This window comes from Convolutriloba macropyga, chromosome 12 (assembly GCF_964194025.1).
Source record: "Convolutriloba macropyga chromosome 12, txConMacr16.3, whole genome shotgun sequence".
Taxonomy (NCBI): Eukaryota; Metazoa; Xenacoelomorpha; order Acoela; family Convolutidae; genus Convolutriloba; species Convolutriloba macropyga.
The window spans coordinates 6,233,644-6,377,822 of NC_134479.1; the positions used below are offsets into that span (position 1 = coordinate 6,233,644).

Below are 144,179 nucleotides of genomic sequence, written 5' to 3' on the forward strand. Positions count from 1 at the left end.
TTAGTTTGTTTATCTAACTCTTGATTTTGCCAATCTATTGCTCTTAATGTTTGTTCACTTAATGCTAGATTGTGTTCATTGTTTGCATTTAGTGTTTTAGTTAAAGGATCAAATAACTCTTCTATTTCGGCATAATATTCTTGTTGTTTTAATTTTTCTTCTAATCTATTTCTTCTGTTTTGTTTTTCTAGATTATTAAATTTTATAATTGTTTCTAGTTTAGTCATTTTTTATAATTATAATAAATCATTATATAGTGTAATTGCAGCACGGATTAACTTTCTATCATCATTAATGGTTAGCTCTTTAATATTATTTATAAGTAGGTCTTTGTCTCCATCTAATGATGCATTCTCAATCAGGGAAGGGCCTTTGGCCTTGGTTGGTGTAACAAGGCTTGCTCTTCCCAACCTGCTGCGCAGATTTTATTTACTAGATCTCTTTTGAAGAGATATAGATTCTCATCATGATGATAGCTTTTAATATTATTTACATAAAATTTTTTATCGTCAAATGTGTTTAGACTAATCTTACTTCTTTTTGTTGTTGTCATGTTATCACCAACTTTTTGTATTCTACATTCATCTACACTTCTCTATGTGTTATACATTAGTGCATTATAATACTCCTCATATTTAGCATTGTTACAATTCTTCATTTCTTTCTCTTTAGTATTCTCAGGATAGTCTCTGAAACTGTATGTCTTTGGTGACAGGGCTATAAACTCTTCTATAACTTTACTACCTAATTCCTGTTTGAATTTGCCTGGAACTTTATTATTAGTTTTAATTGGAGGATCGGGGAACCCGCCGCTTCGCGGATTGAGATTGGATAGGTCCATGTGTTCATTGTCGACATTTCTCTCGCTAAAATTTAATACAAAACTATCAGTATCCATATAATGGAGTTGTAGATCTTTGAGAGATGGTTGAATATTATAGAATACATCATACATGTGTAATTTACTTAATTCGAAGATAGTAACACCTACATATACTGGAGAATCATATTCTATTTTTTTCTTTATATATTCAATTTGGCTATGATCCTTATATCTAGTTATATTCTTAAATGTTGATTTACTTATACTCTTCATTTTCTTTTCTTCATCATATAAGAACTTACTTTGAAGGAAGTGTAGGGGATTCATGCACATTCTTCCATATAGTGAATTGTTCATTAATTTCCGTACATCCTTTTCTGCTTCAGTTTTAGCTGTTGCTCTTTTATTAGTATTGTTTTGTATATAATCTCTACATATATAATATTGTTTAAATTTAATTACTCTATGTATTTTAGTCACTTTCACACCCATCTTAACATAGAACTTTAACATCCTATAATGAACCATGTATTTGTTTTGTTTTTCTGGTCTAAGATTAATTTCTGTTTTTGTTTTGCCTTTCTCTCTTTCTCGGTATCCCAATTCATTATCATTTATCTTTCTCTTATCGGGCATTAATGCTAGTTGCTCTGTTCTATCTTTACATGTATCAGTATAATTAATATCGCAAACTATATAATAACCATAATCACTATCATCTGGAGTATTTAATATAGTATCAAGAGTAGTAGTAGTAGTAGTAGTATTAAACTGGAAGTCCTTATAAGGTAGCTTTTGTATCATTGCTTAGCCGTATAGGTTGTTTGCATCAATGTACCAGATATTTCTGTTATGGGACTTAATCCCTGTTTCACCATTGTTGGTTATCCTATCACCCATTATACCGCATATGCCACCTCTCTTTGCGTCAACAAAATCATCTAGCATTTGTTTATCTTGTAATGTATCTAATGTTACACCGCTTGACATTAACCAACAATCACAACTATAGCCTGGCAGACTTACATAGTGTAGGGGATTGAGCTTGAATTCTTTCATACTTAGTTTAACATATTCATTCATGCAGTAGTCTAATATTTCCACATCATTTTGTAAATACTCTATAGTTAGATCTTTTAAATCTTAGTTAGATCTTTATTGAAGATATCTACTTCTTCTTGTGTTGGTAATTTATTCGAGAGAGAGGATTTGAAGTCTTCTATTTTTAGATTACCGATAACTTCATCATACGAGTCCAAACCAAAGTATTCATATGGATATAATGTTTTAGTTTTACATCCGTATATCTTCGCCATTTGATCTAGAGGCATAGCTAAGAAGTTATAACTATCTAAGAGTTTGAGACAACAGATGCTAAAAATCTTAGACTTACCAGCAGCTAGTGGTATGTTATCTACTTTTCTTTCATCATTATTCTGTTTGAAGAGTTCACTGTATAGTAGGTTGAAGTCATAGCCAGGGCCATTGTGGAATATAACGGGAATGAAGTTTTGTTGTTAGATTACATATTCTACATGCTGGTCCTCTATATTTACCAGTTTTATGACAATGATCTCTTACTTTATTAATACATGTTTTACTGCAGATATAACAAGTGTTATTAGTTTCATGATATAATTTATCTTCTTCAATAAATATCATTTGTTTGTTGCGCTTGAAGTTATTCTCAGTTTATATTTCTAATAGATCACTAGCAAATCTTTTGATACAATCAAGGCCGAAAGAGTATTTGAAATTAAACTGCCAGATGTAACCCACACTTATGTGTTCAGCTATTACATACTAACAGCCATTAGTCGCGACTTCAACAATGCAACATTCTATATCAGCAGTTATAATATTTTAAATATTCTGACGTTTGTGTTCATTTATAAAAGTAAATTTCTTCTTCTTAGGACAAACAACCTCGGGTTTGAAAGAGTTGATACATTCATGTTTGTTGTATTTATATTTTGAATCAAACCAATATGTACATCTATCACACTAATAATATTTAATGCTGCTTTATTTGGTCGATCTAACAAGGTTTCTATGTTTTTAATTAGAGCACAGTGTTCTGTTAGCCCATTCCTCCAAACCAATATTATGACATCTTTTCTATCTTTATCAAAATCATCTACTGGTTTAAACAATTCTACTTTGCCCCCGCCACAAGGTGTGTATACCCAAATATTAATATTGTACAATTTTTGTATTCATAATATATAGCCTAAGTCATCTTCATCTCGTTGTCGTGCTTCAATTAGATTATTTGCATATTTACTCTCACGTGTTGCATTATTGAGAAAGCCACTTCGCGGATCGATAGCAGGATATAGCCAAGCAGTAAGAGCCATTTGCAAGCAGTTATATTTGGAATTGCGTATATTCAATAATGATTTAGAGTTTTTGAGATCGGGGGTAAATCTATATAACTACCAATAGATGCTTTAGTTGGTTCAATATTTATCTGAATACTTCTTAATCCGAGAAACTCAAAGTCATAGCCATAACCCTCATATATTTCCTTTTCAAAGTTTAACCATTGTGTGAATTTTCCATTTTCATATATTGCGTTATTAATAATATAGTCAGTGTTGAAAAATGTTTTAGTAGTTTTAACTTCTTCTTTGGTTCTTTTTTTGCACTCACACTCAGCTGTGATCTTATATTTAAAACTCTTAACTTTTCTATACTGGTAACAGTTTTTAATTTCTTCTAACGAGTTTTTATTGGCTTCATCTATATCTTCAATGTAATTTCCAGCTTTATCAGTAATATAAAATTCTTTCATGTTCTGGCTAGAGTTTATATCAAAGTATTCTGTGTTTTCTAGACACTTGCGATTATGACTATATGAATGAGTAGTTAGAGCTATTTTATTCCTAAATTCTTCATGACATTCTTTACACTCATACTTAATTCTGGTGTAGATAGTATGGCGTAGCATGGCCTCCGGCCCATCTTCGGTTTTAGGTTTAGTTTTAGCTTTAGTTTCAGTTTCAGTTTTAGTTTTAATAATATGCTTAGTATTATCTTTAGGTCTGAGAACGTAGTCATCTTCATCTGAATTATACACCCTTTCCCTAGTTTGATCTTCCACTTCATCCTCATACTCCTTTCTCGCCATGTTTAAGTGTTCATCACTTAAATTATGTTTGACAAATTGTTTCCTTGTTTCAAAGGCCAAATCACAAATATAACAAAAGTTTACGTTTTCTACTTTAGACATTTTAATTTTTATAGACAAAAAATTCATTTTTGAAAACATACAAATTGAAAATGTCTACATCAGTAAAATGTGGTGGTTGTAAAGATAAATCATGGAGAAAATGTTGTGATAAATGTTTAAATAGTTTATTTGAATGTTATATCTGTAAGGGTTACTTTAAGAATAGAGATTATATTAATCATATGAATATACATTATAATGCCCTAGTCAATATATAACTTGTATTATGTGTAATGAAAATCAACACATCAGCGGATTTAGATTTAAAAATTTTAAGTGTAGATTATGTATTTATTTACATAGATATAGATATACACATACCAAAGATAGATTCGAGGAATATGCTGAAAGATTTAACATAAAAGTGTGAAAAACTAAAAAGTGAATTGGCAAACGAGCTTAGTATTATTTTCTAGAATTAGGCCATTTCATAATTTAATGTTAGACTTAGAGTGAATATGTGGTAGTGGATAAAACAAGGAAACCAACAAGCAGTAAAATTTGGCCCGATTCGGCAAGCGCGATTAGCGTTAGAAAAGGTCAAATTTTACTGGTGGTTGGTTTCCTTGTTTTATCCACTACTTTTGACAAGATACTCTCAAAAATGTGAATCGATAGCTATTCAAACAGCTCATGGTGGTCTGACGAACTGGCAGAAATTGAAAAGTTGTGCGCACAGAACTTGAAAACCGGAAACTACATAAAACACCGCCATGGAAAATATCCCAGTAAACGATCCAGGCCTCATAAGAACACCTCAAATACATGATTCCGGTATTGAAAGCGAATAAATTGCCTCTTTTCTGGCTAATGAAGCAGTTGCGTCAGATCAGCTGCACTATGATAGGGGGATACATAATAAATGGGATAATAGTGATCACCCCCTACTATCATAGGGCTGCGGTTTATGTGTGAAACGAATAATCGCATGTATTCTTCCAGAGAGTATCCCAAACCATATGTTGGTACAGAACTATATGCAGCGTTGTGTTGAATCATTTTCACAATTTCAAAGTATGTGAAAATTGCATTAAGCAGTAGAGTGAAACAGTTGCAATGCGGGCAGCGTAAAAAGAAATTTTGCATTAAAATAAATCTTAGGCAGAGGAATTGTTTTAAGGTTAAATTTGGATATAAATTGTGTTAATATAAGGTAGCACTATGATAGTAGGGGTGATCACTAGTATCCCATGTATTATGACTCCCCCTATCATAGTGCAGCTGTTAAAAAATACTAACATGTAAAGGCATTGGCAGAGATCTTTAGTTACATGCTGTCAGAAACATAAGCACACCACATAAGCCGGCAGGACAAACATCACAAACCTTTATGAACCGCCATTCACGCCATGAAATTGCCTTCTCAAAACAATCCGGAAAACAGTCGGAAACAAAAGAAACCCAAGAGCACCGCAATATAGCTCCACTCAGCTCACTGCTTCGCATCTATAAACATAGCCGGCAAATTGCCGAATAGCCACCGTTGAACCGCTTGACGCACATTTGGATAGAAATTGACAGAACATTTCAAAGTTTCATTTTTTTTATTTGGTGTGCAAATTCTGCATATTAAACAGAACACTATGAAGCTTTGAAACTGGACAGTATGAAGCATAATACAGAAGCCAGCTACCAATCACCTTAATGAACTTTAACCACTATAACTTAATGACCGGGCTATTCTTTCTTTTGATTTTGCTCTTTTGACTTTGAACGTATTCACTATATTGCATAATTCAATGCGTAAAAGAAATTAAAATCCATTCAGTGGAAACATAGAGTGAAGTAATTCAGAAATGAAGCGTGAAAATCATGACTTATGTAAAACCAAAAAACGTGATCAAAAGGTAAAGCCAATTTTAAAAAAAAAGTGAAATTGCCGCATGTGAACAAAGAAAGTATCGCTGGCGAGGAAGCGAATTGTTGTTCACACACCGTTTGGTCACTCTACTTTAGAATTAGAGCAAAAAATTCACACTGCAAAACCACTCGCTTTTTCGCTCCATTTCCAGTTTCGGCGTGATCAAAATAACTACTCCAATTTGACTTCAAAAAACATGAAAATGTGTGAACAGATCTTTAAAAAAAGACAGCGCCCCAATACAATTCAAATTCTTTGAATTGTAAAAAACCAAGAGCACCGCAATATAGCTCCGCTCAGCTCACTGCTTTGCATCTATAAACATAGCCAGTAAATTGCCGAATAGCCACCGTTGAACCGCTTGACGCACATTTGGATAGAAATTGACAGAATATTTCAAAGTTTCATTTTTTTATTTGCTGTGCAAATTCTGCATATTAAACTGAACACTATGAAGCTTTGAAACTGGACAGTATGAAGCATAATACAAAAGCCAGCTAGCAATCGCTTTAATGAACTTTAACCACTATAACTTAATGACCGGGCTATTCTTTCTTTTGATTTTGCTCTTTTGACTTTGAACGTATTCACTACATTGCATAATTCAATGCGTGAAAGAAATGAGGCGTGAAAATCGTGACTTATGTAAAACGAAAAACGTGATCAAAAGGTAAAGCCAATCTTAAAAAAAGTGAAATTGCCGCATGTGAACAAAGTATCGCTGGCGAGAAAACGAATTGTTGTTCACACACCGTTTGGTCACTCTACTTTAAAATCAGAGCGAAAAAATTCACACTGCAAAACCACTCGCTTTTTCGCTCCATTTCCAGTTTCGGCGTGACCAAAATAACTACTCCAAATTGACTTCAAAAAAAAATGAAAATGTGTGACCAGATCTTTTAAAAATTGTAAAAGTAAAAAAAATAGGAGCGCTATAATAGCCGGCTGAGAAGCCAAGGCCGCTACTAAACAGCTGGTGAAGGGAATACTTAGAGACTACTAAGGCGTAAGGCTCAAAGAGAGCTGCTCGGCCATTTAATGCCCGCTGGGCGCTACCTGTTTATCCAGTTTCTGAGGACGAAAAATCAAATGGGTCAGACGAAAAATCGGTCAGTCAAAAGGTTTGAGAGCAATTACTTATTTGGATAGAAATATGATGAGATCAATAGCAGTCTCGCTACCGCATCGCGGTTATCAGAAAGAATGGGCGTTTTAATTAAATTTAATCCCGCTAAAATTGTAGAAGTTTTTTATAAGTAAACATTAGCATTGACACTTGCATGTTTCAATGCACTTGGTCAGTTGTCTGTCTCTTGATCACAACTGTTTCTACATTTCCATCCAAATCCAAATTGACTTTAGTAATCTATCGCAGTTTTCAAGAACTAAGGAGATGGCTTTTCAGTTCACGACGTTCTTCTTATCTCGTTTGGCTCTTAGTGCTGGTATTATAATGAATGTGAGGCAAAAATAGGTTGGTTTTGCTTGGGTCAGTAAGATCTGATTTTGGGTGGAATCGTAGGACATTCTTTCTGGTCGAGCGTGACATCGATGACAGGTCTGTAAGTTAGGTTGACTTTCCCAGTTTGTGGGTCCTGATAACTCAGTGTGTGTTTTCTCCAGTGATTCTCAAATGGCACTTCCTTCTGTCCTGCGATTGGCTTTGAATAGTCGTACTCGTCTATACGATCTAAACACAACCCCACGCATTGCCAACGCTTAAACGTGCTATAAATACGCTCAGCATAAATACTCTCAAACGACCGGCGAGCGGTTAGCTTCGTCAGTAGCTAGCCACGGATTAGTGGGGCTAGCTTTAGATTAATTGAAGGGGCGTAAGGTGAGCGCAGCGGGGGTGCAAAAATGTATGGGGGGACTGATGTGGGGACGGTGGGTGGGGCTGTGTGATCATTTTCTAAGAACCGCCCTTCACACCATAAGTATAAGTCTCCAAAACAGTTTCTGTTAATCGCATACTTGAAGACTAGTGGGCTGAACGGCTCTGAGAGAAATTAATGTAAACTGGGCGGTAACTCTTTATCGCGTTTCTGAAGACGAAAGTCAAATGGGTCAGACAAAAAATTGGCCAAGCAAAAAATTGCAAAAAAGAGACAAACAGGAACATTGTATTTGCTACAAATTGCTTTCGAGAGCAATTAACAATGATTTCCTAAAAAGCGCCTTTAAGTCATTTATGATAAAAAAAACATTTCTACTATTACTCATTGTTAATGAGGATCAGAGATAATGACATTACGCCACATTACAGCAGCTGCAGTGCGGCATCAACAAAAAGAGAGAGAAATAGAGTGTGTGTGTGCGAGAGAGAGAGATAGAGAGAGAGAGAGATAAAACTTGAACGAGAAAGAGAAGTAAAAAAACCCTAACAGACACGACAGAGAGAGAATGAGAGATAGGAATATTCTTTACGATGGGATTCGACTCTGCAACTTCTAGTTTTCTAGCCTTGCTGGTATATAAATCAGATAGAAAAAAATGAAGAAGGAAAAAAATAAAACTTCGCAGCCAGGTTTACTTAAGATTTTTTACTGAAGATTTTGCAGTAAATAAAGTTCTAAAACATTTTTGTGCTCGAAACTTCTGTCAAATAACCCAAATCTAACACCTCAAAAGTTTCATCGACCCGTAATGGTAGTTCATCTCAGAAAAGGACAAAAAATATTCAAAAAATATTCGAAATTTTATAATCTTAAGAACCATTTCATTCTCTCAAGAGACTATTCAGTATCCCTGTTTCAAGCGTGAAACAGTATCACTAGCTCATAAAGATCCATACAGTTGTTACATGATAAAAATTTTCCGAAAATTTGAAAAAAAAATAAAAATTTTCTCCAAAAATTACTAAAACTGTATTCATAAAAAGTATTGATCACCATTCCATTGTCTCAATTGCACAGAAACTATGCAGCAGCTTATTATCAAACCTTGCAGGAGGTCCCAGGGCTCCTGGTGCCGGAACATAAACAACAAAATGCAAATATTTTATATTGCTTAAATTCGTGCTATTAAAATCTTGATTAACCTTCCATAAATCTATAAGCTATGCAGTGACATATTACTAAACCGTAGAGGAAGTTCCGTGGCTCTTGAGGCTAGAGAAACCTTTGTGATTTTGAAAAGTTGAAAAATAATCCATGATCAACAAAAAGTTTCCAGTAACTTATTATCAAACCCTAACCGAGTTTCTCTCACCCTTGAGGCTAAAAATAACCTGAAAAATAAATATAAACATCAAAATTAAAAAATGGCAAATAATGTCAAAAATGCTAAAATTCGTGATTTTAAAAACTTGCAAGAGATTTCATTACATCTAAAATTTATACAGTAACCTATTTTCAAACCCTAGGAGGTTCCTTGGCTCTTGAGGCTGAAAAAACCTAAAACAACAAAACTTTTCAAAGAAAACTGCTAAAACTTATGACATTAAAGAGTTTAAAGTAGTTATTCCATGGCCAATAAAAACTTGTCAGTAACTTATTATCAAACCCCTTAGGAGGTTTTCTGGCCCTTGGGCCTGGAAAGACCTCAATAAGGAAAAATAAATGCCAAAAAATTTGAAAATTGCACATTTTGTCAAAAAATGCTAAAATTCGTAATGTTAAAATGTTGAAACCATTCCATTACCATTAAAAACTATGAAGTAACCTATTATAAAAACCTTGAGGAGTTTCCTAGACATCTAGGGCAAATAAAAATTTAAAAAATTCAAAAAAAAATCTTTTAAAAAATTAAGCAAAATAGTATCAATTTGCGTGTTTTTAGCGAGCGGTTGTTCGTCAGTAGCTAGAAACGGGGAGGGGGGGAGGAGAGTGCACCGAGGGCTGATGGGGCGCAAAAGTGGGGTGTGGGGTAACAGCGTGGGGCAATAGTAGGGGGTGTCAACAGTGGAGGGGTCTTCAACCTCTAATAACCGCCCTTCACACCGTAAGTCTCCAAAACGGTTTCTGTGAATCGCATACTTGGAGACCAGTGATTTGAAAGTCTCTATGAGCACTTAATGCCCGCTGGGCGTTACCCGTTTATCCCATTTTGGAGGACGAAAAGTCAAAAGCGTCAGACGAAAAATCGGTCAAGCGAAAAATCGCATAAAAAAAGACCCATAGGACTAATATAATTGCTACAAACGACTAATTTAATTGCTACAAACGCATGACAAAAACTGAATTACCATCTAAAGAATTAAGTGAAAAACAAAAAAAAATTCTAGAACCGACCAGTAAACCAATTGCACATTATAAAACAAGAGGCAGCAGGCTGGTTAAGCGAAAAAATTTTGGGAAATTTATATATATATATATATATATATATATATATATATACATATATATATATATATATATATATATATATATATATATGCTGCGCAGGCAGTTGCTACTTGGCTTGCTCTCATACGACGGCAAAAGAGAATAAGCGTATGCTTATTTAGTGAGAGAATAGCTACGAAATACATAGAATAGTAGTAGTAGTAGTAGTAGTAGTAGTAGTAGTAGTAGTAGTAGTAGTAGTAGTAAAAGACTTTAATTGACCGATTTATGGATTTTAATACAATACATCAGAAAGATCTATGCATATGGTACAAACAAGAAAATTTATCTATAGCTATTACAACTAGGGAAAAAATTAATTACAAAAACTTAAGAACGGCAAAACGCACAACGGCATTTAACGGATGAACTACAGGTCACGTCCGGATTAAACTTTGAGTCACGCAGTGTGGAGAAAAAAGTTTTCAGTAAAACTTTGTAGTTGGCTGGTGGTCTCAGGATGTTGAAGTTACCAGTGTCACTGAAGTCATTCACATAGATTTGTACCCGCTTAAAAAATGATTTAGCTGTCAGCTAGTTTTTCGTGGGGCTCACTACAATATGATCATGAGTTAGTTCGAAGCATTTTAGAATATGTCTTGATAAAGAAAAAGTCCAAATTATATGCACGTATTGCCCAAAACAATGGAAATAAAGAAGCGAAGGTCACGTTCAATCAGTTGATAGCATATCGGAATATTATTTGGCGCACGAAGAAGTGTGTTGTAGTCATTCCTTCCATAGCACCAGCGTAAACCCTTCCAATAAAAATTTTCTAATAATCTAAGATGGCTAATATCAGCAAACCACGCTTGAGAACCATAAAGCAGAATTGACAGAACACAGGCAGAAAATAAATTATACTTGACGCTGTTCGGTAAGCTGTAAGGCACATTATGTCGAAGATAGTTAAAACTTCTCTGAGCTTTCGCTAGATTGGTCCTCACATGAATACTCCACTTTAAGTTACTTGAGATTTCTATGCCTAAATCACTTGTTTTGTCAACTATTCGTATCATATTGGACCCAATACTCAAACCACTATCGCACTTTTCAGATACTTGTAGATACACACATTTGTCAACGTTGAAGGTAAGATCATTATCGGCAGCCCAAGTAAATAGCTTATCCAGGTCTTCCTGGCATCTGTTAAACATGTCTTCTCCCGCACAAGCCAACTTTGCGTCGTCTGAAAAGCAGAAACAACTTGAGAATTCCGGTAAGGACAGCATGTCGTCAATATACACAAGAAACAGCAACGGTCTTAAGACACTGCCTTGAGGAACTCCACTAGTAACCATGATTTCATCTGATAAAGTCCCATTGACATTTACTCGTTGCGATCTATTACTTAAGTAGGAAAAAAATAAGTTTTAAAAAATGTTACCAAGGCCATATTAAGCTAACTTGTCAAGCAAAACAGCATGGTTAACGGTGTCAAAAGCCTTAGCAAAGTCCAGGTAAATTAAGACTTGCTCGACGTTATCGTCAAAATTAGAATACAGCTCGTCCAAGTAAATAATCAATTGAGTTATTGTTGAATGCTCTCTTCGGAATCCATGTTGACAACTGTTCAATTTGTTCAATTCCAGAGCCGCGGCCATTTGCAGGTAAGAATTATACGGGAAAACAATGGGTGAATTAGGGGCCCAAGAGAAGCAGAGCAGTACTTCAGTACAAAGGGCGGAATTCCATCCGCTACGGCATTTGAGCTCACAGGCAATGTTTCAAGTAGTTTGACGGTCTGCGAGATGGTAAAAACTAAATCACCGAGGTGAATATAGGCGCTTTGGGTATCGATGGGAGCTACAGAGAGAGAGAGGATTGCTTATACACCGAATGGTAGAAAAAAATGAACAGATTGGCTTTTTCAATATCAGATCCAGCAAGCCGATCCTGATAAATCATTTCGTTACGAAAAGAGCTGCGTCCACTTAGACTTTTCAACATTTTAAAAGCATCGTTCGTGCTGAATGTTTTTGTTGACTGAAGAAAAGACACTTTATCGAGCTCAACAAAGTCCATTACCTCTTTTTTCAGCTTATCTAATATGTGCTTCGAACTCAATTGTCGTTTAGCGGTCTCTAGGTTATTAATAGAGTGCATCGTCAGTGAACTGTAATAAAAAGGAAACAATTTGCGCTTTTTGCCTTTTCGAACAAGACAGGAACAGATTACATCTACTTATGTCTTCAATAAGAACTGACTAGCAATTAGCAGACTAGGTGCTGCCTCAAAGTCAATTAAATCGATCTTGCTTTCTAAAATATTTTGGTTCAAGCCACTCGCTGAGAATTCGGAGGAGAACGGAGCCACGTAGCAAGGTAGATAATCATAACTAATAATGAGGGGATAGTGATCTGAAAAAGATGCAGGCAGCACTTCATAGTCAAAAGCATCAGGTTGAGATACGAGAACCAGATCTAGTATATTACCCCTCTTGTGCGTAGGAGACCTAATAATCTGTTCTAAAAGCAACTCCTGTCTCATCGAGTCGGGTAAAGACTGATCAACAGAGATCGCGGTGGTGTTACTTTCCCAATTTACATTGTAAGCACAAATTTCGACTATTGATACGATGCATCCGTTTGTTTAATTATTGTAGAGATCGAGAATACAATTTTCTGCGATTGATGCTTTTGTAAAATACTTTGATCCCCAAGAGGGTGGGTACACGAGGACTATGCCAAGTTGAAGAAAACAGTTACTAAACACGCCGCTAACGAAAAAATCTCCGATTTTCAAACTCGTAACTCTGAAGAGCTCCAAAAAAGAATCATGTGCGGCAAGCAAAATACCTCCGTGTTTTCCTTGGTTTCGATCACTTCTAGCAAGAACAGTGTAGGGCATTCCACAAAATACGACTAAGCTGGTATTGAATCATCTATCCACGTTTCAACGAGGCAAACAGTCTGGGGATTCTTGTGAGAGCAGTTAATATAAATTGAGACGTTGTTCTAAACTAAGGATGCTTTGCACGTTGAGAATAAAAGGCTATTTTTGACACGCTGTGTCTGATAACGCGGTAGTCAACCCCGTTTTTCAATTATTCGCCCTTTTCTTATTACGAAAGCTTTGTCAGAGTATTTATTTTCAAGTGAGCGTTTCTCAAGTCTAAGCTGATATTGAGCTTCACGTTCCGACTTTGTATGATCAAGATCGACAAATACTGTTGAATAGTCACTGGTATCTTTTAGATTGGCCGAACTACGAAGAAAGTCTTTTCATTTCAATAGACACTTGAATTTGACCAGGAGAAGCTGCCGACCATTGATTTCACTGGCCTTGCCGATTCTCTTCGTTTCAATTTGATTGCTCTGAATATCAACATCGACAGATTGGGCAATTTTAATAACAACTTCATGATCATTGATTGAGCTGATAGAATTAGTTCCTTTGATAATTGAGTTTAATTTTTTGTTTTCTTGTTCATGCTGTTCTTGGCGTATTTCTCTCGCAATGCATGACCGCGCCTTGTTTTCTTTTGTTAAGTTGACTAAAAGCACACTTGAGTAACTTTTTGGCTCCCTCTGCTGCCTACTGGAGCAGAAACCACAAATGAAAGTCTTGCTGCAGTCGAAGTTTTTCGGTAGAATAACTTTGGTTAGAACGGGACATGCTTCAGTACTACATGCTATTTCTTTCTCCATGGAGCAATCTTTCGATAGCTGACCTCTCGTTGGCATTCTCAAAATAAAAACTAATCCTAGGTCTAATAAACACACAGCACCACTGTAACAGTGCAACTCAATTAATGAAAAACAATGTCACTGAACCACTGCAAGTAGATGAGTGTCTATGGAACCAATACTGGCACCGACGACAAAGAAAGGAAAGGAGATGGAAAGTCAGGAGACAAAGAAAGGAAGGTTGATGAAAAATGAAAACCAAGAGTTAAGGAGCCTATGGAACCAATGCTGGCACCAACGGCAAGCTTAACAAATGATTTTATTTAATAAGTAGCCTAAAGAACCAATACTGGCACCGGCGGCATAAGTCGCATCAGGGAATATACAGCAACACAAAGAGCCCGTCAAGCTAGGAACGACGGGTCTTTGGAATATAATCCTGTGCAACCAATGCTGGCACCGGCGGATATGCTTTGTTTAAATCCCTAGCTCAATTTGATCTATTTAATAAGTTTATCACAACAATCAGGCTATTACGAATAGTTACGAAATAACTTTCGACCGCAAAAGAGCTATTCGTATGGATGTGTTTATCATTAATTAACACTTCCATACGAATAGCTACTTGGCTTTCCTACCAAAATGCAAGAAAAAGCTACCAGACAAGCACCGAAGATATGTGGGTCGCAAGAGACATGAAGTGGGGGATGTGTTAAAAAAACTGCCCAATGCACAAGATTCTCGTGTTTCTCTCCACCTAAAATCTACGCAAGGCTCCAGTTTCATCAAGTTCAGAGGTTTACTTAACCACTTTCAGGGGTCGATCTTTAACTGAAGAGCCGCCTTTCATACCGTGAAATTGTTTTTCTGTATCGCATTCAGAGAATAGTAAGGCGTAGAGCTCTTTTTAAATACTACTCTGTTGATTCTGGATTGCTTAGCTGAGCAAATCTTGTTCAAAAACTTTGTTCGTAGAATGAGAGAACAGGGAAAGCCGAGAGAAGCGGAAAAGATTTCACGCAAAATTACGCAGACTTCAAGCTAAGGTAAGGTGAAAAAAAAACGTTCGACGGACTTGAAAAATCTAGGTCCGTTATGATAGCCGACTGAAAAAACAAGGGCTGACTGTAAAAAAAAATCAAAAGACGAAACATAGCCGACAGATTGCCGGAAAATAGCCGCCGCTGACGCGCTTGTTGCACGGGATTGAAGGAGAAAAAAAAAGAGAAATAAACCAACCAAATTTTTTCTGTTTATTTTGCAGTGTCAAAGTGTTTGAATTTGGCGAGCAGCTTCAGTTGGATTCCATAATTATCTTTAATACAGCTTCTATACTGAACGCTAATAAGCTTAATATCAATGTCAGCTAGCAAACACTCTAATGAACTTTGATACCTTAATTCTCAATGACTTAATGACCGGGCTTTATCGGTTTATCCCGTCTCTTTCGATTTCGACAGTATTCACCACATTGCAAAATTGAATGCGTGAAAGAATTTTATATCCATCCAGTTAAAACAGTGAGCTTTAGAATATTTGAAGAGCGTAAGGTGAGCGCAGAAGTGGATGGGGGGACTGATGTGGAGGCGGTGGGTGGGGGTTTGTGATCAGTTTCTAAGAAGCGCCCTAAACACCATAAGTATTAGTCTCCAAAACAGTTTCTGTTAATCGCATGCTTGAAGACTAGTGGGCTTAACGGCTCTAAGAGAAATTAATGCAAACTGGGCGGTAACTCTTTATCGCGTTTCTGAAGACGAAAGTCAAATGGGTCGGACAAAAAATTGGCCAAGCAAAAAATTGCAAAAAAGAGAAACAGGATTATTGTATTTGCTACAAATTGCTTTTGAGAGCAATTAAAAATTATTTCCTAAAAAGCGCCTTTAAGTCATTTACGATAAAAAACATTTCCACTATTACTCATTGTTAATTAGGATCAGAGATGATGACATTAAGCCACATTACAGCAGCTGAAGTGCGGCATCAACAAAGAGAGAAAAAGAGAGAGCGAGATCAAAACCTGAACGAGAAGGAGAAATAAAAAACCCTAACAGACACGACAGAGAGAGAATGAGAGATAGGAATATTCTTTACGATGGGATTCGACTCTGCAACTTCTAGTTTTCTAGCCTTGCTAGTATATAAATCAGATAGAAAAAAATGAAGAAGGAAAAAATAAAACTTCGCAGCCAGGTTTACTTAAGATTTTTTACTGAAGATTTTGCAGTAAATAAAGTTCTAAAACATTTTTGTGCTCGAAACTTCTGTCAAATAACCCAAATCTAACACCTCAAAAGTTTCGTCGACCCGTAATGGTAGTTCATCTCAGAAAAGGACAAAAAATATTCAAAAATTTTGCAAACAATTGCCAGTTTAAACAAAATCTTGCAAAAATTCGAAATTTTATAATCTTAAGAACCATTTCATTCTCTCAAGAGGCTATTCAGTATCCCTGTTTAAAGCGTGAAACAGTATCACTAGCTCATAAAGATCCATACAGTTGGTACATGATAAAAATTTTCCGAAAATTTGAAAAAAAAATTAAAATTTTATCCAAAAATTACTAAAACTGTATTCATAAAAAGTATTGATCACCATTCCATAGTCTCAATTGCACAGAAACTATGCAGCAGCTTATTATCAAACCTTGCAGGAGGTCCCAGGGCTCCTGGTGCCGGAACAAAAACAAACAAAAAATGCAAATACTTTAAATTGCTTAAATTCGTGCTATTAAAATCTTGATTAACCTTCCATAAATCTATAAGCTATGCAGTGACATATTACTAAACCGTAGAGGAAGTTCCGTGACTCTTGAGGCTAGAGAAACCTTTGTGATTTTGAAAAGTTGAAAAATAATCCATGATCAACAAAAAGTTTCCAGTAACTTATTATCAAACCCTAACCGAGTTTCTCTCACCCTTGAGGCTAAAAAAAACCTGAAAAATAAATATAAACGTCAAAAAATTAAAAAATGGCAAATAATGTCAAAAATGCTAAAATTCGTGATGTTAAAATCTTGCAAGAGATTTCATTACATCTAAAATTTATACAGTAACCTATTTTCAAACCCTAAGAGGTTCCTTGGCTCTTGAGGCTGAAAAAACCTAAAACAACAAAAATTTTCAAAGAAAACTGCTAAAACTTATGACATCAAATAGTTTTGAAAAACTATTCCATGGCCAATAAAAACTTGTAACTTATTATCAAACTCCTTAGGAGGTTTTCTGGCCCCTGGGCCTGGAAAGACCTCAATAAGGAAAAATAAATTCCAAAAAATTTGAAAATTGCACGTTTTGTCAAAAAAAGCTAAAATTAGTAATGTTAAAATGTTGAAACCATTCCATTGCCACTAGAAACCATGCAGTAACCTATTATTAACAACTAGAGGAGTTTCCTTGACATCTAGGGCTAATAAAAATTTGAAAAAGTCAATAAAAAATCTTGAAAAAAATGCAAAATAGTATCAATTTGCGTGTTTTTAGCGAGCGGTTGTTCGTCAGTAGCTAGAAACGAGCGGAGACGGGTGCACCGAGGGCTGATGGGGGGCAAAAGTGGGGTGGGGGTAACAGCGGGGGGCAATAGTAGGGGGTGTCAACAGTGGAGGGGTCTTCAACCTATAATAACCGCCCTTCACACCGTAAGCACAAGTCTCCAAAACAGTTTCTCTGAATCGCATACTTGGAGACTAGTGAGCTGAAAGTCTCTATGAGCACTTATTGTCCGCTGGGCGCTACCCGTTTATCCCATTTTTGAGGACGAAAAGTCAAAACCGTCAGACGAAAAATCGGTCAAGCGAAAAATCGCATTAAAAAAGACAGATAGGACTGATATAATTGCTACAAACGACTAATATAATTGCTTCAAACGCAGGACAAAACCTGAATTACAATCTAAAGACTTAAGTGAAAAACAAAAAAATTCTAGAACCGACCAGTAAACCAATTCCACATAATAAAACAAGAGGCAGCAGGCTGGTTAAGCGAAAAAATTTTGTGAAATTTTAAATATATATATATATATATATATATATATATATATGCTGCGCAGGCATTTGCTACTTGGCTTGCTCTCATACGACGCCAAATGAGAGTAAGCGTATGTTTATTCAGTGAGAGAACAGCTACGAAATACATAGAATAGTTACGAAATAACTTTCGACCGCAAATGAGAGCTATTCGTATGGATGTGTTTAGCATTAATACTTATAGCTACTTGGCTTTCCTGCCAAAATGCAAGAAAAAGCTACCAGACAAGCATCGAAGATATGTGGGTCGCAAGAGACATGAAGTGGGGGAAGTGTTAAAAAAACTGCCCAATGCGCAAGATTCTCGTGTTTCTCTCCACCTATTATCTACGCAAGGCTCCAGTTTCATCAAGTTCAGAGGTTTATTTAACCATTTTCAGGGGTCATATTTATAGTGAAGAGCCGCCTTTCATACCGTGAAATTGTTTTTCTGTATCGCATTCTGAGAGAATAGTAAGGCGTAGAGCTCTTTTTTAATACTACTCTGTTGATTCTGGATTGCTTAGCTGAGCAAATCTTGTTCAGAAACTTTGTTCGTAGAATGAGAGAAAGCCACGAGAAGCGCAAAAGATTTCACGCAAAATTACGCTCGCGCTTGTTGCACGAGATTGAAAGAGAAAAAAAATGGGAAATAAACTAACCAATTTTTTTCCGTTTATTTTGCAGTGTCAAAAAGTGTTCTAATTTGGCGAGCAGTTTCAGTTGGACTCCATAACAGGATTCCATCTTTAATACAGCTTCTAAACTGAACGCTAATCAGCTTAATATCAATGTCAGCTAGCAAACACTCTAATGAACTTTGATAACTTAATTCTCAATGACTTAATGACCGGGCTTTATCGGTTTATCCTGTCTCTTTCGATTTTGACAGTATTCACCACATTGCGTAATTGAATGCGTGAAAGAATTTTATATCCATTCAGTTAAAACAGTGAGTGAAGCACGTCCGAAGTCAAACGTGAAAATCGTGACTTATGTAAAACAAAAACCGTAACTTTTCTTCAAAAATCATTGGTTCACTTTGCTTTAAAAACTAAGTTATCCGAATGATTTTTCCTTTGACAGAATCTACAGAACAATCAGAGTTCAGGATAGCAGTAACCTGGCTGGGCTTTTAAAAAACAGATGCAAAAAAGACAAAAATTGGATAAACATAGCTGTCAGACTACCGGAATACCTACGAAACAAACGTGCGAGCCGTAAAATATAGATGGAACCAGATACATAAATGAGTTAGAAAAAGCTAGCATGGCCACCCAATAAACTTTAATCCAAAACTCCAATTCAATCATTGAGAACATTTTGGGTGCAAAAAGTAATGCAGAGGTTCGAACTTCAATCCCCAGCCTAAGATACACTTAATAAACATAATCTTACATTCGATTTTGTTGTAGCAACAGACAATTTACAAGTGCACGCAATTTAGGCTTCGCAAATAATTTAGGTCACGCAAAAAGCAAGACTCAAGCATTAAAAAGTGACCAAAAGGTGAAGCGATAGAATGTTATAGAACAAATGTAATACGAAAAGTATGATCAGACGACAAAACAAAAGAAAACCAAGAGCACCACAACATAGCTCCGCTCAGCTTGCAGCTTCGAATTTATAAACATAGCCGTAGATTGCCGGAGAATAACCGCCGTTAACCGGCTTGAGATTGGGATTGAAACAGAAAAATAAGAGACAGAAATTAACCGAAATTTTCTACGTTTCAAATTTATTTGGTGTGCCAATTCGGCATATTAGGTTAGATTCTAAAACTACACTCAATTCAGCTTTTAAACTGCACGCTATTAAGCATAATACTAATGCCAGCTAGCAATCGCGTTAATGAACTTTGATAACGTCATGCAATATGACTTATTGACCGGGCTTTATATGCTTATCCTGTTTCTTTTGATTTTGCTCTTTTGACTTTGAACGTATTCACTACATTGCATAATTCAATGTGTGAAAGATATTAAAATCTATTCAGTGGAAACAGTGAGTGAATTAAGTCAGAAGTGAAGCGTGAAAATCGTGACTTATGTAAACGAAAAACGTGATCAAAAGACAAAGCAAATTTAAAAAATGAGAGCGCCTAAACAATATCCGTCGAGAGGCTGACAGTGGCTATTAATAATAAAAATGAGCAAAAACTAATTAGACGTTGTTAAAGAGCAACTACTCTTAGATAAGAATGAGCAACAAATTATATAAAGTTCTTCAAGCTCTTTATGTTGTTGTCCGCTAAAAAATTTTGAGCGGCTATAACATAACCATAAACCGAGTTGCGAGCTCTACAGAATTCCATATTCCAACAATTACAAAAAGTAGAAGGCATTCTCGCTGAAAAAGACTGTTTGGACTTTGAACACCTTCAATTAGGACCTAATTAACGAAAAATTCAAGCGTAGAAACAATTCTTGCTAGAAAATGGCCTCCATTGATTCTCATAACACCGATTGCGATTCAAGGAGCGAGAAAAAATGCGGAAAATGACTTGTTCGTTTTTAATTGTTCTTCACTACTGATTCTGTTCAATTTAGATTGCGTTGCACAGCAACTTCTGTTTGAAAGAATTTTGAGCAGAATGAGCGAAGAATAAAACGATCCTAGAGACGCTAAAACGATTTCACGCAAAATGAAAAAGCGGCAAAATGAAATAAAGCGAAACAAATTGTTGTTCGAGAAAAAAATAGAAGCGCTATAAGAGCCGACTGATAGGATGAGTGCGGCTATTAAAAAAGGATAACAAATAGAAAAAATTCGCCACAAATCGTGTCAGCATTTTCAGGAAGAGAATTTCTCAACTTTCCCACCTATTTTAGCAAACTTAGCACTTCTGAGATCATACAAAACAATTTCGGGCTTCCTATTAAACGTGATGCCTTATTGGTGTCTCATTGATGTCTCATTAAACGTGGGGGGGGGGGGGGCTTTACCCGTTTATCCCATTTTTAAAGAAAGTCCATTAAAAAACTCAGTGAACACAAATTTTTATTAAAACAGCAGGACCAGTCCTGAATCACAATTGAAAGAACTGAAATAACTACTAACCTGCTAATCAACATTTCCATAAAAAACCTTTACTTACGAGCACAGCATAGCCCCAAACAACGTCAGAGCAAAAAATAGTCCTACTAGTGTTGAAATTTTTTTCAGTTGTTGAGGTGGAGATCATTAAAACAGATGACTATATAATAAAACGTCTGAGCACTTCTAAAAACTTAACGCCAAAGAGCTCAAATTCTAATTTAACTACGCTAACACAAAAAACATACCCGGCAGATTGCCGGAAAATAGCCGCCGTTGATTCCAATAAGCATGGTTGGGATTGAAAGAATAGAAGGTATTGAAAAAAAAAATTTTTGTACAAAAACATTTTTTAAGTCCGATTTATTTTGATGGCATTTCGTAATTGAACATACTTCTGTTTCTTAGAGAGAGGCTACAGGGTTACTATCAATACCAATAAGCATTAGAGATGGTAACTAAGAATTATAGGAACGACGTTCAAATAGCGGGCATATAAAATTGGGCTTTAAGGGTTTATCCCGTTTCTATTTCTTACTTCAATTTCTTATACTGACTCTGTTCATTTTGCATTGCTTTGCTGAGCAACTGATGTTCAAAATCAATATTAGCAGAATGAGAGAAGAGAGAAACTAGGGGCAAAATGGTAAAGCGGAAAATAGTTCGACGAAAAAAAATAGAAAAATAGGAGCGCTATAATAGCCGGCTGAGAAGATGAGGGCGGCTATTAATCAAGCAAACAAAGGATTTAAGGAACAAACTCAGTCAGAAACAAATGGCGTTTATGTATGAAAACTTCTAGTTGCAAAACTACATCAAATGAAACAAATCTTGTGGCAATAGTAGTCTGACGAAAAACGTTATTATTGAGCTTATATGAAAAGTAGGAGCAGAACCAATGATTCGATTTTGCTATTTGGATGTCCAGTATGGCCTGCGATTACTAAAGACATAAATTGAGACGCCGAAAAATATCAACTTCGGGCAAAACTAAAAATTTCAGAAAAATTTTGTGATAGCACTTAATATGTCGTCATTAACAACACATAATGGACCCGTCATTACTGAGACTAAGTGGTGATAAGACAAGCGAAACACAACCAAGAAGGGGAAAACCAAAACGGAATTTTTTTTCGAAGACATTTAAAAACTGCTCATTTGAGATTTAACATGCAACTAAGCTCGATTAGAACAGCAGCATCTCTTTTAATAGCATTCGCGGACAATCAGAATAAAATACCTCTAAAGTATAGTCGGTAAACTACCAGAAAACAGTCGCAGTTGACCCTCTTGACGCAATTCGGTATTGAAACAAAAAGGAGATGAAAATCTTTCCAAAGCTTTAAAAAATTCCAATTCAGAAAAACTTCAAAAACATTAGTGAGCAGTTTACGTCACATTCTCAATTCAGCGCCTGAAGGCAATAAAACTCAAAACTAATGCCAGCTACTAACCGCTCTAATATTTTTAATAACCGCTCTAACCACTTTGACCTAATGACCCGTCTTTATTTGTTTAGCCATTTTCTTTTTATTTTGTCCTCAACTTTGACCGTATTCACTACATTGCGTAATGCGGTGACCGATAGAATTTAAAATCTCATCAGTTGACACTAACAGTGAGGTCAGTTAGGTGTCTAACTTGAATGAAAGTCGACAAAAAACTTCAATGTGAACGGAAGGTGAAACGAACTAAAAAAATCTAACCTGGACAAATCAGGTCAACTCCTGAATTACAAACTAAAAAATTGGGTTACCTAATGACCTGACAAACAAAACTCATGAGCCTATGTGGGCAAAAATGAACTAAATAATTCGTGGATTTTAGCATTTCAAGAATCACTAAAAAAAACAAAACTATGGAAAAATTAACTCTCCGAATCCCTATAAAGAGTACTTGAAACAACAAAATTATGGGAATCAATGACAGACGAAGCAAAAAGGAGGCAACGGCTAAAGAAACAATCAAAAACAAAAAATCATGATCTTTGGAAGTTGAGTAGCGTGCATGTAGAGAACCGCATAATCACATCGCGTAATCCTTAACCACAGCATATTACAAAATTTGAAAACATAAAAAAATACATTTTAACAGTACAAATGGCAAAAAAATGGACACTAGAACTGCAAATGAAAGCAAGATTAACAAATACACAAATAACACAAGAACAAAACCCAAACATACCCGGCAGATTGCCTGAAAACAGCCGCCGTTGATTCCCATAACTCTATTGGGATTGAAAGAAAAGAAGATATCAACAAAAATTAATTTTTGTACAAAAACATTTTTATGTGCGATTTATTTTGATGTCATTTCGTAGTTGAACATACTCCTGTCTCTCAGTGAGAGGCTATAGGGTCTAGTAAGAATACCAATAAGCATTATAGATAGCAAGTAAAACTTATGAGAACAAAGTTCAAGTACCGGGCATCTAAAAATGGGCTTTATGGGTTTATCCCGTTTCTATTTCTGACCTTGATTTTTTTATACTGACTCTCTTCATTTTGAATGGCTTTGCTGAGCAGCTGCTGTTTAAAAGGACTTTGCGCAGAAAGACAGAAGAGTGAAACTAGCCTAGAGAAGTCAAAAAGATTTCACGCAAAATGTCGAAAAAGCGGCAAAAAGGTAAAGCAAAAAAAAGTTCGACGAAGAGAAAAAAATAGGAGCGCTATAATTGCCGGAAAATAGCCGCCGTTGATTCCAATAAGCATGGTTGGGATTGAAAGAATAGAAGGTATTGAAAAAAAAGATTTTTGTACAAAAACATTTTTTAAATCCGATTTATTTTGCTGGTATTTCGTAATTGAACATACTTCTGTTTCTTAGAGAGGCTACAGGGTTACTATCAATACCAATAAGCATAAGAGATGGTAACTAAGACTTATAGGAACGACGTTCAAATAGCGGGCATCTAAAATTAGGCTTTATGGGTTTATCCCGTTTCTATTTCTGACTTCAATTTCTTATACTGACTCTGTTCATTTTGAATTGCTTTGCTGAGCAACTGATGTACAAAATCACTATTAGCAGAATGAGAGAAGAGAGAAACAAGCCTAAAGAAACCAAAAAGATTTCACGCAAAATGTCGAAAAAGGGGCAAAATGGTAAAGCGGAAAAAAATTCGACGAAGTAAAAAAAATAGAAAAAGAGCAGCGCTATAATAGCCGGCTGAGAAGATGAGGGCGGCTATTAATCAAGCAAACAAAGGATTTAAGGAACAAGCTCAGTCAGAAACAAATGGCGCTTATGTATGAAAACTTCTAGTTGCAAAACTACATCAAATGAAACAAATCTTGTGGCAATAGTAGGCTGAAGAAATCCGTTATTATTGAGCTTATATGAAAAGTAGGAGCAGAACCAAAGATTCGATTTTGGTATTTGGATGTCCAGTATGGCCTGCGATTACTAAAGACATATATTGAGACACCGAAAAATATCAACTTCGGGCAAAACTGAAAATTTCAAAAATTTTATGATAGCATTTAATATGTCGTCATTAACAACACATAATGGACCCGTCATTACTGAGACTAAGTGGCGATAAGACAAGCGAAACACAACAAAGAAGGGGAAAACGAAAACTGAACTTTTTTTCGAAGACATTTAAAAACTGCTCAATTGAGATTTCAAATGCAACTAAGTTCGATTAGAACAGTAGCATCTCTTTTAATAGCATTCCCGGAGAATCAGAATAAAATACCTCTAAAGTATAGTCGGTAAACTACCAGAAAACAGTCGCAGTTGACCCTCTTGATGCATTTCGGTATTGAAACAAAAGGGAGATGAAAATCTTTCCAAAGCTTTAAAAAATTCCAATTCAGAAAAACTTTAAAAACATTAGTGAGCAGTTTAAGCCACTTTCTCAATTCAGCGCCTGAAGGCTATGAAGCTCAAAACAAATGCCAGCGACTACTCACTCTAATATTTTTGATAACCACTCTAACCACTTTGACCTAATGACCCGGCTTTATTTGTTTAGCCATTTTCTTTTTATTTTGTCCTCAACTTTGACGGTATTCACTACATTGCGTAATGCGGAGACTGATAGAATTTAAAATCCAATCAGTTGACACTAACAGTGAGGTCAGTTAGGTGTCTAATTTGAAAGTCGAAAAAAAGTTCAATGTGAACGGAAGGTGAAACGAACTGAAACGAAAAAAATACATTTTAACAGTTCAAATGGCAAAAAATGGACACTAGAATTGCAAATGAAAGCAAGATTAACAAATACACAAATAACACAAGAAAAAACCCAAACATACCCGGCAGAATGCCGGAAAATAGCCGCCGTTGATTCCCATTACTCTATTGGGATTGAAAGAAGGCCAGCGACTACTCACTCTAATATTTTTGATAACCGCTCTAACCACTTTGACCTAATGACCCGGCTTTATTTGTTTAGCCATTTTCTTTTTATTTTGTCCTCAACTTTGACGGTATTCACTACATTGCGTAATGCGGAGACTGATAGAATTTAAAATCCAATCAGTTGACACTAACAGTGAGGTCAGTTAGGTGTCTAACTTGAAAGTCGAAAAAAAGTTCAATGTGAACGGAAGGTGAAACGAACTGAAACGAAAAAAATACATTTTAACAGTTCAAATGGCAAAAAATGGACACTAGAATTGCAAATGAAAGCAAGATTAACAAATACACAAATAACACAAGAAAAAAACCCAAATATACCCGGCAGAATGCCGGAAAATAGCCGCCGTTGATTCCCATTGCTCTATTGGGATTGAAAGAATAGAAGATATCAACAAAAATTAATTTTTGTACAAAAACATTTTTATGTGCGATTTATTTTGAGGTCATTTCGTAGTTGAACATACTCCTGTCTCTCAGTGAGAGGCTACATGGTCTAGTAAGAATACCACTAAGCATTATAGATAGCAGGTAAAACTGAGAACAAAGTTCAAGTACCGGGGATCTAAAAATGGGCTTTATGGGTTTATCCCGTTTCTATTTCTGACCTTAATTTTTTTATACTGACTCTCTTCATTTTGAATGGCTTTGCTGAGCAGCTGCTGTTTAAAAGGACTTTGAGCAGAAAGACAGAAGAGTGAAACTAGCCTAGAGAAGACAAAAAGATTTTACGCAAAATGTCGAAAAAGCGGCAAAAAGGTAAAGCGAAAAAAAAGTTCGACGAAGAGAAAAAAATAAGAGCGCTGTAATAGCCGGCTGAGAAGATGAGGGCGGCTATAAATGAAATTGTTAGCTCAAATTTAGAGCCGCTTAACTAACGAAAATTCCACCGCATTAGAAGGCCAAGTAGAACTTATTTCTCAGACTAAGCGATAAAACCACAAAACAAAAACATGCATGTTCAAAAAAACAACCTTCAATTTCTGAAAAGAAGAGTCAAAATGATTAACACAACTGCCATGAACTCGTACGACTAATAAGGTTCACCTAAGCGCTATAATAGCCGACTGATAGGATGAGGGCGGCTATTAAAAAAGGATAACAAATACAAAAAATTTGCCACAAATCGTGTCAGCATTTTCAGTAAGAGAATTTCTCCACGTTCTCACCTATTTTAGCAAACTTAACACTTCTGAGATCATACAAAACAATTTCTGGCTTCCTATTAAACGTGATGCCTTTGATTGGGGGGGGGGGGCTGTACCCGTTTATCCCATTTTTAAAGAAAGGCCATTAAAAAAACTCAGTAAACACACATTTTATTAAAACAGCAGGACCAGTCCTGAATCACAATTGAAAGAACTGAAATAACTACTAACCTGATAATCAACATTTCCATAAAAAGCCTTTAATTACGAGCACAGCATAGCCCCAAAAAAACATCAGAGCAAAAATCGTCTTAATAGTGTTGAAATTTTTTTCAGCTTTGAGGTGGAGGTCATTAAAACAGATGGCTATATAATAAAACGTCTGAGCACTTCTAAAAATTTAACGTCAAAGAGCTCAAATTCTAATTTAACTACGCTGACACAAAAAAATTAAGCAAACAAAGTATTTAAGGAACAGTCTCAGTCAGAAACAAATGGCGTTTATGTATGAAAACTGCTAGTTGCAAAACTACATCAAAATAAACAAATCTTGAGGCAATAGTATGCTGACGAAATCCGTTATTATTGAGCTTATATGAAAAGTAGGAGCAGAACCAAAGGACTGAAACACAAAGAGAAAGGCGTAAAAACCAACTCAAACACAACTGAAAACGTTCTTAAGATTCGATTTTGCTATTTGGATGTCCAGTATGGCCTGCGATTACTGATGACATATATTGAGACTCGGGCATCAACTACGAAAAATATCAACTTTGGGCAAAACTGAAAATTTCTGAAAAATTTTACGATAGCACTTAATATGTCGTCATTAACAACACATAATGGACCCGTCATTACTGAGACTAAGTGGTGATAAGACAAGCGAAACACAACAAAGAAGGGGAAAACCAAAACTGAACTTTTTTCGAAGACATTTAAAAACTGCTCAATTGAGATTTAAAATGCAACTAAGCTCGATCAGAACAGTAGCATCTCTTTTAATAGCATTCGCGGAAAACCTCTAAAGTATAGTAGGTAAACTACCAGAAAACAATCGCAGTTGACCCTCTTGACGCATTTCGGTATTGAAACAGAAAACGGAGATGAAAATTTTTCCAAAGCTTTAAAAAATTCCAATTCAGAAAAAGTTTAAAAACATTAGTGAGCAGTACAAGTCACATTCTCAATTCAGCGTCTGAAGGCTATAAAGCTCAAAACAAATGCCAGCGACTAACCACTCTAATATTTTTGATAACCGCTCTAACCACTTTGACCTAATGACCCCCCTTTATTTGTTCAGCCATTTTCTTTTATTTTGCCCTTAACTTTGACCGTATTCACTACATTGCGTAATGCGGTGACTGATAGAATTTAAAATCCAATCAGCTGCCACTAACAGTGAGGTCAGTTAGGTGTCTAACTTGAAAGTCGAAAAAAAACTTCAAAATGAACGGAAGGTGAAAAGAACTAAAAAAACCTAACCTGGACAAATCAGGTCAACTCCTGAATTACAAACTAAAACAAACCCGGCAGATTGGGATTGCCGCCGTTGATTCCAAAAAGCATGATTGGGATTGAAATAACAGAAGATATTAAAAAAAAAAGATTTTTGTGCAAAAACATTTTTTTAAGTCCGATTTATTTTGATGGCAATTCGTGGTTGAACATACTTCTGTTTTAGAGAGAGGCTACAGGGGCTACTATCAATACCAATAAGCATTAGAGATGGTAACTAAGACTTATAGGAACGACGTTCAATTAGCGGGCATCTAAAATTGGGCTTTATGGGTTTATCCCGTTTCTACTTCTGACTTCAATTTTTTATACTGACTCTGTCCATTTTGAATTGCTTTGCTGAGCAACTGATGTTCAAAATCACTTTTAGCAGAATGAGAGAAGAGAGAAACTAGCTTAGAGAAGTCAAACAGATTTCACGCAAAATGTTGAAAAGGCGGCAAAATGAGGTAAAGCGAAACATTTTTTTATTCGACGAAGTAAAAAAAAATAGGAGCGCTATAATAGCCGGCTGAGAAGATGAGGGCGGCTATTAAAAATTGGGTTACCTAATGACCTGACAAACAAAACTCATGAGCCTATGTGGGCAAAAATGAACTAAATAATTCGTGGATTTTAGCATTTCAAGAATCACTAAAAAAACAAAACTATGGAAAAATTAACTCTCCGAATCCTTATAAAGAGTACTTGAAACAACAAAATTATGGGAATCAATGACAGACGAAGCAAAAAGGAGGCAACGGCTAAAGAAACAATCAAAAACAAAAAATCATGATCTTTGGAAGTTGAGTAGCGTGCATTTAGAGAACCGCATAATCACATCGCGTAATCCTTAACCACAGCATATTACAAAATTTGAAAAGATAAAAATAATACATTTTAACAGTTCAAATGGCAAAAAATGGACACTAGAACTGCAAATGAAAGCAAGATTAACAAATACATATATAACACAAGAACAAAACCCAAACATACCCGGCAGATTGCCGGAAAATACCCGCCGTTGATTCCCATAACTCTATTGGGATTGAAAGAAAAAAAATATCAACAAAAATTGATTTTTGTACAAAAAATTTTCAAGTGCGATTTATTTTGATGTCATTTCGTAGTTGAACATACTCCTGTCTCTCAGTGAGAGGCTACATTGTCTAGTAAGAATACCAATAAGCATTATAGATAGCAGGTAAAACTGAGAACAAAGTTCAAGTACCGGGGATCTAAAAATGGGCTTTATGGGTTTATCCCATTTCTATTTCTGACCTTAATTTTTTTATACTGACTCTCTTCATTTTGAATGGCTTTGCTGAGCAGCTGCTGTTTAAAAGGACTTTGAGCAGAAAGACAGAAGAGTGAAACTAGCCTAGAGAAGTCAAAAAGATTTCACGCAAAATGTCGAAAAAGCGGCAAAAAGGTAAAGCGAAAAAAAAGTTCGACGAAGAGAAAAAAATAAGAGCGCTATAATAGCCAGCTGAGAAGATGAGGGCGGCTATAAATGAAATTGTGAGCTCAAATTTAGAGCCGCTTAATTAACGAAAATTCCACCGTATTAGAAGGCCAAGTAGAACTTATTTCTCAGACTAAGCGATAAAACCACAAAACAAAAACATGCATGTTCAAAAAATCAACCTTCAATTTTTGAAAAGAAGAGTCAAAATGATTAACACAACTGCCATGAACTCATACGACTAATAAGGTTCACCTATTCTTCGTTGGAAACCGATGAAGGTTGTCAAAAATGAGATCATTAGTCAGACAGTAATATCTGCAACAAATGCTTTCTTAGTGCAACAAATGCTAACATAAATTCACTTAGATTTTTTTAACGATTAGCATATAAGTCATAGAAAGCAATAATATGAACTATTAGTTCGATTGACTCAAGCATCTTTAGCAAAAGATGAGACCTGTTGTTAATGAGACTGAGATATAACAAAAAACCACTCGCAAAATTGAAAAAGTCGATAAAGTCTCTTGAAAACCATTGATACCAATGTCATAGAAAACATTAGCTTCGAAATGAATTACTTAAAACGCAAAAAAGCATTCCCTATAAAAAACCTATGAGATGTGTCCCTAATTAGATTAAATGATTAAATTGGATTCAATGATAACAAAACAAACACCTAATTTTTTTTTGAATTGAGAACAAATATTGTCGAAGTAATGAAAACTATATTAGCCATGAGATCCAACAAATAACTAGGTTAATTTATGCATCAAACGCAACTAATGAGATCTGCCCTTATTAAGAGGAAAAAAATCGCTTTCGAAAACCAAAATTTTGTTCACATACCAATTTCTCACTCCAATTTAAAGATTTGCAAAAAACCCCGCCTCGGGCATTCTAGCTCTTTCCCACCTTTCACTACTCCGTAATTCAAATGACCACTCTAATTTGACTTCTCACTTACTTGAAAAAGTCAAAAAGAAGTTCGAACAGATCTTAAAGACAGTACGCAACTTTGGATTATAAATAGGAGGGCGCCTGAATAATGGCCGTCGAGAGTCTGACGGCGGCTATCAAACAAGTCGCGAAAACTCTCTCAAAAACTGCAAGTTTGTTCAGAGGCAATTTCCCATTTCACTTTAAAAGCAGATTGAAAAAATGTTCACGGATTAAAACTACTCAATTTCCTGCTACCTTTACTACAACAACGTGACTAAATCGCCACTCTAATTTGACTTCTTATTGACAAGAAAGAGTTAAAAAGTGTGAACATATCAGATATTACGATCTTAACGAAATCTTAATGAAACGCTAGATCTATTCAAATGACTATTTCTCGAAAACAATTCTGGAACTATAGCATCTATAGCAATTAAAATAGGAAATCAAATTGACTAGAATACATGCTTTCAAACGTTATTCAAACAACAGTGCAATTGATATGGACAGTTCTGATTTTTTAAAATAGTGAACTGCGTCAATTAACGCACGAAAAAAAATTAGTTCAGAAACCGTACATTTCTGAATGGCCGCGATTAAGTTCACACACAAATCAATAAGCTATGTGTGTGTGTGAAAGTTTCGTGAGTGCTTGCGCGCGGGGGGGGGGGGGGGGGGGGGTGTTCTGATTGTGGTGAGGAGTAACACCTGGGAAGTCATCTCTGGCATGTGCTCCTCTGGACTCTTTCCTGGCCTCGGCTGACACAAGTGTCTGTGCTGACAGGAGCATGAGGTTCTGCAGCTCCAAAGTCTCCACCAGATCAGTGTTCCAGATGATTCCCCTGTCAAACACCTTTAAATCCTTCAGGCCTGCAATACACACAACAGCATAAACATACCCGGCAGATTGCCGGAAAATAGCCGCCGTTGATTCCAATAAGCATGATTGGGATTGAAATAACAGAAGATACTGAAAAAAAAAGATTTTTGTACAAAAAATTTTTTAAGTCCGATTTATTTTGATGGCATTTCGTAGTTCAACATACTTCTGTTTCTTAGAGAGAGGCTACAGGGGCTACTATCAATAACAATAAGCATTAGAGAGAAGTAACTAATACTTATAGGAACGACGTTCAAATAGCGGGCATCTAAAATTGGGCTTTATGGGTTTATCCCGTTTCTATTTCTGACTTCAATTTTTTATACTGACTCTGTTCATTTTGAATTGCTTTGCTGAGCAACTGATGTTCAAATTCACTTTTAGCAGAATGAGAGAAGAGAGAAACTAGCCTAGAGAAGTCAAAAAGATTTCACGCAAAATGTTGAAAAGGCGGCAAAATGAGGTAAAGCGAAACATTTTTTTATTCGACGAAGTAAAAAAAAAAATAGGAGCGCTATAATAGCCGGCTGAGAAGATGAGGGCGGCTATTAACAAAGTATAAAGAGGCCTTTTTGAGGTATTTAAGATATTAACAATAATAATGATTAATTTTAAGGATGTTTTGAACTTTTTTCAGTGCAATTTATTGCAGTTGCACGTGTGAAGTTAAAAGGTCAGCTGAAGTTAAAAACATAGCCGGCAAAATGCCGGAAAATAGCCGCCCTTGACGCGCTTGATGCACAGCGGGATTGAATAAGAAAAAGAAAAAAGATACCCGGCAGATTGCCGGAAAATAGCCGCCGTTGATTCCAATAAGCATGATTAGGATTGAAAGAAGAGAAGATATTAAAAAGATTTTTTGTACAAAAACATTTTTTAAGTCCGATATTTTTTGTGATGGCAATTCGTAGTTGAACAAACTTCTGTTTCTTAGAGAGAGGCTACAGGGTTACTATCAATACCAATAAGCATTAGAGATGGTAACTAAGACTTATAGGAACGATGTTCAAATAGCGGGCATCTAAAATTGGGCTTTATGGGTTATCCCGTTTCTACTTCTGACTTCAATTTTTTATACTGACTCAGTTCAATTTGAATTGCTTTGCTGAGCAACTGATGTTCAAAATCACTTTTAGCAGAATGAGAGAAGAGAGAAACTAGCTTAGAGAAGTCAAACAGATTTCACGCAAAATGTTGAAAAAGCGGCAAAATGAGGTACAGCGAAACTTTTTTATTCGACGAAGTAAAAAACATAGCAGGACAAGTCCTGACGTACAATTCAAATAATTTTCATTCACTAAACAGAAAAACTAGACCAGGAATGGACTATGAGTGAATTGAGAAAACCATTTTTGAAAAAATCAGATAAAAAAAAATAGAAAATCAATGTCAAAATGCCTCATGTGAATAAAAAAACCACTAGCAAGAAATGAAAATTCAATTCAAACAATAAATTAGGCCTAAAATGAGCTGTGAATGGATTGGGAAAACCATTTAGAAAAAAATCCGATCCAAAAAATCGAAAAAACAGTGAAAATCAGAGTGCAATTGGCGCATGTGAACAAAAAACCACTACCGAGAAATCGAATTTTTGTTCAAACACCATTTTCTCACTCTACTTTAAAATTAGAACGAAAAAATTCACGCCGCAAAACCACTCGCTTTTTCGCTCCATTTCCTGTTTCGGCGTGACCAAAATCACCACTCCAATTTGACTTCAAAAATCATGAAAATGTGTGAACAGATCTTAAAAAAAAACAGCGCCCCAATACAATTCAAATTCTTTGAATTGTAAAAAATAGGAGCGCTATAATAGCCGGCTGAGAAGATGAGGGCGGCTATTAACAAGACAACTCGACCGAATTTTTTCTGTTTTCTTTTCAGTGTCAAAAAGTGTTCTAATTTGGCGTGCAGTTTCAGTTGGATTCTTAATTCAGCTTCTAAATTGAAAGCTAAACATAACCGGCAGATTGTTGACGGCAAATAGCCGCCGTTCATTCCCATAACCAGGATTGGGATTGACAGAAGACAAAAAACGAAGAGAAAGGAATAAAAAAATGATGCTTGAAACAATTTTAAAGTGCTGATGTCAATTTTAAAGTGCTGATGACTATTTTGATGTCAATTTGGAGCTGAACATACTCTTTTTCGCAGTGAGACGACAAATGGGCTAATATCTATACCAAAATGGATTACAGATGGTAACTAAGAACAAAGTTCGAGTTACGGGCATCTAAAATTGGGCTATATGGGTTTATCCCGTTTCTATTTCTGATTTCGTTTTTTGATACTTTGTTCATTTTGGATTGCTTTGCTGAGCAACTGCTGTCTAAAAACACTTTAGCAGAATGAGAGAAGAGTGAAACTAGCCTAGAGAAGTCAAAGATTTCACGCAAAATGTTGAAAAAGCAGTGAACAAAGGTAAAGCCAACTAGGTAAAATTTTAGTACGACGAAAAAAACAGCAGGACAAGTCCTGACGTATAATTCAAAGAGTTTTCATTGATCAAACGAAAAACAAAACCTAGAACGGACTAACAGTGAATTGGGAAAATCATTTCTAAAATCGGATGAATAAGGTCAAAAAAATCAAGAAAATCAATGTCAAAATGCCGCATGTGAAAAAAAAACCACTAGCCAGAAATGGAATTTTGGTTCGAACAAAAAACTAGGCCTGGAAGCAACTATGAATCAATTGGGAAAACCATCTGAAAAAACATCCGATCCAAAAAACTAAAAACGGTAAAAATCGAAGTAAAATTGCCGCATGTGAACAAAAAATCACTAGCGAGAAAGCCATTTTTTGTTCAAACACCGTTTTCTCACTCCACTTCAAAATTAGAGCAAAAAATTCACGCCGCAAAACCACTCGCTTTTTCGCTCCATTTCCTGTTTCAGCGTGACCAAAAACATACCCGGCAGATTGCCGGAAAATAGCCACCGTTGATTCCAATAAGCATGATTGGGATTGAAAGAATAGAAGATATTGAAAAAAAAAAGATTTTTGTACAAAAAAATTTTTTAAGTCCGTTTTTATTTTGATGGCAAAAAACATTTATTTTCATGGCATTTCGTAGTTTAACATAACGTACTTCTTTTTCTTAGAAAGAGGCTACAGGGGCTACTATTAATACCAATAAGCATTAGAGATGGTAACTAAGACTTATAGGAACGACGTTCAAATAGCGGGCATCTAAAATTGGGCTTTAAGGGTTTATCCCGTTTCTATTTTTGACTTAAATTTTTTACACTGACTCTGTTCATTTTGAATTGCTTTGCTGAGCAACTGATGTTCAAAATCACTTTTTAGCAGAATGAGAGAAGAGAGAAACTAGCCTAGAGAAGTCAAAAAGATTTCACGCAAAATGTTGAAAAAATGGCAAAATGAGGTAAAGCGAAACATTTGTTCAACGAAGTAAAAAAATAGGAGCACTATAATAGCCGGCTGAGAAGATGAGGCCGGCTATTAATCACTACTCGAGAAATTAGAGTGGAAAAATTTCACGCCGCAAAAACCACTCGCTTTTTCGCTCCACTTCCTGTTTCGGCGTGACCAAAATCACTACTCCAATTTGACTTCAAAAATCATCAAATATGTGTGAACAGATCCTAAAAAAAGACAGCGCCCCAATACAATTCAAATTCTTTGAATTGTTAAAAACATAGCCGCAAAAGTCCTGACGTACAATTCAAAGAATTTTCATTAACTAAACAAATACTAGACCTAAAACGGACTAATGGTGAATTGGGAAAACATTTTCCAAAAACATCAGGTCAAAAAAATTTGAAACCGTAAAGCAATATCAAAATGTCGCATGTGAACAGAAAACCACTGGCGAGAATGAGAAATTTGGTTCAAACAAAAAAACGGCCTAGAATGAACTATGAATGGATTGAAAAAACCATTTAGAAAAAAAACCGTTCCGAAAAATCAAAAAGAAACAGTAAAAATCAAAGTGAAATGGCCGGATGTGAACAAAAAACCACTAGCGAGAAAGCAAATTTTTGTTCAAACACGTTTTCTCACTCTACTTTAAATTTAGAGCGAAAAAATCTCACGCCGCAAAAACACTCGCTTCTTTGCTCCCTTTCCTATTTCAGTGTGACCAAAATCACTACTCGAATCTGACTTCAAAAATCATGAAAATGTGTCAACAAATCTTTAAAAAAAGACAACGCCCCAATACGATTCAAATTCTTCGAATTGTAAAAAAGGAGAGCGCCTAAATAATAGCCGTCTAGAGGCTGACGGCGGCGATCAAAAATATAGAAGTAATCTAACATATTTATCCTTTCATTGAAGTCTTTTTGTTACCTTATGGAGTGGACTCTAATTGAAGATAAACAACTATCGATGACAACCGGGTGATACCTAATTAAAATCCACCCCACCCGACTACCTCTGTCACCGTGTTTTATCAAACTCGAACGCAAATGGTCGAGGAAAAAATTAAAGGTTTTATTGATCCAGTATGAAGAAAATATATCACGGCACCAGATCACTCAAGGAATAAACGATTAGAGACATCACATCACTAACCACAATCAAAAACAGTTTTTCATCAATAACTAATCTGCAAATCAACGATGTGGAATCTCGCTTCCACGCTCCAAAAAAAACATAGCCAGCATATTGCCGGAAAATAGCCGCGATAGACGCTTCAGGCCTTGCATGGATTTGAAGCAACTAAAAAAGATAGACAGATTCACCACCAGTCCTTTAATAGACCATTAGACCTTTTGCGTTAGATCCGGTCTGTCATTTTTATGAGACACATACACTCTATAAGGAAAAAACCCTAAGGAAGCTTTTTCAAAATTAATATTCGAAACCATAAACTCAAGACTCTCGTACTCAAGAATTAAGGAAAATACGTTTGGCAATACTTAGATGCACACTATTGATCTTTAACTAGTAAATTGTCAAAGTTCATTAAGTGATTTCACAAGTCATTTTTTAAGTGAGGTAAGTTCCCAGTAACTTCAACACTCTAAGTACTTGAAGGATTACTAAACACGGCTAAGGGCAATAATGAAACTTGATGCCCGATGAGCTTTACCTGTTAATCCCGTTTTGAATGCTCAAAGTCATGAAAAGTCATGAAAGTCATGGTAAGACGAAACAAAGATCTGTTAGACGACAAAATTAGGAACGCAATAATAGCCGCCTGGAATTTCTGACGCGGCTATTAAACAATACATCTGAAAAAAAAACGACAAAAAGCAAGAAAAAATCCAACACTGAGGTATAATCCTGTAAGTTTTTTTTTTGCAACAAGTAAATTAAAATTATAACCATACGGTTAAATATACTTGAAACAGAAATACTTCAAATCATTCAAACAAAAAAAGTAATAAAAATCAACAAATTTCTTAAATCACATTATAAAATTTTCTTCCGATTGTTCTCTTCCTAAAAAACATAGCCGGCAGATTGCCGGAAAATAGCCGCGATAGACGCTTTTGGCGTTACATGAATTGAAACAACTATAGAAATAAAATAGACAGATCGACCACCAGTCCCTTAATAGACCACTAGACTTTTTGGGTTAGCTTTACTGTCATTTTTATGAGACACATAAGCTCTATAAGGAGAAAGCCCTAATAGGGCTTTTCAAAATTAGGATCTTTTCCGTTTGTGCCCCCTCAGCTTAGTGGGCGCATATTATTTGCACCCCCAAGATGCACGTGCAATATTTGGGGGTGGGGGGCACAAACGGAAAAGATCCCAAAATTAATATTCGAAATCAAAAACTCAAGACTCTAATATTCAAGAATTAGGGCATATGTTTGACACTACTTAGATGCACACTATTGACCTTTAATAAGTAAATGTTCACAAAGTTTAAAGTTTCATAAGTGAGCTCAGAAGTCATTTTTTTTAGGGAGGTAAGTCATTGAAAAATTCAATTCCAAGAAGTCACGGTAAGACGAAACAAAGATCTGTTAGACGACAAAATTCGGAACGCAATAATAGCCGCCTGGAATTTCTGACGCGGCTATTAAACAATACATCTGAAAAAAACAACAAAAAAGCAAGAAAAAATCCAACACTGAGGTATAATCCTGCAAGTTTTTTTTGCAACAAGTAAATTAAAATTATAACCATACGGTTTAATATACTTGAAACAGAAATACTTCAAATCATTCAAACAAAAAAGTAATAAACATCAACAATTGTCTTAATTCACATTATAAAACTTTCTTCCGATTGTTTTCTTCCTAAAAAACATAGCCGGCAGATAGCCGGAAAATAGCCGCGATAGACGCTTGTGGCGTTACATGAATTGAAACAACTATAGAAATAAAATATACAGATCGACCACCAGTCCTTTAACAGACCACTAGACTTTTTGGGTTAGCTTCGGCCTGTCATTTTTTTGAGACACATAAGCTCTATAAGGAGAAAGACCTAACAGGGCTTTTCAAAATTAGGATCTTTTCCTTTTGTGCCCCATCAGCTTAGTGGGCGCATATTATTTGCACCCAGAATATGCACGTGCAATATTTGGGGGTGGGGGGCACAAAGGGAAAAGATCCCAAAATTAATATTCGAAATCAAAAACTCAAGACTCTAATATTCCAGAATTAGGGCATATGTTTGACACTACTTAGATGCACACTATTGACCTTTAATAAGTAAATGTTCATAAAATTTAAAGTTTTATAAGTGAGCTCAGAAGTCATTTTTTTGAGTGAGGTAAGTCATTGAAAATGTCAATTCCAAGAAGTCACGGTAAGACGAAACAAAAAAAATCTGTTAGACGAAGCAAAAAAAATAGGAGCGCTATAATAGCCGCCTAGAATTGAGGACGCAGCTATTTAAAAAAAATAACTTTTAAAAGCTCCTACGTTTCTATTCAAAGGAATTCTTTCATGTTGTGAGAGCAAGAAATCGTTCAACGTTTTCTTAAAAACGTTTCCATTTTTTTGGCAACGGAAGCCACTGTGATAACTTATTCCATTTTTGTACGCATTGAAGAACGATCCAATTCATTCCAAAGCTGGGTTTAGCATTCTGTCTAATTTTGAATTGTCTCGTTCGAGTATTCTGATGAAGAATCAGATACCCGTGAAAATTTTCAGAATTTTTTGGCCTGCCAATATAATGAAAACTGATTAGCGACATTTTTGCTATTATTAGCTCAGCTGGTAGGGTCTTTGTCTGGATTAGCAGATCTCTCGCTTTGTCATACCTTTTGCGTAGAAAGCACACCTTTATACCCCCAGTAAATCTGTCGGTTAAGGCGTTTTAGGTTTTTTGCAGATAAATTTTGAAAAAATATTGCCGAAAATGATAAGTGTGAACGCACAAGTGATTTTAGAAGAAGAATGCACGCGTTCAGGGGAATTTGATGTCTTATTAAATAAATTGATCTTATAGCATGAGCCATGTTTTTTAAGGTTTTATTCAGCTGCTCGTCGAAACTAAGATTCCTGTCAATTTGAATACCAAGATATCTGTAACTTTTTTCTGTTGTGAGAACTTCGTTTCTGTAAAAAATAGATCCGAAATCACAATTATCTCGCGAGAAAAATATCAAATCGGTTTTGTTTGTATTCAAGGTTAGTTTGTTCTTCTCTGTCCACAACAGACAATACTTGTGTCATCTGCGAACTGAATTACTTTTTCCGTTTTGTTTATTAGATGAGAAATCGTCCATATATAAAAGCAAAATGAGCGGTCCTAAAACAGTTCCTTGTGGTACACCGTGATTCACAATTTCACAATCAGAGAACATGCCATTAAGTTTTACCTTTTGTCTGCGGTTGGCAAGAAATGAAAACAGTAATTCTTTTGCTTCCTGGGAGAACCTATACATCTCAATTTTTTTAAGGAAAATCTAATGCGAAATAGAATTAAACGCTTTTGCAAGATCTAGAAAATTAGCAACAGTTTCTTTGCTTTGATCTAAATTAGATGAAACTGTTTCAACCAGTTCTAAAACTGCATCTGTAGCTGACTTTTTTTTCTGTTAAACTCTTTTGGGGAGACAATTTCGTGGTGTGGAGGGTAGTTCTTAATCCTAAAGTTAGACTCTCTCACACTCACACCCGCCTCCTCTCTTCTTTACCCACGCGACGAACACTCCCCTTGTCCGTGCTCCTCGACCTGGGTATATTTCACTAACATTGTCTGCAATCCTAATGGCTGTTACTGAAGAGCGGGGTCATATACCCAGGTCGAGGAGCACGGACAAGGTGAGAGGAGGCGGGTGTGAGTGTGAGAGGGTCTAACTTTAGGATTAAGAACCACCCTCTACAACACAAAATTGTCTCCCCAAAACAGTTCAACTGAGTTGTATACTTAGAGACTAGTAAGACGTAAGGCTCTAAGAGCTGCACAATCTTCCTCTGGGCTTGATATGCAATACCGTTATTGACCAAAAGCTAAAAGTGTCAGACAAAATCGGTCATGCGAAAATGCATTCAAAAACATAAACCGACAAATGTCGGAAGAATTGCTCTTGAAAGACAGGCGAGGCAATGTAATTCATGGTCTTTAGTCTAGATCAATTATTCTTTATGGGTGCAAAAAACTTTGACCCCACCGGGATTTGAACAACTGACCTCTCGCTCCATGGCCACCTGCACTAACCACTGCGCTACGAGGCACTTACTTTTTCTATGCTGCAACCGATTTTATATTAGCAACTTCGGAGCACTAGAGATCACTCAAAAATGAATTTCTTTATGGGTGCAAAAAACTTTGACCCCACCGGGATTTGAACAACTGACCTCTCGCTCCATGGCCACCTGCACTAACCACTGCGCTACGAGGCACTTACTTTTTCTATGCTGCAACCGATTTTATATTAGCAACTTCGGAGCACTAGAGATCACTCAAAAATGATGACCGAAAGCGTGAAAAAGTCACTTGAGAAGTCAACGAATGTTAAAAAAAGCGCAAAATTGTCAAGCAAAAAATTTGCATTAAAAAGACACACACGTTTACAAACAGAACAGAACTAATTAAATTGCTGCACACGTGTTAGAGAGCAATTAAAAATTCAAACATTAACCAACTAACGTCGGAAAAATTGCTCTCCAACAACAAGCGGGGCCCAAATTTTTTTTTATGAGTGCAAAAACATCAGTCCAAGGTAGGGTTCGAACCCTGACCTCCTGAGTCCAATTCCTTCACCTCGACAGAGGCATCAACCATTCAGCTATCGGGGCCTTGTAATCGCCCCTCTAAGAATCGGTTTTATTTCAACAACAAACCTTAGTTCGTTTATTTCGAAATGAGACTACATGAAAAGATAGCCGGCAGATTGCCGGAAACTAGCCGCCGTTGAAGCGCTTGACCCATCCGTTGAGAGGCTGACGGTGGTTATTGAAAAGACTAATATAATAGCTACAAATTTCATTTGAGAGGGATTAAATACAGTAAAAAATCTGATGCAAAATCACAAAGCTGAGTTGAGAAAAATTAGCACAAACATCAACCGACAAATGTCGGAAGAATTGCTGTTGAACGACAGGCGAGTCAATTTAATTCATGGTCTTTAGTCTAGATCAATTTTTCTTCATGGGTGCAAAAAACTTCAACCCCACCGGGATTCGAACCACTGACCTCTCGATCCATGGCGACCCTCGCTAACCACTGCGCTATGAGTCACTTAATTTTGCTATGCTGCAACCGATTTTATATTAGCAACTTTGGAGCACAAGAGATCACTCAAAAATGATGAACGAAAGCGTGAAAAAGTCACTTGAGAAGTCAAAGAATGTTCTAGAAGAAAAGCGCAAAATTGTCAAGCGAAAAAATTGCATAAAAAAAGACACGTTTACAATAAACTAGCAGGTCCGTAAAGGCTATTTGAATGCATCTTATCTTGAAACCTCAATAATTAATATTCTCATTGAAAAATTATTCGTGATAACTGGTGCACATGAAATCGCTTCAATGAATTTTTTGTCAAAATTAGATTGGACACACCAACAAAAAATGAAGAGATCCAAATATGTCAAAGAAAAGTTTTATGCGATTTAGGAGTCATAGACGTTCTCACCGAGCACTAAAAAAATCAGATAGAGTGAGGTATAAAGAGGGACAGAAGGAGATCGATAGCAGCAGAAATATACGAACCGGAGAGCAAATAGATTTAAAAATACGAAAAAAACCGAAAAGACAGAACAAAAGAAGTTTGAAAGCACAGAAGGAAAACAGCCAAAAAAACAAGAGTCTGGGAGAAAGCCAACGGCAGTGAAAAGCGAAAAAAGGAATTAACGAGAAAAGAGAAGGTAAAATCAAAAAATCGATGAGACAGGAAAGAACAGAAAGAATACAATACATCAAAAACCATAAGAACATCATGACCCCACCGTAAGAAAAACATTCGGAAACAAAAAATTGAATCAAAAACAGACAAAAAGAAAAGAAGAAGTTAGTAAACAACGAAGAAAAGAAAAAGAAAGAGAAAGGAGGAGAAAAAAGAGCGAGAGAACGAACGCAAGAAAAAACAAAAGCAATAGAATGAAGGCAAATGGGACAGCAAACAGAAAGAAGCCGCGAAATCATGAGAGAGAGAGAGAAAGTAGAAGAACAGCAAGATAGTGAGTAAGCGCAAAAAGCAAAAACTTTTGAGTGCAAAGAGAAAATATCACAGAGAAAACACTTGAAGAGCAGAGAAAATAGAGGACCTCACAAAAGAAAAAAAGAGAGATAGAGAAAAAACTGAAGAGGTAGAGATGCAACAGTTCAAAAGAGAAGAGAAAACGGATCCTGGGTGAAACAACGAATTCCAATTCTCAAAATAATGATTAATGTGCTAATGAGAAGACGATGGATGTGCCCAATAAGAGGAATGTGCTGATAAAAACGAATCGCTGGAAAGCCTTCGCGAAAGCTTTTAAGAAGTCAACAAACACAGAACTGAGTTAAAGGGGTGGCTAATGCCACTAACAAAATTTTCTTCGAAAAACTTAAAGAAGGAAAATCATATACCTATCATGTTTTGTATGCAATAGTTTATTTGTAACAGCCCTTAAGACGAAAAATTCCTCTACTAAGTGCTAAAAAATTTTTATTGATTTCAAGACCTCAGTTTTGTCATATATAATTTTTGCCACCTTACTTTGATTTTGCATCGGCACCTTTTGGGTCTTTTGCGCTTCACAAATTTTGTTCGCTGAATTCTTATGTATTAAAAAATTTTGTACAGTGAAACTTTGACAAAACAAATTTCCATCATTCACCTTTTAATCTTTGACGTTTTCGGTGAGTGACTTTTTGTTCTCAAATTTTCAAGACAGCTTTTTTCATCAACAACAATTTTTCTACAATGAACTACGAAAAACAATACCATAAACGCTCTTTGTTGACACAATTCTGATGGTTTACTTTTTCAGTATCAAAAGCTTTTCGGTCACGGAACGTTTTCTGGAGAAGTGTTTGGTCACGAACCACTTTTCTTAACAACAAATCGGCCAATGATTTTTTTCGGCATTATTGTTTTCGTTTAAGGAAACAACGATTATTTTCCTTTTCTTTAACAACGAAATTGCGGCAAAAGGCGTTTTCGCAAAGCATTTTTCGGTAGATGACACGGCCCTTTAGCAACATTTGGGTCAATGACCTTTTGGCAACACTTTTCGGTCAATGACCTTTTTTTAACATTTTTCGGTCAATGACCTTAGAAACATTAATCAGTCAATGACCTTAAATCACACTTTTTCGGTCATTATCCCCAATTAAGCAACCGCATAACCGTGCTCTTCAGTAGTATTGTTAAAACATGCTGCTCAGTGATGCCTCTAAAACATGCCGCCTTAAGTGTTCACGCTATTAATAAATAGATGCTATGAACTGCGTTCAAGAGCAATTAAAAAGTTGCCGCCAAACTCTAATTTTTGAATACACAACCTGAAAAGGGCGATAACTTTTTTTTGTACTTTCAATCTTCGAAATCAAGAGACGGGGTTCTGGGACCACAAAATTACAAAATATAGCCGGCAGATTGCCGGAATAGCTACGAAAGAATAGACTTGCGTGCCGCATAAAACAGATAGAAACAGATAGATCTAAATTGAAAAAAAATCGACGCCGCTCATAAAGCTAGATAAAAAACGTTTAGCGATAAATTAATAAAGCTTGTTGAAATTCATTCCTCAGAAGCCTTTTATTAGGGACCTGTACTGCAAAAATGTGTTCCTTTGACCTTAAACTACTTCAAAATAAACTTAAAGTGCAAGTTTTAAAGTTCAAAAGTCATTTTATTGAGTGAGGTAAGTCACGTATGATCAAAATCTAATCACGCAAATGCCTTAAATATTTTTTCTAGAGAGATTGAGAAATGACGTCACGCGCGCAAACACTGTTAGTGAGAGGAAGAAGTCATTCTGAAAATTTGACTAGAAATTGCCGCATGTGAACAAAAACCACTAGCGAGAAAGCAAATTTTTGTTGAAACACCGTTTTCTCACTCTACTTTAAAATTAGAGAGAAAAAATATCACGCCGCAAAACCACTCGCTTTATTGCTCCACTTCCTGTTTCGACGTGACCAAAGTCACTACTCCAAGTTGACTTCAAAATAATGAAAATGTGTGAACAGATCTTAAAAAAAGACAGCGCCCCAATACAATTCAATTTCTTTGAATTGTATAAAACCAAGAGCAGCGCAATATAGCTCCGCTCAGCTTACAGCTTCACAGCTATAAAAAACTAAAAACTGAAACCTTCATAGCACTGTTGTATCTTGGTGACGCCCTCTTCCAGTGTCTGTTGAGTCCTGAAGACAGCCCCGTGATTCTGCATCACTTTCTGCATCTCAGCTCTCAACACGCTAGTGGGTGTGGACCCATTCGAGTGTCTGATCTTGTCCACATTGGCCACACTGGCATCGCCCGCATTCTGATCAAAGTCCGGCACAGTGTCTCCTGCAAAACAAACTCAAACTCAGAATAACACTAAGAAGCCAAATAGCTATACACAGCTATTGCCCTCAAACGACTGGCGAGCGGTTGGCTTCGGTAAGCCAGCTGGGGGGGGGGGGGGGGGGGGGGTGCCCGGAGTATGTTTGGGGGGGTGGGGGTAGGGTTGCGAAGGATAGATGAGAGGGGGTTCAAATCGAGAGGTGGAGGAGCGTGGACCATGAGAAGTCAAATGGGTCAGACCCGAAAGAGGGTCAGGCAAAAAATCGCATTTAAAGAGCACAGGACTGATATAAATGCTACAAACTTCGTTTGAGAGCTATTGACAGTAGATGACAAACATTTTAGACAAAACATAAAGCAAAAAAGCTTGAGAAATCCGTGAAAAAAACGTCGCTCGTGTAGGAAAATTTTATCCGCACCTACCTTTATGCGGACTTTTCAAAAGGAGATACGAACAGAATAGCTACTCCTCTTGTCTCCGCTCATCGAATTTCTCAACCACAACTATTTTAAAAACTTTATTCATTCCGTCAATTTTCGTTCACCCATCAGAAAACAAATCTTTAAACAAGCCATCTAACAAAAATTAGTATCTTTAGGCAGAATGCACCAAAGCAGAGATAACTGTTAAGTAATTAAAACAAAAAAAATCAAATACTTCGGTTCAGTGCAAGAACAAACATACCCGGCAGATTGCCGGAAAATAGCCGCCGTTGATTCCAATAAGCATGATTGGGATTGAAATAACAGAAGATATTGAAAAAGAAAGATTTTTGGACAAAAACATTTTTTTAAGTCCGATTTATTTTGAAGGCATTTCGTAGTTGAACATACTTCTGTTTCTTAGAGAGAGGCTACAGGGGCTCCTATCAATAACAATAAGCATTAGAGATGGTAAATAAGACTTATAGGAACGACGTTCAAATAGCGGTCATCTAAAATTGGGCTTTATGGGTTTATCCCGTTTCTACTTCTGACTTCAATTTTTTATACTGACTCTGTTCATTTTGAATTGCTTTGCTGCGCAACTGATGTTCAAAATCACTTTTAGCAGAATGAGAGAAGAGAGAAACTAGCCTAGAGAAGTCAAAAAGATTTCACGCAAAATGTTGAAAAGGCGGCAAAATGAGGTAAAGCGAAACATTTTTTTATTCGACGAAGTAAAAAAAAAAAAAATAGGAGCGCTATAATAGCCGGCTGAATAGATGAGGGCGGCTATTAAAAATAAAAAAAATCAATTCAAGCAATTAGGACAACAAAAATCTACATTTCTCGCTGTTTCTCAAAAATGCAAAAAAACTTTCTCTCTTATTTTACCTATTGTTTAATTACTCTCTCATTTATTAAAAAAGACAAACAAACCCTCTTCAACCGGTCAAAAACAAAGCCATAATTCCTCTTCTAGTCGTAAAACAAGATCATATAATAACTCCTCTTACCCAGAGTCGTCAAAACCAAGACAAACGATGCTCTCAAACGAGCAATTGGCTTCAATAGTTGGGATGCTAGCATTAGGGATGCAGCCTCAATTTTTAACCAGCCTCAATTTTAGACTGGTCCAACAAAAAAAATCAAAAAATGACAAATGAAAAATTGCAACATTTTGGGCTCAAAAACTCCTAAAAATGACCTTTTAACCTTCAACTACGGTCTTTCCAGTACTTCCATAACACTAAGCACTTGAAGGACTACTAAACCGCTAAAGGGCAACCGCTCGCATAACTGCTAAGGGCCTCTGCTGAAACTTAATGCCCGCTATGCGCTACCTGTTTATCCCGTTTTTAAGGACGAAAAGTCAAATGGGTCAGACGAAACATCGGTCAAGCAAAAAATCGCATAGAAAAAGACCAACAGGACTAATATAATTTCTACAAACTACGTTTTAGAGCAATTAATAATAGCTCTGAGCGTAACAGCTATTTTAAAAACTGTTTTTAGATGGAGCACTTTAACATAAGAAAATTTTTCTAGCTTAGATAAGGACTTCACTAACATTACGAAATTGTCCGCCAAAAACTACGACTAGAAAGTTCATCAAAGAAGAGTATATTGAAACAGCGATCAAAATCATAGGATAAGCAGTGGGACTAATCGAAAACGAAAGAGGTGAATGAAAAAAAGTGGTGACCTGGTTTGCTGGTCTCTGAAATGAAGTGGGCACATGCTCTTCCGAACACGACCAGATCGAGGAGAGAGTTCGCACCCAATCTGTTTGCCCCGTGCACTGAGGCACAAGCAGCTTCACCCGCAGCATACAGACCCTCAATCACCACATCCGATCCATTCTTGTAATCGATCACCTGAAAAAATAAACCAATTAGTACATAAATCCGTTTATCAAGAAAATATGGACCACAGATATTTTTAAATTAAAGATTGCGAATCTTCGAAACACAAAAATTTACTCTAAAAAAATAGGAAAGATTTTAATAACAATAACATATCCACCAAATTGCCTAAAAAAAGAAGAGTTGAGCCCCTTGACGCACATCGGGATTGAAACAGAAAAAAAAGGAGATACAGATTGAGATAGTTTTTCCAAGTGTCAAAAAGTGTACTAATTTGGTGAGCAAATTTTTCAGTTAACTGAAGGCTATTAAGTTTAATACTGATGTAAGCTAGCAATCATTCGTATGAACTAGATAATCTAAGGTATTATGACTTCGTTACTCGGCTTTATCGGTTTTCCCGTTTCTTTTGGTTTAGCTCATTTGACCTTGACCGTAATCACCATATTGCAGAAATCAGTGAGTGAATGGCTTTTAAAACCATTCAGTTCAAACAGTGAGTGACGTAAGTCAGAAGTAAAATGTGAAAATCGTGAACACGATGTAAAAGGAAACACGTGAACGAAGGTTAAAGCAGATAAAACAAAAGAACGTCTAAATATTAGCAATTGAGAGGCCGAAGGCGGCTATTAAAAACGGAAATCGATCAAAATGAAAGCAGATTGAGTCATCACGTTTTTCAGGAAACGGGGGCTTTCAAAAGAAAACCAACTCCATTAGACCAAGTTGAGCACAATTTGATAAATTTATTATCAACTTTTTAACATTAAAGGACATCTATAAAATAATTGATAACCTAGATAGCGAAAAAACCTCCAGGTCTTGGGTATGCTAACAGTTGAGCTCTTAAAGCTGAAAAATATGCAATTGCAACGCACCCAAAAATCGTTTTCAACAAATGTATCCAAAATAATGTTTTCCCTACACTTCTCAAGTACGCATATGTAGCGCCCGTTAACAAACTATCGGCCAATATCTTTCAAACCGTCTTTTGCCTAAGTATTTGCAAGGCTCCCGGAGCAATGTCTGAAACAAATTATAGAAAAAACAATTTGGCAACCAAAAGAAAAAGTCATCATCAGTTGCAAAGCTCTACTTAACAGAACTAATAGAAAACAGAGAAGACAGTATTGATACAGCAGCTATTTGTCTTAGCTCTCGCACAAGCTTTAACTCCGTATCACATAATTATTTCTGAAAAAAGCAGTTTGCAATCAATTTTTCAGAATCAAGAAATGCACTTCTTGAGTTTTTTCTCAAAAACATAACGCAACCTGTAAAATAGGGTTAGAGTTTTTGGAAGAAATTGCAATTAACATGTTTGGACTGTGATCAGACTTGAAAATCCACTTTAAATAAAACATAACCGACTAAACGTCGGAAGAATTGCTCTTGAACGACTAGTGGGAGCTCTAATCAATTGCAGCCTGCTTCAGTCGGGGGGGGGGGGAGGGGGGCTTAAATGGGACTAAGAAGTTCTATAGTGGGCTTCAAATAACCACATTAGAGGTTAACATATACCACTATTAAGATTTAAAGTAAAAAATGACACCAGTTTCGGCGCACTTTTCATTTTACTTTTAGTATTAAATTGCCGCCAATTGAGTTCAGCTGCTTGAAATTTTGATTGAGAATTTTAGATCACTCGAAATGCAAAAAGTCAAGGGCTTAAAAGTCACTCGAAAAGTCAAAATTGTCAAGAGAAAATTTTACATTTAAAAAAAGACATACACGTTTACAATAATTGCTATGAACTACGTTCAAGAGCAATTAATCAGATGAAAAAATCAAGATCATTGTCAGAATGCGGCATGTGAACAAAAAAAAACAAAAAGCCCGCTGCATTCCGCATCCAGGGCCTCTAACGAACTAGGTATAGTCCATTCAGATGTCCTAGGACCCCTATCACCATTATCAATGGATGCCAGTAAGTACAATATGAGGTTTGTAGACAGTAATAGTCGCCTTATTAGCTTTTAATTCATGAACAACAGTTTTGGGGTACCGTGTCTACTAGTTAATGATGGGGCAAAAGAATAATTCAGCGGAGAGTTCAAGGTGGTTGGTTCAGTGGTAAACAGGAGCAGTCTGCAGCTGACGCCGGAGGAAAATGGGGAAATGGAAAGAGTCTGGGGAACAATTTGTGGCATGGCAAGGTGACAGATCTACGAGTCTGGGGTTGATAAATCGTATTGGCTCTACGTTATCATTCTGCTTACGGGAAAGTGTGTACTTTCAGCACAGCGTAAAACTCCATAGGGGTTATGTACAACAACAAACCAAATGTAAGTTTTCGGTAGTCTTTTTGATTGTCATGCCCTTAGTTTCATTTAGAAAAAAAACAGGTACATTTGACGGACAGAGTTTGTTGTGCTCATAGGAGCAAGACCTCTATAATTGGATTCAAGCAGGAAGACAGTTCGCTCAAGGCGATTAAAACTAGGGATTAAAACTAGGTTGAATGAGGACTGATTGCCTCTCAGCAAAGTATCAATGGGGACAATAATGGACAATAATGAAATATAGACAGTGACTCAATCAGGTATAAATTTTGGACTCAATCAGGCCTTATTGATGGCAACATGTCTTGACGCTGGCCACCCATCGCGTGTTAACGAAGCACTCTCGAAGAAATGGAGGTCTGCAATTGAGGCAGAATATAATTCTTTGTTGGAGAACAAAGTCTGGAAGTTACAACAATACCAGAAGTTGTAAAAGCGCTCAAGGGGATACCTCAATGCTGTTTTAGAGCAACTTGAGGGATTCAAAAAGGAGGATCCAAACGCGGATAAAGTCTATTGCAGACTACAGCGTAGTTTATACGGACTCAATCAGGCCGGAATTGCTATCTAGTACTTTCTTGTCTATTGCTTGAGATAGAATTCAAAGCATGCATCAATGACCAGTGTGTGTGAAAGATGATTCTTGGGAAAAACACTGAGTTTGTATGGTTTGAGAAAGAGAACGGTGAACAATTTCAGATAAGTAAGGTTTCAGAAGCACAATGGTTTCTAGGTCTCAAAGTTCAGGTAGGGCGGATGGGATAAGTTTGAGCCACGAAGAACACAATTATGCTCTTCTAAAAAAAGTTTTTGGTTGAGGATTGCTTAAATGGTAAAAGAACAAAAAAAGAGCAAAAATTTTCTCTTGTCGATTCATCTAGCACTAGCTCCAAATTGTACAATTAAAGGCTTACTAAAAGAGCTGTCTGGTTGCGGAGCGGCCACATTTGTTAAAACGGTTGACAACCAAGCTTGTATTGCGCTATGCAAACAATCAATGCATAAAAATAAGACCAAGCACTATGCTCTCAAGATACATTATCCACCAGACTTATACAACAAAGAGATTCAGCTTGGGCACCTGTCCACTGACAATATGTCAGCAAATAGCTGACTAAGGCTCTAGGAAAGATAAAAACAATTTGCGGAGGTAAAACAGTAAAAAAAAACCAGACCAAAAAAATTAGTCTTTTCATTGAAGGCTGAGATGTTAAATTTTGATTAGGAATCTATAAGTTATTGCTTGCCCTATTAGCTGCTCTCAAAAAAGCTTCATTTAGAGTGACACACACCCATTTGAACTTATCACTTTGAATTAAAGTAAATAAAAGTCAATTTCAAAGTGACGAAGTCATTTTTGAGAGTGAGGTAAGTCAAGTGTAACCAAAAATTTAATCACGCATATGAACAAAAAACTCGCTCCACTAAGAGCGAAACATGACGTCACATATGCACTTCAGTTGAAATTGCATGAACGAAAAGCAGATTTGAAGTGGTTGTGACGTCATATGGTCGTAACACAATTCGCGACGACGAAATAAAAAAACATTGCCGGAAGAATTCCGGAAGCGACTCGGAGCATCAAAAATTCACAAAAAACCATAATTGCAACTGAAGCCATTGCCTTTTGTAATAAACCATTTACTGATTAACTCCCCAGGTCTGATCTAAAAATTGGTGAAAATTAAACCACTATCACCAAGAGAAACAAAAAGCGGCAAAATTTTATATTATTGAAAACGTTTGGTAACGTTAAAAAAGCTCAAAAATAATTAGGATGCCCACAGTCCTGAAAGGCTGAAAAAACTGACAGGGCTATCAATTGCCTTCAAATAATTCATGATTCTAATCTCAAAGGTCACGAAAGCAAACGGCAGATAATAATCTTAGAAACTAAGTTAAATTTTTCAAAAAAGAAAGCTCAAATTTAAGAATTGGAAAATTACTTACAATTATATTTCTGATAACTGCAATTAAGGCAAAAACAACCAATCTTTTTTCCTCGATGTATATATTCCAGACAACATGATTTCATACTAATTCAAAAATTAAACTAACCAAAGAACTGACAAGCAACAGAATAATAATCAAAGGCAAACAAGTTTAAAAACAGCACCAAGGCCTGAAGAAAATTGCAATAAACAGCGATAAATAAAAAATTTTGGAGGAGGTTTTCTAGCAAAGTCTCAGGAATAATTTATGATGAAATGAATTGCAAACCAAAGAAATGACGAAAATCTACGAAAAAGCTGAAATCAGTCAATTTTTTATTAACTGAAAAAATCAATATAACCAGTATAAAAGTAGGTGTCAGGACAAATCTACAATGATGGGAACTAGAATGTGAGGAATAGAGACACAAGGTAAGGGACGTCGTAACGAAGACTAATTCTTGATTTTTTAAAGTTAAAAACCAAATTGAAAAAATAAAAAAAAACGAATAATTATATTTCATTGTTCAGCGTTCGAGACATAGAAAAGCCAACGAGTCAACCAAGATAAACATCCAACCTCCTAAATAAAACAAAAAAGAAAACCAGAAGTCCAGAAGTCAAACGTACAAAACATTTTGTAAAAAAAATTGGTCGAAAAATGTTTACGACTGCATCTACAAAATTAAAGTCTCTCATGTTGCACAAAAAGACTATTTCTAGTAATTAAAACAAATATACAGACAAAAAACAGGAAAAGTTGAAAAAAATACCAAAACCGGATTAGCATATGTAGAATTCTATAGATCCAAACTACGTCGAGGTAGAAAGAGGCCTTGAGTATACTAATTGTCAAAGGGAAGTTGCTATGTTAACTGATTTTTGACAAAAAAGACGGCTATAAGAACCGAAAATGCAGAAATTAATAGAAAAAAGCCGAAAGCAACTAAAAAAATGAAAAAATATTGAGTCAATTTTGAACTTGAACCGCATTTTCAGGCTCTGCAAAACACGGTGGTATCAATTTCACAAGTTTACATTTCAATATAGCATCAAAATTAAAGTCATGTCTACAAAAAAAACCAAATTACAAGCAAAAAAATAGGCCACTTAGAAGAAGAAACTGCTAAAAAACGGTTATCTATACGTGCCATTCTGTCAAAAAATACTTTTCAAAGTCAAAAAGTCATCCAATAAACGCAGCGCATGATCAAAAAACTTCTCTCGCTCAGAAAAAATTAGTTCACACAGCAATTTTACTCGCTTTCGCTTTTAGGTCAAAACATCGTCTGAACGAATAGTACTTCCGGTAAAAAAACTATAAGAAAACCAATACTCCTCTTCAAGTCGTAAAACCAAGAGAAGGCCAATAATAGCCCCAGCTATCGCTGTGCGGCTATTAATAAAGACATTTCTCATATTTCAACAGTTGTTATATTATAAAACATTTTATAGCAACAAAACTGTACTGACTTGGTATCTAAAAACAACATAAGCAAGAGGCTCTTTTGAAATCTTACTCGAGGCAGTAAAACGAAATATTAATGAAAACTTGCCTAAAATTCAGCAAAATAGTTCAAAAACCTGAAAATTCGTATTAATAAGCAGAAACATTCAAACAACTATCCGAATAAACCTAAACAATCAAACTTCTAAACAAAAAATAAGAACACAGCCGGCAGATTCCCGGAAAATAGCCGCCATTGCCGCGCTTTATGCACATCGTGATTGAAACAGAAAAAAAAAGAAGAGATAAATTGACAAAATTTTCTCTTTTTTCCAGTGTCAAAAAGTGTTCTAATTCAGCGCGCAGTTTCGTTTGGATTCTAAAACTATACTTAATTCAGCTTCTAAACTGAAAGCTAATAAGCTTAAAACCAATGTCAGCTAGCAAACACTATAATGAACTTCGATAACCGGAAATTTGAAATTCTCAGTGACTTAATAACCGGGCTTTATCTTGAGATTTTGCTCCGTCTCTTGATTTTGTTCATTTGACATAGACTGTATTCACCATCTTGCGTAATTCATCGGGTGAATTGATTTAAACATAGCCGGCAGATTGCCGGAATAGCTGCGAAATAGACTTGCGTGCCGTAAAATACAGATGGAAAAAGATACAGAAGTGAGTTGATAATAGTTGTCGCCGCCGCCTATAAAACTTACAAGTTTATTTCAAAGGAGGTTGTTTTTGGGTGCAAAAACATTTTCCCTGTCGCGTCTCGAACCGGCGCTCTCCGGATTAACAGCCAGTTGCCTTAACCACTCGGCTGTCGGAGCATACAATCTGTTTTCTTAAAATCAACTTTGTTTTAGGAACAGATTCTGTTTCTGAATAACCGCAATTTAGGTCACGCAGAAAGCGTGAAATCAAGCGCGAAAAAGCCATTTAAGCAGTGACGAGACAGAATGTTCTAGAAAAAATGTAAAACGAAAATGAAGCGTCAGACGACGAAACAAAAAAAAACCAAGAGCACCGCAATATAGCTACGCTCAGCTTACAGCTTCGCAGCTATAAAAACCATTCAGCTGAAACAGTGAGTGAGGTAAGTAAGAAGTGAAGCGTGAAATTCGTGACTTATGTAAAACGAAAGACGTGATCAAAATGTAAAGCGAATTAAAAAACAAAGCAGGCAAGTCCTGACGTATAATTCAAAGAATTTTCATTGACTAAACAAAAAACTAGACCTAGAACGAACTATGGGTGAATTGGGAAAACAAATTCTAAAAAAAATCAGATAAAAAAACAAAAATTCAATTTCAAAATGCCGCATGCGAACAACTAACGAGAAAGGGAAATTTGGTTCAAACCAAAAACTAGGCCTACAATAAACAATGAATGGATTGGGAAAAAAATCCGATCCGAAAAATCGAAAACAGTAAAATCAAAGTGCAATTGCCGCATGTTAGCAAAAGAAAACCACTAGCGAGAAAGCAAATTTTTGTTCAAACACCGTTTTCTTACTCTGCTTTAAAATTAGAGTGGAAAAATTTCACGCCGCAAAAACCACTCGCTTTTTCGCTCCACTTCCTGTTTCGGCGTGACCAAAATCACTACTCCAATTTGACTTCAAAAATCATGAAAATGTGTGAACAGATCTTAAAAAAAGACAGTGCCTCAATACAATTCAATTTCTTTGAATGGTAAAAAGGAGAGCTCCTAAATAATAGTCTTTGAGAGGCTTTTAATAAATGTTTTACTTCGCCAGTCTTTGGGGCTATAACCTTTTTAACATTATTAGACACTCCCTGCGGTTATCCTGTGAACCTGCTTAGGGGAATAAAGCCTTTTTACTAGCCTGTCCCTTGTAGTTAGTGGGGGTTCCTCCCATGTTGTAGTGTACAGTGGGCAACACGGGAATTGGTTCTCTGGTCACATCGACCCCTGCGAATATTCTGGCCGTTTCGCTGATTCCAGGCAGTCTCTTCTTCAGAATATCAGCTGGCAAGTGAGACAGTTGAAGGTAGATGTGGTCTCTGGAGGGACCCACTCCGCGTCCTATGCACAAAGAAACGTCAGTGCCATTCAGCCGAGGAAATTCACCAATATAGCAAACCCATATTGAACATTTCTAGCATCAAAAGAAAGTTTTCTAGCCAAAATGGGTAGAAAAATCAAAATTCGGTTTTAAAGTTTCATTTCTTTTCCGGTTTTTCTAAAATGCGCAAGCATTATTGACTACTTGGATGAACGACTGGAAATTATCTACATTATTTTTTAACAGAACAACTTTTATTATGGGTAACTTTGGCCCAAAGTCATGAAAAACTGAAATTGTGAGAAAAATTATAAAAAAAACACCCAAAATGTCAAATCAAGATATTTGAAAAGAGTTGATTTTTTCGATTTATAACATACCGGTGCCTGATCAACCTGCCCTATAGAAAAATGCAAATATTTCAAAAAAAGTGCATTCGGGGATGAATTTTCCCAAAAAGTTACGAAGTTTAAAAGATCGTGAAAGGTTTTGCACCCTGGGTCCTTAGTTAAGGAAAAGCTATCAAGCAAATCCTCCTACCCCTACATCTGGGAAACTTTTTCTGTTTACAGTATACGCGACCATTGGGATTGAAACAGAAAAAAAAAAAGATAAAATTTGACAATTTTTCTAAGTGTCAAATTTTTTGGTGTGCAATTCTGCATATTCGGTTAGATGTTAAAATTACACTTAATTCAGCTTGTAAACTGAACGATATTAAGCATAATAATACTGCCAGCTAGCAATCGCTTTAATGAACTTATATTACGTACTGCACCTATGACTCAATGCCGGGCTTTATATGCTTATCCTGTTTCTTTTGATTTTCTAATTTTGCTTTTGACTAAATTTTGACAAGAGGTTGTCTAATAAACAAAAATTTCATTTACTGAAAAGGCAACGTTAGAAAAACATAAAAAACGATTCGTCTCGAAAAACCGAGCACAAATTAAAAACTAAATTAAATTTAAATTTTAAAAAAGGTCAAAATCTAAGAAACTTATTAAAATTTATTAAAGTATCTAAACATAGCCGGCAGATTGCCGGAATAGCTGCGAAAAAATAGACCTGCGTGCCAAATAATAGCGATAGAAACAGATACAGATCTACATTGAAAAAAAAATCGACGCCGATCAAAAACTAGGCTAAAAAACATTCAGCGATAAATTAATAAAGCTCCTTAAAATTCATTCCACAGAAGCCTCTTATTAGGGACCTTTACTGCACATATCAGTTCCTTTGACCTTAAACAAAATCAAATTAAACTTAAGTTTTAAAGTGCAAAAGTCATTTTATTGAGTGAGGTAAGTCACGTATGATCAAAATCTAATCACGCAAATAACCTAAAAACTTTCGCTAAAGCGAGTGAGAAATGACGTCACGCGCGCAAATGCCGTTAGTGAGAGGAAGAAGTCATTCATAAAAATTGACCTTTTCAGCTTTGCTGTGTGAACAAATGTAAAACAAAAAAAGAGCGTCAGACGACGAAACAAAAAAAAACCAAGAGCACCGCAATATAGCTACGCTCAGCTTACAGCTTCGCAGCTATAAAAAGAGCTAAGTCTCAAAAAATGCTCTGAACATACTTTAAGACGCTGTTCCTCTTTATTCCATGAGCACCCATAAGACACAAAAACGCACAGAAAAACTTAAAACAATATAGAAAACATAGCCGGCAGATTGCCGGAATAGCTGCGAAAGAATAGACCTGCGTGCCATATAATAGAGATAGAAACAGATACAGATATAAATTGAAAAAAAAATCGACGCAAAAAACTAGGCTAAAAAACATTCAGCGATAAATTAATAAAGCTTGTTAAAATTCATTCCACAGAAGCCTCTTATTAGGGACCTTTACTGCACATAGGAGTTCCTTTGACCTTAAACAAATTCAAATTAAACTTAAGTTTTAAAATGCAAGTCATTATATTGAGTGAGGTAAGTCACGTATGATCAAAATCTAATCACGCAAATAACCTGAAATCTTTCGCAAAAGCGAGTGAGAGATGACGTCACGCGCGCAAATGCCGTTAGTGAGAGGAAGAAGTCATTCGGAAAATTTACTTTTTCAGCTTTGCGGTGAACAAATGTAAAACGAAAAAAAAAAAGATTTTTGTACAAAACATTTTTTAAGTCCGATTTATTTTGATGGAATTTCGTAGTTGAACATACTTCTGTTTCTTAAAGAGCGGCTACAGGGGCTATTATCAACACCAATAAGCATTAGAGGTGGTAACTAAGACTTATAGGAACGACGTTCAAATAGCGGTCATCTAAAATTGGGCTTTATGGGTTTATCCCGTTTCTATTTCTGACTTCAATTTTTTATACCGACTCTGTTCATTTTGAATTGCTTTGCTTAGCAATTGATGTTCAAATTCACTTTTAGCAGAATGAGAGAAGAGAGAAACTAGCCTAGAGAAGTCAAAAAGATTTCACGCAAAATGTCGAAAAAGCGGCAAAATGGTAAAGCGAAAAAAAGTTTGACGAAGTAAAAAAAAATACGAGCGCAATAATAGCCGGCTGAGAAGATGAGGGCGGCTATTAAAAACAAAATAATTGAGAATTGATTTATTTAATTTATACAAATATGCGCTATAAACTTTTATTTGTTCTTACAAATCCAACTTGCACCAATAACCCTACAACATACACTAATTAAACAATTGCACAAAAAACTTTCTGAAAGGCAGAAGAAACAGAGAAACTACGCAAAATCAGACATTGTTCAACTTTAGATTGTTTTCTTCAACTAAAACAAAGTTATTAACAAAATTGAAAGGCGACAAAACCCAAATTGAAAATTAATTTCAACCAATAGTATACCAAAGTGTCACTGTGTTATTAGTTGGTTTGAAAATTCTGCATACTCGGTTAGATTCTAACAGAACTCAGCTTCTAAACTAAACGCTTTCAGTATAAAACTAACGCCAGCTAGCAATCGCCTTTCTGAACTTTTGATCAACTCAAGCACTGACTTAATGACAGGGCTTTATCGGTTTATCCCGTTTCTTTTGATTTTGCTCTTTTGACTTTGACCATATTCACCGCATTGCACTATCCATTCAAAATCCATTCAGCTGAAACAGAGTGAGGTAAGTCAGAAGTCAAGCGTAAAAACCGTTTGGCTCAAAAAGTTAGAGTTAAAGCTGAAAAACCGCACGTGCTCAAAAAATATCGCTTGCTTAGCGAGAATTTGTTCACACACACTTTTCTCAGAATGTTGCATGAACAAAAACCACTATCTATTTCGCTCTGCTTTTGACTTTTATTCGGCAGACTGACCTAACGCTGTTTTCGCGTGCAGCATTTGACTTTGCATCCTGTGAAAAGAGAAGTCACTGATTTAAAAAAAATAGATCACCATAACTCCTCTTCGAGTCGTCTCCCTAAACAATAGCCGTTAGGAAGCTGACGATGGCTATTAATAATCCTAATCATATCAAAATTGGTGTGTAATTTCTTTGAGGGATGAAATGTAAATAGCCCTGAATTTCCTGCCCTCACCCTCCATAATTTCCAGAGTCATGGACCGACTCACGACATCTCTGGAAGCGAGGTCCTTAGCCGTGGGCGCATATCTCTCCATGAATCTCTCTCCCTCTGAGTTGAGCAGGTAACCCCCCTCACCCCTGCACCCCTCTGTGATTAGACAGCCGGCCCCGTAGATTCCAGTGGGGTGGAACTGAACAAACTCCATGTCCTGTTGAGGTCCCCCTGCTCTCGTGTACATTGCACAGCCATCCCCTGGAACAATCGGATTATTCAAATTAGATTGTCCTGTTTCTGAATAGAGTGCTTTGTAAGAAACATTAAAATAAAGCTAAAAGATCCATGAAGTTTCCCTTATCAATTTTCCATCTACCAAAAGTCCTACATTATAATTCACACTGATTCTATGACAATTCAGAAAGAAATGGAAAGATCTGCACAGCCTGTAATATTTACACGTAGTCGACAGATTGCCAGAAAACGCCGCTGTTGATTCCGATAACCCCAATTGAGATTGAAAGAAAAAAAATGGAAAAACTGGTTGATGTAAGTAAACTTTTTTTAAGTGCGAACTATTTTGATTTCATTTTGTTGTAAGAAAAACTCCTGTTACTTAACCAGAGGACACAGGGGCTAGTATTAAAGCATTAGAGATGGCAACTGTAACTTATAAGAACAAACGTCAAGTAGAGGGCATCTAAAATTGGGCTTTATGGGTTTATGCCGTTTCTATTTTTGATTTCGTTTTTTAAAACTACGTCCAAGTTAGATTTCTTCGCTGAGCAGCAGTTGTTTAAAAGAAATTTGGGCAGAATGAGCAAAAAACGAAACTAACCGGAAGAAGTCGAAGATTTCACGCAAAATGTCGAAAAAGCGATAAAATGAGGTAAAGCAAAAAGTTTTATTCGACGAGGTAAAAAAAAACAGCAGGACAAGTCCTGAATAACAATCCAAAGAATTGAATTAATTAATGCCCTTACATTCAGTATTTTATAGCAACATCACTCAAAGAGTCAACAAAGCCCTGACCCTATATGCTTAAAAATGAACAAAAAAAAAACAAACAGCCGGCAGATTGCCTGAAAATAGCCGCCGTTGACACGCCTGATGCACATTGGGATTTAAACAGAATATCATTTGACCGCATTTTTGCGGGTTTTTTACTGTCAAAGAGTGTTCTAATTTAGCGTACAGTTTCAGTTAGATTCTAAAATTATAATTAATTCTGATAGATAAATAGCCTAATACCAATGTCAGCTAGCAAATACTATTGAATTTTGATCACCTAATTCAAAATGACTTAATGACCAGGCTTTATGGGTTGATCCCGTCTCCTTTGATTTTGCCATTTTGACAGTAATCACCACATTGCGTAATTCAATGCGTGACAGAATTTAAAATCCATTCAGTAGAAATTGTGAGTGAAGTAAGTCAAAGTTAAACCTGAATCGAGCGACTAAATTATAGCCGCTTAGAGGCTGACGACGGCTATTAAAGAACAAATAAGCCCTATTCTGCCCAAAAATAATTTTTGAAGTCATTCACTGAACGCAGCGCATGATCGAAAAAACTTCTATTGGTCAGACATAACTAGCACACGGCAATTTTACTCACTTTTGCTTTTTTGGAGAATGGGGTGATAGGCGAAAACTCGATGAAGCGTAATCAATTTTTGTAGCCATTGGGCTAAAATTTTCAACCAACTTTTTCTCGAAATTAGGTGAAAACCAATTAAAACATTTAACGACTACTTCAATATCCACTCGACCCTAAAAAGTACTCAAGTATCACAAACAATTGTCTTATGAAAATTTGTCGATTGAATTCATGTAAAATGTAGTAGTTTCAACGTTCTACGTCTTTGTTAAACCTTTCGGTAAAATAAGAGAAGAGGGTTTTGTTACAAGTTACAGCAAAGAGAGTGAAGAATTTAAATTTTCTAATAAAACAAGATATGTTTTTAAAAGCTAATAGCTAGGTGCCGCAAGTATCTTCGAGAAACATGTTAGATAAAAATTCAACATAAAGAAAAACCGTTTTTCTGTCTTTTTGTGAGCTATTATCATGTTTAGAATATAAAGGGGGAACACTTGAGTTAGTTCCTTGTAGAGTCAAGTAGATTTTGAAATACCGTCTTTAATTGTTTTAATTGGTTTTCGCCTAATTTCAACAACAAATTAGTTGATCCCGTCTCTTTTGATTTTGCCATTTTGACAGTAATCACCACATTGCGTAATTCAAGGCATGACAGAATTTAAAATCCATTCAGTAGAAATAGTGAGTGAAGTAAGTCAAAGTTAAACCTGAATCGAGCGACTAAATTATAGCCGCTTAGAGGCTGACGACGGCTATTAAAGAACAAATAAGCCCTATTCTGCCCAAAAATAATTTTTGAAGTCATTCACTGAACGCAGTGCATGATCGAAAAAACTTCTATTGGTCAGACATAACTAGCTCAAGGCAATTTTACTCACTTTTGCTTTTAATGCTTTTACGGAGAATGGGGTGATAGGCGAAAGCTCGATGAAGCGTAATCAATTTTTGTAGCCATTGGGCTAAAATTTTCAACCAACTTTTTCTCGAAATTAAGTGAAAACCAATTAAAACATTTAACGACTACTTCAATATCCACTCGACCCTATAAAGTACTCAAGCATCACAAACAATTGTCTTATGAAAATGTGTCGATTAATTTCATGTAAAATGTAGTAGTTTCAACGTTCTACGTCTTTGTTAAACCTTTCGGTAAAATAAGAGAAGAGTGTTTTGTTACAAGTTACAGCAAAAAGAGTGAAGAAATTAAATTTTCTTTTACAACAAGATATGTTTTTAAAAGCTAATAGCTAGGTGCCGCAAGTATCTTCGAGAAACATGTTAGATAAAAATTCAACATAAAGAAAAACCGTTTTTCTGTCTTTTTGTGAGCTATTATCATGTTTAGAATATAAAGGGGAACACTTGAGTTAGTTCCTTGTAGAGTCAAGTAGATTTTGAAATACCGTCTTTAATTGTTTTAATTGGTTTTCGCCTAATTTCAACAACAAATTAGTTGAACATTTTCGCTTAATATCTACCAAAATTAGCTTCGCCTAATCGGGCTTTCGCCTTTTCGGTCAAAACCCCGCTTTTCGGTCAAAACGCCTTTTGAACGAATAGTACTTCCGGTTAAAGTAAACCTCCTGAAAACCAATTCTCCTCTTCCAGTCGTAAAAAGACAGCGCCCCAATACAATTCAAACTCTTTGAATCTAAAATAAATTAGGAGCTCAATAATAGCCGGCTGAGAAGATGAGGGCGGCTATTTGCAACAATTTTTTTGACATGTGATATTCTTTTTTCAAGCAAATCCTCCGAAAAATATGGGTTGCAAAATCAGATCCTGCCGCTAAGTGAGGGCTGTTAAGTTTGGACCGCTGAATCATACATACCAGTGCATGTGTGAGCTGATGTGCATGAGAAGTAAGCCCTGCCGTATCCCCCTGTGGCGAGGACAGTATTCTTGGCCTTGAATCTGTGGATGGATCCATCTTCCAGACAGAGGGCCACTATTCCCTTACAGACTCCATCTTCAATGATGAGATCAAGAGCAAAGTACTCAATGAAATAGTTGCAGTCATATCTCAAAGATTGTCCATACAATGTGTGTAACATGCTGTGACCTAACAACATAAAACAACACCACTATTCAATACCGAACAGTTTTTAATTTACAATTTAACAATTTCTTAGCATTAATTACTTAGCTAACGCTTTACGAAAATTTCGAAGAATGAGCACGTGAGATCTGGAAAAAGGCGAAAAAGCGTGACGAACTGCACAAATTGAGCTTAAAAAGACTATCACCTCGAATTTAGGCCTTCCCAGCAATATTAGCACACCAAGCACTTGACAGACTGCTAAAGCCAGCCTAATGAAAATTAATTCCTGCATATTGGGCTTTCTCTGTTTGCCCCAATACAAAGTGAATACATATTACTCAAAATGAATAAAAAAACAAACACTGAACTACCCGAGTATTTACAGACTAGTGTAAACGTACAGGGAGTGTATTTTATAGGTATTATGTTAGATAAGTAGTTGTCACAATATTACAAAATTAATTATTTAAGAGATAATGCACGTTTCCAATCATTAAGTATAGAGAGAAATTACACTGACATTAATTACAAATGGGAACAGAAAAAGAGAAGAGAGACCACCAGAATCACTCGATTTTTTCGATTGTAAAAACCAAGAGAAGGCCCACAACAGTTCCGCTCAGATATCGCTGTCGCAGCTGATAAACGTAACCGACTAACGTCGTGCGAAATGCTCTCAAACGACCGGAGAGCGGTTGACTTTGGCAATACCTAATTCGGGCTTAGAGATGCTAAGCGCTGGACGCGAGAGGGGTCCGTTCGCAGGATGGTGGACATGGGCGTGCTGGAGGGGGGGGGGGGTATGGGGCGGCTGACTGTGGGATGGGGTCAAACCTTTACTTTAAGATTACGGACCGCCCTTCAACACGAAATTGCTTCCTCAGAGGTTTTTGTGAACCGAATTCATTCTTAGAGACTGGAAAGCTGTAAGGCTGTAAGAGAACTTAATGCCCTCCTGTTTATACCGTTTTTGGGGACGAAAATTCAAATGAGTCAGACGACAAATCGGTCAACCGAAAAATTGCATCATAAAAGCCACAGGACAAATATAATTGCTACAAACTTCGTTTGAGAGCAATCAAAATATATATTAAAAAATTGAAACCTTTCCTTGCTGTATAAGCTATGATCGCCTTAAAAAGCGATTTTGTGAGAGGGAAGATCAACCATTGTGAACATGAAATTACGAAAAATTAAAACTCCAAATTTTGGAGAGCTCACATTTTTGCTCTAACAACCAAACTGTTGGAGACCTTTTTTGCTCTAAAAGTAACATTTTTAATGAGACCAAATTTTGGCCCTCAAAAGCTCTGTTTTGAGAGATTTCGCAGTAAAGAGGAAAATTGCTACTTGGGTGATTTGGCGACTTTAATTAGCGACATATTTTTATTCTACTGGCCAATGCCCCGATCAAAACATTTGTCATCCTGACTCTAGGATTTTTGAAAATTAAACTTTGCAACTTTGTTGCAAAAGTAAAACATAACCGGCAGATGGCCGCAAAATAGCCGCCATGGACGCGCTTTACGCACATCGGGATTAAAACAGAAAAACAATGACTTAATGACCGCGCTTTATCCCGTCTCTTTTGATTTTGCTCTTTAGAATTTGACCGTATTCACTACATCATTTATTTCAATGCGTGAAAGAAATTAAAACCAATATAGCTGAAATAGTGAGTGAAGTCAAAATTCAAACGTGAAAATTGCGACTGATGTAAAACGAAAAACGGGATCAAAAGGTAAAAGAAAATTAAAAATATAGCAGGACAAGTCCTAGAAAGGACTCTGAGTGAATTGAGAAAACCATTTCAAAAAAAAATCAGAAAAAAAACAAAACCAATGTCAAACTGCCGCATGTGAACAAAAAACCACCAGCAAGAAAAGGAAATTTGGTTCAAACAAAAAACTAGGCCTAGAATGAACTATGAATCTATTGGAAAAACCACTTAGAAAGAAATCCGAACCAAAAAAACCGAAAGCAATAAAAATCAAAGTGAAATTGCCGCATGGGAACAAAACCACTAGCGAGAAAGCGAATTAGTTCCAACACTGTTTTCTCACTCTACCTAAAAATAGAATTATTTTTTGAATGGTAGAAACCGAGACAGGGCCCACAACAGTTCCACACAGATATCGCTGTCACAGCTGATAAACGTAACCGACTAACGTCGGGCGAAATGCACAAAAACGACGGGCGAGGGGTTGACTTTGGCAATTTCTAATTGGGGCGTAACGACGCTATGAGCTGGACGAGAGAGGCATCCTTTTGCAGGATAGTGGACAGGAGCGTGCTGGGGGGCGGGGAGTTGGTCGCGGGGTGACTGGGGGATGTGGTCAAACTTTTAAGATTACGGACCCCCCTTCAACATGAAATTGCTTCCTCAAAACCGAATCCTGGTGAACCGAATCCTTAGAGAAAGCCGTAAGGCTCTGAGAGAACTAAATGACCTCCAGGCACTACCTGTTTATACCGTTTTGGGAACGAAAAATCAAATGAGTCAGACGACAAATCGTTCAACAGAAAAATCGCATCATGAAGGCCACTGGACAAATATAATTGCTGCAAACTTCGTTTGAGAGCAATTCAAAACTATATTGAACAATTGAAACCCTTCCTCGCTGTATAAGCTATGATTGCTTTAATAAGTGATTTTGGAAGCAAAAGATCAACCACTGTGAAGAAAATTATTACGAAAAACTAAATCTCGAACGTTTTGGAGACCTTTTTTTGCTCTAGCAACCAAATTGTTGGAGACCTTTTATGCCCTAAGAGTAACATTTTTATTGAGACCAAACTTTGGCCCTCGAAATTTGTGTTTTGAGACATTTCGCAGTTATAGCAAAGATGCTGCTTTGGAGATTGTGCGAATTTAATTACCGACATTATATATTTATTCTTCTGGCCCATGCCCCGGTCAAACATTTGTCATCCTGACTCAAACTTTTCAAAATTAAACATTGCAACTTTGGTCAAATATAGCCGGCAATATGCCGAAAAATAGCTGCCGTTGACGCTCTTGATGCACATCGGGATTGAAACGGAAACAAAAAAAGAAGAGACAAATTGACCGATAATTTTAATGTTTTTTATTCAGTGTCCAAAAGCGTTCTAATTTGACTGCAGATTCAGTTGGAATCTAAAATTAGACTTAATTCAGCTTCTAAATTGAAAGCTAATACGCTTAATACCAGTGGCAGCCAGCAAACTTTGATAACCTAAATCTCAATGACTTAATGACCGGGCCTTATCGGTTTATCCCGGCTCTTTTTTGATTTTGCTCTTTTGACTTTGAACGTATTCACCACTTTGGGCAATTCAATGCGTGAAAGAATTAAAATCAATTTAGTTGCAATAGTGAACGAAGTAAGTCAGAAGTCAAACGTGAAAATTGCGACTTAAGTAAAACGAAAAACGGGATCAAAAGGTAAAGCGAATTAAAAAAAACATAGGACACGACCTGACGTACAATTCAAAAAATTTTCATTGACTAAACAAAAAAACTAGACCTAGAACGAACTATGGGTGAACTGGGAAAAAAATTCTTAAAAAATCCGGTAAAGAAACAGAAAATTACCGAGAAATGGAAATTTGATTCAAACAAAGAAAACTAAGCCTATAATCAACTATGAATGGAATGGGAAAACCATTCAGAAAACAATCCGATCCAAAAAATTGAAAAAAACCGGTAAAAATTGAAGTAAAACTGACGCATGTGAACAAAAAAAACTATCGAGAAAGCGAATTTGTTCAAACACCTTTCTCTCACTCACTCTACTTTAAAATTAGAGCAAACAATTTTCACGCTGCAAAAACGACGGATGAGGGGTTGACTTTGGCAATTTCTAATTGGGGCGTAAAGACGCTATGAGCTGGACGAGAGAGGCATCCCTTTGCAGGATAGTGAACAGGAGCGTGCTGGGGGGCGGGGAGTTGGTCGCGGGGTGACTGGGGGATGTGGTCAAACTTTTAAGATTACGGACCCCCCTTCAACATGAAATTGCTTCCTCAAAAGTTCTGGTGAACCGAATCCTTAGAGACTGCAAAGCCGTAAGGCTCTGAGAGAACTAAATGACCTCCAGGCACTACCTGTTTAAACCGTTTTGGGAACGAAAAATCAAATGAGTCAGACGACAAATCGTTCAACAGAAAAATCGCATCATAAAGGCCACTGGACAAATATAATTGCTGCAAACTTCGTTTGAGAGCAATTCAAAACTATATTGAACAATTGAAACCCTTCCTCGCTGTATAAGCTATGATTGCCTTAATAAGTAATTTTGGAAGCAAAAGATCAACCACTGTGAAGAAAATTATTACGAAAGATTAAATCTCGAACGTTTTGGAGACCTTTTTTTGCTCTAGCAACCAAATTGTTGGAGACCTTTTATGCCCTAAGAGTATTATTTTTATTGAGACCAAACTTTGGCCCTCGAAATTTGTGTTTTGAGACATTTCGCAGTTACAGCAAAGATGCTGCTTTGGAGATTGTGCGAATTTAATTACCGACATTATATATTTTTTCTTCTGGCTAATGCCCCGATCAAACATTTGTCATCCTGACTCAAACTTTTCAAAATTAAACATTGCAATTTTGGTCAAATATAGCCGGCAATATGCCGAAAAATAGCTGCCGTTGACGCGCTTGATGCACATCGAGATTGAAACGGAAACAAAAAAAAGAAGAGACAAATTGACCGATAATTTTAATGTTTTTTATTCAGTGTCCAAAAGCGTTCTAATTTGACTGCAGATTCAGTTGGAATCTAAAATTAGACTTAATTCAGCTTCTAAATTGAAAGCTAATACGCTTAATACCAGTGGCAGCTAGCAAACTTTGATAACCTAAATCTCAATGACTTAATGACCGGGCCTTATCGGTTTATCCCGGCTCTTTTTTGATTTTGCTCTTTTGACTTTGAACGTATTCACCAAATTTGGGTAATTCAATGCGTGAAAGAATTAAAATCAATTTAGTTGCAATAGTGAACGAAGTAAGTCAGAAGTCAAACGTGAAAATTGCGACTTAAGTAAAACGAAAAACGGGATCAAAAGGTAAAGCGAATTAAAAAAACATAGCAGGACACGACCTGACGTACAATTCAAAAAATTTTCATTGACTAAAGAAAAAAAAATAGACCTAGAACGAACTATGGGTGAACTGGGAAAAAAATTCTTAAAAAATCCGGTAAAGAAACAGAAAATTAGCGAGAAATGGAAATTTGGTTCAAACAAAAAAAACTAAGCCTAGAATGAACTATGAATGGATTGGGAAAACCATTCAGAAAACAATCCGATCCAAAAAATTGAAAAAAACCCGGTAAAAATCGAAGTAAAACTGACGCATGTGAACAAAAAAACTACTATCGAGAGAGCGAATTTGTTCAAACACCTTTCTCTCACTCAATCTACTTTAAAATTAGAGCAAACAATTTTCACGCTGCAAAAGCACTCGCTTTTTCGCTCCAATTCCTGTTGCGACGCGACCAAAATCACTACTCCAATTTGACTTCAAAAATCATTAAAATGTGTGAAGAGATCTTAAAAAAGACAGCGCCACAATACAATTCAAATTCTCTGAATAGGAAAAAAGGAGAGCGCCTAATTAACAGCCGTTGAGAGGCTGACGGCGATTATTGAGGAGAACTGAACAAAATGAACATAGCTGACAGATTGCCAGAAAACAGACGCAATAGCCTTGTAGATCTGCAGTCTAAAAAACAGTAAAAGACAGACCAAAAAATTAAAGGATGAGATATTTTATTTTGATGAAGAATCTGTATAAGTTATGGCTGCCTCTATAAGTGCTCTCAAATAACCTTGATTTAGAGTGACACACATTCACTTGACCTTGTGTCTTCGAGGTATAATAAAGAAAAGTCAATTTCAAAGTGGAGAAGTCATTTTTGAGAGTGAGGTTAAGTCACTTGCGACCAAAAACTTAATCACGCATATGAACAAAAAAATTCGTTCCACTAAGAGTGTGAAATGACGTCACGCTGCAATTCAGTTTAATTTGCTTGAACGAATGAACAAAAAGCAGATTTGAAATGTTTGTCATGTCGTATGGTCGTAACAAAAAACTTGACGATGAAATAAAACCAAGAGAAGGCCGATAATAGCCCCAGCTATCGCTGTGTGGCTATTCAAAACAGATTTTTGTATAAAACATTACAGTATACTGTTTTGATGTCAATTCCCAATTGGATATACTCCTGTTTATTAGCAAAGGGGCTAATATCAATACCAAAAATCATCAGAGATGGTAACAAGAGTATTAGGAAAGAAGATCATTAAGAGGGCATCTGAAGTCGGGCTTTATGGGTTTATCAAGTTTCCATTTTCAATTTTGTTTACCAACACTGACTCCCTTCATTTTAGATTGATTTGCCGAGCAGCCGCTGTTTAAAATCACTTGGATCAGAATGGAAGAAGATTGCAACTAGCCGAGAGAAGTGAAAAAGGTTTACCGAGAAGTGAAATGGGTTTATCCTGTTTCTATTTTGATTTCATTCTTTGATACTAGCTCTGTTGATTGTAGCCTGATTTTCTGAGGAACTACCGCTTTAAAAAATGAGTCAATGATAGAAGAGTGAAACTGTGCCTAGAGAAGCCAAAAGATTTCACAAAAGTTGGCCCAGCTGTGAACTCATGTAAAGCAAAAAAAAATCTGTTACACGAAGTAAAATATAGAAAGTCCCCAATTGCATTCCCAAGAATTGAATTATCTGAAGACCAGCAACATTAAACTCTTACTGTGAACAAAGGACTTGATCCATTAGCGCAAAAATAAAACGAAAAACGAACAAAAAACCTTTAAAAAAAACAATTAATAAAACTAGAAAAACAATCAGTAAGAAAAGAAAAACATTTTCCATAAGTTTCCAGGCGTCTCTAGAATCAGTTCCCGAGCTTCAATTTGTTTTTGATGCAATAAACTGCCGCAAAATAGCTTACATAATATGATTCTCATGGTGTTATTGAGATCTTTATTTGAGATAAATGGAATGAATTATTGTCATTTCTCCAAGGATTTATTTTGGTGTTTCACAAGGCGGTTTTTAGCGGAGATATTTTAAATTTAGCTAGTGATAGCCTTTTATTGAGCGGTCCGGATGTGCGATATATCCACTAGTTACCTTGGCTTCTAGAGGTTTTCTTAGCCAGGACTTAACTCTCAAGAAGTCTATTCTAACTAAGAGTTTTAGAAAGAATTTCCAGTTCAATGTTTAATTATTACGATAGAAGAATAAAGGCAAAGTTTCAATGTTAGAATAAGAAGTTTTCTGAGTTTATTATCAACTGATCTCTGAGTAGGTTCTCTGGTGTTCTGGAGATCGTGGGTTCCGCAGGGCTGTACCTCTAGTTGTATTGGTCCTTCGCAAATATTTACTGATCTACAAGTTGGGCAACTTCCGGCCTTTGTACGTCTCTTGATGTTTGTTAAGTACATATACAAGTTCCGCATTAGCACCTACTTTATCAGAATAATTACTTCACCAAGTACATAATTTCTCATGAAGTTATTTACTAATGATGCGAATTTATCTTCAAGAAACTCAAAAAAATAAATATTGAGGCTTGTAGGCACTTGATATATTTATCAATAAACTGTCAATCTGCGGTTGTTTTTCATAAACATAAACAAATTAGGGGTTACAGGCCTAGATGGAAATAGTAGCTATATATGGCCTTGAAATCTATCTGAATATGAACTAGATTAAAGCACTTATGTATGGATATTTAAAGGAAAATAATCACGTAACTATTAGGGACGAAATAGGGGCGTGACACTACCGGAATTTATGAAAATTTTCCATGAAAATTTTGAGAAGGAACTGGGTTTTACAATTTTTCTATAAAACATATAATCTGCACGAATATAAGAGTATACACATGTTTCTGTTGGAGCCACCCAATTTATGTTTCCTTAGAAAAGAGTTCTGAACAAAAACATTAAAGTTAAACACAATTAAAGAATTTAAAAGAGATAAAATTTAAGTTAAGAAAAATTGAGATAAGGGTTAAAAGAAAGAGGGTTAAGACAAGATTAAAGGCTCTGAAGGAACATTTGAGAGTTGAGAATGCGCTAATGCTGAATAAAGAGTGAGAACATACGATAGAGAAGGCGTTAAGATTAGCACTGAAATTAATCATGGTTAATTCGCTGAAAAAGGCTCTAAAATTCGAATGATATAGAAGAAGTGTACTGGCTGCATAAAGTGTTTAAAGCACTGGTTATTATAGTGGATTTGAAGTTCTAGTTTTGAATAGAGAAGCACTTAGAAGGCAAACTGAATGAATGAAGGAATACTTAGGTGGTTTAAAGAACAATACTTGTCGAACTATATAAGACTTTCAAGAATTTAAAGAATACTCTCCTCTCGGGGTAAAGCTTGGATGTCTTGCTAATCATCTGTGTTGAATTTGTCGAGTGTATTCAGTGACAGTGTTTGAGTTGCGGGCATTTAGTTTCGTCGTTGGTGTCGTTTAATAGCTCCCATTTCTTCTGGAGAGATGACTGTTGGTGGTTTCTTGAGTTGTTTCGCGAGATTTGAAACTGCTTCAGCTTTCAGATGTTTCGGTACGGAAACTACTGGATTAAGCGGTACATTTGTTCCATTAGGTGTCATGAAGTTTGGCACCATTCGTCGTACAAACGCTACTTTATGGTATAAATACATGAAGAGGATATGTAAAGCTAAGTTTCCAATAAAGACACTGATTGTTAGCGAGAGAAAGCTTGATTGGCACGTAAGATTCAAGTTTGTCAATTAGTGCTGGCTTAAATGACTTCATTTCAGTGGTAATGGGCTTTGCGATATCGTCTAATGATTCCGTGGATAACTTTCTATTGGAATAAATGAACTCTGTTTTAACTTTCTTCAGTAAATCGAGGTTTGCATCAGTGCTTGTTTCGTATTTCGTCAGCTCGTTTATGTTGGGTACTGAATCAATTAAATGTGCAAGTGGATCGGGCAATTTTACATTTACTCTCTTTGCTGGAAGGAACTGTCAACTTTGTAAATCAGCTCTAATTTTAATGTGGTCACTGAACATTGTATGTCCACATTTTAATGTGATTAAACAGATAATACAACCTTTATGAGGAATGTTGGTCTGTCGGCCATTCTCGTCCTAACCAATCTCACTAAGGGTAAAATCACTTGAAGCTGATGTGAATAGCCAAATGCCGTATCCAAGATTCTGTGCTCGTTCCGGGTTGGGTAACACAACCTTCTCTGTGTCACATAATTTCAATGCTGTAATTGCATGATGAAACTTGAGGGTTGCTAGGCAAGAGGAGAATCCAAGGTGGGTTTCCATTGTGTCATGACAGATTCCGTACCGTAGCGATCCAAGGCAGTTGTCGTACTGTGATCTCGTCAGTACTGTTGTTTCCATCTGCCCTTCTGAGATTGCAAGGTATTCTCCCTCAATCATCCATTGTTAGGTATCGACTGAGTCCTTCTGGGGCATAGGGATTACGTTTGCACGATAAACTTCAAACACTGTCTGGCTAGAGGCTAGGGGAATGGCTAGTGTCAGTAAAAGTCCGTCTTCTACTGTTGAAATCTCTTGTACAAGTTTCGCGTCGTAATAAGAAAGTATGTCAGTCATGGGTATTGCCAAAGTTAGACAATCTGGGGCGTTCTTTTGGCTATCATGGACTACATCAAGAATCTTTATTAAAGATTTACGAGGTACTAAAGAGATTGGAAGGCGTTTATCAAGCAAAGTAGGAATAGCATTTATAACATTAATTCGAAAAGAATATAAGGCTGCTCGATAACTTCTTATATCTGCATAAAGTGTAAGAAGTAATGATGCTGCTGTGTCAAAGTTGAAGTTAAGTTTTTGTTGCGTTGCTTGAATTTTCATACAGGTTGCGATTGCATTCAGATTGTGATCTACAATTGCGAAGTGTTCCTCTACTAGTTTCCAGTTTCTGTTCTGGTTTTCTGGCAAGTTCGTCAGCAACTAGAAGGAATTTCTCATCTGTTTCTGCGCCAATTTCCATGACATAGTCGTTAAGGCTATTAAAACGGTTAGCTAGTCTATCGATGTTTTCAGCATTTTGAGACTTTCGTTGGCAAGAGCCGAAAATTCCTGTGATTCCACCGCATCCTCCGCTGCTCATTGCTATTCCTCGACCGAAGAGTCCAATTCCAGCGACTGCGGCTGCTATAACAAGCGGGGCGGCTCTCTTTTGTCGATTTCGGGGGTCTTCTTCGACTCTGGTTAGGAGTTTTTTGGTCTCATTCCTTAGTTTAAAGACTTCAATTTCTGCTTCGGTTGTTTCGTTGAGGATCTTCGTGTAAAGCCAATCAACATTGAAAACATCTGTCTGATTTCTATACGCAGTACTGTACGTAGTATTGCAAAACTCTGACTGAGTAGTCCATTTCATTGAGAGTTCGTGAAGTAGGGTCTCTTCTTGGTGTCGTACTGTAAAGTTGTAGCGGGGAAACAGGACTTAAAACTCCGCGTTTATGAACTTCTCGGTGATTAGGATCTTTCCTTCCTTGTGAAAGATTATTCCTTGGGCCAACGCTTCTTCTGTGTTATTTGGAGTCGCAAAAGTGGGGCCGAAAGGTACGAGATTTATCACAATTGTAAGTAACATTTTCGTGTTTCAATAATAACAACTATGTTTCAGGACAATCTTCTGCTGATGTGGCTCTTCTGGGTGTTCAGTTGAGTTCTACATGGCTTTCCGGTGTTTATTTGCTCATTTGTTTAATGTACTCAGGCTTCTGGTTCTAATTTTCTCAATTTGGCACTTATTTATATGGTATTTATTTGTTTCAGGTGTACTCTACTTTTGTATCATGTGTGTTGATGTGAGTGTTTATTGATATTACTACTAAATATGGTGTTTAAATATGTTGAAGTGTAGTTATTTGGTTGGATGGTGGATGTGTGATGATGGGGATAGGGGTTGGGGGGTTGAATTATGCAGTCGTTACATGTTTTTTTGAGTTTTTCAGGGTGGAAATAGGGGAAAATAGGACAGTTAGTGAGTATTTAGCTAATAAGTTGATGTCAATAATAGTAGTGACCGATTGTTTATGGCTTTTCTGCGTTGTTTGGTGCGTGTGTCAACAGTTAGTGCCTGAATTTGTTGAGTGAGAAGGGTGCGCCGATGGAAATGAACTAGTTTCAGTGCAATTGTTTTGATTATCATGTAATGTACTTTCAGTTATGGGCAAGTTTTTCAGAGATATCTTTAGATTGCAACAATTATGCTTGATTTTTACAAGTAGAACTAGTAGCTGTGATGCATGTCAGCATGTTATAATGTTTTTGTGGCAGTGTGTAGCTATATAATGACATATTTGTGAGAGTGCAAGAATGGTAATATAATGACTTTTTTTCGTTTTTGAGCATTAACTTTACTTTACTTGTGAAATACTGGTTATAAACTGGTTCTAAGGGTTCTAGACACTTGCCCTGGTTGTTAGCAACAGCTGTGTTTGATATGAACTGGTTTGGAAGAGTATTTGGTACTAAATTTTACATGTAATTTTTTCATAATATAGGTCATTTTTCCGCATCAGGACTAGTGGTACATATATGTAAATTTTTCAATTTTTATTGAACTTTGGGCAAATGTTTTGGCTTGGCCCACTCGGTAGACATCAGTGGGGAACAACTATGCTATAAATTCAGGTTTTGGAACACTTATTGGTCAACTTTTTTTAGTCATGTGTCAGATGTAAATTTCAGGCAGCCCAGCGTCACGCCATTTTTAAATTGCTCCTATCGAGCTCAAAATTGGCATATCGCTTCAGCAGCTTAAAAAACCCTGCAGCGCAAAGTTATGACTATTTTTGTGATCTGAACCTGGCTAATTTTGGATCGTAAAATTTCGGGTTGAATAAGTCGTCACTGTTCATGCGTTATCAATGCTGGATGGTTAAAATGGTACTGTCTGTGCCTGGTACTAATGTAAATTACTGAATTATAGGGTTTGAAGACATTTATCGGGTCGGAACATTGATTTTTGAGTCCAAAATGCTAATTTTCAGGCATGACTTTTCGACTATTTGAGCTTTTTCAAGACATGTGTCGGTCTGCTAATGCTCCAGTGACCTAAATCGGGTGCTAACTGTTAGTACTGATATCTGTAGCTATCAGAGGTACCATTTTGGTAGCTTTGGAAGTGATTAACATGTGTTTTGTTCCAGTTTTTTCGTGAAATTTGCTAGATTTTTACTTGTGGTGAGTCATGTTTGGTGCATAAGTTGGCATAGGTTGGAGATGATTGATTTTTGACGGTAACTGAGGGTCATACTAGTGAGTACTATGTTGGTGGCAGCTATTGGTGCAGTTTGGTGCATGATTTGAGGTCATTATGAATTTTTCACGTTAGAATTTTGGGCTAAATTTGGCAAATATGTGCAGATTTCGATTTTTTCACTTTTTTCAACAATTATGCATTTCAGTGTAATTGTATGTCTTTATTAAGCTTGGACAACTACTAGAGAGACTGAATATTGGATATGGGCCCATAAATCGGCGTTTTGATAATATTTTGCTGGTCTAAATCTGGCTCTATTTTGACTAAATTTGGAAGAGTTTGGTAGGCTTCAATTTTTTGCTATTATTTCAACATTTTACATAACAATTTTCAATATTTTTGATATGAGAGTGTAGAGCGTGAGCATGCGGATGTTTTAAACTAATAATATCAGACTTTCGATCAATATTTAGGGTTTTATGAACATGTTCGTGAATTTTCAAAAAGTCTTCAAAAACAGGCAGCCCGCCGTCACGCGATTTTTAAAATGCTTGGATCGAGCTCAAAATTTATAAATCGCTTTTTCGGCTCAATAAACCCGGCAGCGCAAAATTTTTGGCGGTTTCATCTATTTTTTCACGAGTTATAACGTTTTTGCTGCAGTGAACCTGGGTTTTTTGAAAAGGCTCAGGTAGGGGATAGGTTAATGATTTCTCCGGAATAGGTTTTACTGAGGCTTTTTGGTCATAATAATTTTTGTATTTCAATTATGCAGTCATCAGTTTTTCTTTGTTTTCTCCAAACTTTTGCATCATGGCATCTTGCAGTTCATTTACAAAATCAGAATTCACTGCTACTGCATCCATTACTTTTCGAGAGAATCGAATATCAAGGGGTTTTATTGGTTCTCTGCCATGGAATAAAGTTGAAGGACAACAATTTGTTGCTGAATGATATGGAGTACTATGAATGAAAGTTGCGAGAGGAACATATTTATGCCAGTCTTTCCATTGTTCTTCAGTTTTGAGCTTCAAAATTCGTTTCAGTGGTCCATGAGATCGCAAAACTGCTCCAATGGTCTGAGGGTGTTTTAGTGAGGCATGTTTCAACTTTACTTCTAGTAAACTTGGTAATTCTGACATTAATTCTGAAGTAAAGTTTGTTCCTAAGTCACTAAGTATTGTTTGAGGAATCTAGCTGTGTTGGAAGAACACCTTTACTAGTTCTCGAGCTACTGTGTCTGCATATCCATTGGTTAACGGAACTGCGAATAGGTACTTTGTAAAAAAATCTATTCCACTCAAAACATACTTTAAATGCAAGGACTTTAGGGGGCCTACTAAGTCGATTTGGAGCATATCTCCTGGATATGATTGTAGTGAACTAACTGGTTTCAACTTTGGTGTGATATGGCTTTTTGGAACTCTGTTTAATAGGAGACAAGTCAGGCAGTTTTTGAAACTAATGAAATGTTCAGTGAAGCCAGGGTAGCAAAATCGCTTTCTAAATTCTTGAATTGTTGCTTTGATGCCCAAATGACCTGCTGTTTGTGAATTATGGAGCCTATATATAGTCTCTTTCCACAAATGCTTAGGTACACAGAATTGTTTATGAAGTACTTTTCCAGTATCATCATAAAAATTCCGGTATAAGACATTCCCTTCAAGAATTCATCTATTTAAATGTTTGTGATACTTTTTTAAGTTTGTTGAAGCGTACTTTAAATCTGGTTGCTGATTGTTTTGCTGAATCCAGCTTATTACTGTTATAATATCTGCATCTTTTTGCTGCTCTTCTGCTAAATTAAGGCTGATTAAATTGTTTGTAAGACCTGTAAACTCATCTAATGGATTTGGATACTCAATTGAATTTATTTCGTGTTTTCGTTTAAGTTTTAATAGCCCTTGAATTTCTGTAATTGGGACATTATTTTGTCGTTTTTCGTGATCCTCATAAACTCCTAGTTTTTTAAGAATGTTAACTTCATCTTCGTTTATTTCGTCACCAAGGCTTTGAGTATCAAATAACACATTTAGTTCTACATCAGGGTTTTGTGCTTCTGTATCAATTTCTATTTCTTTAACTGGAATTCTGTCTTAACTTTAAAGACATTGTTGCTGTTTTGTCATTCTCGATTCTAGAGAGAAAGTCTGCGGCGTAATTAGCGCGTCCAGGAATGTGAGCAATTACTATGTTAAAGGCAAGTATTCTGTCTAAACAATGCCAAAGTGATGGCGGTATTACTTTTGACTGAAAGAATTGTGTAAGGCTTTTGTCAGTAAGTATAATTACTTGTTTGCTTGATCCCCAAATGTAGTGCGAAAGGTATTCCAGCGCATAGTACAAAGCTAGGAACTCTTTGTAATAAATTGAGAACTTTAATTGCGTTGCATTAAACAAATGCGATCCAAACGATACGGGAGCGTATGTTTTTTTCTTTCTTTCCTGTTTCGTTTACGTAGTCTTCCACCATTAGTACAAAACCTGCACCGTGGTAACTAGCGTCACAAAAAATTACATACTGTAAACCGCGTTTTGGCAATCGCAATGTTACATTTGTTGTTTCCATTAAATCCTTCTTTACTTCTAATGCTTTTACATGTTCTTCTGTGGTTTCTATTACTGCATCCTTCTTCAGGAGTTTTTAAAATGACATTAGTTTCTCACCTAGGTTAGGGATGTAATTACGGAAGAATTGTGTGAAGCCGATTAATCGCTTTACTTGCTTTGTTGTTTTCGGCACACTGAATTTATCGAGAAATTTAGTTATTTTCGACTTTTCTGGTGATATTTAGCCTAATTGTTCTGATAAACTTATTAAATAGATCAAATTTGCAAAAATTTGTTATATTAAAAAATCGAAAGCTATTCCATGGCAAATAACCATTTTTCAGTAACATATTATCCAATCCTTAAAGACGTTTTCTGGCCCCTGCGTCTGGAAAGACGTGAAAAACGAAAAATAAATGTCAAAAAAATGAAAAAATTTGCACGTTTTCTCAAAAAAGTGTAAAATTCGTGATGTTAAAATGTGGAAACCATTCCACTACCACTAGAAACTATGCAGTTAGCTTTTATAAAACCCTAGAGGAGGTTCCTTGACATCTACAGCTGAATGAACTCAAAAAATGATTTAAAAAAATTCAAAAAGCTTGAAAAAAATTGAAAATTAGTATAAAATTGCGTTTTTAGCGATCGGTTGTTTGTCAGTAGCCACGGTGGGGGGAGGTGCATCGGTGGCTGATGGGGAGGGAGGAGGGGTTGGTAGCAGTGGGGTGGCAACAGCGCGGTGGGGGGTGGGGCAATAGTGGGGGGTCAACACTGGGGGTGTCTTCAACCTCCAAGAACCGCCCTTCACACCGTAAGTACAAATATGGAAATAATTTCTACAAAAAACCAAATTATAAGCAAAAAAACTGGGCCACTTAGACGAAGAAACTGCTAAAAACGGTTAACTATATGTGCCATTCTGTCAAAAAATACTTTTCAAAGTCAAAAAGTCATCCACTAAACGCAGCGCATGATCAAAAAACTTCTCTCGCTCAGAAAAAAATTAGTTCAAACGGCAATTTTACTTACTTTCGCTTTTAGGTCAAAACAGCGTCTGAACGAATAGTACTTCCGGTAAAAAAACTTTTAAGAAAACCAATACTCCTCTTCGAGACGTAAAAACAACGCTGTTCCCAATAATAGCCTCTATCGCTTCGCGGCTATTAACTAGACTAATGCTATTTGACAGGGCCTGGAAGCCGGGCGGAACCATTAATACTGAGTGTCAAAACGATATAATCTAATGTGCTACTGAATACTACCACACGATTGTTATCGCCATCAATAAGTGATCAAACTCTGAGGCAAAGACAAGTTGTTTAATAACTTCGAGAGGGCGATAACAACCGTGTGGTAATGTTTCTTAACCAATTCTCGTTGCGATTACAACAGCTGCATAACTTTATGACACTGTTGCCGTGATTAGACGAGTTTCCAGGTTGAGGTACAGACCCAAATTGATCTATGATTAGACCCACTCGAAGGCACAGCCGTGCGTTCCCAGACCAAAATTACAGGGTCTGGACAGCAGTTCGAGCTCAAAATAGTCTGGGCCATTGTCTGATTTACGTCTGATCAGAGGTCAATTCGGACTGGAAGGTCTGATCAGACTCTTATCACCACTGTAAGAGTAGTGCTGATAAATTGATTAATAGTATAAAGTGGAGGATTAGTGAAGATTGATGTAGTACCTGTTCTGTCGCTGACACAGCAACACCTGTGTGCCTGTCCTCCTCTCCCGTAGTCATAACTCTGTCCCCCAAATGCCCTCTGGTAGATCTTGCCATCCTGGGTCCTGCTGAATGGCATCCCATAATTCTCCAGCTCAACAACTGACTCTGGGGCATTTTGGGTCATGTACATTATTGAGTCTTGGTCACCTAGCCAGTCGGAGCCTAAAACATTGCACATATTCCCCCCTCCTCTCACCAGTGCCATTTCAACACTATTGCAATTCTAGAATATATACCTGCTGTCTACAACTCTAGAATGAAATTTCTTTTATATAGCACGTCATTGTGTACAGAAAGCAGTTGCCACTCAGGGTCTAAACTTTAATGTATACTTTTTGCATTTTTCAAATTCACGGAGACTTTATTATGAACAACAGGTAAAATTCAAAGCATATTAATTGACAATCAAAAACATAGCCGGCAGATTTTCGGAAAATAGCCGCCGTTGACATGCTTGATGCATATCGGGATTGAAACAGAAAAAAAGAGAACAGATAGAACGACCAACTATACTTAATTCAGCTTCTACACTGAAAGCTAATAAGCTTAATACTAATGTCAGCTAGCATACACTCTAATGAACTTTGATAACCTAATTCTCAATGACTTAATGACCCGACTTTATCGGTTTATCCCGTCCATATTGATTTGATCTTTTGACATTGTCAGTATTTGCCACATTGCGTAATTGAATGTGTGAAAGAAATTACAATTCATCCAGTTGAAACAGTGAGTGAAGTGAGTCAGAAGTCAAACGTGAAAATCGTGACTTACGTAAAATGAAAAACGTGCTCAAAAAGTAAAGCGAATTAAAAAACATAGCAAGACAATTCCTGACGTACAATTCAAAGAATTTCCATTGACTGAAGAAAAAAATAGCCCTAAAACCGACTATGAGTGAATTGGGAAAACCATTTCTAAAAAAATCAGATAAAAATTTTAAAAAAACAAAATCGATGTCAAAATGCCGTATGTGAACTTAAAACCACTAGAGAGAAATGGTTGTGATTTGGTGCAAAAAAAGTAGGCATTGAATGAACTAAAAATGGATTGGGTAAACCATTTAAAAAAATACGACACAAAAAATTGAAAACATACCCGTCAGATTGCCGGAAAATAGCCGCCGTTGAATCCAATAAGCGTGATTGGGATTGAAAGAATAGATATTGAAAGAAAAAGATTTTTGTACAAAACATTTTTTAAGTCCGATTTATTTTGATGGCATTTCGTAGTTGAACATACTTCTGTTTCTTAGAGAGAGGCCACAGGGGCTACAATCAATACCAATAAGCATAAGAGATGGTAACTAAGACTTATAGGAACGACGTTCAAATAGCGGGCATCTAAAATTGGGCTTTATGGGTTTATCCCGTTTCTATTTCTGACTTCAATTTTTTATACTGACTCTCTTCAATTTGAATTGCTTTGCTGAGCAACTGATGTTCAAATTCACTTCTAGCAGAATGAGAGAAGAGAAACTAGCCCAGAGAAGTCAAAAAAATTTCACGCAAAATCTCGAAAAAACGGCAAAATGGTAAAGCGAAAAAAAGTTCGACGAATAAAAAAAATAGAAGCGCTATAATAGCCGGCTGAGAAGATGAGGGCGGCTATTAAAAAAAGTAAAATGTAAAGTGAAAATTCCGCATGTGAACAAAAAATCACTACCGAGAAAGCGAATTTTTGTTCAAACACCGTTTTCTCACTCTACTTCAAAATTAGAGCGAAAAAAAATTACGTCGCAAAACCACTCGCTTTTTCGCTTCACTTCCTGTTCCGGCGTGACCAGAATCACTACTTCAATTTGACTTCAAAAATCATGAAAATGTGTGAACAGATCTTAAAAAAAAGACAGCTCCTCAATACAATTCAAATCCTTTGAATTGTAAAAAACATAGCCAGGAGAATTCCAAAAATGACTGGAAGTCGTTTCCACTGAAAGAACTGGTTTTTAATTAGCTAATGTCTCAATGCAGAAAGCGCCAATGCTGAGGAAACAACAAAATTAAGTTAAACAACAAAAGAAAATTTCCGCAAAATAAACAAAAATTTAGGAAAAATCAATTATTTTTTCATGTAGTACAAGCACACATACAAGCGAAAACCGATTTAATGCTATGATATTTATTATCCAACCAAAAATATCAGCCAAGCCCTAATGAGCTCATAAGCATCTATAGTTTTGAAAAGGAGAAAAATTTGAAACTGGATTCAAATTTCTCAATTTGTGTCAAATTGCATAGAAAGAGACAACTTTGTAGCAACAGAAGCTCTCATCCTTTGTAGAGAAAACCTAACAGTCAACCGGCTTTCAATAATTCAATATAACAATAAAATGGTCCAAAAATGGCAAAAAGACTTGAAAATCAGCAAAGTAGTTTAAAATTTACAAATTAATTACCAAAAAGACAAAGAAACAGGATACATGAGCTAAGTAACAATTAAAATAAAAACTAAGACTCCAATATTAATCGTAGAAACTTAAGAAAATTCTCAGTGCTGCATTATGTCAAAATGAATTGCAAACAAAAAATCTAAGAAGGCTAAAATCCTTTTTAAATCAATTTTTAACAACTGATAAAAGCAAAGCTGATTAGAACTAGAGGTCTCAGGAAAACCATAGACTGATACATGCTAGAATATTGTTTCTAGCTGAGAATAGGGACAGAAACAACACAAAACAAAAAGATCTGTTCTTGATCAAATTGATAATATAGAGTAGAAAAACGGTTATATTTCCCTATAGAATCATAAAATCCCTATACATACAATTCTATTTTGCATAAAAATATGCAGCTATCCTCCTGTAGCGATTAAAACGTAGAAACATAGATGAAAAATTGAAAACAATATATTTTGAATTAAAATTGTCAAAAAAACTTCAATATTGCACTTATGAAAGGTCTTGCAGAATTTCAAATACTAAACGCCACAAAATTGTTCGATTATTAGTAAAACTAAATTAAGATCCATGACCGCGCACAACAAGACTTTCTAGTAATTAAATCCAAAAAAAAACTTTGGATAAAAAACTGCCATAATCGGGCAGGCATGTGTACAATTCTATATAAAAAAACTTCACGTTATAAAGATGCATTCAAGGCATGAAAAATCAAAGTTAAATTGCTATATTCAATAACTTTTGGAAAAAAAATCCGCTTTACGATCCGAAATTGAATAAATGAAATTCAAAAAGCCAAAAAAGGATTAAAAAATTGGGAAATATGTGCTCATTTAGAATTTGAAATGCATTATCCGACTCTCAAAAAGACTGGTATCAATTTCAGAGGTTCACATATTAAAACAGCTTCTATTAGAAACTATTTCAATAAAAAACTGAATTATAAGCAAAAAAAGGCCAATTGGACAAAAAACGGTTATCAATATTCTGTCGAAAAACACTTTCAAAGTTGAAAAGCCATTCACTGATCGAAGCGGATGATCAAAAACTTCTTTCGCTCAGAAAAAATGTGTTCACAATTTAACTCTTTCGCTTTTACGGGGAATGGTAAGATAGGCAAAAGCTCGATTAAGCGTAGCCAACTTTTGTAGCCATTGGTCCAAAAAATTCAAATGACCTTTTGGAGAAATTTGACGAAAACCAATTAAAACATTCAAAGACTACTTCATTATCCACTCGACGCAATAAAGTTCTCAAGTACCCCTAACAATTGTCTTATAAAAATGTGTCGATTAAATACATGTAATATGTACTATTTTCAACTTTTTTAAACCCTTCGGTAAAATCCGAGAAGAGGGTTCTGTTACAAGTTATTGTAGAGTGAAAAAATTATATTTTGTTTTAAAACAAGCTAGGTGCCGCAAGTAGATTCGAGAAAAATGTTAGCTAAACATTTAACATGAAACCCCGTTTTTCATTGTTTTTGTGCGCTATTATCATGTTTAAAATATTATAAGGAACACTTGACTTCTTTGTAGAGTCAAGCAGATTTTGAAATACTGTTTTTAGTTGTTTTAATTGGCTTTCGCCTAACTTCAAAAAATACTTGAAAAAATAGTTGAACATTTTTGCCTAATATCTACCAAAATTAGTTTTGTGTAATCAGGCGTTCTCCTAATATCCTAAGCCCCGCTTTTCGGTCAAAAAGCTGTCCGAACAAATAGTACTTGCGGTTGAAAAAAACTTAGGAAAACCAATACTCCTCTTCGAGTCGGAAAAAGGAGAGGTCCTAACCAATAGCCGTAGAGAGGCTGAAGGCGGCTATTAATAACAGTTAGTGCTTACCCACTTTCATCAGATAAGATCATACGTACTGCCTTTTAGACCCACTCCGGAGGGTCCAACATAGAAACATGTTGTAATATTTCTGTTTTCGTCTATTTGGTACTGGAATTATAAATTGGTCATACTGCATCCATTCTACAATAAGTTTAGTTAAGTGACTGGTAAAATTGAAAAACATACCCGGCAGACTACCGAAAAATAGCCACAATTGATTCCCATAACGCCGATTGCGATCGAAAGAGCGGAAAATAATTTTTGCAAAAACATTTTGGCAACGTTTTCTAAAATATGTTTTCTAAAATCACTGACCACTCAACAGACACACTAAAAGTGTTTCAATCAGGGCGTAAACTTTTCTTTATGGGTGCAAAAACATCGACGAAGGTAGGTTTCGAACCCCGTCATCCCGAGTCCGATTCCGTCACCTCGATGGAGGTATTCACCGCTATTAGGGCCTTGAGTTGCGTCTCCGAAAATCGGTTTTGTTTGAACAACAATCTTTACTTCGCAGTGGGAGCAATTGAAATCACTCAGAAATCAAGAAGTGCGTGAAAAAGTCACTTGAGAAGTCATATAATGTTGTAGCAGAAAAGCGCAAAACGGTCAAGCAAAAAAATCCATAAAAAGGACACACACGTTTACAGTAGTTGCTTCTCATGTGAGAGCAATTTAAAAAAATTGAGAAAACATCTTAAAAACAGAATAATGTTAGAGAGTGAGTGAGTGAGTGAGCATACGTAGGTAGTGTACCTTTGACAGTGTCGTAGAAGTGCCACCTCCAGTCATCTGGCTCCATGTTGCCCAGAGCTGCATTGATTCCACCCTGGGCTGCAACTGTGTGACTCCTTGTAGGGAACAGCTTCGTCACCACTGCTGTTTTGAAACCCTTGCTCGCCAATCCAAACGCAGCTCTTAGCCCAGCCCCACCTGCACGTGAAAAACACGTATTGTCCAACAAGAACATACAAGTGCCTTGGAATCCAACCAACATTATTTAACAGTACCAGATCGAAAAGTAAGCTTACCACAAAATCTTTTGCAAACCCCCTTTTTATCAGTCACGTTAGCTATTGTTCGAACGTTAAAGGTAAAATTTATAAAAGCAGAAGCAAAGAACAGTGAGCCTATTCTTCAAAAAGATGTGCCAAAATCCCTCATTGAAGGGTTCTTCGAACATAATTCTCTTGAAATTGTAAGAAAAAAGGCTACAAAAGATCTACTCTCGCCGACTTCTATAGCTCAGGCCTTCACGAGAAAAGATGCAGAACAACGAATTGCTACCAAATTCCTAAGTCATATAGCTTCGTCTGTCAAAAATGACCAACACGATAACCTAAAAACAATGTCTCTGAAATTGGATTCACCCATGAGCATAGAATAATCGAATTCAACATTGATATCGAGTTCCTGCAAGACAACAACGAAGCCAAGATTATAATCCTAAATTCGGATGTGGGCTTATTCGGAAAAGGTCCTATGGTCATACCTCCGAACAGTATCATGTTGTAGCTGTCGCACAGAGATGCAACTCGCAGGTAACTTTGGCGGGATACAGGCGCTTATTGCCGTTTTTAACTGGTACCCTAGTTGCATTTGTATCAATAATAATAGATATATTATTAGTAATGTGTGACTGCGTATCCAAAAATTGCTTGTGGTGCGGCGACCTTTCTGCATCTACGCCTGGTGAATATCATGCAGTCCCCGGGTTGGCAGCAATCCCAAATGGCTTTTTAATTCCAACTCAATAATAAACCTCTGGGTAAGGATTACGAAAAAGCGGACAACGCCCTGAAGTGTATCAACTGTGGCTTCAAAAATAACCGGCCTAGCCTTATGAAAAAAAAACAGGTTATCATTCACCACGAAAACTTCATCCCCTGACGATTTTCTAACTGCCCTTGAAACGCTCCGAAAATGACACACTCGCTCCTCACCTTACAGAAAAACACAATGTCGCACACACTGAAGCCTTGAAAACTGCCAACAACGCAATCAAGCCTCCACCTCTGATTGACAACGCCGAAATATCAAAAAAAAAAAACAGCAAAGCCCCTAAAACTAATTCCTCCAACCAAAACATTGTCAGCGACCTTGAAGAAATAGATTCTCAAAAAATTGTCAGATGAAGAAAACCAAGCCAACTGAATAGCACAATCAATCAATCATTACATTCGAACAAGTATAGATAATTTATTGCCAGTAAACATAACCGACTAACGTGGGGCAAATTGCTTTCAAACAACCGGCAAGCTGATGGCTTCGTCAGTAGGTACCTACGGCTAGTGAGGCTAGCCTTAGCTCAATTGAAGGGGCGTGACGTGAGCGCGCCGTGAGTGGCGGTGCACCAGGGGTGGGGGAACTCATGGAGGCAACGGCCGGTGGGGGTCTTTGGATGCACGGGGTCACGTCCTTAGAGTCTGAACGATGTGCAGGGTTGGGGATTGGGCACATTTGGGGGGGGGGGGGGGTCAAAGGTGTGTCTTTTCTGGGTGAGTGAAAGGTGTGCAGGGGAGTTAAACTCTAAGAACCGCACTTCAAACTATGAGAATACGTCTTCAAAACAGCTTCTGTGAATCGCATACTTGTAGAGTGGTAAGCTGATCACCTCTAAGAGAACTTACTACCTCTGGTAGCTACCTGTTTATCCCGTTTTTGAGCACGAAAAGTCAGTTGAGTCAGACGAAAGATCGGTCAAGCCGGTCAATAGAAAATTGCACTGAAAAAAAACATGGGACTTATAGATACTGAACGGCAAAAGTAAGTTACCACCCCCCATTTTATGAATTAAAAATTTAGCTTTTGAGAACAATTGCTCCAACTTAAAAATTTTGAATACAATTTTTACACCATTGATCCCATAGAATAGTCTTCTCGCCTGCCTATGAAAGTCAGATAAAACTAAAAGTTCACTTACCAGAAATCCCAATGTAAAGTTGATGAACTTAATCCAAGTTTCACATTAAAAGTTGCGACAAAATCACATTTTAATCACACCTTTTTTCTCTAATGTTTTGGCGTTACTATTGGCGTAGGAGAAGTCCTTCGTCGCATCGTAGGCAAATGCATTATCAAGCGTATAGAAAATGATCCACGTTTTTTGGGCGGCAACGCACAACATTGCCTAGTCCAAAAGTGCGGGATTGAACACGCAATTCACTCTCTGCGCTCGCAAAATGAAAAACCTGAAAATGAAACCGTTCTCCTAATAGACGCAAAAAACGCCCTCAACCGTAACTTGGCAATTAAAAATACAAGAAAATTTTCCCTGGCTTGAGTTTTGTTGTTCAAAACGCTTTCAGCTATGTCCAATTTATACGTCGCAGGTAAACACTGGTCCCTAGAGGGCACAACTCAAGGGGAACCCATTGCTATGGCTATGTATGGAGTAGCCACCCTTCCAATGCTCAGGCTTGTTCAGAATATTCACCTGACGAAAAAATTGTACGCAGACAACGGCAGCGCAGGAGGACGATTAGAGAACTTACTTTGTTTCTTAAAAAACTCGCTGAACAAGATAGCTCTTTTGGCCACACCGTGAACGCCCCGAAGTGTCAATTAATAATAAAGCAGGCTTCAAAGATCAAAACTCTCAGGTTGTTTGAGGGGACGGCAGTTGAAATTATTGACGGCTGCCACCTTCTAGGATCTGTAATAGGCAATTGAGAAAGCCTATGAGAACTTCAATGTAACCACAGCTGGAAAGTATTCCAATTTGTTGAAAAAATTGGGTCAGGTAGCAAAAACTTCACCTCAAAACGCTTCCGCATGCCTCACAAGAGGTGTGCAACAAAAAATAAATTTCTTGTCTAGGACAACGCCAAACTCAGAATATCTTCACAGACGCGGAAGCCAACATCCAAACGCACGTCATACCGATTGAGGCTCTCCGGTGTCTCAATCCGAACGGCGAATGTATTTGCTACCAATCCGAGAGGGCGAACTTAACATCAAGAAGCCAATAGATTACGAAACGAAGTACGCCCCTTCACTGAGTACGCCTACATGCGCTCCTCTTGAAGATGAGGATCTAGCCAATGCTCATCGCACCCAAGAACGCATAACGCACGACCAACGAACCTCACACCTGAATAAAATTCGATCGCGAAAGAAGGATCTTCTGGAAAGCCTTGAGACTTAGCAAGGCCACGTAATAGAAATGGCTTCAGAAAAAGGAGCCTCGAACTGGCTCACAGCTCTACCGCTTCAACATTACGGTTTCACACTAACGAAGTCCGAATTTAGAGACGGGCTTTGCATTAGATATAACATCGAAGCCAAAAATACGCCGATTAATTGGCCATGTGATGAAAAGTTTACGCTATCACATGCTCTCAACTGTGCGAACGGTGGGTATACACGCACGAGACAACGAGATCCGAGACACCCTTGCTAAGATCATGCAAGACGTTTGCTTTGATGTCGAGGTGGAGCCGACTCTTCAGTTGATTCAAGTCGAGTCCCTTATACACAAAACTACTATCACTTATGAAATCGCGAGACTATAGATATTAAAGCGAATGACCTATGGGGTCCAGGTTCAGCCGTTGTTTCTTCGACGTAAAGATCTTTAACCCACTTGCCAAGTCATGCCCCAAAAACTCCGTAGAAACGTACAAATATCATGAGTCGTTGAAGTGCCTCAAGTATGAGCAACGAATACTTGACGTCGAGAAGAGCTACTTCGTTTCGCTCGTGTTTTCCTGCATGGGGGGCGCAGGACCGTCCGCAACCCGCACTATAAAACAACTAGCTAGCAAAATCGCTGAAAAGAAAAACGAATCATACACGGACGCAATAACGTACATACGCACGAGAAAAGGTTTTTCTCTTTTGCGCAGCGCTATCATATTCCTCAGAGGGTGTCGTGGTTCCAAACGGCCAACTGACATTGATAGTTCTTGCAGTGCCATGGTGCGGGAGGGGAGATTAACTATATGACGCAGCTCTAAAAGAGTTATAGTGCCTTGTTTCTGTTTGACGATGCTATGAGCATGTATTTTTGCGGTAAATTTACATACGATGCTGTGATGTTTCATAGTGGGGGCTCACTGTTCCGTCCATTGGGTGGATCACACCCCCGTTTTAAAAAAGTTGAACAAACGTGAAAACATCAAATTTTGAGACAACTTTCTGGTTACTGTGAAACTTGGATGAAGCTCGTCAATTTTTCATTGAAATTTCTGGTGAGCTTTGCGGTTTATGTGGATTTCATAGATAAGGTACACTAATGTACGGGATCAATGGTGTAAAAATTGTGTCAAAATGTGATTTTAAGTTGGAGTAATTGCGCTTCAAAAACAGTTTTTACTTCGTGAAAATAGGGCGCTAAATCACTTTTGCCGTTCAGTACATTTGCTACAAACTTCGTTTGAGAGCAATTAAGAAATTTTGCAATTTGCAATAAAATTTTTTCCAATCATCGAACATACTAGTTTCTGTTTCTCTCGGATGAATCGCCACTCAGGAAAATGCTCAGGAGCAGTAAATATTTCTACTCCCGTAACAAATAACAAATCCGGGAACAATTGGGTGGAAACCCAAGAGTCTTACTCTAAATCCTGCACTACTACCACTACTACTAAATGCAAAAATTGGCTCTGTTATTAACCTGCGCCAACGACAACTGCATCGTATGTATGATCAACCAGAGCATACTGAGAAGTCAAACCGCTGCCATTACTGCTCTTTTTTGTGGGCTGTTTGTTCTTAATTCCATCCGTTGAGGCATATCTCCTGCTCGATGGGCAAGCTGCAGCGTGCTGTGAGGTAGTCGACTGTGAAAGGAAACTGCTCAGACTGCGACGCGAGGAAAGACTTTTTAAAGACTTGAGTGCTCCCGACATTTTCTCACCTTAATGCTCCCGACATTCTGTACCTTAAAATTCTGTAGAACTTAAGTTTAGAAATTTGCGGTAAAATTAAATGTGCTGCTGTGATGTCTCATAGTGGGGCTTCACTGTTCCATCCATTGGGTGGATCGTACCCCCTTTTTTCATTTGAATTATATTTTTCAGATAAATGGGGTTTGCTCTTAAGCCGCGTAGGACAATCCAATGGATGAGTAGTGATCCCCCACTATGAGACATTACTGCATCGTAAATAATTTTAAAGAGAAGGCACTATAGCTCTTTTAGAGCTGCGTCATGAAATTAAATTGATGGTAGAACTTTTGCTCTTAAATCAACGACAACTGATGATGATGCACGATTAGACCTCAAGGCCAACGGACTTTGGGAATCCAGGTTTTAAAAAATATAATTTGATGTACAAATTTTCAACCCGCTAGCAAACTGTTTCCCTTAAAGCAGTAGCAAAGCCTTAAGGAGAAATTTTTGAACTCAGCTAAAGGGAACACAGTGGTAAAAATTTACAGATTAAAATCCCCATATCGAAATTGGAATCTTTCCCATAATAGCCCCCCCCCCCCATTATGGTATAATTACCATGTTTGGGGGGGGCTATAGGTTATCTGACCACTAAGCTGGGGGGGGGGCTATAATGGCAAAGACCCCGAAGTTGAAAGTTTCTGGAATCGACTACCTGATAATGCCGCCATGAGTGAAAAAGTGAACCCGTTCAAATCGAACCTCGACAAATTCTGGATACATCAGAAGTTTGCCCCAATCATCACTGGCACAGGAAAGGTCATAAGAGGCTATCCCTCCTGTCGACCAGAAACATAGCCCACAGATTTGCGAGATAGAAACGGATACAGAGAGAAGTTTAAAAAGTTATCGACGCTGCCAAAAAGTTACCGACGCTAGGTTATCTGACCACTAAGCTGGGGGGGGGGGGGGGGCTATAATGGCAAAGACCCCGAAGTTGAAAGTTTCTGGAATCGACTACCTGATAATGCCGCCATGAGTGAAAAAGTGAACCAGTTCAAATCGAACCTCGACAAATTCTGGATACATCAGAAGTTTGCCCCAATCATCACTGGCACAGGAAAGGTCATAAGAGGCTATCCCTCCTGTCGACCAGAAACATAGCCCACAGATTTGCGAGATAGAAACAGATACAGAGAGAAGTTTAAAAAGATTATCGACGGTGCCCGACAGAAGTCAAAAATTAAAGCATCAGATGCGAAAGATGGAGAAATTAGAGCATCAGAATTATAATCAAGATAGATATGATAAATAGCAATCAAAATATAGTGTATAGTGATTTTGAATCAGGACTAGAAAAGAATAGAAACATTTAGGACAACAGCCTCCCTTCCTCTACAATGGTTTCTATTGACGCTTCTACTGCGGAGGCAGAGTGTTGTGATAGTCGTTATAAATAATCTACCATTCCTTGTTGTTATTCCTGCATTTGTTTAGTAGTAGTAGTAGTAGCAAAAGACTTAAATTCCAACAAGAGGAATACATAGTAAAAGAAAGACATGACAGTACAAATTAACAAAGCACAGTAGCAAATTAAGATCTGCAGTCCACACAGCGACATTTAAGAAAATATGTACATGGCCGAAAGTAATTAAAAGAAAGTGTTTTGGCTATGAGAAAATTATCTAAATTCTTACAAAAAATATTGAAAGATGACTAAAGTCAATGACGTTGATAGAAATTAAGTAATTGGCGGAGTGGATAGTTCGACTAAGAAAACAGTTGTCAGTTTTGAATTTTTTGTTCAACGGTTGTTCAAAAAAGGTTTTGACTGATCCTCGGGAGCTGAGTGTCGTACTATTGACATGCAGCTTTAAGTCACTCTCCATTGTTCCATGCCAAGTTTTCCATAGTAGAATAAGGTCAGCTCGCGCAATTTGATAGCAAATTGGATACAAATTTAGTTTTGAAAGTGTCTCGTTGTAATCCTCAGACCTAATAACCCAGCGCAACACTTTGCGCTGAAACTTTTCTAACACTTTCAAAATTCCAGTTGTAATACACCAAGCTTGGGAGCAGTAAAGTAGCACAGATAGAATCATCGTTTGGTACAACGTTTTCTTGCGGAGAATAGAAACTTGAAACGGTATGCTTCTTTTCAAAAAATTAAAAATTTTATTACATTTCGCAAGTTTCGTCTTAACATGTGTTGTCCAACAGAGATCTTCAGTAACTAGCATTCCCAAATCCATAATCTCTCTAGTGAAAAGAATTTCCGCTTCTCCTAGAAATAAGGGAGATTGGCTGCATTTAAAGTTCATCGCTTTACACTTTTCTGGATGAAATTCAAGTTGATTTTTGCGTGACCATTCATAAATACCATTGATGTCACATTGCAGACCTTCGAAACAATCAACGCATAGCAGCTTTAGGTCGTCGGCATATAAGTAAACATGGGAGTTTTGCACATGGTCAACAAGATCGTTCATGTACAAGATAAACAGAAGTGGTCCAAGGACACTTCCTTGTGGGACACCAGATGTTACAACGGAGGACCTAGATAAACAAGATCCTATACGGACAATTTGGTGTCGATCTTCGAGATAATCCGAAAAAAGATGAAGAAAAGCGTCGTCAAATCCAAATGCTGCCAGTTTTCTTAGTAAATTATGATGCGGAACGGAATCAAAAGCCTTTTTGATATCAAAATAGACGCTAGCACAAGGAAAATTTTTGTCAAGATTGTTGTAAAGAACATCAAAATATGAAAAAAGTTGAGTAGTTGTGCTGCGTCTCTTCATAAAACCATGCTGAGCGTTTGTGACTAGCGGCCTAACTAGTGGATACAAAAAATTGAACAACATTTTTTCAAAAACAATAGAAAGTTTTGGAAGCAAGCTGATCGGACGATAGTTTTTAACGTCACTTGTTGAACCATTTTTGTGTAGTGGTGTGATATATGAGGTTTTCCATTCCTTAGGCCAATGCGAGGACTTTTGAATAACTTGAAATAATGCCATAACTGCTGGGGCTAAAACTTGACAGCCATCACGAAGCAAGAAAGATGGTACTTGATCTGAGCCCATGGAAGAACTGTCATCACATTTGCTCAAAATTTTTTCAATTTCCAGAACTCCAAACGTAACATCTTGTAATTTAATACTCGAATCTAAAGCTATTGGAACATTTTCGTGAATTTTACAACTATAGACAGAGCTGAAAAAATCATTGAATGCATTTGCCTTTTTATCGTCAGTTGAAAAACTGACACCGTCGTAATTCATCACAGGCGGAAAACCGCTAGTCTCTTTGAGAGTCCCGAGTAGCTTGAAACAGTCATTCCTGCTCGTCAAATTACATTTCTCAATAAGAAGACTCGTGTCAAGTTCAATTGACTCTGAAAGCTCTTTCTGACTTTCCCTCATTTTCAATGAGTCCGATAGTGTCCAATCTTTTTCCAGCCTTCTCTTGATCGTCTCGCTTTTATTTAACAAATGCATGGTTTGCGAAGAGTAGAAAAACGGAGCTGATACACGCTTTCGGTGTTTCTTAGCTATCGAAACTGAGAACGCTTTTTTCAGCTCACAGTACCATAATGAAAAGAAATCAGAGGCTTTAATTTGGAAAGTTAGAAGTTCGTACAGCGAAAAAAGCTCTTGATTAAACGCTTGAATACTGAAAGCTGATTCCGAGTAAGTAGAAATGCGTATACTTCTGTAATTATTGATGAGTGGAACTTGGAAAATTATTGGAAAGTGATCTGAGAAAGGCTCTTTTGGGAGATGGAATGGAATTGACTCTAGAGAAGTGAAAATGAGATCTAGGCAGTTCCCACGAATGTGCGTAGCCTCATTAATTATTTGATTTAGACCTAAGTCCGTGAAAAAATCCAATAAAACATTAACTGAAGAACTAGACGAGGAGAGACATGCCCAAGCTACCTTGGGCATGTTAAAATCACCTACAACATAGATCTCGAAATTCGAATTCAAACCACGTTTAAGGCAGAATGTATTAAAATTGTTGATATAAAATGAATTCGATTCCATCAAAATATGATTGCTAAAGAAGAATTTCGAAGACGGTGGCGGTCTGTACACTACAATAAAGAACACAGCTTTTTCTATTTGGACAACTGCACAAGCAGCTGAAAAGGGGTAACTGTCTTCTGATAAATCAAATACTAGATGGGACATAGCAGACGATGCTGCTATTAAAACTCCGCCATGTCCACCCTTTTTTCTGTCTAAGCGTGAAATAACAGTGTGTGATCCACCAGGAAATATTTCAGAATCTGTGATCTGGTTATCGAGCCAAGTTTCTGTAAGGAATATTAAGCTAATTTTTTCCACCTGCACTAATTTCAGCAATTTTAATCGTTTTTCAAGACAATTGATAGATTGGCAGTTTACAAGTAGACAATTAGCATTCGTTGTTAGTCAATTTACCGATTCATTCAAGTTCACCAGGTTTCCCTGGTAGAAAAGTTTTTCTTTTGCCTTCCTTTTTACTTTTGCCTTCACCGATCATCTGAAATCTCTTTGAGAGAATCTTCTTTTCCAATTCTCGATCGGATTGCGTCAAAAACTTTTTGATATACACTGGAATGCGAAAATTTTTTAGATAATGGCTGCGTGCAAAACAATTTTCCATGAAATGTGGACTGTTTGTTGTAATCAGAATTGGTCTATAAAGGCGTCTTTCATTGTTAGCGGGGTTTTTGAACTTTCCAAGGCGTCTTGCTTGCACAATATTTCCGTCTGATTTCAGACCCATAAAAGTGATAACCTCGTCAAGAAGCTTCGTGTCAGACTCTATAAGTTTGTTATAAGAATTTGCATTTTCGGGCAGACCGTTAATCAGAAACTGCATTGGCTCATTAGCCGTTTTGTGCCCCTTAATTTTCTTATTCGTTAGAACAGCATCACGAAAAGATGGCAAAGTCTCGTTGAAAACTTTTTCGAAATTGTCCTTGATATGATTAGGCAATGCTAGCTCAATAATTTTTGGTATTTCAGTACCGATTTTAGCAGACAAGGCAACAGCAACTTTGTCAGCAATTTTATTCTCATCTAAAGTCTTTGTCAACTTAGCTTCGGATGGGAAGAGCTGATCACTATCACAGGTATCACAAATCCATTTGCAGTTTTTCCTTGCTCCAAGCCAGTCCACATCGTCAACTGATAGAGATACACATGGACCATGGAACCAAAGCTCACACTTCTCGCATGATATTGCCGATTTATCATTGTCTTTGATGTTCCGTTTACACACACTGCACTTGCAAGGGTTTGACTGTCGTGTCATTGTTTAGAGCATAACCAATATGAAACTATTATGTGTTTGATATCGTGTATCTTTCAGAACCAACGTTGAGTTAAAGCTTTAAGACAAAGCCTGTTTTCCACTACAATTTAACTCAACGTTGTGAATGCCATGAAGTTCAAGCCGCCACAACTTCCTTCAAGTCCGACTCCAGAACAATGGCGCTGGTGGAAATACTGTTTCTCCAAGGGATTGGATATCAACGAAATCTGACCTTTTTGATTTCGCATGTGGGTTCGGATTTTTTTGCCATCTTGGAACACGCTCCTTCATACAACGAGGCCATTTCCATACTGGACAAGCACTTCAAGAAACCCACTAGGATCATATATGCCCGTCATCAGCTCCTCTCATGCCGTCAGAAATCGGATGAGTCTATTTCGGATTTCATCAATAGATTGAAAATTCTACTGCAAAAGTGCGAATGCAAAGCCGTCAATATTCAGGAACATCAAAAGTTCCTGATTCGGGACGCCCTCGTTGCGGGCGTGAAATCGGATATCATTCGCATGCGACTTCTGGAGCAAACGGACGAAAATGCAACTCTGGAGAATTGCATTTCACTTGCAAGCGCTATTGAACTGTCATCAGACTACAACCGAAGTTTTCGTGGAACTGAAGGACTGGACTCGTCTGTGCCATCTTCGGAGGCGGCATCAGAGTTGTGCGCCACAGGTCGACCGCCAACTAGTACTGTCAATGAAGGAGGACAAGTTCGAAATAAATGCCAGTTTTGTGGACTTCGTGGCCATCCGCGACGAAACTGCCCAGCTCGGAACGACAGTTGTCATAAATGCCAAAAGAAAGGACATTGGGCGACTGCTTGTCGGAGCCAGCTGGCAGTAACACAACAAGCTCAGCCAGAAGAGTCATCCGCTTCGGCACTGTCGTCGGTACTTCTCGCGGCCGGAGGAAGCTGCAATGCCTTCTACGCTTTGGTGAAGGTTGGGAAGAAGGAATTTCTCGGACTTGTTGACTCTGGAGCATCGGAGTCATTCATTTCCTACGAAGCTGCACGTCAGTGTGACGGTAAAATAACTAAGACAGCATCCGCTACTCAACTTGCAGACAAGACCAATTTACCAATACTTGGCCACATCGATCTGACGATGCAACTGAACGCGGAAACCTACTCCACTCGTCTTAAAATTGCCAAGAGTCTTCTTGCAGATATCATAATCGGCATGGATCTTCTCGGGCAACACTCAGCGGTACAGCTGGAAACAAAGGGGGATCGTGGCCCCGTCTCATTCTCGAAAGCAGCTCAAGGCACACACGCTGCAGCTATGTTCCCAGCATTGGACATTGAACCACCGATTCTCTTCTCAACCATAACCAAGCAAAGGCCAAACTAATCACAACTAAATCTCGCTATGCGAGTAAAGAGAACCAAGAATATCTTACTCAAGAGATCGATCGCCTACTAGAAGCTGGCATCATAGAGCCTTCGTCCTCGCCATGGCGGGCCCAAGCATTTGTGGTTAGACGTGGATCAAAGCCGCGTATGGTTATAGACTATTCAGAAACGATAAATCGTTATACGGAACCCGATGGATACCCGTTCCCGGAAGGGGGACAATACTCGACGGAGCTGCACAGGACAAATGTTTCTCTCGCGTGGACCTGAAATCTGCCTATCATCAAGTACCTATTCAGAAATCAGATCGTCCATTCACAGCGTTCGAAGCAAATGGAGCGTTGTATCAGTTCACTTGACTTGCTTTTGGGCTAACTAACGCAGTTCCTGTTTTCCAACGAGTGATCGATTCTATCATTCGCAAGGAGAAGCTAGAAAAGACACGAGCCTATCTGGATGATGTTATTATTTCGGGGGCAACTCAAGAGGAGCATGACCGTAATCTGGAGAGGTTTATATCAACAGTGAAGAAATACGGAATCACTCTCAACAAAGACAAGTGTCTGTTCAACGTACAACGAATTTCTTTGCTTGGCCATATTCTGGAAAAAGGTACAAAGCGGCCTGACCCTGAGAGACTCAAGAAACTTATGGACTTTCCGTTACTAAGCCACTAAGCAGGAACTCCACAGGCTCATTGGATTCTTTGCCTACAACGCGAAGTGGATTGCGCATTACTCGGACAAAGTCCGACCGCTCCTGGACGCTTTCAATGCAGGCCTTCTGCCTCTTCCAGAGTCTGCGGTCAAGGCTATAGGGAAACTGAAAGATGCTATAGCGAAGTTGGTTTTGGCTGTTCCTAAACCTGGTTCGCCGCTCATTATGACTACAGACGCTTCAGGAATGGCGATAGGAGGAACGCTCACGCAAGACTCGCAGCCCATTGCTTTCTTGTCGCGCTCTCTCAGTTCTGGGGAACGTAAACAGTGAGCAGCGGAACGTGAAGCATTGGCCATTGTAGAGTGTAGCCGTAAGTGGATGCCATACATGAGAGCTTACCATACCTTGATTCAAACGGACCAAGAGGCTGTTGCTTTTATCTTCTGTCGCAATAAGTCCAAGGTTAAGAATGACAAGCTGATCCGGTGGCGATTAGAACTCTCCACACTGTCATATGGAATCGAGTATAAGAAGGGGTCAGAGAACATCGCAGCGGATGCACTCTCACGCATTGCGTCAATTGATAATTCCGGCACAGTGGACAACCTTCACAGACGCTTGTGCCATCCTGGAATTACAAGAATGTGGGAGTACGTCAGTCGACACAAATTACCATTTACTTTGAACGAAGTACAACAGTCTTGCTCTGAGTGTCCCACCTGCCTCGAATGGAAGCCTAAGTTCTACCGTCCCGAGAAAGCTCATATTATAAAGGCTACTCGGCCGTTCGAACGTATTAGCATTGACTTGGTAGGACCAAAATCAATGTCCCCAGCTGGAAATCGCTATCTTCTCACTGTAATTGATGAGTACAGTCGTTTTCCGTTCGCAAAACCTTTGAAGGATATTTGTGCACAGTCAGTCATAAGGTCTCTCAAGTCAATCTTCTCAATTTGTGGAACACCGAGCTTCATTCACTCAGATAGGGGGACACAGTTTATGTCAGCCGACTTCGATAAATTCTGCGCCGATACGGGTATCGCACACTCCCGAACCACACCGTATAACCCCAAAGGCAACGGCCAATGTGAGCACCTTAATGGAACGGTTTGGAAGGGCGTCGTCTGTACACTCCATTCTCGCGGTCTGCAACCCGATCGGTGGGAAGATATACTGCCTGATGTGCTGGCGTCAATCCGAGCACTCATTTGTACATCTACACAAGAAACACCTCACGAGCGGTTTTTTGGTTTCAAACGCAGGGCGCCTGCCAAATGGAATCTCCCTTCATGGCTGGCGCCGGGTCACCCCGTGTATGTCAAGAGTTTTGTTCGCAACAAAGGCGACCCTATAGTTCAGCTTGCAGAAGTTGTGGAGCCAATAAACAATGAATTTACGAGAATTAGGCGGCTTAATGGAATAGTCGACACAGTTTCATCGTCCATGTTATCTCGCGGCAGCGTGGTGCCAAACCCTCGACGAAGATCCTCTCTGCCTCATCCCGTGAATGTCCCGGAAAAGCCGCAGGAGGGAAGCGATGTAATAGTGGATACGTCGATTATGGACAACAATGCGCAAACGCTGGAAACGCTGGCTCCAGGATCGCAGCAAGATGTTTGCATGCCACGTACTGGTGAGGAGTCACCGCCCGTCATTTCCCAGCCAAGGGAGCCGGCAGGCCAGAGCACTCGTCGCAGTGGAAGAGTAAGGCGTCTGCCAGAACGCCTACGCTCAACTGTAGACAGCAGCATCATCCCTGAGACTTTCGACGAAGACGAGATCATTTGGAAGTACGAGGAGCAACATTAGCGGGGGAGAATGTTGTGATAGTCGTTATAAATAATCTACCATTCCTTGTTGTTATTCCTGCATTTGTTTATGTGTTTGATATCGTGTATCTTTCAGAACCAACGTTGAGTTAAAGTTTTAAGACAAAGCCTGTTTTCCACTACACAGAGTATGAGGCTACGCCAAAGCCCGAAACTTATTTTTGTCCATATGTACGTGATCACGTCCGATTAAGAATTTCTTTCTTATCGCTGATCCTAGAAGCCAACTCCTGTATGGCTTTTGATGCTGACGGACCAGCTCATCCTGTACATGAGAAGATTAAAGGACAGAAGGTAGCTTTCTCGACTTCGATTATCCTTTGCCCGTTTTTCAGCTTCTTGATGAATTCGTGATATTTGTAGGAATCCGGTATGCTTCTTTGACAACTCTTAGCAAACCGATATGTAATCTTTAGTTAAATGAGCGTGCTACCAGTGAAAAGGAAGAGGTTCCTGTTCAATTAGCAAGTAGGTTAAGCAGAAAGAATTATAAAGTTAAATAAGTTCTTTGGAGTGGTTAGCTCGTCTGGTTGGATGGAAGTCCAGTGTCTGAAGAAAATCTTTTCTTTGGCCAGTACCAACTAACGGTTATATCACGGTGGTACGGTGGTAAATTAACCAAGTCAACAATGATGTCAATTTTATTGATATTTCACAAATCACCTACTATTCTTTTTGAAGAGAAAAGGCTACAATTCAAAAAGATTGTTCTCCTGGGTCATTTTAACAATTCACTGAATGTAAATAACGATGCATCGAAAATTTGGGACTCATTTTTTGAAGATTTCGGCCTGACTCAGTACGTCTGCGAGAAAACGTATAGAACTGGTGGGATTCTTGACCATTTAATAGCGTCAAACAACATTTCAATTAATGTTAAATCAAGTAGCTTCATAACTCTTTGTACCATTCGTTCGCTCAGCATTGTGAAACAACGCAAACCTCAACACCAGTTGGTGTATAGAAATTGGAAGAAGGTTGACTCTGAAGTATTTGTTAAATTACTGAAGCCATGTTTAAAGTTTGATTGATGAAGCATGGGATATGTATCTCAGGTTAGTGGAGAATATTTTGCATTCCGTTCTACCACTCAAATTAAAAACCTTAAACATCAATGTCCATTTTTTGACGATGAAATTTTGAGTTTCAAACGTATGAAGAATGTAAATATACAAAGTCGAAAACATCTGTACTAAAGTCTGAATATGAAAATGTTATCCATATTTTGAAAAATTCTAAGAGAAGCCCGGAGTCTACATTGAGAATGCCTTGATGGAAAATTGTAGCCATAAAAAGTTTGCCACATTAAAATTGCCTCTTAGTCAGCTCTCGAAAAATGAAAACAACAAACAGCTTGCAAACGACTTCAACCAGTTCATAATATCTAAAATGGAAACTGTAATTGCATCGATTCCCACTGCGATAGGTCCTGAAATTCTGAAAGTCGAAGTTAACTCAATGAATTCGTTCACAGATTTATCGATAAGTCAGCTTAAAGAATCGATTTCGGCGTCGTCAAATAGTACCTCTCCACTTGTCGACACTTCTTGTAAAGTCATTTTCAGATTATTATTCTTTTGACCTCTTGAAACTTCTTAATCATTCACTCAAGGCAGGATGTTTTCCCCAGTCCTTTAAAATGGGCATTATTAAGCCCCACTTGAAAAAAATTATGTTATCAAAGTTTTTAAAATTATTGACCTATCTCAAACCTAATTTACCCTTTGAAACTATTAAAACCGGCGGCTTTTATGTAAATGCGTTAACACCGTGAAAAGAATAGTCTATTTAATAAACAACAAAGCGCCTACAGGAAGTTTTTTTCGAAAGAAACATTCTTGTTAAGGTGAAGATTGATTTATTCCTCAATTTAGATGAGACAAAAAGCACTTATTGTTTTGGACAGATCCATCAGCAGCTTTTGACACTCTCAATCCTGAATTACTTATTTCGATTCTTGAAACAAGTTTGCATTTCAAAGATAAAGTGTTTAGCTTTTTAAATAGTTAATTGAGCAGTAGATCTCAAAAAATATTGATTGATGGTGGATATTCGATGTCAAGAACTTTAAAAACGGGTGTTTCTCAGGAATCTGTTGGGTGTTTCTCAGGGTGTCTCGTTTTTTTTCATGCTATCTTGTTCCTCTGGAACTTCTGTTTGAACGTCTTGGATAATGAACTCAACGCGTCGTCTCATTTTTAGTCTATCACCTGATTCCACTCTGTATACCAGGGAAATCTCGGATATAATTTTTCATGACTCGGGCATATAGTGTACATATTCACCGATTTATGGGGTCTCGCTTCCTGCTTTATTGAAAAACCCTTTATGCTTATAAATTTTATCCGCTTTTCTACCTTGAACTCACAACGTTTTCACTCTTTTGTTCTTTCACTCAAAAAGTTTTCCTTTTTCGGTCTTAAACTCAAAACTTATTCATATTTATAGTCTTGAACTCAATGCTTCGTTTTTTTTGTTCTCGAACTCATGATGTTTTCATATTTCTAGTCATGAGTTCAAGACTTTCTCTTTTCGGTCGTGCACTCAAGACACTGTAATGATCATTGAGTACCTTATGCTGTATTGTAATCACATGTTCCATATAATTGTTTAGAATTATGTGTTTTTGTTTCAGATGTTGAATAGAAGTTTGCAATGAGCGGTGTTTCATCTGAGCAACACAAAAATTTCATTCAACATCTACCATAAAGTTTCAATCTCCTGAATTTCCGGGTGAGACTCTCACAATGAATTTACGAGAATTAGGCGGCGTAATGGAATAGTCGACACTTTTTCATCGTCCATGTTATCTCGCGGCAGCGTGGTGCCAAACCCTCGACGAAGATCCTCCCTGCCTCATCCCGTGAATGTCCCGGAAAAGCCGCAGGAGGGAAGCGATGTAATAGCGGATACGTCGATTATGGACAACAATGCGCAAACGCTAGAAACGCTGGCTCCAGGATCGCAGCAAGATGTTTGCATGCCACGTACTGGTGAGGAGTCACCGCCCGTCATTTCCCAGCCAAAGGAGCCGGCAGGCCAGAGCACTCGTCGCAGTGGAAGAGTAAGGCGTCTGCCAGAACGCCTACGCTCAACAGTAGACAGCAGCATCATCCCTGAGACTTTCGACGAAGACGAGATCATTTGGAAGTACGAGGAGCAACATTAGCGGGGGAGAATGTTGTGATAGTCGTTATAAATAATCTACCATTCCTTGTTGTTATTCCTGCATTTGTTTATGTGTTTGATATCGTGTATCTTTCAGAACCAACGTTGAGTTAAAGTTTTAAGACAAATCCTGTTTTCCACTACACAGAGTATGATGCTACGCCAAAGCCCGAAACTTATTTTTGTCCATATGTACGTGATCACGTCCGATTAAGAATTTCTTTCTTATTGCTGATCCTAGAAGCCAACCCCTGTATGGCTTTTGATGCTGACGGACCAGCTCATCCTGTACATGAGAAGATTAAAGGACAGAAGGTAGCTTTCTTGACTTCGATTATCCTTTGCCCGTTTTTCAGCTTCTTGATGAATTGGTGATATTTGTAGGAATCCGGTATGCTTCTTTGACAACTCTTAGCAAACCGATATGTAATCTTTAGTTAAATGAGCGTGCTACCAGTGAAAAGGAAGAGGTTCCTGTTCAATTAGCAAGTAGGTTAGGCAGAAAGAATTATAAGGTTAAATAGGTTCTTTGGAGTGGTTAGCTCGTCTGGTTGGACGGAAGTCCAGTGTCTGAAGAAAATCTTTTCTTTGGCCAGTACCAACTAACGGTTATATCACGGTGGTACGGTGGTAAATGAACCAAGTCAACAATGATGTCAATTTTATTGATATTTCACAAATCACCTACTATTCTTTTTGAAGAGAAAAGGCTACAACTCGAAAAGATTGTTCTCCTGGGTCATTTTAACAATTCACTGAATGTAAATAACGATGCATCGAAAATTTGGGACTCATTTTTTGAAGATTTCGGCCTGACTCAGTACGTCTGCGAGAAAACGTATAGAACTGGTGGGATTCTTGACCATTTAATAGCGTCAAACAACATTTCAATTAATGTTAAATCAAGTAGCTTCATAACTCTTTGTACCATTCGTTCGCTCAGCATTGTGAAACAACGCAAACCTCAACACCAGTTGGTGTATAGAAATTGGAAGAAGGTTGACTCTGAAGGATTTGTTAAATTACTGAAGCCATGTTTAAAGTTTGATTGATGAAGCATGGGATGTGTATCTCAGGTTAGTGGAGAATATTTTGCATTCCGTTCTACCACTCAAATTAAAAACCTTAAACATCAATGTCCATTTTTTGACGACGAAATTTTGAGTTTCAAACGTATGAAGAATGTAAATATACAAAGTCGAAAACATCTGTACTAAAGTCTGAATATGAAAATGTTATCCATATTTTGAAAAATTCTAAGAGAAGCCCGGACTCTACATTGAGAATGCCTTGATGGAAAATTGTAGCCATAAAAAGTTTGCCAAATTAAAATTGCCTCTTAGTCAGCTCCCGAAAAATGAAAACAACAAACAGCTTGCAAACGACTTCAACCAGTTCATAATATCTAAAATGGAAACTGTAATTGCATCGATTCCCACTGCGATAGGTCCTGAAATTCTGAAAGTCGAAGTTAACTCAATGAATTCGTTCACAGATTTATCGATAAGTCAGCTTAAAGAATCGATTTCGGCGTCGTCAAATAGTACCTCTCCATTTGTCGACACTTCTTGTAAAGTCATTTTCAGATTATTATTCTTTTGACCTCTTGAAACTTCTTAATCATTCACTCAAGGCAGGATGTTTTCCCCAGTCCTTTAAAATGGGCATTATTAAGCCCCACTTGAAAAAAATTATGTTATCAAAGTTTTTAAAATTATTGACCTATCTCAAACCTAATTTACCCTTTGAAACTATTAAAACCGGCGGCTTTTATGTAAATGCGTTAACACCGTGAAAAGAATAGTCTATTTAATAAACAACAAAGCGCCTACAGGAAGTTTTTTTCGAAAGAAACATTCTTGTTAAGGTGAAGATTGATTTGTTCCTCAATTTAGATGAGACAAAAAGCACTTATTGTTTTGGACAGATCCATCAGCAGCTTTTGACACTCTCAATCCTGAATTACTTATTTCGATTCTTGAAACAAGTTTGCATTTCAAAGATAAAGTGTTTAGCTTTTTAAATAGTTAATTGAGCAGTAGATCTCAAAAAATATTGATTGATGCTGGATATTCGATGTCAAGAACTTTAAAAACGGGTGCTTCTCAGGAATCTGTTGGGTGTTTCTCAGGGTGTCTCGTTCTTTTTTCATGCTATCTTGTTCCTCTGGAACTTCTGTTTGAACGTCTTGGATAATGAACTCAACGCGTCGTCTCATTTTTAGTCTATCACCTGATTCCACTCTGTATACCAGGGAAATCTCGGATATAATTTTTCATGACTCGGGCATATAGTGTACATATTCACCGATTTATGGGGTCTCGCTTCCTGCTTCATTGAAAAACCCTTTATGCTTATAAATTTTATCCGCTTTTCTACCTTGAACTCACAACGTTTTCACTCTTTTGTTCTTTCACTCAAAAAGTTTTCCTTTTTCGGTCTTAAACTCAAAACTTATTCATATTTATAGTCTTGAACTCAATGCTTTGTTTTTTTTGTTCTCGAACTCAAGACGTTTTCATATTTCTAGTCATGAGTTCAAGACTTTCTCTTTTCGGTCGTGCACTCAAGACACTGTAATGATCATTGAGTACCTTATGCTGTATTGTAATCACATGTTCCATATAATTGTTTAAAATTATGTGTTTTTGTTTCAGATGTTGAATAGAAGTTTGCAATGAGCGGTGTTTCATGTGAGCAACACAAAAATTTCATTCAACATCTACCATAAAGTTTCAATCTCCTGAATTTCCGGGTGAGACTCTCATAAGTTGACTTTTTGAAGGGGCGGGATTCTTCACAATTGCCTCGGAAGTAAATATTTGTGACGATACTATCGGTTTTCTGGATGCTCGATTCAAGAAACTTTTGAGAGTTATATAGGCCTGACACCAAGTCCTCTCGCGCAAGCCGCGATATGATGAGTGCATAACAGCGTTTTTGCAGCGACTACCAATTCTTGTTGAGCAGTGTGAATGCACAGACTTCACCGTGCAGCAACAAAAGAGGCATACTCTTTGGCGACGGTTTAGTGTCCGGTCCCAAATCTCATGCAATACGTGTTCAACTTCTGGAGTTTGCGGACTCAGAGGCTTCACATGAGAAACGAGTTTCACTCACTAATGCAATCGAGGTATCTGCCACTTTCTTCCGCTCCCTCAATGTCAACTCAGACACTCCGCCATATTCATTTAGTCCACTCGTCGGAAATATTGCTGGTGTCAATAAAAGAACAGCTCATCCTTATAAGTCTTCGAATCGTAAATGTGGGTTTGGTGGTCTAAAAGAACATCTGCACACTAAATGCCCAGCGCGACGAAGTGCGTTTCTGAAACGCGGCGGCAAACAAAGTAATTGTGCTGCAGCGTTTATGTCAGTTGTTGGTTCGGATGGCGATGAATAAGTAGCTTTTGTACTATGCAATGTGAAGACAACCAACGAGGTGATAAGGTCTCCCAATGGAATCTACGAAAATATTTTTATTGGCGAAGACTGCTCTTTTTCTGTAAGAGCGATTATACAACCCAGTTCAATTCAATGGATTTTAACAGCTGATGTGTGTGAGCATGTTTTAGTGGGCATGAAATCCTTTTTTTAATATTGTTTCCCTCTCTACAGTTAGTTATTAAATTTGCATCATTGGATGTGCTCTCACAAGATGAGGAAATCTTTTAAAATTTGCTAGAAAGTTGGACGTTTCTAATTTGGCTGCTATTGCTGAAATTAAAGAGTGTAGACCAAAAATTATTGACCCACCAAATTTTTTGTCCGACAAAGTTTGCAAAGCTAAGCCCATCGCAACGAAGTCCACTCAAACAAAGAAAAAACCTCGAACAAAAAAGATGTTAAGTTCATGCAGAATGAAAATTCGGACCTGCTAAGGAAAGGAATATTCTGTTACTCAACATCTAAGGCGTTTGTTTTAAAATTTCAAGAATAACACGTGGTAATTAACTACTCCATGACAGTCAATCTATTGACCAATAAGGATGACTACCCGTTTCCGAACATAGAAGAACTGCTGTGCAACGCTCCTGAGAGTTATTTTTTCTCGAAGATTGACTTAAAGAGCGCTTATCATCAAGTACCACAGAAAGAAGGAGATAAGCAGTTCACAGCCCATGAAAATGTGGGTCTATTTTCACTAAAATTCCACAAATTTAATGGTCCTTCTTTTCGGGTAAATAACGCTGTACCTGCGTTTCAGAGAATTATAGACAAATTCAATAACCGAAACAAGCTTGAAGGGACATACCTTTACCTTGATGATAGAACAATTGGCGGGCGATTCAAAAAAGAGCATAAAAAAATCCTCAAAAAATCTTCTTCTCGCTGCCGAAAAAGAAGGAATCACTTTAAATATAAATAAATGTCAATTCTGTCTCAGAAAAATTTCTATGGTAAGTCACATTATCTCAGCAGATTCTAAGCTGCCGGACCCAGAGAGACTGAGGGCTCTGAAGGCATATCCGGTTCCAGGCAAATCAAAAAGACTGCGACAATTAATTGAATTTTTTGCGTATAACGCAAAATGGGTCCCGCAATACTCAAGCAGACTTCTGCCGCTCATAGAAGCTCTTAAGCAAGGCGCTTTTCCGTTGAGTTCCACTGTTATCTCTCTTATCAACCAAAATCATGTCAGAGATCGCTGATGCTTACTTAAGCTTGCCCCGAGCAGCTGTTGTTGGTCATTTGCTTCTGGAAACCAACGCCTCTGGGTACTCCATTGGCACGTCAATATCCCTGAAATGTAGACCAAAAATGTATTTCTGCAAAGAGTATTACAGTGTGAGCGGAATCTTTTGACTGCAGAAAATGAAGCCTTATCCATTATTAAATCTTTCAAAAAATTTCCCACTTTACAGAAGACATTTCCGGTTACTGCAAAAATCTATCAAAACAACAGCGCATTTATGTTTTCATGTTGAAATTTAAAAAAGAACCAGAAGCTCCTTCGCTGGTGATTCGAATTGCCGAATAACGGTACATTATTGAAAAGAGACCTGAAATCAAAAATGTAGGAGCTGACACTCTCTCGAAGATTGCTCACGTAAATACAAGGAAAAAACTATTATTGTTTTCTCTGTACGAAAAACTAGCACATCCTGGGAAGACTAATTTTTGGCACTTCATCAATTACAAGAACTTACCGTACACTCTCGAGAACTTTAAGCAAACTATTACCACATGCAAAACCTGTCGGCAATAAAAACCCAAAATTTTCAGTCAGAGCTTGTCTTGTCTTGTTTTTAATGCCCTGAAACCGTTTGACAGGATATGCTATGATCTATTTGGTCCCAAGCGTCCGTCTTTCAAGTCAGGTAGCTTCTATTTGAGTGCCGTTATAGACAAAATCAGTGGAGTCCCCCATTAAAAATATTAGAGTAAACAATATTATTAGGTTCCTGTCGCATTTATTTGATTTATTTGGCAATCCAGGGTTTATCGATTCGGATCGTGGAAGTCAACTAAAATCGCAGGAATTCAATGTTTTTTGTTCAGAAAGAGGAAATGACAAATCTCGTACATTGCCGTATTACCCTCAAGAGAGCGGGCAAACTGAACATTACAATGGAGTTAACTGACAACTGTTAGTTTTATTTTGTATATCAGAAAACTTTTGCAGAACCGCTGGTAAGAAGTTCTTTGTGAGGCACTTTTTCAATAAGAGGGATACCTTGTACCAACACAAATAAAAGACCTCACTGGCAATTGTTGCCATTCCCACTGAAAGACTATGGAAATTTTAATTTCCCAGATTGGCTGTTTAAAGGCAATACAGCGTTACTGAGTAACTTTAAACGAAGCAAATGTGATGCTCTGGTGAAAACTGTTAAAATAACAGACGTTATTAGCGGAGAGAAAGTGAGATTATCCTAGAGGACGTGAAAGCACTGTCTCAGCTCAAGAGTTAGCTGCGTCTTCAGACTGTTATTCAGAGACACAGCATTGAATGAGCAGCAAGCTGTTGCTTAGGACAAAACAAAGAGCACATCAAACTCACAGCACGAAACAATTACAGTCCAGTTGTTGAAAAATGTTGATGTTTCTACTGGCGAAGCGCCCGAAGCGCCCAAAAAAGCTTGCAATCCAATGTCACAGCATGAAGTGGAAATGAAACGACTTGTACGCCTGAGAGAAAGACCGATGTATTTAGATGATCGTGTTAGATTTTAAAGTGCGTGGGGTGTATTTAATGATGAAAGACTACTTATGTTTTATCATTGTCTCATGTTCTATATTATAATTTACATTTTTGTGTTTGTGATTCAGATGTTGAATAAAAGCTTGCTATAAGTGGTGTTTCATCTGAGCAACACGGCAGATAAATATTTTTTGGTTCTTGTGCCAAATTGTTCATTTTTGTTCTTCTGCAAAATTTTGGTATTAAAGAAGTTGTCTTCTTGTTACCAAAATTTTTTGCAGGGTCAATCTTATCCAAGTGTTTAATAGTTTGACAAGTCTGCCTGCCTTTTTCTTCAAAAACTAATTTACTAAGTCGTCTTCAAAAGTTGTGGTTTTGTTGAAAATAGTTTTTGAAAGCCTAGGGTATCTTTGAAATTTAAAAGTTTCTGAGTAACAGCTTTCTCCAAATTGTTCCAATGTAAACTATTGCCCTGCTTACCACATTTCCATTGAGTTATTCTAATGTAGGTGAAACCCACTCTTCAGGTTCAGCATGCGTAGCTCCTTCGCGCTCTAATTTTTCATGAGTTTTTGACTATGCTCATTGACGTAAGTGGTTTCAAGGGCCTGTCGAAAAATTTTGTTAGTTACCGACCAATTGACTTTCAAGGTCCTATTTCTGAAATCTGGTATGGCTAAAATTTTGGTCTGCCAAATGCTTCTACAAGTCTCCTTTTTTGAGGGGTCTATAGATTTTAGTTGTCTTCAGTTTTCCGTAAAAAAAACACACCGTCATATACGTTTCTCCTTATATCAATAGACATCGTATGTGCAGCTTCATCTATGCAAAAAATTAATTTTATCTCTGGAACTCAGCATATATTAAACCAGCTTCTTCTTTTTTTCGAATCGTAGATTCTGTTTTGCAATATGTACTGTGATCCGTAGAACATAATTTGTTGAATTGAAACTGTTAAAATCGTATCGGTATGAAAAAAACGAATGAAAATCAAAATGGCTAGCATCATCAAATACAAATATACGGAAGCTCCACCACTCGATGCTCCCGACAAATTTGCATTTCTTTTTGAGTCCATTGTTTCTTTCTGAAAAGTGTCCAGCATGCATAGCGCCTTCGCGCTCATTTTTTCATGAGGTTTTGACTATGCTCATTGACGTAAAAGGTTTCAATGGCTTGTCGTAAAATTTTGTTAGTTACCAAACTGTTGACTTTGAAGGTCCTCTTTCTAAAACCTGGTGTGGCTAAAATTTTGGTCTGCCAAATGCTTCTGCAAGTATCCTTTTTTAGGGTTGTATAGGTTTTTGTTGTCTTTAGTTTTCCAAAAGAAACGGCACACCGTCATATACGTTGCTCCTTTTATCAATGAACACCGTAAGTGCCGTTTCATCTATGCAATAAAATTAAGTTTATTTCTGGACCTTAGCATATATTAAACCAGCTTCTTCTTTTTTCGATACTTAGATACTGTTTTTGCAATTTGTACTTTGATCCATAGAACACATTTTTGTTGAATTGAAATTGTTAAAATCGTATCGGTATAAGAAAATACAAAGTAGATGAGAATCAAAATGGCTAGCATCATCATATACAAACATACTGATGCTCCATCACTCGATGTTCCTGACAAAATTGCATTTCTTTTTGAGTCCATTATTTCTCTCTAAATTTTCCTGAAACAAAAGCGTCATCAGTTTCCTGACTATTTTAAATCCCTTCACCTTGCTCAGTAAAGTAGTTTTTAACTTTTCAGTTACCGATTCTATTCTGGTCATAGACCAAGCAGCCAATTTTGACGACTTCTGATCAAGTTTAACATTTTTTCCAATACTTTTTGTTTCACTACTCGCTTCTTAACGCTTTTTTTCAGTATTGGAATTTTTTTTGTGGTGCTGCCTTCCAATATGTTCTCTAGGCAGCGAAGAGGTTTCACCTCCTCCCTCCAAAATATTTTTCTCCTCCTTAACGATTGTTTTTGATTTTGCTTGAAACTCAAGCGTAAATGGCTTTTCTCGTGTTTTATGCGTTTTTAACCCGTCATGATGGATCTTTATAACTTTTTTGTCTTTTTATCTTCAACATGGAACCTGGAATCGTTTTTTACTTCAACAATAAATTAAGGTCCTCCATAGAAAGAAGTTAATTTTTTGTTCCTCAATTTTGACGTTTGGTTGAAAACTAACACTTGTCAATTTCTGTAGTTCAGTCCACACTTAATGCGGTCATTATAAGTTTTCTGGCGTTCTTGTTACATCTATAGACTCTTGCATCAACTGACGTGCTTCTTAAATTTTCGATTTCATTAAGAAAACATCCATTTGTTGTTGCGTATATTGCACTCTCTTGTGCGCTATAGATGTAGTCTTTAAGTAGTGGCAATGGAAAACCGATACCATTTTTGCTGGGTTTTAATTTTTTTCAATATGGATTGATGACAGGTGGGCTATAAACGCCAAAGTTAAAAATATGTATGTCTACTACTCATGTTGGCATCGACTTTTGGATTTGGACATGCCTTCTAGTGTTCGGTTTGTGCATTAAATCATTGCGTTTCCTTGTGGGTGGTAACATGTAGTTGATGTCCTCTATAATCCTAGTCACTTCGAAGGACTTCTGTATATCACTTCCCATTGTTCAACAAAATCTCCTACCACGGTTTGTACCTATTGATTCGGCAAAGCCATGGCTTCATAATGCTTACTGAATTGATCTCCGATAACCAAAATGTACTTGTTATGCTGAGATTCGGCAAATGGGCCCTTTATATCGAGGGATTCTTGTTAAATTAGATGACTGGGTTTTCATTTTGTGAGTGAATTTTATTGTATCTGGTTAGTGTTTTACTTTCATAGGCAAAAGTCACAGCTTTCTAACCAACTCTTTACGTCGCTTCTCATGCGCAGTCAATGAATCAATATCAAAGTTCAGTTCGTTTAAGGTTTCCGTTAAAAAATCTCTTTCAATGAGAAAAAGACTTGTATACTGAAAACAGTATTTCCGTACCTCCATTTTTCATGTGTCTTGGTTCAAGTCTATATTTGTTTATGGTTCATGAGTTTAGTTGTTCGAGTATTTTGTCGCTTTGCTGCAAATCTCGCAGTTTTACTCTCTGCAATTTGATCATTTGCCAACCTCGACTACAAAAGTCGACATTGGCCTGCTCCAAGTCCATCGCAAAAGCGTTAACAGAAGCGGCTTTTTCTCATCTTCTGTGTTTATGCGCGATAGACAGTCAACTCGTGAGATTTTCAATTCTGCTCTATGATTGATGTCAAAAAAATTTGCCCAGACTTTTCTATACATCTTGAAACTATACCATCTGACTCTTTAAAACTGTCGATGCAGACAAGAGCTCTGCGGTCTTGTTTAATGAGAAAATGTTGAACAAGTAAATAGTTTTTATAATGTTGCCTAAAATGATGAATTGCTATTTGTTCCCATTTAGTTGATGAGTAATTACAAGGAACTTTACTCGGGGTTTTGCTACCATATGCAATAACTCTATCTTCTGTTCCTTCTTTATATGCCAGAAGTGCTCCAATGCCTGTTAGCGATGCATCCTTAGTAAATTTTTGCGGTTCCCTATCATTAATTTTTCCAATTTTTTAAGGAAATTTTTGGTTACTGAAAAGACCGATCAAAAGAGCATCGCATTTATTTTTCCGCAGCAGACATCGGAAATAAAGAACGAGAAGCTCCTCCGCTGGCGGTTCGAGCTTGCTCAAAATCGTTACAATATTGAAAACAAACCTGGAAGCAAATATATAGAACTAACGTTCTCTTGAGGATTTCTCACGTAAAAGGCGAAGAAAAAATCTTTATTTTTTCTTTGCACGATAAATTAGCACATCCTGTGGTGACTAGATTTTGGTACTACGTCAATTATGGAGACGTTACCGCACAATTTCGAGGACGTCAAGCAAGCTTCTGCCACTTGCAACACCTCCCGGCAATTAAAGCCAAAAATGTTGAGGCCGAGCTGGTCTGGTCATGTTTTTAAGGCCCCCAAATCATTTGACAGCTTATCCAATGATCTAGTCATTCTCCAAATTCCGTCCTTCAAGTCAGCACCTTCAGGTCAAGGTTGCCTATGTTTGCGTACTGTTATAGACAAGTTCAGTCAATTTTCCCTTGCCCTCTCCCCTTAAAGTTCATATAGTAATCCAGTGTTTATCCACTCAGACAGTGGAAGCCAACTAGAGCTGCAGGAGTTCAATGTTTTCTGCTCAGTAGAAGAATGGCCAAATCCCGTTAATTGCTGTTTTACCCTCGAGGTAATGGGAAAAAACGAGAATTACAAGGAGATATCTTGTAGGCTCTTAGCTGTATTTTGGATTTTAGAAAACTTCCGCGGAACCACTGGGAAGCTAATTTTGGTGAGGCAGTTTCTGCAATTAAAGGGTTATTTTTTACTAGCACAAATGAAAGCACTCACTGGCGATTTGTGTATTTCCTGAGGAATGGCTGTAGAATTTTTAATTTCCCAGATTGGCTGTTTACAGGCAAAACAGCGTACCTGAGAAACTTTATACGAAGCAAACCTGATTCTCTCGCAGAACCTGTAAAAATAACAGTCATTATTAGCGAGAATTTGGAAACATCTTACTGGACGGAAAGCTTTGTCTTTTTTTGAGAGCTCAAAAATCAGCTGTGTCTTCAGACTGTTACTCAGACACTGCACTGAATGAGCAGCAAGCTCTTGTTTAGATCAAAACAAAGAGCACATCAAAATCACCGCAAAAAATCATTACACTCAAGTTTTTACAGAATGTCGCCGGTTCTACTGGCGAAGCGCCAAAAGCGCCCGAAAAAACTTACACCCGATGGCACAGCATGTAGTGGAAATGAGACGACCTTGACGCCTGACAAATAGACCAATGTAAGTTCTTCTATTTGTTTGGACCCGGCCTGTTGGGAAATGCGCGGAGTGTTTCGACTTCAACGCCGAGCACAATCAAATGCCAAAACAGTGGGTTTACAGGCTCCGGTGGGTTTTAAAATGAATGTGGAGAATGTATAATAATAGAGTACCTTACGTTGTATCGTAATCACATATTCCATTTTATGATTTTTTTACGTATTTGTGGTTCAGTTGTTGAACAAAAGCTTGCAGTAAGCAGTGTTTCATCTGGGCAACACAACAGACATATTCTTTATTTGGTCTTGAAACGAAGAAAAATTTCTCAGACAAGTGACAGCTCTATTTCTTCAAGCATTTTTTTTGTTCTCGGTGTTAATCAATTATTTGAGTAATTGATTATACATATGTCTTCCCATTACGGGGTCAAGATTCCCCGACAGTTGTTGCCAAGATACTCCATTAACGACAAATCCTAATTAGATGAATAATAAAAGAAAATTTCTCGCAAATTGAAAAATGAGGTAGACTAATAAGATTCACAGAGCAATAATCATAGCTTTTAACCAAATTTGTAAGGCTTTTGGTTTTTAAATTGCAAAAATTGCCTGCTCCGTTGCTAGGAAAACGTTTGTTTTAAACTGGTTAATCCCATGTATAAATTTTTTATGACTGCTTTGCCATCCAAGTCTCGAAATCCTTCTCGACAGATAATTGGTTTACTCTTGTGGCAATTTATTTGAGCAACTTGACTCTTTTTTAAGTCTGATGTTAACAAAAAGCTGCAATTTAGCTTTGGTCAATAGAATTTCAGTCATTATTAATCGGCCATTGATATATTTTGTGATTGAATTCTTTCCGTGTCTCGCCATATTGTTGATAATTGCGATCTTCTAATTTTACGTTTGGGTAAGGCTGGTTGCATGCAGCGATTGTATAATTTTGATGTAAAAATTTTGTAGGGGGTCCAAATATCTGATAGAAGAAAAAATCTGACCCCCGGTTAACACAGAATTTTCTTCTGTGCAAAAAAGAAGGTTGCCACAATATCGGCAGTTTCATGAACATTTAAAACTGACCCTGCTCTTTCAACGTGAATTGGCTTTCGGAGATCGTTACCGACGGACTCACAACGTTTTTCAAATTTTCAGTCAAGGTTTAAATTTTCAATTGCTTAATCCCACATTAAAGTGTTTTATTCTTCATGAAAAATTTCCCTCACTTCCAGAAGTTGGAAATTAAGGTTGTGAATACAGCTTAAGAGAAACATTTCCATGGTTTCTCTAATATCACTTGTTGCCCGTTTTGATTTTTTCTTGGAGTAAAAAACACCTGAACTTTCGGTTAATTTTAGCATCTGTCCACAAGGAAACTTTATCTCTACAATTTGCAATGCAAAATCTTCAATTTCGTTTTTGTGCAAAATTTTTTTACTACTAAAAACTTGTCTTCTTGTTACCAAAATGTTTTGCAGGGTCATTATTATTATAGCGTTTAATAGTTTGACAAGTCTGTGTGCCTTGATCTTCGAAAAGCAATCTACTAATTCGTCTTCAAAAATGTGGTTTTGCTGAAAACAGTTTGTGTAAAGCCTAGGAGTATATCTTTGAACTTAATATGCTTCTTTATAGCAGCTTTCCCCAATTTCTTCCAACGTAACTTATGGCATTGCTTACCATATTTCCAATAAATTATTATATTGTAGGGGAGACCCATTGTACAGGCTCAGCATGCATAGCTCCTTCGCGCGCAATTTTTTCATGAGGTGTTGACTATACTCCTCAACAAAGTGGATCCAATGGCCTTTCGTAAAATTTTTTCAGTTACAGACCTGTTGACTTTATTGGTCCTATTTTGAAAACCTGGTATGGCAAAAGTTTTGGTCTGCCAAATGATTTTACAAGTATCCTCGTTTGAAGGGTGTTTAGATTTTAGTTGTCCTGAGTTTTCTGTAACAAAAAGCACATGGACTTAGCTGTGTCTTCAGACTGTTACTTAGACACTGCACTGAATGAGCAGCAAGCTCTTGTTTAGATCAAAACAAAGAGCACATCAAAATCACCGCACAAAATCATTACACTCCAGTTATTACAGAATGTCGCCGGTTCTACTGGCGAAGCGCCAAAAGCGCCTGAAAAAACTTATACCCGATGGCACAGCATGTAGTGGAAATGAGACGACCTTGACGCCTGACAAATAGACCAATGTAAGTTCTTCTATTTGTTTGGACCCGGCCAGTGGGGAAAGGCGCGGAGTGTTTCGACTTCAACGCCGAGCACAACCAAATGCCAAAACAGTGGGTTTACAGGCTCCGGCTGTGGATTTAGCTTAGGCAACACTGTCGGACGCAAAACTCTCGTGAATGAACTTTGGGGTGCAGCCGACCCCAAAGCTAAACCTCAGGTGATAAAACTTTTTCAAAACTCGTACAATTTTGCTGTTCTGGGAGATTATATTGTTTATGGAGTCTTCCTAAGCGGAAGAATCGTCATGAGTTGTCCTGGGCAGGCCTTGAGAGAATGGCTTGCCATTCTTGGGGGACCAACGACCTTGTGACACGAGAGAGGCGTGTCACCCCAGTATGCCGTACCAAGATGCTGGGGCAAAAGTTTCTGTATGTAAAATGCCTGGCAGGAGTCGCTACAACGAAGCAGTGAAAGCACTGAACAAAATGCAACAAAAAACGTGCAGAGAAATGAATGCTCTTTTTAGACTTAAAAAAATCACTCTTGTGGGAACGAAGGTCTCGAGGCTCTGAGACTAACCCAAAATAGGATAAATTGCAGAGCAAGCAGAGAGCAAGAGATTCCACCAAATATGGCATGTATACAACCAACGCAACCAAATAAGTATCTACGATCGATCAGATCGCAACCAAGGTAATCAACATCACGCACGAATCCAATCCCCCACTTGAAGGTGTCCAGCCTCCCAACAAGGTGTAACGGAAGAGAAATAGAAGAAGAATAAGTAATTAAATGATCACAATGGATTTTAAATTGCGTGGGGAGAATGTATAATAGAGTACCTTACGTTGTTTCGTAATCACATATTCCATTTTATAATTTTTTTATGTATTTGTGGTTCAGATGTTGAACAAAAGCTTGCAGTAAGCAGTGTTTCATCTGAGCAACACAACAGACATATTCTTTATTTGGTCTTGAAACGAAGAAAAATTTCTCAGACAGGCGACAGCTCTTTTTCTTCAAGCATTTTTTTTGTTCTCGGTGATCATCAATTATTTGAGTAATTGATTATACATATGTCTTCCCGTTACGGGGTCAAGATTCTCCGACAGTTGTTGCCAAGATACTCCATTAACGACAAATCCTAATTAGATTAATAATAAAAGAAAATTTCTCACAAATTGAAAAATGAGGTAGACTAATAAGATTCACAGAGCAATAATCATAGCTTTTAACCAAATTTGTAAGGCTTTTGGTTTTTAAATTGCAAAAAATTGCCTGCTCCGTTGCTAGGAAAACGTTTGGTTTAAATTGGTTGTTCCCATGTATAAATTTTTTATGACTGCTTTGCCATCCAAGTCTCGAAATCCTTCTCCACAGATAACTGGTTTACTGTTGTGGCAATTTATTTGAGCAACTTGACTCTTTTTTAAGTCCGATGTTAACAAAAAGCTGCAATTTAGCTTTGGTCTATAGAATTTCAGTCATTGTTAATCGGCCATTGATATATTTTGTGATTGAATTCTTTCCGTGTCTCGCCATATTGTTGATAATTGCGATCTTCTAATTTTACGTTTGGGTAAGGCTGGTTGCATGCAGCGATTATATAATTATGATGTAAAAATTTTGTAAGGGGTCCAAATATCTAATAGAAGAAAAAATCTGACCCCCGGTTAACACAGAATCTTTTTCTGTGCAAAAAAGAAGGTTGCCACCATATCGTCAGTTTCATGAACATTTAAAACTGACCCTGCTTTTTCAACGTGAATTGGCTCTCGGAGATCGTTACCGACGGACTCACAACGTTTTTCACATTTTCAGTCATGGTTTAAATTTTCAATTGCTTAATCTCACATTAAAGTGTTTTAATCTTCATGAAAAAATTCCCTCACTTCCAGAAGCTGGAAATTAAGGTTGTGAATACTGCTTAAGAGAAACATTTCCATGGTTACTTTAATATCACTTGTTGCCCGTTTTGATTTTTTCTTGGAGTAAAAACACCTGAAGTTTCGGTTGATTTTAGCATCTGTCCAGAAGGAAACTTTATCTCTACAATTTGCAATGCAAAATCTTCAATTTCGTTTTTGTGCAAAATTTTTTTACTACTAAAAACTTGTCTTCTTGTTACCAAAATGTTTTGCAGGGTCATTCTTATTATAGCGTTCAATAGTTTGACAAGTCTGTGTGCCTTGATCTTCAAAAAACAATCTACTAATTCGTCTTCAAAAATGTGGTTTTGCTGAAAACAGTTTGTGTAAAGCTTAGGAGTATATCTTTGAACTTAATATGTTTCTTTATAGCAGCTTTCCCCAATTTCTTCCAACGTAACTTATGGCATTGCTTACCATATTTCCAATAAGTTATTATATTGTAGGGGAGACCCATTGTACAGGCTCAGCATGCATAGCTCCTTCGCGCGCAATTTTTTCATGAGGTTTTGACTATACTCCTTGACAAAGTGGATCCAATGGCTTTTCGTAAAATTTTTTCAGTTACCGACCTGTTGACTTTAATGGTCCTATTTTGAAAACCTGGTATGGCAAAAGTTTTCGTCTGCCAAATGATCCTACAAGTATCCTCGTTTGAAGGGTGTTTAGATTTTAGTTGTCCTGAGTTTTCTGTAACAAAAAGCACATGGACTTAGCTGTGTCTTCAGACTGTTACTCAGATACTGCACTGAATGAGCAGCAAGCTCTTGTTTAGATCAAAACAAAGAGCACATCAAAATCACCGCACAAAATCATTGCACTCCAGTTATTACAGAATGTCGCCGGTTCTACTGGCGAAGCGCCAAAAGCGCCCGAAAAAACTTATACCCGATGGCACAGCATGTAGTGGAAATGAGACGACCTTGACGCCTGACAAATAGACCAATGTAAGTTCTTCTATTTGTTTGGACCCGGCCAGTGGGGAAATGCGCGGAGTGTTTCGACTTCAACGCCGAGCACAACCAAATGCCAAAACGGTGGGTTTACAGGCTCCGGCTGTGGATTTAGCTTAGGCAACACTGTCGGACGCAAAACTCTCGTGAATGAACTTTGGGGTGCAGCCGACCCCAAAGCTAAACCTCAGGCGATAAAACTTTTTCAAAACTCGTACAATTTTGCTGTTCTGGGAGATTATATTGTTTATGGAGTCTTCCTAAGCGGAAGAATCGTCATGAGTTGTCCTGGGCAGGCCTTGAGAGAATGGCTTGCCATTCTTGGGGGACCAACGACCTTGTGACACGAGAGAGGCGTGTCACCCCAGTATGTGACATCCAACCACAACTAGAATACATCATCAGGCCGTACCAAGATGCTGGGGCAAAAGTTTCTGTAGGAAAGCGTCTGTTTTAAAATGGTTGTTCCAATGTATATATTTTTTTTATGACTGCTTTGCCATCAGAGTCTCGAAATCCTTCTCGACAGATAATTGGTTTCCTATTGTTGCAATTTATTTGAGCAACTTGACTCTTTTAAGTCTGATTTTAACAAAAAGCTGCAATATAGCTTTGGTCAATAGAATTTCAGTCATTATTAATCGGCCATTGTTATATTTTGTGATGGAATTGTTTACAAATATGTAAATATGAATAAATGTGAATAGGAATGTAAATATATTAATATCGTCACGGATGGGTGTTGAGCCCTCTACAGGCATTTACCTGTTCATGGCAGCTATTACATCTTTAACGCACATTATGATTTGGCTAGATTCTCTCAGTTACTTATAGAATGTGTCGCTTTTATGATTGAATCTATTTTCGCTATCAAAAAGGCCTTTTTCATGTTGTCTTCAATCATTTTTTTGCAAATAAGGCCTCAACTGGGCTGTTTCTGCCACGCAATGTTTTTACGTAGCCCGCTGAAAGTGAAGCGCTGCTATCATCTGTTAGTTCTCTTTTATATACGGACAACTTTGTTTCAAAAGATTTGGGCTCCCACATTCGAAATTTTTCCTGCAATCCATGTATGCATGGTATCGTTGACCCCAACGTCAACACTTTGCTTTCTCAAAACCTGCTGCTATTCTCTGCTCGTTTCTACTCTCGTGCGACTAATCTCGACTGTTTGTTGGCCTTCTGGTGTTTTAGATTGAGTAGTCTGCAGTGTTCTCACTAAACTTTTGTTTGCATTATTTAATTGAGAATTGTCGTTTGACTGGATGGCAGAAACCCACGGTTTATTGTCCTCCTCCTCAATTCTCGTGAATGCTTTTTTAAGAAGTGCTCTTTCTAAAGCTTTGCGTAAAGTTATAACCGCGTCGCCATATTCGCGATATCCTCCGTTAGGCTAAGAGGACACGTGCTTCGGTTCAGGTAGAGTATGGTACTCTATTGTGCTAGAATTATTTTGATTGATTTTTTATAGTTTTCTAAAAGGAATCGGATTTTGTATTGTGCGTTGTTTTTGTGTTAGGTTTTTTAACTGTATGTTTTTTGCAGAATTCAATTATCTTACGTTTTATTGTTTCACTAAATAGGAAATAAGGTAATCATATTTCTGTCTTGCGTTATAATATTATTATCATCTCCGATCAGCTTTTAGACAATTTTAGTAGATTTTCCATTTACTCTGTTGGGTCCACTAGAACGTTTATTAACTTGTATTGCAAGGGATTCTTTCTAGAACGTTTACTAACTTGTATTGCAAGGGATTCTTTCTCAATTATTCTTTGTACTATTTGTGTATATTGTTCATAGGAGGCCTTTTGCTCTCAAGAAGCCAGGCATCAAAGATAACATTATGAAGTTTTAAAGATTTGGTTGAGTAAAATGGGTTTTATAATGACTGAGTGATAGCAATTTTGCACATTTTGAATTTTGCGCTCATGCGTCCAAATTCATGGAGTGTAGAACTTAAGTGAAAGTTAAAGTGTTCGCCAGATTTTTGTTGAACCACTATTATACTCGAGCTGAAAACAAATAGTGAGGTGTATTGTGCATTATATGCATAGGGATGACCAATTTTAGTAATTATCTTCCATTAAATTGCGGAAAAAATCTCCTAAAAACTTTTTGGTGCCTTCTACAAGGCTATTGTCTATGGGGTGTATGTAGACGAAAGGCAAAACTCTATTCAAAGCTCTGAACAGATATAGGCCAACTCACTGTTAAAAAGTTTGCATCAATTATCACTGTGGATGTAATCTGGTATTCCAATTTATGTAATCTTGTTTTCAAAAAGAGCATTAACTGCTGAACGAGTTTTGACAATGAAGGTGTAATTTATACCAAAAGATCGAAGGCGTTTTTGTAGGCAAATTGAGCGAAATAATTTTCATCTACTAAGCCATTGGTCCATAGGGCGTATGTGGATGAGGAGCGAATCTTTATCCCAATCTTTAAACAAACATAAGCTGACTCAATGCTAAAAACTGGGTTTGACTTAATATCACTGTAGATTTCTTCTGGTGTTGCGAATTTTGTAATCTTATGTAACAAAATAGCATTTACTAAAATAGCACTAATCATTTATATTCTGTCCTATACCCAGGTTTAGGTGCGCGACCTAGACTGCTCTGATCAGACCATTTGGGTCGCACACTGGTGGCGTGGTGCGACCCAAAATACATGGTCTGGGAAACGCTTGAGTCGCACGATGGTCTGGACAATGGTCGCACTACGGTCTGATCAGAGGGCAAAGTCTGGGAAATGGTCTGGACAATGGTCGCGCTACGGTCTGATCAGAGGGCAAAGTCGCACTATAGTCTGATCATAGGTCGCACGAAAGTCCGGACAATGGTAGCACTACGGAAAGATCAGAGGGCAAAGTCGCACTATAGTCTGATCATAGGTTGCACAAAAGTCTGGTCAAAGGTCGCACTACGGTCTGATCAGAGACCAAAGTCTGGACATAAGTTGCCCGAAAATCTGACCACAGAGCATTAACTGACAAAATTTATTTGACTGCAGTTTTTTATTACTGTTTTTGATGACTAAAAAGAAAAGTTGCAGGCACTTCAAAATGACTTTCTGTCTATATTTTTATCAATTAGTTTTGTCCTAACCTTAACAAGATATACTAAATTTTTAAATTTTAAGTTGAGTAGTACATATGTTTGAATTGAATAATTCAAACAAATAACAACGGCTTATAACATGTATCAAGGAATGGTCTGATCAGAGGGAGCGTTGGTCGCAGTAAAGTCGCACAAAATTTTGGGTCGCACCGGAGTCGCACAAAATATTTGGATCGCACGATAGTCTGATCACAGGTCTTTTGGGTCGCACTAAAGTCGCACAAATTCTTGAGTCGCACTACTGCCTGATCAGAGGGCTTTGGGTCGCACGATGATCTGATAAGAGGGCAAAGTCTGGGAAATGGTCTGATCAGAGCGGTCTAGGGTCGCGCACCTAAACCTGGGTAAAGTTGAAATAAGCGAACGTTTGAAAACGTGCAATTGAGCATCAATGTGCTCATTTGAATGTCAAAGTTTTCTCCATTGAGTGGATCTTTTCCGCTAGCGCCCTCCCCCAAATAAATTAGGCACCCCCATTTGTGTATGTTTTAACATTATGTATGCATATGGATTATTACATGTGAATACGCGTGAATGGGCATTTAGAAAATGTTAACAGAGCGGTAGTTTGAAATTAATACGTGCATAATAATAATGAGCTGCATATAATGTAAACATCAACCAAAAACTTGTTCTCATTGCATTATTTGGAATTGCGTGCTTTGTAAAAGGGTCTACTACTTTGATTTTCCTGAAAATGTTGCAAATGTGTCTGTTGATGTATTATACTAGGTACGTAATCATGAACACAAGTAACCTTTCCAGAAAGTAGCAAAACATTAATATTTGGGGGGTGCCTAAGTTTCGACTAGATAGGACTTGGGGGGGGGCTAGCGGAAAAGATCCCATTAAGTTTTCATTCATTATTTTTTTCTAAATGTTTTTAATTTGAACTTTGATCTTTGAACTCTAACATGTGACTTTTGAAACGTTCGCTTATTTCTACTTTACGGGACACGCTATAGTATGCAAAGGGACCAAATGTCAACGATTACAATTATCTATTGGTTCCTTGGTGATAAAACTGATGTGGGGTTTTTGGCATCAATATTGACTCTCTGGTTAAATTGGTCTGAGTTTTGAGAAAGTTGCTGGTGTGGTTTTTGTTTGTATGTATCTGGAATGGTTTTACTAAGATTGCAAGAGGGACAGCCGTATATTTGGAAAAAATGTTCGATGTTTATTATGAAGACCGCTCTGTCAAGAATTGAGTGTCTCCTTAACGAATGAGTCCGCATTATCAAATACTAAGTTGTTTTTTGTAATTGGTAAACAGATTAATTGTTGTTTATTATCACATAATTTTATGGACAATTATTTACCTTTTTAATGATACAAACTGATTTCAATTTTTGAGTGTAGTCGAAGAGTCCTCTTTTTGCCAGTTTATTTGGCTGTAGTGTTTGCGTATGGGCATTGAACTGTTTCTCGGATTGTATTATTTTAAAAACTGGATCAGTTTTCTGGGTTTTCAAGAAACTAAGAGTTATTTCTTGCTGTGCTTTATAAAAGCTATTGTTATTGGTTGACTCAATGTCCAATATTGTATATTCTATATGTATATACCCTATATATTGTATATACTCCTTGCAGGGTTGATTTTGATTGATACCATTCGTTGTTGTTTAATGCAGTAGTGTAATTTTGGAACTGATGTCGAATATTAAGGATTAAGTTTTGTTCTGTTTTATTAATTGTCTGAGTTGATGGTTGCAATGGTTGAGTATGGTTGGTGGCACGGATGTAGCCCACTAGCTATGTCATTTGCATAATGATACGGTCTTTTATGATGAATTGGTTGTCGTTTTAATGGTTGTAACGGCTGCTCTCCTTGTGTTTCACAAAGAAAGTTTTACACCGCCCAGTTCGTTCTGAGTGGTTACAAAATCTGTCCGAATACTTCGTTTATGCAGTTTGCTTTTGTAACTGTATATCCGTTCTGCTGTACTTACCGTTCCATTAACTATTTTAGTTCGCAGCTATTCGCTGATCTTAGTTTTTCAACTATCAATTTGAACTGGATTGCTACAGATCACACAATACGGGATCTCTTTATGTATACCAGTTCAATCCGATAGAAAAAACAAATCGAAGACAAAGATATATGTCTAAGACCTGTTTGTGCAAAAATATTTAAATTTAAACTTAAGTTGGCTTTTGCTGTTTGTACTCACAAGTTGAGAATACCAGAAGTTGGGGTTGTAACTGTTGAATTTGAGCTCCAATAATTCGTTGATGCAAGACACAGTAACAGAATTTACTGCTCAAAAATAATATTTTGAATACAAGACACAGTAACAATTTACTGCTCAGGAATATTTCTAGTTCAAGACACAGTAACACGTTATTTACTGCTCAAGACAATTTGTTTTGCAATATTTTGCTGAGTTATACTTTCAGCCGTTTTCTGCGGCTGCTACGTTGAGTTCTGTTTGTTGCTTTGTTGTTATTTCCCCCTTTTCTCTTTTTTCTCACGTGACAAACTGTAACTAGAACTAGAACTATAACTATAACTATTAAATGACTAGGACAACAGAAAGTGTTTTGTTTCTATTTTCCCGCCTACGCAAGCTTAGCGAGCTCAGCTCCAACAATGGTCGTTACTTTGGGCATACTTTTTTGGTTGCGGTAAAATAGTGTTTTCAGTTATTGAATTTTGGCGGAATGGTTGTCCATTTTTTATTTTCCATTTGTAAAATTATTGTATTTTGCGTTCCTTATTATCTGTCGTGCGCTCACTGTAATTCTATTGGTGAGTATTGTAATTTATTTAAAATGGGAGGTTGGCAATTCGTAAATATCATGAAATGTTTAGCTTAATTTGCGTACTTTTTGTTATCTTGTGTCTGCTCAGTGTAATCCCATCGTTGAGTATTGTAAGGTGTTTGAAATGTGATGTTGACAATTGAGTATTGACTTGAAATGCTTTATATTTCCTTTTTTGATCAGAGTTTTACTATAAAGAAGAAGCAACATTCGTGGTTCGTGGTTATCTGGGAAATTATGGGCTATAAAAGTTCAATTAGAATTGAGGAGTTGTATGTTATGTCTCTAGTACAATTTAATGAACAAAGTAAACCAAAGTAAAAAAGTTAAAAAAAAATTCATGTGACAATTGTGAGGTTTTGTAACCATTTCGAATTATGAACACTACCCACATTGGCGTCAATTTGATCATCCATTTTTAAAATTTTTTGTTTTAATATTTGAAAAAAATCTGATAAGAAAGTAGGTGTATAATTTCGTGCATAAAAGACTTTGATTTCTCCATTAATTTGTCGGAATACTTCTGAGTATGGCTTAGAATTTTTTTTTGATGATTCCTTCATATTATCTCCAATATTTCTAACTCTAAACCTTTTTTTGTGTTATTTATAATAGACGCGGTAGTGTTGGTTATCTGTTTAAGTAGGTTTAGAAAGAACGTAGGGTAATAATTGTTTAAAACTGGTTGATTATAGTTGCTCGATCACGATGTGGACGTTTAATAAAGGAAATATCTGGGTTAACACCAAAAAAGAGGTAATAATACGCGTGACATAGTATGTTATGAGGAATGTTATCAGAATGCTTCCCATTGAGGAGCGGAAGAGCTTATAGGTGTATAAAAATTGCTTTCTGGAGTTCATAATTGTTAATAAAAGCAAAAAAGGCATTGTTAAATGGTGTTGCAGCAGGTAGGTTCGTTCAGAGGTATTTTCACTCGAAGAATTATTTGGAGTAGCTAGAATAAAACGTACCTTCAAGGGTCGATCTAATAGTTTTTTGGCAACTGTAATAACCACCCGTAACGTTAGAAAAACCTAATCGAATTTTTCGTCATGCCTAATTCTTTAGTTTCTTGCTACACGTCCCAGGATGAAGTCCGCGACCCAAGACATGTATTGGGCAAACTGACCATACCCAAAACAGGCATTGGCCAGACCGACAATACCCAAAGATAGGTATTGACCAGACCGAGCAGACTTTGGCCACCATTGGCCAGACTGAACAGACTTTGGACACCATTGGCCAGACTGACCAGACATTGTCCAGACCATTGGCCAGACCGAACAGACCTTAGGCCAGACCATTGTCCAGACAATTGGCCAGACCGAACAGACCTTAGGCCAGACCATTGTCCAGACCGTAGGCCAGACCATCCGCCAGACCGTTGTCCAGACCAATGGCCAGACCGAACAGACCTTAGGCCAGACCATTGTCCAAACCGTAGACCAGACCATCCGCCAGACCGTTGTCCAGACCATTGGCCAGACCGAACAGATCCTAGGCAAGACTATTAGCCAGACTCATTTAAACATGTATAAGCATCCAATAAAATTTATAATTTATTCGTTTAATTTTTTTGAATGGCAAATGAATATGAGATTTTAAAAAAAAAATTAATGAAAACAAACCGTCGATTTAAAGACAAATGCAAATTTCAAAAGAAGTTTAATGAAGTATTCTAACCATCTAGAAGTAGATGTCGTTTACCATTTATGGGCTGCTATTTTGAAAAACAGTCAATACAGCACGCATTTATACAATTTGGCTATTATCTGGCTGGACCTCTAGGCCTTGAAATTAGGTATTGGCCAGACCGAACATACCAAAATATGGGTATTGGCCATACCAAACAGACAGAAATATGGGTATTGGCCAGACCGAACCGACCAAAATATGGGTATTGGCCAGACCAAACAGAACGAAATTTGGGTATTGGCCAGACCGAACAGACCGAAATATGGGTATTGGCCAGATCGAACAGACCGAAATATGGGTATTCGCCAGACCGAACAGACTAAAATTGCCATTGGCCAGACGAAAGGCGCGACCCAAATTTTTTCCAGACCATTGTGGACGGTCGCACTGGACCCCCCTGTCTGCGACCCAAGTCGGTCTGGCCAGTACCTGTCTTGGGTCGCGGACTTCATCCTGGGGTACTTGTATAACATGGCCTGTAATTTTTTTTGCCATATTGGTTTGGTAGCCAGGCGGTACAATTTTTAACAATTTTGGGCATCAATTTATCTACAGAAGAATAAGGTTAATCATTTACAGACGAATATTGTTAAATATTAAAGTTAATCCGTTTTTATGTCGTTTGTTTTTTTTTCAGGTATTAGTTTCCAGTGGCGTTTTAAAATTTATCTTACCAATCTGCATCCAGAGATTTAGTGTCATCTAGGTACGATTTCCTTCATTGAGTAAATCTCTTTGGTTATGATGGTTTCCATTGACAATGTTTTGTTGTTTTTGCAAAGTCATGTTAACTTATGTATCCGGAGCATGGATTTCTTAAGGCCTTGCATTTGAGCACCATTATAAATTTAGATAACCGCAGGGTTTATTCTAAGGAGAGAATTTGTAAATATTTTGTAGAAAATTGCTGGAGTTTCTTCTGTTTTCTTCTTAAAAATGACTTAGTAGTTAAAAAAAACGGTTGTCGTGGAGTGTAACAGTTTTAGCATTTTTTTTTTGGTTAACTAACCACTTAGTTAATATTACATGTTGGAAATTTTTAAATCAAAAACTATTATCTTCCTAATTCATAACAAAATAAAGTTGGGTTTTCAAGGAATTATTTTAAACAGTCTATTGGAGTCCTGCCACTTTTTCTGTCTAGTGGAACTATTTCGCTTCGTTTATGCTTTTCTGCTATAGCTCTTTGTTTAATTTTGTTCTTCGACAATTCTTATGTAACTGCAATTGAAGGCTTGCACCATTTCCATCAAGAGTTATGTTGAGATATGAACAACCGAGCCAATGCTTCATTTTGATTTCTTTTTGACTCTCAGAAAATGTTATGAGTTCGTTTGTTTACTATATTTGGCACAATTTCTAAAATCTTGAAATGTTTTTTTGTAGAGCGGTTTTTTGTTTGTTGAAGAAAAATGAATAAACAGTTTTTTAACAGTGTTATTATTTCTGGTACTGCTGGGAGAATTTCTGCTAAAGGGTGATCTCTGGAAGTATCGTATTTGATTTTCACAAAGCATTTTTTATACCCATTTAATCTGCTTGTTAACTCTGTCGATTAGTTGGAATAGATTGGTAAATTAGACAGAGGGGTATTAGATTGGATAGTTTAGATTGGTATTATTTGAAAAAAGTGGCAATAAAAACTATATGAGACAATGCAAGTGATTTGAAAAGATTCATTCTTCTCTTTATTGTTACTTGATGACGAACTGTAATACATCACAATCCGTTGATAAAGTGTAATTGAAACCGTTGACACAGAGTGTATAAAGTAAAGACATTATGACAGTTCCCTTGAGAGCACAGTGATTTACGACAACCCAATCTGATTTTGCGATCTAATTTTTATCACATTGGTTTCAACCACAACGGAAGGAGTTTAAAAAAATTATTGTACTTTTCAGAACCTAATTTTTTAAAAATTCGTCCATCAAAACGTCTATTGAATTAAAGTCTTTTGCTAAGTCTAAAAAGCTGTGATAACTATTTCGTTTTCCACAACGAAGTGGTATTATTGAGACAGGACTTTTTGCTTGCAAAATCTCATGTCAATTATATCATTAGTAACTAAGTATAAATAATTGCAGTGAGTGATATGGGTCAATATTTTCTGGTTCTAATTGTTCTTTATAGACTTTATTATAGACAAGTTTTTAGAAATGTTCGGGATCGTGTTTGTGTTCAGACAATCATTGACGGCCAATTTTGTCCTGTATATTTATCAAGTGACTGTTTACTATTCGCGCCTGACAAATTTACCTTGTAAACTGCGAATACGAATAGATTATCTTTACGCGAATAAACATTTGAGAATTGTACAGTAATTTCATTCAGAAAAAAAATAGAAATATTTTCAATTTGGCAGTAGGCTACATTAATCTGTAGTTTTTTCTATTAAAAGCTCACCAATTTCAATCCACATTGACTCAAATGAACTTCAATTTGTGGTGTTCAGATCGTTTCTCAATTTTATTTTAATCTGTTTGGGAGCCCAAATACCTATTGTCCCCCCTCTCTGTACATTAGTTAAAGATGAACCTTCTTGGTGACCTCTGCATAGAATTCCCGAAAAATCGCGGGAACGTCAGTGTTTTCTGTATCTGCGCTTCTGTTATAAGCAGGAATGAAATTCCAAAAACACTTTCTAAAAATCAACACAATTGCTCATTTTTTGCTGTGGTTTCTAGAATGAATATATCAAAACACAGGAGACTCCGATTTGCTCCCAGAGAAATCAACAACGTGCTTCTAAATTGTTGTTTTTTATCCAAATTCGATGGACCAAGGTTTCTTTCAATGTGACCAATTTTTTGTAGAATAATTAGGATGACTATAATTAGAATAATTACACTAATTATTCTTGACCTCATTAAAATGTTTTTTATGCGATCCATATGATGGCAGTTGGGTTTTTCAAATTCGAAAGGTTTTAAGAAACTAAACTTTTCTAGAAGGAAAACAAAAATTCTCAAAATTAAAGAAAAAAAACCCATTTACATTTCGAATAAAACATTTTAGTGATCTCTGAGAAGTCAACCAAATGCATCAGAAATCATTACGATTGTTTAAAGCATTGCATCTAACTCCTGGGTACAAAACATTGTTACACTTTGTTGGAAACATCCTTTGGTGAACAATTGTAACCAATCCTTTTCATGTGATTTCTCAAAATGGTTGCCTTCTTATTATTTCCGTGTAAGTTATGATGAACAATACCATGCCTTAGGTCTAAATTTTCCAAATCGTAATTCAGGATTTTTAATTTACACAATTGGAATTCGCCAATGAGAAGGTCGGGAGTATTGTTGATTTCGTTTTTTATATACATTAATATCTTTGTTTTTCAAAATCTTTTTACAGGCCATTCTTTACATTGTGTATTTGTTATGCAATCGGGAACATTATTGATTTCGTTTTTATTTACATTAATATCTTTGTTTTCAAAATCTCTCATACAGGCCATTCTTTACATTGTGTGTTTGTTATGCAATTGCCAAGCAGGTCACCAATTTGCTCTGCCGCTTCTTTCCCGTCAAAACCCCGATCAATGTTGTTATGCCCAAGATGGAATGTAAGGCTCTCCGATTTTGTTCCTGTTTAATACAATTAATCGGTACAGTTGACATCACTCATGGATGGGGATGGATAGCAGGTTAAAATTGTTTCGCTATTGATATCGATTTGTTTTGTGAATTTTAAACTGCTGTCCAAAACTATTTAATCTTAGCAAAACTAGGTTAATTTTTGGCTAAATTACTTGTTACTAGCACCCTCAGATGGTTTGTTTTCATTTTCTTTGATGCCGTCTTTAAATTTTTTCAGTATATTAACGGTTTCAACTCTTAAGTGAAACATTTCCGACGTTGCTTAATCAGGTATTCATTTGTGGTCGTCTAAAGCTGAACGACGTTCTTCGTTTTCTAGTTCATTTCATGCATTTTTTGCTTTATATACTTCTAAATCTTTCCTGAGCTCATCAGTTTCACATTGCTGCAAATTCCTGCTAAGTGAAACCCAATAAAAAATAACGAAAAAAAAACTAATGACCTGAAAGGAACAATGTTTATATTTGGTTTGGTGTTAAACGCTGGCGAAATACAATAGGTCAATGTAGCTCCAGTAACGTTTTGAGTTGGCAAGTAGAACAATCAATCAACTGTCGGTAAAAATGTTTTCAAAAAGAATCTTGTGTGTTAAGCTGAAAGACTTAAAATGAAGTCTATACTGAGCTTATATAGTTGTTAGGAAAGGTCAAGTTTTTCGCATGTGTGTCCAGAAAAATCTCCATGCCGCTGACTTCTATTTTCTATTTTCTTTTCGTGTCTATGTTGGTTATGTGGTTGTCTAAGAGTTTTTGTTCTGTTATCTGTAAAATTCAAGATACAGATAAGTTTAATGAAGGCAAAATTGCCACACTCAGTTTTACCAATTTTTTGTTTCCATTTATGTTAATTGCATTGTTTATTTACGTTAAGTTCATTGTTTATTTTTTAATCATTGACATTTTGACAACATAAGGATTCAATGAGGAATATATTAAATAAAATCTATCAGAATCAGAAGATCTTTGGCTTCTTTGTTCTCCACATAATTTACATATGACACGCAATCGACATAATTTAAGGCCCGAAAAAGACCGGCTATGATTACGCTATATTTTTAAGATTCATGCGCAAAATACAGCAAAGTGTTTTGAAGGCGAGATTGGGTGCGTTCAGGTGATTCTGATTGTATATTGTAAATATATTTTGTGTTGAACTGGGCGAGCTATTTTGTTCAACAGTTAAAACAATGAACCTTATGGATCTTTTCCGTTTGTGCCCCCCAAGCTTAGTGGATGCATATTATTTGCATATCAAAACTCGGAGCTGACAAGTTCAACGGGGGGAGGACATTGCTGCAGATTGAGAGATTACAACGGGGGGAGGACAATTTTGTTCTAATTAAACAAAATATCCCCATCTTCAGTAAAATATCCCCATCTTCACTCTGCAGTAAAATATCCCCATCTTCAGGGGACATTTTACTGCAAAAAGTTACAATAAAAAAGTTACAATGAGGGGGTGGGGGTATTTTTGTGTAGGGTAAAAATATCCCCCATTGTAAACCAATCTGCAGTAAATACCCCCCCCCCCTGTTGAGGTTCTAGTCAGCTTTTATTACTACTACTTTTGTTCATGAAACTGAAATATTACTTCTTCATTACACTCAAAATATTTAGAAATTTTGTATGACCTTTTGATGATTTCGAAGAAAAAGGACAAATGACATATGACCTAGTGTGCTATACCAGTATCATACATGACCTAGTATGACTTTTGAGAAATTTGTATTATGTATGATCCGGGTAAGAATTCCCAATGTATAACCCAATGTGTAGAATTTTGTATTTTGTCGTAAGAAGGCTTCTAGCTGGGGACTAACTAGCGCCCAAAACCCTATCAAATTCCGAAAGATTTATTTGGTAGTTCCTCTTGTTGGAGGGAGTGTATTGTGTTGTAAAAAATGTTACTCTCTCGGCTGCTTGAAAACTTCACTCTGGATAATTGAATTAATAATCAAAATAAGTAATACCAGCAACAAGTAATGTTATAGCGAGAGGCCGTTCATTGAGTAAACTCAACAATCAAAAGGAATTTTCCTATCAAAACTAATTAATAGTCCACATTAAATCAAACCAATTCAATCACTCTCCCCGCAAGTATCCACAAATCCAACACTTTACTTCCTGTCCCAGATAACTAAAATAAGTTCTGCCTGCCAGTTGCTATGTTTCTGGCCAGAAACTTTTACTCTTCGCAACCAAGAGTTTTCAATAACTTTGTAGTTTTATTCACTGCAACTGCGAAACTTCTTCGCAAAGAACTCACTAAACAACTACAATTCTCTCACTCTGAGAACCAGCTGCTCCACTTGAGCGTTTTCTCCCTCAATTTTAACTGACCAACCGCTGTTCTTCAGCCTCGGATGTCTCTCTCTCAGACACGATCTCTCTCGCCTGATGATTTTTCTTGTGCTTACGGGTACTCAACTTTATCAATTTCTATCAGCAAAATATAACGTGTCGTTCGTTTTAGAACATTTTGACCTAAAGTATAAGTGTAATCGTGGGCGTAGAAGTTTGGTCACACGCTGCAGTTTATCTTATATAAATGTTTGCTCAATATGACCGGAATTTCGGAAAACTCGATTTGATAAGTTCAGGATCCAACAAAACTTATGTTTCATGTTCAACAGCTCTTATACAAGTAGATGCATCTGTTTTATCTTTTTTCATGTTACTGAGCCTTCTCTGATTTAGCCCATGAGTACGCTTGCTCCCCTTATGAATCTTGCAATGTTTGTCTGAACCAACTTTTAACTGTTTTCTTATAATCAGAATGATGAAAAAATCAGGGAAAACTGGGATCTTTCTGCCTTTTTTTTGTAGAAAATTCGTTATCGTTAGTACCATGAAACTGAACGAGAACTAATTCCTGTTCTTCACGTTTGAATGTGGTTTTTGGTAGATATCTTTATTCTGGTAAGAGTGTTGTTTCTTCCATAGAAGCACAAAAAAATCAAGTATCGCCATTTTGTTTGTTTTAAAAGACAATATGAACTGTTTCCCGTAACGAAAAAAAACCTTCGTTTTTCTCAATGCGTAAGGAAGTGCCCCAGGAATGATCAGTCAAATTTTCAGTACAATCAGGCTTGAGGAAGTAGGAATTTCAGGACTTGAGGGCGGGTTGGTGAAATTATGGAGGTTTGATTTTCTAGCGTTTGAAATTCTCTTTATCAGAATTTCCTTCCAGCCGCCATTGCGCCTTTTGGACTTATCTATTTATTCTCAAGAATACTTTGAAGCAATAATTAGTCCTATTTCCAACATCGAACTTGTTATTTCCACTAATAACTATTTTTTGCAAACTTTTTGACTTTTTGAACCACCAATACTTTAGTTACTGCTCTTTCTTGACAATAATGATTCCCTCCACTGTATAACAATCAAAACTATAGTACTGTTTCTTTCAGCTAGATCTGGTTTCAATTAGGTTCTGTAAATTTCCCAAATTTCACCTGATATACTCAACTGTATGACAATTTGAAAATCAGAACACCAACAATTTTTTGCCATATTTACTCAGATTTGTTCCACATATGCCCCTAATCACAAATTCACTCTAATAATAGCGTTGCAATGAATGTTCCTCATAATTGCCTGACGACATTTCATCCAAAACTACAACTATATAAACAATCAAACAGAAGTTAGATTCAGTTTCTTTTTTAGTTTCAATTCTTCAGTCATTTTCCTTCAACCAACCATCTGGTCTATTTAATTGCGTTTTGCTACCACACCCGTCTAGTTTTTCATTTTCAAAGAAAATTAAGAACCTTCCAAATTACATCATAAAAGAATCATTTTAGTTATCAAAACTCTTTTTTCCTACCATTCGCAAAATAAAAACAATTGGTAAGTGTAATATTTACATATTGCAAGTTTCAATGTCATGTAAGTTCAACGATTTAAAGTAGAAATTCCAAACTCCTCCCTCCTAGACTATTATTCTCCAGAATAATAAAAAAATTCCGTCGGTCCATGTATAATAGCACACTTTCTCCTTCGCACATTACTGTTTTTTTCAACTTAGTGAACATACGTAATTATGAACCATTAAATAGAGCTCCAGAAAATGCAGGTTAGATAAAGCCCGGAGTACCGATTAGTGATAAAACAGTTAATAAAATATATACGCAGGATCAAAAAAATGACTCAGTCAACCAATTGTTTTTAGAACAAAACTCTGGTTGAAGAGAAGCTCACATTCAAAACATTTCTATACCAACAATAGTTCTAACTCTGTCTAATCTTAACCTAATACCAGACATTGCAATTAAACTCACCACCTTTTTTAATTGGTTTTGTCATTTAGAGCATATGCATTTCATTATAAACAGCCGACTAATTAATTTATGGCATAATAACTCAAAATCATAAGAGCTGCAGTCTAGAAAAATTAGACTTACTAGCTCTCACATCAGACAGCTCGACTTTACCAACTATGTAAACTCTTCTTTCTTCCTCCGATGCTTGAAGGGATGTCCGCCTCCAGTCACCTTCTTCGACGTTTTCTTTGCTTTGCGCCACACCATCCTGGACAACTGATACTCCAGTTTCAGTATGTTCCACTTTTCCTTCTAACTTACTCTTTGTTTTCCAAACAACAGCCTGCACAACTCACGGTATTCAAATTCCAGGCTTCTGGGACTGTCCTTTGCCCTCAACAAGATTGGAGAAGAGCTAAACGACAGTTCCCTTCTATATTTCACTGTCTCTTCTTGGCCGGATACGCCCATTGACAACTGATTTAGATCAGTATCTACTGCTTTCGAGACTTCAAAATCCGAGGACTGCTCAAGTTTAGTATCTTGCTTCGAATAAGAGCTCTCGAGGTGTACTGCCACTACATTCTCTCCAGAATCAAATGCAAAACCATTGTTTTCATCGTTCTGAAATTTCAGCCCGATATCACTTTCCCTTGAAGGTGACATCGACTAATCGTCACCGAACTCTATCTGGTGATCGTGCAACACTTCACAATCCGATTCGCAATTTGAATTTTTTCCGAAAAAGACTTCTCCTGTAGTTGAAACTTTGCTTTACCCCACCATCAGTGACTGCTCAATCTCGCTATTTACAGTTTGTTCGCTCTGAAGAATTCTGTCACTTTCATCATAGAAGAAAATCACTTTCCAGTTTTTCTCATATGAGTGGAGTAATTGAGGCTCCGAGTTTAACGAACTTTTTTTCTTGCAATCAGACTCTTCCAAATTCATCTCACCTAAGCCAAAAATAACATCTAAGCCAACACAACTTCCATCTTGGCCATCAACGAAAATGTCAGACATCTTTAATTCTTCAGCAGTTGAATGGTCACAAACATTTTAAATAACTGATTACAGATGCCGCTATTTCTGCATCGAAGACCTGATCCTCCAGCTTTTTAAAATTTGCAGGCGCTAGCTGCTGACGCGAAGTTCTTAAAACATTTTCACCTTCCTGTATAGTATCACCGCTGCCTCTAACGATTGCAAAAATTTATATAGTCCTCGCTTTCATTTTTGTCTGTTTCATCATCTGCGTTTTCTTTCCAAATCTCAGAGGAAAAATTTTCGCCTGATATCGCGGTTGCAGTTGATTTTCTTCTTTGCTCCCTTCTGAAATTCTATCCGCGTTTGCTTTGTTTTCGTGCTTTTACAACTTTTGGTCGCATTGCAAGCTGGATCGTCTGTTGGGAAACATACAAAAATCTCTTGTAATTTCTCACAGCTATCCCCAGATGAGGTTCGGGTCAAACTAAGCTGATCATAGTGCTGCGACCCAGTATTGACTATACCCTGGCGTGAACTATTAACAATCAAATTTCCACTAAAATATTTCTGCTGCTGTGGCCAAATCACCTCTGTGAGCAAAGTTAAAGTGCGTCATAGATGTTTCTTCAACATCTATCCATTCGCCAAGTTAAGGCAAGACAGAACCGGCTTTGATTTGTTCAAGAGTTATCGAACTTTTTGAGCACGGCTTTTCAACTGGTATTTTATTTTCAATAAGTGGCTCAAATACTTCAGAGTTACTTCACTACTCATGAATGTTTGGAACGGACACGTCGTCGTCCATGCATCCAAATTTGTTTTCACCGTCGTTAATGAAAAAGCTGTCGTCATCACTAAAATCGTCGTCACTTAAAATTGCATTATCCTCTAACTTACTTTTAGCAATTGCCTCAAGCGCTTCGCATCTCAATTCTTCAGTTTTATAATCTTACCAATGTCCCACCGTGCAATGCATCGGTCCATCATTTCCTTGAATTGCTCGTCGCTCGTCTTTGGTTTCGCCACATTACGCTCTTCTATATCTCTAACTAAATACAAATTTTCATTGTTTCCAGCACTCATCAATTACGCAACAGTCTCCAACATTGGCGGGTTGTCAGTACTCTTTAAATTGCTTTCTTTTCTATCGTCTGTGACATCAGGTTTCTCTTCGAGCACCGCATATACTCCAAAACCCAATAGATTTAAACGCTGACCAACGTTTAGCCAAAGATCCCTTTCCCAATTTTCCCAGCATAACTGATTTAACAATATCGGTTGTCCACTTAACATCCTTCTGTTTGCCAAATTGTTGAGTCCGCTTATTGCTCGGTAACTCCTCTGTGTCAGCAACGTCACATTGAAACACTGTTTTTCCAATTTCACACTGCAAAGCCGCTTTCTCAATTTCCTTCTTTTCTGTCAAGTATCTCTCAAAGGCAACTTGATACATCTTTGAAATATTTGACAGTCTCAAGTCAAAGAAATACAAATTTTCTTTAAGCGTCCAAGCGTACTTTTGATTGGGTTTCCAAAATTCACGGGGCAAATGATTTAAAGCATAAACCACGCAACTTCTCTGGTAAATATCTCTTGACTTCTTGTTCTGTCCAAATCAACACTTCACAAATATCCAAGCAATACTCACGCCAGTCCTCCCAAACTTCATTTCCAGGCAAAGGTAAATGTTTTATAAATCCGATTCCTGCCATTGTTCTCCAAAATGCTTCACTCTACTCTGAATGCTCCTCTGTGGCTTCAATTTCTGCCGCAAATCTTCTCAGCTCTTCTTCTCATCTCTGTCTGAGTAACCTTCTCAATCTAGCGGTTCGGCTACTTCCACCACTACGCTCAGTTAGAATCCTCGTCCCGAGAAAAATGACTGAATAGCTTCCAGAAAAACCCTCTCCGGGTAATATCTGTCTCTGTTGCTCAGATTCATTCGATCTCCTTCGTTCCACAACACTCCTCATCTCGTTCCAACTATTGTAAACGTGTTCCTCAACTTGCTCTGCGTCAAAAGTTGCCAAGTTTGAGCACTTGTTGCAAATTTCTCAGAACTCTTTTCGTAATCGTATTCAAACTTTCTGAATAATCCCTCCTTAACAAGAGAGCCCAACCAGGAGCACCACTGTAGAAATTTGTATTTTGCCGTTAGAAGGCGTCTATCTTGCGACTGAATAGCGCCCAAAACCTTATGAAATTTCCGGAAGATGTATTTGGTAGTTCATCTTGTTGTAGAGAGTGTAGTGTTTTCCCCAAAAATGTTGTTCGCTCGGCTGATTGAAAACTTCACTCGGTATAATTGAATTAATAATCAAAATAAGTAATACCAGCAACAAATAATGTTATAGCCAGAGTCACTTAATTGAGGAGCAATCAAAAGGAATTTTCCTATCAAAACTAATTAATGGTCCACATTAAATCAAACCAATTCAATCACTCTCCCCGCAAGTATCCACAAATCTGTCACTTTACTTCCTATCCCAGATAACTACAATAAGTTCTGCCTGCCAGTTGCTATGTTACTGGCCAGAAACTTTTACTCTTCGCAACCAAGAGTTTTCAATAACTTTGTAGTTTTATTCACTGCAACTGCGAAACTTTTTTGCAAAGAACTCACTAAACAACACCAATTTTCTCACTCTGAGAACCAACAGCTCCACTTGAGCTTTTTCTCTCCCATTTTTGAATAATGAATCGCTGTTCTTCAGCCTCGAAATTCTCTCTCTCTCAGTCTCGATCTTTCTCGTCTGATGGTTTTTCTTGTGCTTAAGGGTACTCAGCCTTATCAGTTTCTATCAGGAAAATATAACGTGTCGTTCCTTTTAGAACATTTTGACCTAACGTATCAGTGTAATCGTGGGCGTAGAAGATTGGTCACACGCTGCAGATTATCTTATATAAATGATTGCTCAATATGACCGGAATTTCGTGGACAAATCGCTTTGATAAGTTCAAGATAGAACAAAATTTATGTTTCATGTTCAACAGTTCTTATACAAGTACATGCATATGTTTTATCCTTTTTCATGTTACTGAGCCTTCTCTGATTTAGCCCATGAGTACGTTTACTCCCCTTGTGGATCTTGCAATGCTTGTGTTAACCAACTTTTAACTATTTTCTTATAATCACAATGATGAAAAAATCAGGGAAAACTGAGATCTTTCTGCCTTTTCCTATGTAGAATATTCGGTAGCGTTAATACCATGCAACTGAACGATTCCTAATTCGCGTTCTTCACGTTTGAGCGTGGTTTTTGGTAGATATTTTGATTCTGGTAAGCGGGTTGTTTCTTTTATAGAAGCACAAAAAAAATCAGTTATCGCCTTTTTTGTTTGTTTTAAAAGCCAGAATGAACGGTTTCAGGTGCCGGAAAAACCCGTTGTTTTTCTCAATGCGTAAGGAATTGTTCCAGGAATGATCAGTTAAAATTTCAGGGTAATCAGGCTTGAGGAAGTAGGATTTTCTGGACTTGCGGGGGGGGGGGGGTGGTGAAACTATGGACTCTTGATTTTCTAACGTCTGAGTTTCTCTCTATCAGAATTTCCTCCAAACAGCCCTTGTGCTCTTTTGCACTTGTCAATCTTTTCTCAAGAATACTTTGGAGCAATAGTTAGTTCTATTTCAAACATCCATCTTACTTCATAACTCGATATTTCCACTAAAATTTCTCTTTTGCAAACTTTTTGACCTTTTGAACCTCCAATACTTTAGTTACAGCTTTTTCTTGACATTAATAATTACTTTACAATTACCAAAACTATAACATTGTTTGTTTTACCTAGCTCTAGTTTCAATTAGGATCTGTAAATTTCCCAAATAGCACCTGATATACTCAACTTTATGACAGCTTGAAGATCAGAACACCAACAATTTTTTGCAACAAAAAACAATCGGTAAGTGTAATTTTTACTATACAGTACGCTTTTCTTTTTCACGAAATAAAATTAGTGACACATACTTTTCTCTACTGTTCTTTGTTTTCTGATTTCTTTGTTAGGGGTTATCTTTAGGGGCATATAAACATCCTTTTTTTTGGAAAAATTCAATAGATTTGTGCGGCAAATCCGTCCAAGCATATCTTTTGTTTTTCTCCCTTCTTTAAGCAGTACTTTTTTCTTTTTAACATAGTCATTATATCAAACCTGAAAACAACAAACTTGTAGCTTCTTATAAAGAATGAATACTCTTTTTTATTATACCAAAACTGTTTTTAGAGGGTGCATTTTTGGGGTCTGGGGAAGTCATAAATAAATAACATTGCTTTTCCCAAGTTCTTCCATTCTTTTTTTGCTGTAAGCATACTTTGCTCCTTTAATGATCTCTGATTTTCGTCCTGACTTTTTCTGACAACTTGATCACTTTGCAAAGCTAGTCTCCCTTTTGTTTACTTAACAAGCATTTAATTAATTCGCTCCAACTTACTCCGCTCAAGTCCATTCCTTTTGTTTGCATAGCCAGTATGCTCAATATTAGCTCCTAAACTCTGCAAACCAATTAACCACCCAAAATGCAAGTTTCAATGTCATGTAAGTTCAACGATTTAAAGTAGAAATTCCACACAATGAATTTTAGGAGGTCTATAGTTGAGGTTTATAGTTGCGATATTCCTTCTCCTTGTTCCATGCTACTAACTCAAACTCAGTATCCTGTCACCGCATTCACCATAAATCCAATAGTTTTTGGCAATTTTTTGGGTGTTGACACTTTTTTGTTTAATTTGTTTTCTCAGCATAATTTTTTTTGAATTATCAAGAATTGGTCATAGCTATATACCGAAATTTTGCGAGAAATTCAATGAATCTTTAGCAACTTTCAGCGCTTTTTCGGTACATCATTTGGCACATTCTCAACTTTTAAATTATTTTCAGCACTTTTCAGCGCATTATGTGGTACATTCCTAATTTCAACAAGTTTTTACAAAAATTCAGCTCTATTTTCAGCGTGTTCCTCTAATTTCAGAACATTATTACAAAATTTTAGCTCGTCAGAAAAAAATTAATTCAAGATACTTAAAACTTCAATGACCGTACTATAATGACAGCCAGCAACAGGTGTCAGCGGATTATTGAATAATTTTGCAGCAAAACTGAAGAGCTCTTAAACGCAATACAGCAGCTGTTTTTCAAATTATGAAAAGCTATCATATTTTTAACTGATAGTTCTCCTCAATTCTAATTGATAATTTTCTTCAAGAAGTTTTCATAAATTCTCATTCTCAAATTTTGGCAATATTTATGTTTTTGAAAATATAGAAAGAAACAGGTTAACCATATCTTCCTCCTTTTCATCGCTCCTAATTTACCAACAATCCTCTCATTAGGTGAGTTGGTTTGAAGCAATTTAATCCTGAAGTATCAAACTCAGCTAGTGATCATTCCCGTCTTCAGTTGAGGTAAAACAAAACCAAATTCTCTTATTAAAAATTGATGGTAAACAATAATGGGATCTTTTCTGTTTTTGGTCGTGGACAGCTATGTTTGCAGATAAGGTCTGAAAATTTTCTAGCATTGCAGTTGACGAATTAATTGTGGATGGAAAATTTTTCACTGATAGAATGAATAATATCCCTGTCAAGAGTCCAAAAAACAATTGTTTACTGGATAGTAACGGAAAGCGTAAACATATCGAAGTCCCTTGTTTATGCAAACTTTTACGAATCCAACGGTAGTGCAACAACGTTTAGCCACGGTCTTTCAATGATTTGACCTACCGAAGTCGATGTTCTTTTGCTCTTATTATAATAATATTATCATGCTGACAACACTTGAGTCTCAGCAAATTCTTTGATGAATTTGAATTTGGTTAAATTAAAATTATTAACATTTTTGTTTAATTCGTGCTGACTATCAATGGCGATTTCAAATCAGTTTTGATTCATGTTAGGTTGTTTCCCCGTCTCAATAGTCAGTCGTACATTAACATAGATATTAAGCATGATCATATAATCATTCCATGACAATTTTTGATATCAGGCTGTCATTTGATAAAATAGTAAACATAGAATGGCCATATTTATAACTTAATTTACAAAAACTTACATTAGCTAAGCAAAAAAATGTAACGTCACTATATCCTTCAAACGAAATCAATTTATCTTGATCATCGAATGCGAGCAAGTGACTGTTAATGATCAGAAAAAGTCGATTAGTGGTCATCCGTCTATTTATAATTATTTGTTTGTTTTGTTCCCATCCGTAGTGATAAACACTTGTACTATGACATCTCGTTGACTGTTATAAATGAAACGGAAAATTGTTAAGTTTTTGATCGATTACTGTCAATGATAGATTCTCACTATGAAACATTTTAACTAATCTTTGAGTAAATAAAAAAGCGACAAAAGAATTGATTTTCATTTTCTTCATAATAACTTCATATTAATGTGGGTCTTTTTACAATTTTGTCCTTTTATTACAAATTTATGCTAATTTTTGAAGCGAGCCTTGAAATTTTTTCTCATCTCAATGGAGGTCATAATTTGTATTTCCTAACTTTGCCGAAAGAAGACAGCCCGTACCTAAACCCCAGAGATAATCAGTACTGAATCAGAACAACCTCAGAGAAATTTAGGTCTTCAGTACTGAATCGGAGATAAATCAGAACTTAAGCTTAACTCAATAAACCCACGTACCATATCTCATTCAAATTTTCTGTTCAGATTTCAAGAATTCAAGAATATGATTCGAATTCACCCAATCACAGTTCTTCCAATTTCAATTTTGATCAGCACCTGGGCTATAATTGTGTCGACGGCGGACTATAATCGCCCTATAGACCCCAAAGACTACCAGGAAATAATTGGGAATGGCTTTTCCACAAATTACTTCAAGACTCTCAACTTCAAGAAGTACAACAAGCAGAACTTGTTGGATGTGTACGAGAAGGGATTCCGAAATCTCCGACTGAGATGCAGAGCTGATTTGGAGGGAATCAACATGACAGGCGAAAATTGTTCACTGTTTACACTAGAACAGCCTAGCCTTCGCGGGCTTATTAAAATGGAGCTTGACAGGTTATATAAAATATATAGGATCAGTATATATATATATATATATATATATATATATATATATATATATATTATATATGTGTGGGGGGTGTGTCAACGATTTCTCTGGAAACTGGAAAACTGGAAGGTCAAAATGTTATTGTTCAATTTGCGGATGACACTAGAATTAAATGCAAATTGGAAAGTAAAAAATATTCCATTAAAAACTGAAAAAAATATTAGAACAGCCAGACAAATACCTGACAGAGAATCAACTCACACTAAATGCTGTTAAAACACTCACGTGCACATTTTGAAATGCCGAAAACTTGCAGTACCAGAAGTTAAAATTCCAGAAGTTGCTAATTAGCCAGAAGCTGAATTTCGTTGACTTTCGTCATTTTAAAATGTGCGCGTTTCGTGTTTTAAGCATGGTTACGTGACTCTGCAGAAGTCACTTGGAAATTCTGACATAATATCTCCAAACGCTTCGCGGTTACCGATAAACGCCAGAAGTTCTCAGTGACTTCAAGCAGAGTCACGTCACCGTCACATAAAACAGAGATGTTATTCTTTACAAATGATACTAATTTGGGACCAGAGTTTACTTTTAAAGGTGAAGTTATCGAAGCAGATCATGCTTGTTGTTATCTTGGAGTACAAATTGATTCAAACCTAACCTTTCAAAATCACCTTAACTTAGTCTTACGCAAAATGGCTAACGCAATTCGTTCTTTGTATCTTGTAAGGAATCAAATTCCTTTAAAAGTCAGAGTTGATGTTTTCAAGTCAGTTTTACTCTCTCTTCTTTCTTCCAGTGGAATATTCTTTCAAACTCTTACAGCAAAAAACATAAACCGCATAAATAGTCAAAGTAACTGGGAATAAAAATTTGTTGATTTCGACAAAAATTTGACCACTCCACTGATCTTCTCATTAAGGATCGTATCCTGTTAACCGAAATGTTTACTCAAAATTTAGCTTAATGGAGCTACAAACAGATATAGGACACTGGGAAACATCTTTTAAAATGCTTACTAGTCGCCAAAACGCTACACAAAACAAGAGAACGAGTCAAATCATTATAAAAAAAAGAACGAAAACGAAGTGGAGTAACAATTCTTTGATGTTGAAAAACGTTAAAAATGGAACAAATTGCCCTCCTCAATGAAAACTTTTAACAGTAGAACCTGCTTTAAAAATGTTTTATTCGAGTTTTTGCTCGATCAGCACAAGAAAGTACTCGTTAATAGACAAATAGGAGTCTTCAAATCCTATTTTTACCTATGAGAACGAACAGTCACAATTGAAGGGTTGTTATATTAATAACAATACTGATACTGTGATCAAATTATAACATTTGAAAGCATGTGGGCATCTAACCTTAGGGTTATAATCAGAATAATTTACATGTTTTACTTCGAAAAAAATAATGAAAGTGAACTTTCCCCATGACGTCATTACTGTCGCAGAGTTCCTGGACAACCTGAATAGAGTAGTTGACGATTGCCTGGAAGTGGGTATCTCTCCCATTGTGTCTTGGATCCACCACGAGTATGAAGCACATGCAACTGAGGAGGCCAGAGAGGAATATGTCCAGTGGTGGAGACAAGTAGCCAAGAGTCTCAGAGACAAAGACTACAGGTAGATGCGCAATCTTTTCCGTTTGCGCCCCCCCCCCTCCAGCTTAGTGGGTCCCCAAACGCCCCCCAGACGCACGTACCATGTTTTTACATATAGTGATTTATCATGTAAAGACTCGTGCTATCTAACTGGGGGGGCATAACGTATTGGGCGGGGCACAAACGGAAAGGATCCGGTAGGTGCATGCCAGTGCGTCCAAATAAAAACCCCATTCACACTTCAAAACCAAATGAGGCCCTAAATGCAATCAATATTCTGCAAAGTAGAGTTAAATTCTCTGAAACTCTACGCGAGACAACTTAACTGCATAAATCAAATAAGAACTCACAAATTTAACCAGAGTCTTGAATATTTTACAAAGCAATTCATCTAAAAATTCTCCCATCCCGAGATGAGGTCGTGGAATTATGACTCGACAAAACATCGTCTGGGGGGGGGGGGGGGGGTCATTCCGTTCCAGATATCTGATTCCTCAACCCGTGAAAAACTAATGTTATTGCCGACCGTCTTTTATCATAAAAATGGTTTTTATCTAAACTTAGTTATACTTAATACGAGTTAAATATCATTTGTGTTTCCCATTCCGATGTGGTAGGCTGCCTACCCAGGTTTAGACCTCGACTTATGAAAGGACTTTATAATTCTAGTAGGGGGGTCCAATATTGACTATAAATACACGGTCCAGCTTACAGTTAAAGACGAGGTAAAGTCTTTTCATCGGTCCAAATAAGGTCTTCTCATAAAAAGTTAAGGTCGAGCATGGTCTTTTCATGAGTCGAGGATTGCTTTTTTGTGGGATTAATTAAAGTTAACTTCTCTATTTTTCTTTTTGTTGATGTGTAACATCTACCAGCAACACCAACTAGCGTTGCAACAGACAGTTTTCATAAGTCAAGGTCTGAACCTGGGTAGTCCAAGTCAAATGGTTTTTTTTGTATCTACATTTTTATAAACTGCATAAACATTGTGCTAATGAGTTTTTTCCCGGGGTGAGGTCGTGTAAGTACGAACCACATGATTCAGACAGAAAACAGCCATGACTCTACACGACAGTCCAGACAGTAATTGGTATGAATCGAATTTGCAAGAAAATATGCAAAACTGTGCGAATTAGCGCAAACATGTTCCGAAATACTAGATTTATCAATCAAATTACCGGGTCATTAACTTCTTCCGGGTCCGTGTATTTAACGACCCGGAATGACACCCCCCCCCCCCCCTCCCAAGATGACGTTTTGTCGAGTCATAATTCCACGACCCCGGGTTCCCTTTTGTCAGACTGTCGTTCAATCTGTTCACGGAATTGGGCATAGACTCGTGTGGGGATGACTGTTCTGAGAGTCTGAGAGAGGACACTCACAAGTACAACAAGTGGACTCATTCAGTTGTGAGGAAAATCAGGAGCACTGGAGGAAAAAATGAGAAGAGAATACTCATCCTCGCATCTCCCAAAAAAGACGGAAGAGGTTTGAATGCTAGCCAAACTGTTCACATCACTATATGGTCCCAGCTAGAAGGGAACTCTTGTTTCATTCAATCTCACCCAATGAGAGGCGAGAATGCATAAAGCAAACTGGTCTCAAAGTGAATCCAGTAACAATTTTTTTTCGGGGGGGGGGGGCAGGCCACGTGATTTTATTGACCTGATGAAACTGATAGTTATGCCCAACTAAGCTAATATTAAGTATGAACAAAAAGAAGGACATAGAAATCAATATCGTGCAATTACTTGTTTGTCAGAAGCCGAGTTTCAAAAGTATCTTTTCAAATCTTAGACTTCGTAAAATTTTGACGACACCCACCCCCCCCCCCCCCCCCCACGTTCACGTGCTGTTTTTTTAGACAGTCTCGTTCCTTATAGGGCTACAAATTGAGTTCGTAAACGCCACAGGGGAAGGGGAGCTATTTTTATTTGAGTTTTGTGATGACCTCTGTCCATGTGTTACTTGGAGGCATGAAAATCTCTCAGAACTTACGACTATTGAAGGTATAAGTCCAAGAAATGGAGTCGATAGTAAATTTTGATATTTTACAAAAACCATAAGTCAGTGTTTATCATTTAATCAGGGTGAGATTATGATAGGAAAGTTTAATTACTTAATATTGCATATATTGAAATCAGCACAACTTTTTTAAATGAATTTTTATTGAGACGAGATTTGGCTGCTTAGTCATTGGTCACGAAAGTTCATTCAAATTTGTCTGTGACCAGAAATTCTTTGTGAGTTGTAAAGTGGTAAGTGGTGTTATCTATAGTTAAAATTGTTAGTTACTTGTCAATCTTTATTTTATCGTGCCAGTTGAGGTTCTGACAAGTTCTTAATGAGACAATGCTACTTTAGCTTTATTTTTTCAGATTATACTTTGAACAATTTTCTGATACCAATGAATTATCCTTATTCTCAATGAATTATTACTTAACATGTCGCAAATGTTCTCATGGGGTTTTAATTTCTCATTACACTGCAGAGGTATACCCCAAAATTTCCGCTTTGGAGGAATTCGCTCGAAAATAAGATACATAAAATGAACGAAATTAGAAAACATCCTTTGTATCTTAATTTTCGGAAAAGGGGTTTCGCCATTTTTGCGAAATAAAAAAACTTTAAAGTTGTAAAATAGGTGGCAAGTTTTGTAGCAAGTTTCCGCTCATTTTAGGTCTTTATTAGTTGCATTAAAAATATCTCTAATCCGCAATCGAGCATAATTAAACGCGCGCGTTTTAATTTTATTTGAATTATATGATGTACTTCCCAGTGCCACAGACTCTGATTATTTTTTTCCCGAAAAATCCCTCGCTCAAAAAAGTCTCTGTTTGTCTATGTGGGACTGACCGAATCTATTTTCACTGGCCAAATCTAGTTTCACTGGCCAAATCTATTTTCACTGGTCGAATCTA

General features: G+C 37.0%; 3 protein-coding genes across 4 annotated transcripts in view; 2 read left to right on the forward strand and 1 right to left on the reverse strand.

The window, feature by feature from the left end:
- Window positions 1-7,120: 7,120 nt before the first annotated feature.
- LOC142350821 (succinate dehydrogenase [ubiquinone] flavoprotein subunit, mitochondrial-like) lies at window positions 7,121-87,845 on the reverse strand. The gene is made up of 10 exons (XM_075402780.1): window positions 87,574-87,845; window positions 82,713-82,889; window positions 77,678-77,881; window positions 60,983-61,213; window positions 57,571-57,810; window positions 53,884-54,083; window positions 46,212-46,383; window positions 43,886-44,086; window positions 31,032-31,193; window positions 7,121-7,606 (listed from the first exon to the last, which is right to left on the reverse strand). Exons 1-10 carry the CDS (start codon window positions 87,806-87,808, stop codon window positions 7,407-7,409), a joined length of 2,022 nt encoding a protein of 673 aa, XP_075258895.1. The 5' UTR covers window positions 87,809-87,845; the 3' UTR covers window positions 7,121-7,406.
- A 5,428-nt stretch (window positions 87,846-93,273) lies between these two features.
- On the forward strand, window positions 93,274-95,462 carry LOC142350953 (uncharacterized). Its single transcript, XM_075402979.1, has 4 exons — window positions 93,274-94,454; window positions 94,630-94,759; window positions 94,898-95,084; window positions 95,143-95,462. The coding sequence occupies exons 1-4, from the start codon at window positions 93,274-93,276 to the stop codon at window positions 95,460-95,462; spliced, it is 1,818 nt and encodes a 605-aa protein (XP_075259094.1).
- Window positions 95,463-137,778: 42,316 nt separating this feature from the next.
- The window catches only part of LOC142350645 (uncharacterized), a 34,904-nt gene continuing 28,503 nt past the window's right edge, over window positions 137,779-144,179 (forward strand). Inside the window, exons 1-4 of one of the 2 annotated variants that reach the window (XM_075402556.1) lie at window positions 137,779-138,040; window positions 139,307-139,590; window positions 141,109-141,280; window positions 142,559-142,746. In XM_075402556.1, the coding sequence (XP_075258671.1) occupies window positions 139,326-139,590; window positions 141,109-141,280; window positions 142,559-142,746 (625 nt within the window). In that variant the 5' untranslated portion in view covers window positions 137,779-138,040; window positions 139,307-139,325. The remainder of the gene's footprint in view (window positions 138,041-139,306; window positions 139,591-141,108; window positions 141,281-142,558; window positions 142,747-144,179) is intronic. The other variant, XM_075402557.1, reaches the window with a different exon arrangement.

Excerpts from the sequence above, each read along its gene's own strand:
- LOC142350953 (XM_075402979.1), top strand. The coding sequence starts at position 93,274 with ATGGCGCTGGTGGAAATACTGTTTCTCCAAGGGATTGGATATCAACGA. Across the intron at positions 94,455-94,629 it reads CTCTTCTCAACCATAACCAA|ACTATTCAGAAACGATAAAT; the intron begins GCAAAGGCCAAA and ends GTATGGTTATAG. Across the intron at positions 95,085-95,142 it reads TGGCCATATTCTGGAAAAAG|CCACTAAGCAGGAACTCCAC; the intron begins GTACAAAGCGGC and ends TCCGTTACTAAG.
- LOC142350821 (XM_075402780.1), bottom strand. The coding sequence starts at position 87,808 with ATGTCGGGAGCACTCAAGTCTTTAAAAAGTCTTTCCTCGCGTCGCAGT. Across the intron at positions 77,882-82,712 it reads CTTCTACGACACTGTCAAAG|GCTCCGACTGGCTAGGTGAC; the intron begins GTACACTACCTA and ends GCAATGTTTTAG. Across the intron at positions 61,214-77,677 it reads CTGTGTCAGCGACAGAACAG|GTCACAGCATGTTACACACA; the intron begins GTACTACATCAA and ends TTATGTTGTTAG.